The 103,341-nt window shown below is 49.1% G+C and overlaps 1 protein-coding gene across 1 annotated transcript; it reads right to left on the bottom strand.

Moving 5' to 3' along the window:
• Positions 1-29,468: 29,468 nt before the first annotated feature.
• On the bottom strand, positions 29,469-90,384 carry LOC144170402 (protein Wnt-4-like). Its single transcript, XM_077700185.1, has 4 exons — positions 90,098-90,384; positions 48,627-48,883; positions 34,237-34,819; positions 29,469-31,529 (listed from the first exon to the last, which is right to left on the bottom strand). The coding sequence occupies exons 1-4, from the start codon at positions 90,289-90,291 to the stop codon at positions 31,328-31,330; spliced, it is 1,236 nt and encodes a 411-aa protein (XP_077556311.1). The 5' UTR covers positions 90,292-90,384; the 3' UTR covers positions 29,469-31,327.
• Positions 90,385-103,341: the final 12,957 nt, after the last annotated feature.

The following is a 103,341-nucleotide window of genomic DNA, read 5'->3' as shown; positions in this document are numbered from 1 at the left end:
TGTAAACGACACCCACAACGGTTACCCATGCGACGTCACTTGAATTCACACACAGTCAAGGGCGTCCGCAGAACTTTTTGCAAGGGGGGGCATCCATTAGTGGGGGGGGGGGAGGAGGTGTACGGTTGGATAGCACCAAAAAGGCGCTATTTGTGGTTACAAAAAGTACAAACAGCGAATTAGAACCAGACTTGGAAGATATACATTGGATTTTACTACCGAAAAAAGAAAAAAAGTTAATAAAGAAAATGCGAAAAGTTACTGTTACTTTGTAAAGAGTGGCCAGTCTCGCTGCGTGAGGGCTCTCTGCTCACGCCAACTGATCACCAGATGACGTGTGATGATGTCTGTTGGAATAGCTCACGCAATAAAGATACTACTCGCCTCCCTGGCTTTCAATGCAGTACCTGCAGGCGTTTTGAGGGGCTGATTTGTAGGTTTTGTTTCGGGGCTTCAGTGGTGCCGACATTTCGCAATTTCGAAGGAAAGGGTGTACAAGGTGATTGGACGGCAAGGGGGGATGTTACACTCTCCCAACTAGGTGTAGCGGTGAAGATTTTTTGCTAGATATAGCTGCAACCTTGTCTGAAAACTGAAGTTTTTGCGGTAAGACGGCATTAATTTAGACTTTAGAGAAAAAAAAAAAAAAAACGTGAAACCTTTCAGAATTGTTCGCTGTCTTGAATAGCCAGCACAGGCAGTCTGTTTCACTGCGGTCACATGACCGGCAATGTTAGTGTCTAAAGTGCAATGTTGACCGCAGTCCTGAAGTGCGTTCCATACGGATACGCAGGGCCTGAGTGTGCTAATCATTTGAGTAGCGTGGATTGTTGCGCTAGTTGGTTCACGTACATAATTTAAAAAAAACTCCGCTAAAGGACGGGACACAGGAGAGAACGTTGGTGTCGTTCTCTCCTCTCTTCCGTCCTTCACGGCAAAGTTATTTTAATTATGGGCCAACCAAGCTGTGCAGCTTTTTTGTAGTGCATAAAAATATCCAAATTTCCAAGGGGGGGCAGTTGCCCCCCCTTGCCCCCCCTTCCGGACGCCCATGTTTGCTCTACAAATAGGGAAACCAGAGACAAGTGAAATGCACTTAACCACACCCTGTATTACTTCAAGGAGGTATTCTTGTCTAAGATTAAATCATTGCATGATCCATGAATGGTGGTTGGTTAGGTTGTATTGGTGAAGCGCATGAGTACTCATGCGCTTCACCAATACAAATCACTCTTATTTCTAAAATTAAAGGAAGCTCAAACCCGGTGTTAGACTATATCACTTCTTCCCGTCCCTGCTGCTGCCGACGGAGGCGAAGAGATCGGCGGCATAGCCGGAGAAGTGAGATTCCATGCGTTGGTGTGAGCTTCCTTTAATTTTTATAACTCCTAGCACATGCGCAAGGCGCGCACGTGGCCTCTACACGTGCCGCAGGCGGAACGCAGAGCGAAAGGTCCGTGACGGTATCACGTGGCATTCAGCGAGAACGCAGGGGGTAAACCCGCAGATGTGCTCGGTGAGTGCACCGTATGTCTCCCCCGTCTCGGCGTGAGCACGTACTGAACGCCCCCGACCGGCGTGGCGGAATTTTGTGCAAAAGGCACAATGGGCAATTGCCGCCCTTGACGGGGCTGAGGCAGACTCCGAGCTACGCGACGCACTGGATCGGGGAACGCGAGCTCTCGTGGATTTTAAGTCACAACAGCAGAGGGGATTGGACGCAATTTGAGGGCTAGTTCCGGGTAACGCTGGAGTCCACTTCCACCAAGAAATGGCTTTACCCAAGAGCTCTATTTTCTTCCTTTCCCTCTATCCCGTTCACTTCAAACTTTGTGCAATGACACAGTAGCTCTGTAGGCAATCTCTCTTACTTAAATTTCACAAACGATCTGTGGGTCTGCGGGCAACACTCCTCGATTAGCTTACACTTACTTGGCAAAGCATTCTGACCATTTCCTCGCATGGTAGCCGAACGCCTCCTTTTTATGTTTAAATTAAACCATGTTCTGTTGTACTCGGAAACCACTGTAGTCACTGTATACGGCTCTGTATGTATTTGTAAATAAAGTTACTGTTACAAAAAAAAAAGTGGGCACGTAGCTCAATCGGTAAGACAACGGACTCTCGCTCCGTTTCTCTATTCGTTCCATGTTCGATCCCTGGCGGTGCCAGGAAGTTCTTTTATTTGTTCGCGGGATTTTTCTGTTGAAACCAACGGTCGCGACAGAACCCTTGGAAGTAGAGGTAAAAAGCGTCGCTTTGAAAGATGTGTGGATCATTTACGTCTTCGCGCTACCTTAACGCGTGCCTTGTCTCAAATGACTAACTTAGCATATCTGTAGTGCGCGAATTTTCTCTGCGGGAGTTCGCGCAAGGCATACCTGACGTGTGCAGTCTAATAACAAGGATCCCAGTTTTCCCTAACCCAACTGGGCCATGTAGTCACACACCACAGAAGCAAAAATACATTTACTGGCTTAGCGTGTTGTTTGTTGTTCAGTGCACCAGGGCACCTTTTACCGCATCAAAAGTGACTAGTTGGGTGCGTCAGTACTCATTATAATCTCGAACTTCACCTTTCCCTCTACAAGGTATATTTATAACAAAAACAAAACAGCACGCGCCACAAAAACAAAACTGCGCGCACGAAGGGGCGAAGGAGGCTAGCACACACAGTGGTGACCACCAACAAAAGCGTTAATTTGCCGCACGGTAATATAAACAAAAAGACTGCTGCACGATAGGTGCGGAATGCGAAAAGATACACAAAACATAAAGAACACAACAACAAAGCATTTACGTAATCATTATATCACTAAGTTAAAAAAGTCTTTAATGATACTGGTGAGGTTAGCCCGGCCAAGGCGCTTAGCTTGCTACACCAGATGTATGAAAAAAGGCAAGGACGGCCTATGGCTGAAGTGCGGAAGAGGGACAGTTTGATAAGGAGGCGTCCACACGTGTAGGAAGAAACGCACACACACAGCTGGCTGGCGCCGCATCTTTTCAAAGAGCTACGAGTTGTGCCGCGCCTCCGCCAGATGGCGCCACGGGTCCCGCGACCGAGAGAAGACGCAGTGAAACAACCCCCTCGCGAGGGGCACGATCAAATGCAGAGCATTTCCGGGGGCGCACGACGTTAAGTAGTTTGCGTTACGTTAATGTTGTTGCACTTGTGGCAACTGCTGACGAGAGAGTGCTCGTCAGCAGTAATTTGAATGAGTCAACGATATAAGGCCCGTTCGTAGTGTCCCATTCTGTGTCGGCTTTGTGGCGCAGTGGGTAGAGCACCGTGTACATTGCGTTCCGCCCGCAGGGTCGGGGGATCGAAACCGGGTGCCGGATAGTATTTTTTTTTATATATAGTAGGGACAACGACGGTGCGGACTACGGACGTCAACGCGGGTGACATCGTGAGTTACTGAAATGCTCTGCATTTAAAAAATGGACGCCATCCCTTCCTGCGAAAGTGGATGTCGAGCGCAGCCGTTGTAAACCATGCTGATTGGGAAGGTATGAAATGTTCCTCGTTGTCTCGGCGGGCTTGTCTCTTGCACTCGACTTCTCTGGGGGCAAATGCTGGGTCTTGATTGATTGATTGATTGATTGATTGTATAGGGTTTAACGCGCCGACGCAACGCAGGCGATGAGGCGCGCCGTAGCGGACGGCTCGGGATTAATTTTGACCACCTTGGGATCTTTAACGTGCGCCGAAATCTCGAACACACGGGCGTTTTTGCTTTTCGCCTCCATCAGAAACGCGACCGCCGTGGCCGGGAATCGAACCCGCCACCTCGTGATCAGCAGCGCAACGCCTTAGCCACTGAGCCACCGCGGCGGGTAAATGCTGGGTCTTGACGCATGCGTTCGGTGTCTTTGGTGATCCATATAGCCTGACGCATGCGCTAGCCCTACGTCAATTCCCCCCCCCCCCCCCCCCTTCGAGAGCAGCTGCAAACCTAATCTTTGCCAGAGCAAGAACTCATGGGGGAGGGAGGTTCCCATTGTTCACCGGCGCCTTATAATTCATCATGCTGTTTCTGTAGGGACTGCTGGCCACTCTGACACGCGTGAGCGAGAGCGCTAGAGCACCTGACGTGGAGCGCGTGCTCCGTGGCTGTCTGGAATATAGAGTTCCATTCTTGCTGCTGATAGAGTCGGTTGTCTCGCTCGTGGACACCGAACATGGTGTCAGAAGTGTTCAGCCATATCTATCGACCCAGATATTCCCGTCGTCCGTGTCGGCGCCTCCGGACTGCAAGCGGCGGCCCCATTTGTGTTCACAAATCCGGGAGAATGGCCTACGTTGATCACCACATTCGAAGATTATGTCTTCGCGTCTGGCCTCGACTCAGCGGGCGACGAACGAAAGGTTCGAACGCTGCTCTACGTCATGGGACCGAAGACGCGGACCTTGCTTACTTCGCTGGGACTATCGGCACCGCAGTAGCAACCCTTCGCCACAGTCAAGCAGACTGACCCGTCATTTTGTTCATCCCGCCAACGAGCTCCACGAGTAGACGCTTCCACCGCCGAACGCAGCAGCCTGGTGAGTCAGTCGATGACTTTTACGTGGAGCTTCAGAACCTGGTCAAACGGTGCAGCTACAGCAGGCTCAGAGGTGGACAGCCGCTTGGTTCGAGACGGATTTGTTGTTGGCCTGTTAGACGAACAACTCTCAGACCAGCTTTGCAGCAGCACGAAGCTGACAGCAGAAGAGGCGCTATATCAGGCTCGCTTGCACGAGGATTCCCAATAAGAACGTGCGGAGTGTTTCCTTAGCACGTCAAAAAACCTGAATGTCGACGCAGCTAAGGGCAAGCATCGCCGCTCAACACCCTCCTCCTCACTCGCTCAGCACGAGGAACGCCGGCTTTCTGGGAGCTGTGAATACTGCGGTCACCAGCTTTATCCTCGAGAGAAGTGCCCGGCGCGGCGGGCCGCGTGAAACTATACTGCAAGAGGCAGGGTCACTTCGCCGATGTCTGCCAAGCAAAGAAAGGAAAAGCCAAGCTAGGCTCAGTGGTGGAACTCCACGCGGTCGGCTCGCGCTGTGCAAGGTACGCTGACGTGCGCGTGAATGGCATACCCGCAAAATTCAAAATAGACTCTGGCAACGAAGTGACAGTTGTCCCTTCAACTTTTCCTGCTGTTCCCAAAGTTCTTGATCGAGCAGAAGCGGAGCACACCGATCCAAGCAACCACGCCTGCCAGTGCTCAGGACGTTTTCCTCGACCCTCAACTGGGAAGACAAGTCGACCACTCAACGACTTTACGTCAAGCGAGGTCAGAACGCCCCGCTATTTGGGCTTCCCGCCATAGAAGACCTGGGTGTCATGAAGTTTGTCGACGCGACATCTTCTACGATGCCTCCTCCACAGCCAGGAATCTTTCAAGGGTTGGGTGTATTTCCAGAACCATACAAGGTCCGCCTTGTACCGGATGCACAACGCTTCGTTTTGTGCGCCCCACGGAGGGTTCCAAATCCACTATTGCCAGTGGTCAAAACTGAACTCGACGTGATGGTGAGTCAAGGCGTCATACGCAAGGTACGCAAACGAACGTCGCGGTGCGCCGGTCTCATTGTTGTACCAAAGTTGAGAGGTGGCTACAGGATTTGTGTAGACCTCACTAAGCTAAAGCAGTATGTCCAACGGGAACGCTCCGTTCTTCCATCTGTGGACTCTGTGATAGGTCAGCTGAAGGACGAACACGTCTTCTCCAAGTTAGACGCCACATCGGGATTCCGTCAGGCAAAGCTTTGCCCTGAAAGTGAAGAGCTGACTACCTTCATCACACCCTTCGGTCGGTATTGCTATTGTCGCCTTCCTTTCGGTATTGCTTCAGCTCCGGAATTCTTCCAGCGCCTGATGTCTCAAATCCTGGAGGGTCTTGCGGGAGTTGTCAAAATGATCGACGACATTTTGGTATTCGGGAAGGACCGTCAGGAACATTACAAAAGACTTGAAGCCCCCATGAAACGCCTAGACGAGGCCGGGGTCACACTCACCAGGAAGAAATGTGAGTTCGGAGTCAAGTCTCTCCGTATCCTCGGGGTTGTCGTCAACGAGAACGGAGTGACACCAGACCCAAACAAAGTCAAGACGATCCAAAGACTTCCGCCACCAGCGGATACCAGAGGAGTACGCAGGCTACTGGGTATGGTCAATCACGCTAGTCGCTTCCTTCCGCACCTCGCAAGCGTGACTGCGCCCATCCGAGCTTTACTTGAAAAAACAGTCACTGAACCTGGGGTGTGGATCAAGATACAGCGTTTAAGAAGGTAGATGCTCAGCTCAGACTTGCATAGCTCTAAATGACCCGCCGTTTCCAATTGTGGTCTCGGCGGATGTAAGTTCGTATGGTATTGTCACCGTGATTCTCCAAAGTCAACCCTGCGGTGTTCGCCGCGCTGTCGCCTTCGCTTCGAGATTATTGCCTCCAACAGAAGCTCGCTACAGCCAGACAGGGAATGAGACACTGGCGATAACATGGGCTATAACGCGGTTCGACCAGTACCTGCGCGGTCTCTTCTTCACGGTGGAGACTGACCATCAACCCCTTGTAGCTCTTCTCGGACATAAAGACCTCGATCAGCTGCCACCAAGGATTCAGAGCATGCGCATAAAGGTAATGCGTTACCAACTTCAAGTAAAGTGTGTGCCGGGGAAGTTGCTGGCAACTGCAGACACGCTGCCCAGAGTTCTCTGCGATACCGCTCCCTCCAAATTAGTAAATGCTGTTGAACTCTTTATTGGGAAAGTTATAAAGGCTTCTCAGCACCAGTAGCAAGCCGCCTTGAAGAGATCCGACACGACCAGCTCCACGACTATAGAATGCCTCGCAGTCAGTGGTTTCATAGAAAATGGCTGGCCAGACAAGAGCAAGGTTCTAGTTCACCTCATGCCATTTTGGAAGGAAAGGGCAAGATTGAGCTCTTTCAATGGAATTATACTCTTGGACCACCGCCTAGTGATCCCTCGGGCGTTGCGAGCCAATCTGCTGGCTTTCCTTCATGACGGACATCAAGGACTTAGACGGTGCGAGGAACCAGCAAGAAAAGGTAGCCTGGGTGCAACATGTACATCGAACATATGGTTACAAGCTGCTAACAGTGCGCAACCAACAGAGTGGTGAACCCCGAACCACTCATGCCTACAGACACCGGATCATCCGTGGCAACATCTCGCGATCGACCTATTCCACTGCAAAAGCCGGAACACCTTGTCGTCGTAAATTACTACTCGCGGTTTCCCGAAGTAGTGTCCCTCACTTCCATGACTAGCGTAGCAGTAATAAACGCGGTCAAGAGTTGCTTCGCGCGGCACGGGATCCCTGATGTCGTTCGGAAAGACAATGAACCCCAATATCTGCCAAGTTTGCTCAAACGTACCGTTTTCTTCATGAAACCAGCAGCCCGCGGTACCCGCATAGCTATGGGGAAGCGGAAGGCATGGTACGGACGGTAAAGAACCTTCTGGAAAAAAGCGATGACCTGTATCTGACACTCCTGTCCTATCGTGATACAGCGGGACCATCCGGATTTTCCCCAGCCCAGCTTCTGATGGGATGCAATCTTCAGACACGACTTCACAGTCTTCCAGAACGCCTGAGTCCTCATACTCCAAGTCATCGGGGATTCAAGGATAGGGATGCTAAGCCGAACAAGCCAAGGCGTTCAACTCTCGACACCGCGCTAGTCCGCTGGCACCGTTAACAGCAGGTTACCATGTATGGGTGAAGGACCTAAACTGCCCGGCGACACTACTCCCCCGCTCAAAGGCCTCGCTCATTCGTGGTCGAAACACCAAGGGGTGGAGTGCAAAGAAACCGCCGCCACTTGGTACGGTTCTATACCGACGCGACGCATGACTCCGCGTCACACGAGGGAGAAGAGTGGACGGGACACGAGGAAGAAGAGAGTACGGGGAGATCTCCAACTTCTGGGACAGTTTCTGTTCCTGATTCGGCGCGGTCTCCAGGCAGCTATCGCACGAGATCTGGCCGAGTGGCCCGGCCCCCGCAAAAACTGAACTTAGAGCGTTCGAGCGTACACCTTTATAATAGTCTTAGAGGGGAGATGTAGGGGCTGTCCACTGTGACACGTGTGAGCGAGAGCGCGAGAGCACCTGACGTGGAGTGCGTGCTCCAAGGCTGTCTGGAATAAAGAGTTCCATTCTTGCTGCTGAACGAGACGGTCGTCTCGCTCGTAGGCTCCGAACAGTTTTGATGCTTGCTTTGTGTTTTTTCTTTAGACGAATACTAAGCTCTATGCTGCACGCCTGATTACCTGACGCATGCGCTCGGCGTCTTGGGCGGGAACTGCTGGGTCCTGCCTGGGTTTTTTGCTTACGACACGACATTTTCCGACCAACAAGAGGATGAAAGCTTCGCTGTAAAACTTAGTCTTCAATAAACGCAATGTCCTTTGGAGACAAGGTAACAGACGGGGTGCCAAAACAATCACTGCGACTCTTGTGCATCATGTAAGCTACCAGCAGCTCACCATGCGCTTATCTCTGTAGTGCTTCTTCAGATATCAGACACCGCTCAAATTGTAGTACTTCTTCAGATATCAGACACCGCTCGAATTTGGGGCTGCGAGCGAGCCACGAGATTTTGCCCTGACACTGGATGAGTGTTCCATTCTAATATCGCCCAGTTTCGTCTACATACTGCGGGCCACAAGGCAAAGGAATGGAGCAAACCACGGTAATCTTGCACTTGGTAAAGGGTCGCGCCTGGTTTTTGCCGCATTTCCTACGGGAAGGCGACCATGATTCACTCGCGCACACATCTTGCTTAGCTTATTGGGAGCCGAGAACACAAAGCGCACAATAACTTTTATCAAGCCTCCTAAGCATAGTGTAGTGATTACACGAAGGAGACTAAAGCCCTCCATCACGGGCCGGGCCCGTGATGGGGGCGGACGAGAGAAGTATGGAGGGGCTTTAAAGGAGACCACACTTACCATGTCCTCAGTATAGACCGGTACCTGCCGAGGGCGCACGCTTGATAGCGTGAAGGCACGAAGCTATGAGGGATGTCAAAGCTCGACAGCAGCCTCGCTGGCCACCGTTCCTGATTGTGTCAATGGTGATGGTGGTGTTCCTGACTGATGGCACATACCCAAGTGGGGGATTGGACAAGAAACGGGGCAGTTTTGTAGGGCTACAGCACCCACGTCATATTACTGTAGAATCGAATTAGGGGAACGGCCGCGGAATTTAATAATAGAATAGCAGAATAACTATAGATTGAAGTTTAGGAGAATAGGGGATAGACCAATTTTTGTACAGGTTAATAAAACAGACGTCTAGTCTCCGAAATGTACGCGTGAATGGCAGCAACCACACCTCTGCCAGAATCCCAGGAGTGCAGCCCCGAACAAAAGAGAGAAAGAGAGAGAGTTAGCCTTTATTGCAGCAGGAAGACACTAGGTCAAGCTGGGAAAGCGGGAGTAGAAGGTGGGGTGTTTGTGGCTCGGGACATCTTAACGTACAGTTCAAACCGAAACTGGTGGGCTTCTTGAGAAGGCAGGCGAGGCCGCGTGGCGGGACAGGCATCGGCAGAATAAGGTGAAGGCGTTGAATTTGCGCGGCCAGGTAACGTCTCCTAATGAAAGAAAATTACACCCATCTCCCCAAAGGGAACCACGAGTAGGATGCGGAGCGTCATGGGGGTTCCGTTTGCGTTTCCGTTATGTTGGTTAACCAAACTTGGTGGAAATGTAGTGAACCCCGTAATGCTCATATATTCTACTCATGGTTCCCTTCGAGGAGATGGGTGTAATTTTCCTTATGGGTGTAATTTTCCTCCTCTTCACAGCTTTGTCTTCTTCTCCTTCTTCGTCTTCAGCGGTTCCGTAGTGGTACCTAAAGGTCTGTTGCGACCGAGCGCAGTTGTTGCGCAGTCAGTCAGTCAGTCAGTAAACTTTATTGATGGGAAAGGGGAGGAGGGAAGGGTAAGGTGGGGCTGGAAAAGTGAGTGGAGCCCTCTTTCCAGGGCCCCAGTTTCAGCTGCCCCGATCTTCGCTCTCCGGATCAGCTCTCGCTGAGTCCCGAGGGCGGAGTTGGCCAGGGCTGCCTCCCATGTCTCTAGTGTGTTGGGTTCGTGGGCAAGCACAACCGGAGTCAAGCGAAGCATGCGGCCAATCCCTAGGCCAATCCCTAAGGGCATCCTGCCAAAATCATCATCAGAAGCGCTGCGGACGGGGCGACAGCAACGTACACGCCCTCCTCTTAGCAGCTTTGTCTTCTTCTCCTTCTTCGTCTTCAGCGGTTCCCCAGTGGTATCTAAAGGTCTGTTAGTGTTTGCGCTGATGCTCTCACTTAATTGCGTCGGCACACTCACTGACGGGGCTGTTGCTTCCATCCTACTTCATCTGAAGAATCACGGAGTCTAGCGCAAGCACAACCGGAGTCAAGCGAAGCATGCGGCCAATCCCTAGGCCAATCCCTAGGGGCATCTTGCCAAAATCATCATCAGAAGGAGGAGCGCATGCGCAGGTGGTGTGCGGACGCCGGACCACCGCCGACGCCGCGGGACATACCCCCGAGCATAAGACGCTCCGCATCTAAAAAACAGCGGCAATACAAGAAAAAATGATCAACTGTTTCACTTTCACAGCAAACAGCACAACTACCAGAGGGGTGAGACCGTCACGATCCAAATAAAGCTTAATCTGGTTCCTGGTTATTTCCACAGAGTTTCATACTATTGCATAGAACAGGGAAATCTGGCACTGCAATCGTGAGCCGTCGTGGGCGCCGCATTGCAACGTTCCTCGCCTACTTGGCTTGGCTAGCCACAATGCTTCTTTTTTGTCTCGAAGCCAAAATTAACAAAAAAGGGTAACATCTTTTTTTTTGTTCTTGCATTAAGCTTCTAAATAATCCCTCAGAAAGAAATCTTTTTGGAGCTACAATTTAATAATAGCGAAACAAATTTGATTATTCTTCTGCAGTAATATTATAGTTTTTTTCAGCCAGATGTAACCTTGCAGCCTGTTCATGAGACATGCCAAGGACAAGTGAAATGTGCCTACCCGCTACATGCCGGAACGCTGGATGAAAAGCGGCTCGCCTAGACAGTGGCGCCAGATTTCCCTCTAGTACATATTAGTATGAAACTCTATGACTGGTTTCACGAGCCAGATGATAATGATTGTGCTCTGGACGTTTTCGGCTCGTATAAGCAAAACGGGACTGCCCAGGGCGAAATCATTTACTGTGTTCTGATTCCAGCCTTAAGGATTATTCTATTTCCCAGAAAACAGGGTGTCAAATGATGAAAGTCTACCATAATACACGCCCGAATTACCCAACACTTATGGATTCCTTAGCAATTCAAACGACCTGTCGCAGAAAGATACGCTTGAACACAATTACAGATATTCCTTTTTGCGCACTCCAAACTTGCTGCCCCAAAAGATAAGATAAGTGTGACAGAAAGGGTCGGCCTCAAAACGCATAATTGGCTTCTTCAAAAGCACCTCTCTATGTAGCTGCCGAGAAGCGGTGGCAGTGGAGAAAATCATGCATCGCTCCGTCTAACGACGGGCATGGTGGAACGCGAAACTTTCCCAATTCCCTGGTTGTCGCCTGAGTTTGCACATCGACTCGCAGACGGTTCGGCCTTTGACTCGCGCACAGTTCGAACATATCATCGCAGCGGCTTTACTTTGACTCTTCGGCATTTCGTGTGGCACAAAGATATATCTTCACGTTGAACCATCGTCATCGTTAGACGGAGGGTGCGTGACATTTTCGTCCAATTTTTCACGTCCATGCACCCCTCTCCAAATCCAAACTGCTTCGACCTTGTCGGAATAGCGCAATCGGATAGACGTCGGCTTCATAACGCGAGGGTGATGGTCGATTCTGATTCCGAGAAGCGTTATTTCCTTTCGCTTCACCTGCGATCATCATCATCGTCAGAAAAAGTTGGCTTTCCGGCAGTGCGTTTTCGACGCGACATACGCCATCAGTGAGACACAGAAAGCTTCGTTTTAAAAAAAGAAAACACTTCGTTCCGACACCTTGATAATTTCTGCGTTCAAACTCCCCAGGCGAAAGTGCTCTGATATCGGACAGTGCGGGGAGTTTGTCCACGGCGAGTTCTCTAGTGACAAGTGGACTTCTGACGAGCCGGCTCGTTCCCGCATTGGCTAGACTCCCGGTCATGAACCAGCCGTCCCTGGAAACCAAGCAGGCCACGTGGCTGCACAGGAGGCCCTTCTCACAACAGCTTCCGATGGCCCCTGACGCCATCTGTGTCTTAACTTCCCCAAGAACAACTATCGCACCCGCAATCAGTCTCCGTGAATACAAGGAACTGAAACAACTTGGTCTCAAGGCTCTAGCACCTCCACGCCACCTCAGCTCCTTCTCCACTGCTTCCCTACCACAAGAAATCTTTCTGAACAAGTTGTTCAGCAATACCTGTAGTGCGTCAGATGCGATTAGAAAATGGTATTATCCACAGAACGAATTGTCACCAGCCCATCACAGTCGATCTCAACCACCTCATTTGGCACCGCCCCAAATTTTCTCGCTTTCGTACATTCACTTCTCCTTACCCTAAGCGGAGCGGAAAACCGGGCTAGTTGAAAATGGTTCATCACTGAGACTGCGCACAAAAAACTGGACCAGGGATGCCTTCCGTACTCGAGAGAAGGGGTTAAAATTCACCAGCGAGGCTCCGAGTGGGAACAGCTTGCAATACCTGGTCTTGAAACTCGCTTTTGAAAAGGATCATGTCTGTTGGCTGTTTTCGCCCCGTTAAGAGAAGCCACTTAGTTTTTCTTCAGACCACTTTAAAATAGTCAAGCAGGCTATTGCAGGGGCCTGTTTGAAGTCGGCAGTGATGAAATCTTGCTCACACGGTGTGGGACAGTCCTTCAATGAGCAAGTAGCGCGGCTAAGGAAGGCAGGCTTCCCTGACGCGGTGTTACTCGTGGCGAGCAAGAAAGTGAAAAAAAAGCCATCACGTCAGAGGGCAGCGGATCCAATGAAGAAGGACGTGAACCTAATGAGCAAAGCACATTATCGGTAATTCCGTACGTGCACGGGTTATCACATCGATTAAAGAAAGTGGCAGCGAGATTTGGGGTGAAGGTGGTGTTTTCGGAGAAGAATAAGCTCAGTAGTGCGTTCTCTCTGGTTCGAAAGAAGTTCGAACAGCCCCAAGGTACACAACAATGTACAGTACGCCATTCGCGCCGTTTTGTTGAATGCAAGAAAAACGTCGTATACCGCATCCCGATGACGTGCGGTCATGTGTATGTAGGGCAAACTAGACGTTGTGTTAACATCAGATTAAGAGAGCATTCGTCGAGCCTCAAAGGGCGGCCCTTCACTCACTTAGCCCTCCATTGCGCAGAATGTGGTTGCGCACCGTGTTTCGATAACACATATTTTATATCCCCACAATAAGCAGGGGCCAAGAGAGTTGACAAAAGCCTTCCACATTACTTCTCACAAATATGACTGTGTGAGTAACCCATCGCTGGTCTTACTAGATAAAGAGATTAACCTGCTAGCGCCGCACGTGTAACGTGTATTCGGAGTTTTTGTGCGCATGTGTGCCCCCAATAAGTCATTTGACATAGTCTATATATGTTTTTTTTCGGATTATAAATTCAGGTGAAAACTGCGCTGTGTGTGTTCTCTTCCCTGGTCCAGTCTTTTGTGCGCAGTTCCATCATGCTCCTTACCCTGACACAACAACACCGTCACGCGACCCCGTCTGCGACATTATCATTTGTGCCACGAACAGCGGTTTAATACGGGTATTTAGCCGTGGTATGCATGATTTATAAATGACCACTTTTCAAAACGGCCCACCCCCTACCCTTCTTCCCCTACTGTCCACAGGCCTTCCTGTCCATTAACCCTTTGAGGGTCGAATTTTTTCGCCAAATGCGTCCCCACAGGGTCGATTTTTTTATTGCTCATCTAAATTCTGCGGAGGAATCTATATCGAGAAAAAATAATCACAATTTTTTTTTGGTGACCGTAAAGTGACAAAAAATCATTTGTGTTGTTACATACACGTGGTTTATTATGGCGTTACACAAGAAAAATTCTAAATAAAAACGAGAGAGTAACAACCCAGCACCTTTTAAGTGAATCAAAATCAGATAGACATCAGTTTCGCGGGCGCAAAAAGCGGGAAGCGCCCGGAGGACGATACCGAAACCAGCCGCTGCGCGCCCGCCGGCGCACGCCGGCGTGCGCGTGCGCGCGCGGCCGGATGCGGGAGCGATAGACGGGGCACCGCTCATAAACTGCAACAAAAAATGAGAAAAGAGCCTCATCAGTTTCGCAGGCGACCTTGGTCTGTGGCATGCGCAAGAAGCGAGAGGCGGCCGGGTACCCGGTGGGCGATACCAGAGTCCACTCTGACGATACCCAGTGCGCCCCCTCGTTAGCGGATGCGCAAGCGATAGCCGGCACGCCGCTGAAGTAAACCATAAAAAAAGAAACATCCCCCTCGCGAGGGGCACGATCAAATGCAGAGCATTTCCGCGGGGGGCGCGCCTGCAAGTCGTATGGATTACGTATTGGTTGTTCTTGTAATTGTTGTCTTCCGGCGTAGACATTGTCCATTAAGTCGATGGTGAAACGTGCTGTGAACCCCCTGCCGCGGCTATGACGCAACGTGGCGCGGCTATGACGCAACACAATCCAACACAATCCACTTTAATCCAAGCCAATCCAAATCCAAACCAAGCCAAGCCAATCCAATCGAATCCAATCCAATGCCCCTCGCGAGAAAGTGTTATAGCGCCGAAATCGCGCCACCACACGAACGCGTGATGTTGACGTCACAATCACGCCACAGATGTTAGCGACCGGAGCGCGTGCGAACGACATATGTGGCTTAAGCGCGAACCGACCGCGGCGAGAGAGCGCGATGCGAGCGCCCCCACCTGTTCTTGCGCGCGAACCGACTGTTGCTCAGCGCGAACCCAACGCGGTGAGAGAGGGTGTTGCGCACTTCCCCACCTGTTGTGCGCCCGAACCGACCGCGGCGAGAGAGGGTGTTGCGAGCGGAGAGAAGGCGATGAGGACGCGGGGGAGAGGGCGCACCTCAAGTCAAGGATATAAGGCGCGTCAAGGTGCGTCAAGGATAAGGTGCGTCAAGGATATATAATGAGTCAAGGATATAAGGCGCGTTCGTCAACTTCCATTCTGTGTCGGCTTTGTGGCGCAGTGGGTAGAGCACCATGTACCTTGCGTTCCGCCCGCAGAGTCGTGGGATCGAAACCTGGCGCCGGTAAGTATTATTTTTTTATATAGTGTAGGGGGAGCGATGCGGACTATGGACGTAAACGCGGGTGACATCGTGAGTTACTGAAATGCTCTGCATTTAAAATAAAACGAAGAGCCATTGGCGCAAAGAAAAAATTTGACGTATTTCCGAAGTGTGGAAGAAGCACATGCCAAGCAAGAGAAGTTGGCGAAAAAGGCGCGCTTTTTAAGCGATGCCGTGCATGTACGCCTTTGACCATTTTGAAAGTGTTTGCCGATGCCGTACATGTACGGCCGTGACCCTTAAAGGGTTAAAGCTCGCGACAACTCATGCGCCTCTGGATAACAAGAAAAAAAAGTCACGCATCTCCACGAAGTGAATCATGACGAGTGGGCGACCGCAAATCGCCCGTGGCATTGCCCACTCGTGCATGTAAATGAGTGACAACGCGTGTGTGCAGTACATACAATTCCAATCCAATCCGATACAATTCAATTTAATCCAATCCGATCCAATCCATTTCAATCCAATTCAATCCAATGTTCCTCGCGCATGCGCAGCACTGTGCACACCGGACGCCAAGCCCCGGAAAAAGCGAGGTCCTAAGGTGCTTCGCCTCTAAAAGACAAAGAAATCACGGCGGGGAACTTAACGGCGCGCTCGAATTTGGCTTCGTGCAGTGTAAGCTCTGCCCGTTCGACAATCACTATAGAGAGAGAGAGAGAAACATTTAATAAGCTCAAATGTGAGAGTGGAACCCTAGTCCTGGAATCCATGCGTTGCCCTCGCCGTCTTGGCCCCTGTCACAAGGAGAGTCTGGTCCTCCGGTTGACAGCTGGTCAACAGTGTCTCCCACAGTTCAGGAAAGGAACGGGTAGAGAGGGGTGACAGGGCTGGGTTGTGAGCGCATTCCACAATTATATACTGGAGGGTACCTAGCTGTGGACAAAATTTGCATAGAGCGATAGAGTTCCGTGTCCGCGTTCGAAGTTGGGCGTGCGTGTTTACGCGCTCACCCACCCAGTGGCCGCTTGGTCTTGCGGTTCGCCGACGGCCGGACCGTTTTATTGGGCTTTGACTACCCGCGGTCGATGCTGAATTTAGGGTGGCCGTGGAGTGGTTTCGTGTAAGATTGATGACAGCAGAATGCCGATGCTACGCAACGAAGACGGGCAGCCGAAACGGACGGGCAGAGGCAACGATGTTTTGGCGATGCGTTTTAACAGATTCGTTTCTAGTCTTTGTAGAGTGTCCGTATTGTAATTCTGAGCAAAGCGGGTTCACTTACAAGGAGAAACAAGGAGGAAAAATGATGATGTGGCTTTGTGGTCCCGTAAATCCAAGAGATAATTTTTCCAAAGTGATCAATTTTTCAACTTTTGACCAATGCCGCTCTGTGGGCATAGGGCGCGTACAGAACTAGGCAATGCACCAGCTGGATGCATGCGAACACCATACATAATGGATTTAATAGTCTCGAGACTACAGGTCATGCTGAAATTACACACTGCACTGATTTAGACTTGATGATAGTGCTTATACAGATATCCAAAAAACGGTCATTTGTTCATGAGCGTACCTTATTCGCGCGAATTGTGTAATCAGCAGTTTTCAGTGGTATCGAACTTGCTTTCCCGAGTAGTAACACTATGAAGCTGTCTTCAAGGGGGCATCCCCTTCACCATCATGATATTTTTCACCCAATTTTAGGACAACGAAATAGCGTGGTTGCACGCGTCGGAGCGCTCGCGGCTCCAGACTCTCGCGGATTCAACGCAGATGTATTCCCCAGCTAAACTTCGATATGCACAGGTCTGGTATATCGCCTCCTCGGCCCTATGTGCTATTTGCGGTGAACACGATACATTAGAGCACTTACTATTACATTGCTGCAGTTTTTCAATGATCAGAGAATGTCACCTTATCAGGCCGTTACAACGAATTGGACTTCGTATCTTCACGCTCATACTATTTTCCCTTGGGGCCACATCCCTAAGGTATTGTCACATAGGGGCGGCTGCAGCCATTCATGCATACGTGTCTCAGACCAGGCGTCTGCCATCTTAGCTTTGATTATTACGGGTACGTTTTCTCAAATTCTGCCGCGACTTTCTATTTTTAGCCAAGTCTCTCTCGTGATCACGCGGTGTTTCTGAATGTAAATGGTTAATTATCAACTTCTAAGTTGTGAGTGGGCGCATTAGCTCTCTTCATGCCCGATTACTGGCCAATACCCCGCGTGGGTATGCGCCATGAGACGTGGAACAACAACAACAGCAGCAGCAGCAGCAGCAGCAGCAGTAGCAGCATCAACAACATTCTTTTCGAGCCCAACGCCAAGTGCGCCAACGATTCACTGCTAAGTTCAAAGCGTATGCCCGGTAACACAGCACATTACAGGTGTGCGCATAATGAGCTAGGTGGGGACGGAAATCTCCCCAGTACGACGCCCGCATCCACCCGGCAGCACCGCAAGAGGCAGCGGCAACAGGCGAGGTCAAGATTGTGGCGAGGGTGGAACTAAACGACAGCGCCGCAACAGTCCCATTGGCTGGACAACAAGGCGGCGCCTCAAAACCAGCGGACTCTGCCGCCGAGAGCGGGCTGAGCCGTACAGAAATATATGAGCACCGGCGAAGACTCCAGCGCAGAGGGACAGGCTTTCAGCGGCTCCCCATGCATAGCCCCTGCTGGGAAACGTTCATCCGCCGGTCCCGCCATGAAGAGCGGCTATACGAGGACCCATACATAGGTGGGCCGAACGCCCCTTTTGCCATGAGTCCTACACGGAGGGACACCCTCGACGGAAAGCTGTCCCGCGGATGGCCGGTACCTCCGAACGGGTACCTTCATCTTGGGATTAGAGGAGCGGATGAACGAGGCTCATTGGCCGTTCGTCCTACATGGAGGGCCAACATCGACGGGCAGCTGTTTGGCGGGTATCCGGTGGTTCTGATCAGGTACCTTTACTCATCGCTTCTGTCATGAGGACCCGCTTAACAAGGACCCCCGAGGGGGGCCCAACGCCGCTTTTGCCGTGCGTCCTGCATGGAGGGTCAACATCGACGGGCAGCTGTTCTACGGGTGTCCGGTGCTTCTGCTCGGGTGCATTCATCCCCCGCTCTTGCCTGGAGAGCCGGCTGAACAATGACCCCCGAGGGGGGCCCAACGCCCCTTTTGCCGTGCGTCCTACACGGAGGGCCAACATCGATGAACAGCTGTTCTACGGGTGTCCGGTGCGTCTACTCGGGTACATTCATGCCCCGCTCTTGCCTGGAGGGCCTTCTGAACAAGGACCCCCGAGGGGGGCCCAACGCTTCTATTGCCGTGCGTCCTACATGGAGGGTCAACATCGACGGGCAGCTGTTCTACGGGTGTCCGGTGCTTCTGCTCGGTTGCATTCATCCCCCGCTCTTGCCTGGAGGGCCGGCTGAACAAGGACCCCCGAAGGGGCCCAACGCCCCTTTTGCCGTGCGTCCTACGCGGAGGGCCAACATCGATGGACAGCTGTTCTACGGCTGTCCAGTGCATCTGCTCGGGTGCATTCATCCCACGCTCTTGCCTGGAGGGCCGCTGAACAATGACCCCCGAGGGGGGCCCAACGCTTCTTTTGCTCTGCGTCTTATATGGAGGGCCAACATCGACAGGCAGCTGTTCTACGGGTGTCCGGTGCGTCTGCTCGGGTGCATTCATCCCACGCTCTTGCCTGGAGGGCCAGCTGAACAAGGGGGGCCCAACGCCCCTTTTGCCGTGCGTCCTATATAGAGGGCCAACATCGACGGGCAGCTATTTTACGGGTGTCCGGTGCGTCTGCTGGGGGGCATTCATCCCCCGCTCTTGCCTGGAGTTGCGGCTGAACAAGGACCCCCGAGGGGGGTACAACGCCCCTTTTGCCGTTCGTCCTACACGGAGGGCCAACATCGATGAACAGCTGTTCTACGGGTGTCCGGTGCGTCTGCTAAGGTGCATTCATCCCCCGCTCCTGCCTTGAGGAGCGGCTGAACAAGGACCCCCGAGGGGGGCCCTACGCCGCTTTTGCCGTGCGTCCTACACGGAGGGCCAACATCGATGAACAGCTGTTCTACGGGTGTCCGGTGCGTCTACTCGGGTACATTCATCCCCCGCTCTTGCCTGGAGGGCCGGCTGAACAAGGACCCCCGAGGGGGACCCAACGCTTCTTTTGCCGTGCATCCTGCACGAGGGTCAACATCGACGGGCAGCTGTTCTACGGGTGTCCGGTGCTTCTGCTCGGGTGCATTCATCCCCCGCTCTTGCCTGGAGAGCCGGCTGAACAATGACCCCCGAGGGGGGCCCAACGCCCCTTTTGCCGTGCGTCCTACACGGAGGGCCAACATCGATGAACAGCTGTTCTACGGCTGTCCGGTGCATCTGCTCGGGTGCATTCATCCCACGCTCTTGCCTGGAGGGCCTTCTGAACAAGGACCCCCGAGGGGGGCCCAACGCTTCTATTGCCGTGCGTCCTACATGGAGGGTCAACATCGACGGGCAGCTGTTCTACGGGTGTCCGGTGCTTCTGCTCGGGTGCATTCATCCCCCGCTTTTGCCTGGAGGGCCGGCTGAACAAGGACCCCCGAGGGGGCCCAACGCCCCTTTTGCCGTGCGTCCTACGCGGAGGGCCAACATCGATGGACAGCTGTTCTACGGGTGTCCGGTGCGTCTGCTAAGGTGCATTCATCCCCCGCTCCTGCCTTGAGGAGCGGCTGAACAAGGACCCCCGAGGGGGGCCCAACGCCGCTTTTGCCGTGCGTCCTACGCGGAGGGCCAACATCGATGGACAGCTGTTCTACGGCTGTCCGGTGCATCTGCTCGGGTACATTCGTCCCTCGCTCTTGCCTGGAGGGCCTTCTGAATAAGGACCCCCGAGGGGGGCCCAACGCTTCTATTGCCGTGCGTCCTACATGGAGGGTCAACATCGACGGGCAGCTGTTCTACGGGTGTCCGGTGCTTCTGCTCGGGTGCATTCATCCCCCGCTTTTGCCTGGAGGGCCAGCTGAACAAGGACCCCCGAGGGGGCCCAACGCCCCTTTTGCCGTTCGTCCTACACGGAAGGCCAACATCAATGGACAGCTGTTCTACGGGTGTCCGGAGGTTCTGATCAGGCACATTAACTCATCGCTTCTGTCTTGAGGACCCACTGAACAAGGAGCCCGAGGGGGGCCCAAGCTTGAGGACCTGCTGAACAAGGATCCCTAGGTGGGCCCAACGCCCCTTTTGCCGTGCCTCCTACATGAAGGGCCAACATCGATGGACAGCTATTCTACGGGTGTCCGGTGCGTCTGCTCGGGTGCATTCATCCCCTGCTCCTGCCTTGAGGACCCGCTGAACAAGGTTCCCTAGGGGGAACCAACGCCCCTTTTGCCGTGCCTCCTACACAGAGGGTCAACATCGATGGACAGCTGCTCTACGGGTATCCGATTCGTCTCGCGGGTACATTCATCCCCCGCTCTTGCCTGGAGGGCCGGCTGAACAAGGACCCCGAGGGAGGCCCAAGCTTGAGGACCCGCTGAACAAGGATCCCTGGGGGGGCCCAACGCCCCTTTTGCCGTGCCTCCTACATGAAGGGCCAACATCGATGGACAGCTATTCTACGGGTGTCCGGTGCGTCTGCTCGGGTGCATTCATCCCCTGCTCCTGCCTTGAGGACCCGCTGAACAAGGTTCCCTAGGGGGAACCAACGCCCCTTTTGCCGTGCCTCCTACATAGAGAGCGAACATCGATGGACAGCTGCTCTACGGGTATCCGATTCGTCTCGCGGGTACATTCATCACCCGCTCTTGCCTGGAGGGCCGGCTGAACAAGGACCCCGAGGGGGGCCCAACGCCCCTTTTGCCGTGCGTACTACATGGAGGGCCAACATCGAAGGGCAGCTGTTCGGCGGGTCTCCGGTGGTTCTGATCAGGCACCTTCACTCATCGCTTCTGCCTTGAGGAACCGCTAAAGAAGGACCCCGAAGGAGGCCCAACGCCCCCTTTGCTGTGCGTCCTACATGGACGACCAACATCGATGGGCAGCTGTTCGGCGGGTGTCCGGTTGTTCTGATCGGGCATCTTCACCCATCGCTCCTGCCTTGAGGACCTGCTGAACAAGGACTCCGAGGGGGGCCCAACGCCCCTTTTGCCGTGCGTCCTACATGGAGGGCCACCATCGACGGGAAGCTGTTCGGCGGGTGCCCGGTGCGTCTGCTCGGGTGCATTCATCCCCCGCTCTTGCCTTGAGGAGCGGCTGAACAAGGACCCCGAGGGGGGGCACAGCGCCCATTTTGCCGTGCGTCCTACACAGAAGGCCAACATCAATGGAAATCTGTTCTACGGGTGTCCGGTGGTTCTGATCAGGCACATTGACTCATCGCTTCTGTCTTGAGGACCCACTGAACAAGGACCCCGAGGGGGGCCCAAGCTTGAGGACCCGTTGAACAAGGATCCCTAGGGGGGCCCAACACCCCTTTTGCCGTGCCTCCTACATGGAGGGCCAACATCGATGGACAGCTGTTCTACGGGTGTCCGGTGCGTCTGCTCGGGTGCATTCATCCCCCGCTCCTGCCTTGAGGACCCGCTGAACAAGGATCCCTAGGGGGACCCAACGCCCCTTTCGCCGTGCCTCCTACATAGAGGGCCAACATCGATGGACAGCTGCTCTACGGCTATCCATTCATCGCCCGCTCTTGCCTGAAGGGCCTGCTGAACAAAGACCCCGAGGGCGTGCGTCCTACATGGACTGCCAACATCGTTGGGCAGCTGTTCGGCGTGTGTCCGGTTGTTCTGATCAGGCATCTTCACCCATGGCTCCTGCCTTGAGGACCCGCTGAACAAGGACTCCTAGGGGGGCTCAACGCTCCTTTTGCCGTGCGTCCTACATGGAGGGCCACCATCGACGGGAAGCTGTTCGGCGGGTGCCCGGTGCGTCTGCTCGGGTGCATTCATCCCCCGCTCTTGCCTTGAGGAGCGGCTGAACAAGGACCCCGAGGGGAGCCCAGCGCCCATTTTGCCGTGCGTCCTACACGGAAGGCCAACATCAATGGACAGCTGTTCTACGGGTGTCCGGTGGTTCTGATCAGGCACATTAACTCATCGTTTCTGTCTTGAGGACTCACTGAACAAGGACCCCGAGGGGGGCCCAATGCCCCTTTTGCTGTGCGTCCTACATGGAGGGCCAACATCGATGGACAGCTGTTCTACGGGTGTCCGGTGCGTCTGCTCGGGTACATTCATCCACCGCTCTTGCCTGGAGGGCCGGCTGAACAAGGACTATTGCCGTGCGTCTGCCGTAAACTAATACTCTTGCCGTGCCGTTGAACTGGATTTCCAGGTTCTGAGGAGTACCACTTCTCAGGGTGCCCAGTGTAGTGCTTGCGAACCACTGAGAGTGAAGTTGAACGTTTAAATAGACCTTTAGAACTGCGCAACTTGTTTGTAAGAGAAAAAAAAATGTTCAGTAATAAAAGGTTGTGTGTTCACGGTCTTACTTTAGTACACTTCAAGGTCTGGTTCGATGAAAGCGCATGCTTGGATGGTGATCTTGATCTTTTTCTCTTGATTTTACAGTGAATGCTTGCCTGGCTCCACGCTAGTGGATGTTTGTAAACTTGCTTCGCCAGCTTCGACAATGTTAGCTTCTGACCGAACTTCATGCCCGTTTCAAGGTGGTGTTGTTGACGACGATGATGACAAGGTTCATTTCGAGTGAACCCTGACTGCCTGCAGACAAGCCGGAAGTGACGCTATGTAGGTCAGAGGCTGCGCATCTGCAACTACATTTAAATTTAAATAGATTGAAGGCTCACAATTCTGTCCGAGGTCTTTAGGGGTATCATCATCATGACTTAATCAACAAATTTTAACGCCGAAAAGGTGATATGGCTCGCGTGTTACTTTCTTATTCGAGATTTTCGACTCGGGGAGCTGGAATCGAGATGTTTGCTATGCCATAAGCGGTATAAAGAGCATAATAAATTTCTTCTATAATTACTTTCATTTACTCTCGCAACTTTAAGATGAATTCTTGCCAATTGTTCCCTCTCTACATTGAATTTGACTTCGAATTCAAATTCGAGCCGCTTCGAAGTCAAATTCGAGCCGCTTTAAAAGCCGGAAGAATCTGGGCGTGATGCCCACTACCATGACTAACCAGCGATATGGCACTGTAATCGCTCTGGAGACTCTAGGGATGGTACCGGCCACATGGTCCGAAACACCGATGGAAGCCGCAAGCGGCGAGCCAAAGATGCAGGTACTACACCAACGGCAAAACATGGTGCCAGCAGCCACAACGGGTGATCGAGCCAGCGGTTGTTAGTAGCCGTCCTTCACTTCGGAGGCAGGTTTGCGGAAGCCATGCATCGGGTCGGCTGAGCCGCGAAGAAAGCCACCATGGCGCAGAAGCCGCGGTTAACATCTTGTTGCCTTTGCTCACACGAGCTCCTGACATGTCTGAAGAACAGGCTCAACGGGCGCTCCGAGGGTGCCGCGTGTTTGGGGAGGGATTTCACCAGAGTCCTCTGCCGGTGCGTGCGTGCTGGCCATGGCGTGGATGTACGCGTTCTTAGAGTACTCGTACAAGTCACGGCTGCCTGCAGCGTCCCTTAAATCGGGGCTGTTCGCTCTTTCTGGATTTTTGTGAGTGGCGCCCTGCTGCGCATTCTTACTAGTTATACGAGTGGCGCCAAACCACGCTGAACTGCCTGGTCGTCAAGAGCACCGAGCATGCTTGACCTTCCCAGGCCTCGACAAAAGATCACGTCTTTTGCGCCCATGAAGTGGTCCTAGTTGCCTTGATTCCGGTATCACGGGGTGGGAGCCATCGGGAGTTATAATAAAGAAGTAGGTTTTGGTTCCAAAAACACCTAGAGCTCTGTCGTGGAGTAAAGTTTGGTGTTTGCATATGCATCTTTACTGTACAATTTTGTTAAGTTTGTAAAAAAGAAAGCGTTGCGATCGGGTAGCATAGAGCGGTTGCATGTTAGAGTGCTGCCTAACATCGCACGCTCACTCGTGAATTTGTTAGGTGAGTTGGCACCACTGCAGGAATACCGCTCTACATATACCGGTATACACCGCCGGTATACAGGCATACACCACCGGTATACATTTAGATCGTTCGTAGATGCGTTTACTCAGTGCGCGCAACATCATCGCATGTGTTCGTTCTTCCTTCGCGATTTGGGTATTTGAAGGTTTCACGATAGATTGGACGCAGTTTTAGCGAAGGTTGGACACGCTTTTAGTTTTCGCGCTTCTCTAAACTTTTTTGAGGAAGGAATGGTAATTATTTTTGTCTTCAGGCCACCACAGAGCCGCGCTCCCGCCTCTAAACGGCCCAGACCCCCGAGGGAGAACACTTTTATTTGAGGACACACATTGCAAAACAACGTCTTTTCATAGTTCAGATAAAGTTCCAGAACAGGCGGTGCTGAGACCGTACGGGCATAGAGAAAGCCACGGCCATTCGGCAGTGTTGGGTCTTCGCTCCTCATCAGGCCTTCTCGGCACCTTTCGTAACCGCCGCGGATTGGCCGACTTCGACGACGGAGCAGGCGATAATTTGGGGAAAGCCGCGCTCAAACTTTCGCGCTCGCCGCAGTGCTGTTTCAAAGAGTTCTTGGAAGACGGTTCGGGTCGGTAACAATCAAAGCAATTTACAAAGCACTAAACCGATGCGAATATGTGCCGCGGTAGCCTTGGAACACACTCTCAATCGAGTCTTCACGCTGGTGGTGGTAAAACGTTTATTGAGCTTAAAGGGAAGGGTTAGAAGGGTGTGGTTAGCCTCCCAAGTTCAGGGGGCCTCTTGCCCGGGCTGCCTCCAGGGCGCGTCGCACCAGGGAGACATGGCGCACCGGTGAGGAGCTGGCCAGCTAGGACTTCGACTGCGCAGGGGAAGGGAAGGGGTGTGGGTGTTGGCGGCAGGAGAAGACGACGTGGTAGGTGTTGAGAGTGATGAGACCATGTGGGCAGTCGGGCGGAAAAAGGGAAGGGGAAATGAGGGATAGGATGATATGGTTGCAGTAGGTTTCGGTCTAGGATGTAGGCTTGCTGGCCGGTGATTAAATAGTGAGAGGGCGGGTATCGCCGATTTGGTGTAGTGGGAGAGGATGGAGTTGTACGTGCGGTCGAGAGGTGTCAAGACTGCTGGGTTGGGGGAGACGGTGGAAGTGGTGGAACTGCTTGGTCGAGGCGAGGCGAAATCACAGAGCAGCTCCTCGACCACATCAGCCGTGATACCCCAAAACACTCCTCACCCTCGATGCCAAAGGGGCCTTCGACAACACTACGCACCAAGTCATCCTCGATAACCTCAACCACACCGGTTGCGGCCACCGGGCCTGCCAATTCATCTCCGCGTTCCTGCCGAATCGCACTACCATCCTCCTGCTCGGCCGTCTCCAATTCCCTACCTTCTACACCCCTGCCAAACGCACACCGCAAGGCTCCGTAGCCTCCCCCTTACAATTTAACATCGCCCTCCTCCAGCTCCCCAGCCTCCTGAATGCCATCCGCGGTATCCACCACGCGCTTTATGCCGATGACCTCCCTATATGGACAACCAGGGGCTCCAGCGGCGCGCAACCAGATGCCCTCCAACAAGCCATCGACACCACCATCGCCTGCCTCCACCCCAGAGGTCTAACGGCCGAACCAAACAAGTCAGACCTCCCCGTCCTCCGAGCCCGCCCCCGTGGCCGCCACCGGCAACCCGCCCCGGACCCACAAGTGACCATTTACGGCACTCCCATGCCTCAAGTCACCACCATTCGGGTACTCGGCGTTCCTTTTCACTACGGCGGCTCCGGCGCCATTCTTCTCCCACAGCTCCACAAGACAATCACCCAATTTACGCACCTCATTTGGCGCATCCGTGGCTCCACCTACGCGACGCATGAGGATTGCTTGGACGAGTTTTCCGACGCCTGCAAACTCGCCCAAGCCCTCCTCATCAGTCGCCTTACATACAGCTTCCTTTTCGTCAACCTCAAGGTACAGGAAGCTAACAAGCTGGACGCTCTGATCCGCAAAACCTACAAAGCAGCCTTGGGCCTCCCTACCTACGCCTCCAACACACTCCTCATGCAGCTTGGACTCCACAACACCCACACCGAAATCTTGGAAGCCCATTTGCACCGATTCTCCCTCCCACCGGCCGGTCGACGGGTACTTCAGCTCATCGGACACACGGCCCCTGCCACCCCACACGCAGCCCAACGTAGTTCCGTCTCCATTCGTCAATGCATCAACGCCCCTCCCTGCCCCGCATATGCACCCGTTCTACAACCGAGGCCGTCGCAACGCCCGCGTCCGATTCCTCAACAAACGCTACTGCACGGATCCCAACACCCGCCATAACGACATAGCCCAGTTCTCCACCCGCCACAGCACCATCAGCGCAGTCCTCACCAACGAGGGCCGTCTCCCCGCCGCGGCGTCCTACCGCCACATCCCCACGCTCACCCCTGACTTCCTCGCCATTGCCCACGCTGCCCTGACCCACTGCCACCAGCCCTACCTGACCATCATCATCGACTCGCAACAAGCCTCAAGCTTCTACCAAAATGGCCTCGCCCCGCCAGCAGCCATTCACCTCCTTCAACGCCTCCCTGAAGACATTGACCTCTCCATCGTCTGGACCCCAGGCCACTCCGGCCTGGCAGGAAATGAGGCTGCCCACGCCGCAGCCCGCGCACTCATAACCCGGGCACTTCTCTCGCCTTGCCTCCACTTCACGCTTACAAAAAGGGGCTGCAAAACGCCGGCACGCGCAGCTGGCAAAATAAAGTGACATTGTTTATTGTTCCCTTCGATCCTTAACGAATGAGTGCGTGCGCTGCCCTGATGCTACTTGTAGTCGGCGTTTGTCTGAGAGCACGGTAGCACGAAACGGTACGGTACTTTTCGGACCTTGGAAGGCGAGTGGTGCTCACTGTTGAAGAGGTGCGGGCTGGTGCGGGCTCGCAGACGTTGCAGTGCCGTCGATTTTCTAGTCTACTACCGCCCCCCAGCGCTCAGTCTCAGCAGCAGCAAAAATGAGCGTCTGCTAGCGAAGCAGTCACCACGAAATACAGCAAGAAAGGTAGCTAACGCAGGGATGGATGAAAATAACGGTGGGTACGTTGATGTTTCTTCGCCGTAAATGACGTTGTGCAATTAGAATCAGTACATACACGAAGCAGGGGAGACGAAGCGACGTTGTCGAAGTCTCCGGCGGTGCCCAATGTACAGATGAAGGATGGCGGCGGTGTAGACATCCGCACTCTCGCAGCTGCTTTAAAAATGCGGGTAAGCACACTCGGTAAGCTCAAACAAGTAACATTGCTTCACGCGCATGTTCCAGGCTCCTACAAACCCCTTGCTTCGGGCAACCGTCGGTACAGCCACGTCTGGTCTAGAACGCTGGAAAGTTAGGAGTTCCGCTACCAGATGACCTTTCAATCGAAGGCCTACCCGTGGCGCCACCAACTTTGTTTGAGAGGTGTTTGAGCCGATGTGTCCACACTTAAAAGTACATCTTACATCGTCATGAGGACTGCTTCCTGGCCTTTGTCTTGGGTAACTTCGCACTCGCGGGCTGCGACGAGCCCAATCAACCAACCATACGATCCCGTTTGTATTTCGTCTTGCCCATAAAACGATTATAACTACCTTCACTCTAAAGAAATGGAGCTCTATCTATCCACATCAGGAGGTGCAGGAGTTTTATAGCAGCTTCGCTGGTTTCCCACTTGCGAAAGGTCGGGAATGCGCATTAGCTTTTTCTTTGCTCAATGAAGTCTCCCCCATCTCTCTCTCTCTCTCTCTCTCTCTCTCTCTCTCTCTCTCTCTCTCTCTCTCTCTCTCTCTCTCTCTCTCTCTCTCCTCTCTCTCTCTCTCTCTCTCTCTCTCTCTCTCTCTCTCTCTCTCTCTCTCTCTCTCTCTCTCTCTCTCTCTCTCTCTCTCTCTCTCTCTCCTCTCTCTCTCTCTCTCTCTCTCTCTATCGGACTCGCAAGCTAATGACGAGGGTTGGAGTCCCACAAGCACCCCGTTTTTGTTTGCACTTCAACAGGTTTTCTGTATCGGGATTTTAATGCATGAAATATAGGCGCTATTTTTGAGATTTGGGTCCGCTTTTGTCTCTCTAAAGCCGGTTGCCGCGAGGGGGCAATCCGTCGCTGTGTTTAATTGCTTCAAACGTTTTCGGTTAATATAGTGCTTCAAACGTTTTCGGTTAATATAGTGGCGATTAGCAATCGCGCCAGTTTTGTGGCACTGAGAAGAAATCGATCGCGTAGATTCGTGAGAGGCTTCAATAGGCCCTTGCCATGTCTCGTGTAACGTCATGTTTCACTGCTGTGCCCTGTTTAGCCTCAACAGCACCAAGGCCTAATCTTGGCGTCGTAACAATAACCTGGTTCGCCCTTAGTATCATTATAACGGCTTCCTTAGTTAGAAACCTTATAACAGCGAGGTCATCGATGTTACCTTTGTGCTCCCTCTGTGGTGCCGCTTAGCAGGCGGTCACGGCACGTTACTGCACCTTCTCGGCCACAAGTGGTGAGAGCAGAAACTACTTTCTTCCCTCTGGGAATTGCCGCCGTCGAAGCCGCCTGGAGAAGGAGGAGGAGGAGGAGGAGGAGGAGGAGGAGGAGGAGGGGGGGAGGACGAGGAGGAAGAATAAACGTGTCTCTAAAGCAGTCAGCCCTGTGGAAGAGTCCTCATTCCAGGATCTTTGAGTCCGTTCGGCTTCTTGGGCTCTCTGCACCAGACAAAGCTGGTCGTCAAGGTCCGAGCTGGACAGTGCTCTCTCCCCGTGCTCAGGGGAGGGGAAGGGCAGGGGGGTGAACCTGTGCGCTTTACGTTGGCGGTATGTGGCCGATGTCCAACTTGCGGCTGGAGAGGTCAGCCTACTATACGTTCACATACTAATCCCGTGAAACTGTTTCACGCAACACATGGTGCTTCTTTATACGCAAAAGAGACGCTGATAAAACGATCATGCGTACCGTTATTACCAAATGCACTGATTTTGTTTAAGAACAGACGCCTGTTTTCTTACCTTAAATGTTCTGGATCACGCAACAGTGCCCTAAGCGATGCATCACGGTGCATCCAGGAAACCGCTGTTATTCCCTCTTTATTACTGTTCGAGCTAGTACCTTTCGCGCCGTTGAACAAAAATGAACGCCAACCAGCGGTTCTCAAATGAATTATACAAGACGGTCTAGTCACACTGAGGCGGACACAGACGATTGGTGACCAGCAGTTTTATTTGTCTTCTCCCTACGAACACTTGAAAGAAGTGAAACAGGTCGATCGGTAAGGTCGAAAAATGTTGTGCACGCTGTGGAGTGCTGAGACCGTTCTCAGCTTCTTGCTCATGTCACATCGTTTAAATTATCATGATGTCGATGACCACAAATGGGAGTGAACATATATAAAAAAGTGAGTATAGCATTTCCATTATCATTCTGGCACTGAGAGCAGTTCAGTGTCGATCATTCCAAACAAGCAGACGTACAATGTTACCCAGACGTTTTCTTGCAAGACAAGTGCGTCATTGTTGGCGTGTTCCGGTCACTGCACAATTAAGCCCATAGAAATGATAGTGATGAACACAACAATATGTGTTATATTAGATGATCAATCGAAGAGAGTTTCTCATTTAAAAAAAAAACTATTTTAAAGTCTGAAACGGATCTTAGGCTCTATTTTCGTGCCCTAATTGGCTCGTTCCCTCCGTTATAAACATACGTAATCGACCAATCGAGAGTTCGGTACGACACGTTGCTCATGCCTTGGTTTAAAGTGAGAGATAATGGTTCAGGTTGTTTCATTGTGGACCGCTAGGAGTATCGATTGCTATTGTCCGCTGAAGCTCTCAATCGTTCAATAATATCCAAGAACGTTGTCCGTTGTCGGTTGCGTACTGTGATTCTAAACCGGATCCGGCTATTGCATAATTTATGCGGGAGCTCGTGGCACGCTATTGTCACACAAGCAAAACAAATATTGAACGAAATCAAGCAAAGCACGCGGGGATAAAAAAAAAAAAACAGGTGTTTCCGGTCGTTCACACAAGCTTCGGTTGCTCTTGCCACCGGAGTGTCGTATGTGTATAGACCTCTCCAAACAATCGAGAGTGCACAGGAGTATCTGATCGTTCCTGGTGCTGCGCTGAGTCTGGACTTTTCGCGCATGCAACAGCATGGTGCTGCCACTCTCGTGCCATTCAGAGAAGACGTAATTGAGATGATTGTTGGAAATTATGTACACACAGCCCAGTATCTTCGACGGGTTGATCGAACCTACTGAAAGGAATTCTATTATGAAAGACACGAAAGTCGACGCGATGGTTGTGAGTTAGGGCGGAAACGACTTTTCCGCGCAGACGTACATGAAAGTCCTCGGACGCGACAAAAATGCTATCCTGCTCTACTTGTAAGCACGCCGGCATGCCCAAAAGTGCGCATCATGATTCTGATACAATGGTGGGTGTCGAGAATTTCGAGCCTACCAGCCGAACAGAGCTCCGGTATGGCCATTTGGAAAACGAGCGGCCTATCGTTAGCCCTAAGTGACTCAACCATGTTCTTAGTCATTTTTGTTGCGCTGTGGATCGTCTGACCTTCACCGGTCATCTTAAACGACAGTGGACTGCAATTACGGGGCACTATGTTTAGACGCATTGGAACTTGCGACTCCGATTGTGCTAGCCTATGCAGCGCTCTTTTCTTCCTCGATGGTGCAGAGTCGTGTAAACCTTCAAGTATTGGCTTAAAACATCACCACCCAACGGCTCTCGGAGCACCGGTTCGCGCTTTACTGGTAATTCGTATTACTGCCGTGAGAACACCGGGCTTTTCCCATATTGCTGTGCCCGGACGGACAATGATCGACCGCCGACGCATTCCCGCGAGCCCGCAGCCGTTCCCGTACGGCCGCACGTAAAAGCTTGGATGCGTTGGATCTGTTGCACGTGGTGATCCGGCGCTTCGCTGGCTTTGTCTTGCATGCGTGTGTCGTCGCACGCAAGGGACTAGAGCCGTTGCCGCCGCCGCCGCCCCGTGGCGCTGCGGGCGGCGGGTTCACTTGCAGAAGTGTTCCTCTTTGGTGACCCTGCAGGTCTGGCACTGGACCTTGCAGCACCAGACGAACTTGCAGTGGCACTTCTCGTCCACTTCGCGCACCACCGTCTGGTAGCCGCGGCCACAGCACAGCAGCCGGCAGCCGTCCATGCCGTAGCTCGTGTTGTTGCACGACCGCCCCGTCGTGCCCAGCACGGCTAACCTGCGAACACACCAGGCACGGCACGGTGAGTAGTTACGCGTTACTAGTCCCGCACTCTGCAATGCAGTTGGCGTCAGCATTCTTTTGCATCGTGGGTGCGCATACAGCTAGCTCAGTTTATCTGTCAAATGTTGGGAGAGCGTACACGTTGGCTTTGCCCCAAGACACACAAGCACTGCTGTGGTGGTACCGTCTGTAGTATATTAAGGAGGGACAGTTTTAGCGAGACTTCGATTCTTTCTTTACTGGAGCGCACCTCGCTATTATTAATATTATTGTTATTATTACGCCGCAAATTCTTGTACCATTTCCGAGTTTTCCCTGATCAATAAAAAACTGTGGTTGATTCCTCTGTCGTAGGAATCGGTAAAACACGAAAGTGAAATGTGGAGCGAAATCTGCAGCTGAGCATGATTTGCGGGTCGGCGGCTGTCTTGTGGGTGTGCTTGGTGAGCGACGTCCTGCTGCCGGGTCGCTTCGGCAAAGGTGCACTGGCGACATTTCAGGACGGATATGACGTCAGTGAAATTTTGGTGTATCCTGGTATAAAACACTTTCGTGTTAAAATATACAACCCAAAAACGAAAAACCCCAAGTAGAACGTACTCTTAAGTACTAAAGGTTTGTTCCCCGCAAGAATACCCTGTGTGCAGGGGTGCACGCTTTACAGGCCGCTTGCTTCGTTGTGCAGGCTTCACTTCCGTGACGGATATGACGTCAACGAAATCTTTGTGTATCCCGGAATAAAACACTTTCGTGTTAAAAACAAGTTCGCAGTTGAACAAAAAATTCGCCCGTGCACTCCGTGCATATGGTTAACCAGAACAGCTGTAACTTGCGGTGTTTAAACATGTTTCGCTCTATCCGATGCGCCCTCAACACTCACCAGTGTAGGGAGATGCGAGAGTGAGACACGTCATCTATAAGCACAGCCAGTCTACCTCCCATTGCTTCTAACTCCTCATTAACCTGATTTTTTTCGGGCCAGAGGAGTTTTCTGCGTGCACGTGACCACCGATTTCCCTTTCGCTCAGCCAAATAAAGCTTCGCTTAAAAAAACTGCAAAAGAGAAGTTGACCGTAATGTTTGAGTGTGTTCATTATTTCTTGGGTCAAAACTGTTTTCCGCCAAAGCCAGCGTTATATTGCGCATTCCTTCCTCAGATTTTACTTATTTATTTATTGGCTGCTGGATTAATTTATCCCGGCATCCCCTTCGTATCAGGTGATGACGAGTGTCGTCTCACTAAGTATGCGTCCCACCAAGATCGTTTGCAATGTGTGTGGCTTTCCCGCATTCCGCTCCGCTCGACATGTGCCTCCTGTCTCGCAGTGCAGGCAATGTACGCCAGACAAAATTTGTGGAAATGCCCGCACGTTTCCTGCAGCTGTGCGACAAGCTCGCGACGTCTGATCCCCCGCATCGCTCACACAACCTTCATAACTTAGGCCAATCTCAGGCAACTCAAGCGGTGCCGTGCTAAGTGGGTATGATTGGTTTTAGGTTGAGCGAGGCGTTCATTGTTAACGGCCCTTGAGACCTCTTAGCCGTGAGCGGAAACCTTGGAATTTCGTTTGTTCGCAGTTGTGGGCGCTTGACCTTCCCCGGTCGGCCTCAGTTGTCGCAGCACAGGCATGGCGGACCTTTGACACCATCACCGAAACATTTTCGCTTCCCGTCAAAACATATACGCATAACTATAGCCAATGACGCCTTATAGCAGGGTTGTTTATCCTCAACGTCACGACAGTTTTGTAGCCACGAATCAAATATCCAATTAAGGAACTAACTTAGCTCCGTATTGCACATAGGACGCAGATACTTCGGCCGGCTCACTTCTGAGCAGCACCGCGTTACGATGGCACAGTTCTCCTTTCTTACATCGTTGTAGATAGTAAGATATCTCGAAACCACCCTCTGCCCTCAAGATTTCATGTCTCGACAAATGCAGAAGCGCCCGGGTCAGCCGAAGTCTGCAAAACCAACAAACGTCTGAATACGGTTTCGCTAAACGCATTCCATGTATGACAATGTTGCTAAGTCGACGCACCTGAGTCTGTCGGTGCGTGGTACCCATTTGAGAATAAACTGAGATGTGTTCAACCAAAGTACTTACCTCACTTAATTTTTTTTTGTCGTATCAAGACTCATGGGCACACATCTATTGCTGATCAACTGCTGTAATTTTAAAGAAACTCACTCGCAACAGTTTATGAGGCGATAAAAGAGTCCTGCGCTGAGTTAATATAGCTTGTATTCACTGGCGAGGCACGCATGCAGGCAACCATGTGAGTGCGCCGTTACTGGTTACGTCGGGCTCCGCGGGATGGTGGTACATGTCCGTGCTGAGCACATGATCTGTGTTGGACGTTCCAAACTCTACCCCACCGAACGCAAATTAATGTCTCGAGTCCCATGTGAGTGCGATTAAACAACACCTCAGTTGACACTACCGTTGAGTATCGGGTTGCAACGCAGCAGACGACACCCGACCGGTGCTTTTGTTTCGGCGTACGGACGCAGTGGCACAAGCCGCGCCATATCCGTGGCGTATCGGCCATTTTCAAGGCCGTTTCCAGTGTGCCAAGCGAAGAAATTGTCAGCTAAACTTTTCAACGAATACCACCTATAGTGCGGCCTGTGTAGGCTTTCAGAGTAGAGTAGCCCGGGAGGGGCTGCTGCAGGGGAGGGAAGCTGCACTACTCACGTCTCGTTGCGGGTGCAGTAGTCGGGCGACTCCTCGAGGTACACGAGGTCCTTCTTGCCGGGCTTCTTGACGTCCCGGAGCACGGGCCTGAGCCGGGGTCGGCGCTTGCGGCCTCCCAGCGCCCCGGGGGTGCCCGCTGACCTGGCCCCTCCACCGGCGCGCGTCATGTGCACGTGCGTGGCGCCGTCGAACTTGACGGACAGCGCGTCGCCCACGGCGCGGAAGGGCTTGAGGCGGCGCCAGCAGACGCGCACCGAGCACGAGCCGGAGACGCCGTGGCACTTGCACACGGTCTCCATGCTGCGGCGCAGCGTCCGGCGGCCCGCCTCGTTGTTGTGGAGGTTCATGAGCCCCTGCGCCGTGGACGGGTCCTCGCCGGCGTCCACGAACTTGCGGCTGAACTGGGCGCCGAAGCCGATGTCGTCCGAGCAGCCGCCCCACTCCCACGAGCCGCGAGGCTTGCGCTGCCGGATGGCGCTGTCGCAGCCGCACTCGTTCAGCTCGCCCTTGCTGCAGGCGCGCGTGATGCTGTACGCCACGCCGGCCGCTGACACGCCGTACACGTACGCCTTCTCCCGGCTCACTGCGACCGCAGGAAAGGGGGGGCGGTCAGGGGTGCTCACTCCACCACCGGCAAATAATCGGGGCTTTTTACGGCACGGTATCGTCGAATTGCAGCACTGTCTTTGATCTATTCTAATTAGGCAGCATGGACTCGTATCCGACTATTTTTACACTGTTTACTGCGTGTCTAGGACTGCGACCCTAATCGAAATTTGCCACAACGAGAATGACAACTACAGAGGGACAATGAACCAGCGCGCGCCGTTGATTTGACGCTTTTTGTGCGTCGAAACACACACTGCTCCTAGAGCCTATGCATGAGATGACCGAGATTACCACGGCCAACCCACTAAATGAGAGGCATGCGCATCATCGGTTATATATAAGAAAGTAGATACGCTGGACATTGCTTTCGAACGACACCAGGCTGCCACCTTCTCCACTTTTCCCGTTTGCAGGAAAATTGTAAGACAAAAAACAAACAAATAAAAGCTTGAGTATGAGCAAACAGCTTCAGGAAGAGAGCTCGATTAAGGAAAGAGTGAGAAAACATTTATTTAATCAGGAGGACCTCGGAGAAGCGATGTAGAAGGTAGGGGGCGTTTGTAGTCACGCGCTTGAGTCCGTAGGAGTACTGGAGGTGAGCCTAGTGTGACCTTTACGAGAGCAGGATAATTCTCGTACGGCTTAGAGGTGGTCAAGCGAGGGGAAAGAGGGAGAGAACAAACTTTAATGAACCTGAAAGCATCGCCTTGACGGAGTCCTTGTTCCAGGACCCTGTTGGATCTTGCTGCCACATGAAAGCGTACAGTCAGCCGAATCTGGATTTCGAGATCCAAGCTGGTCAGTTCCTCCTCTGACTGCTGAACAGGCGAGTTGAGAAATGAATTTGAGTCTGTTTTGCCTGTACAGGCCCATACCATGTGAAGGAGGCTACATGGTTCCCCGCAGTACCTCCGGGGTGGATCGTCCTGCATGGGTGAGGTTGCGTATAAGGTTTAGTCGGATGGGGGGACGTTTTAGTCTGCACGGGCATGAATACGCCCTCTTGCTCCTTAGCGAAGGGTGAGCGGATAGATGGACTTCTACTCCTTTCCAAATGATAGTTCTGCGTGATGCCGTGGTTATGGGACGGCAGGAAGCGCCATACCCTGCAGCTACTCATTTTGCGGTGCCCAGTCGGTCAAATCTCGCACCTTCGCGTGGGCTACGACCTTGCTACTGAGTGAGTAGCGGACTATTTCGCCTGATGTCTGGCCGTCGCCAATGCAATCGCCGCCTCCTTCGGCTGGAGAGTGGCTGTTGCACGGCTCTATATATTTATTACTCGCTGGATGAAGTGAATGTATGACTCAACGAAAACAACAAGCAGTAGTTTTGCGCTTGAGAAAGTTGTGATTTTGGTGAGCCGCACGCTAGTTTTTATTTATTTATTTCATAGTACCCTTAAACGCTCTCAATGGAGGGTATTACATAGAGGAGGGGGGGATACAGAGATTGTCAACTTGCGCACATGGTTACAAAAGACAATTATAAAAAAAAAAAACAAGACAAAGAGGAATTATCCGCCCCAGCAATATCGGGGTGTAAGGAGAAACAATAAGAAGCGTGCACAGGCGGCGAAAGTCCCCACCAGCTTTCTCTGCATTGGGATTTCGCCACTACGCCACCGCAGAAGTTACGTTGGGCGCGAAAGCAAGTAGGTGTTCGGGTCCGGGAGGGGAGAGGTGGGGGATGGGTGTCTTCGTTATGTGCCGCCGAATGTTTCGTTGGAGCCATACATATATCACACTTTGCAATAAAACAAGGACATTCACCGCAAAAATTCTGTGTCCTTCCACTCTGTGAAGGAGGATGACCAGCGAAGATGTGGCGAGTAACGTTGGAGTCGTCTTAGCGACTAATTGTCATACAATTGGTTTCCGCATAGTTCTAGTACAACAACGGTTACTGCCGTTTTCTGTAACCCTACTGCCTCTGTAGCCGGCCATGCGTTGACAGCGGACAGTAACCCTGTAACGTTTACACCTTAACTGTGAAATAACTAATTACGATAAGTAAATGAAACTCGGCATAATGTTAGAGTCATCTTAGCCGCTAAATTTAAGATAATTTATTTTGGGGTACAGAAGTGTTAGAGCCTCTTTCTCTAATCAAACACCCTCCGTAGGTGGCCATGCTTCACTGCGCAACAGGCAATGTCAGATGGCCAGCTTACAAAGACCAAACTTACACAGATCTCTTTACATTCGGCTTCACCTACAAACGCAAGTGCATCACTGGGAAGCCATTTTTTTCAGTGGCAATATCAGCCGCTTTATATCAAAATGTAAAGGTTCTAGGCCGTTTCATTATTTTTAGAGCGAAGCCCTTTGGCGGCCGTCTCTGGGCTGAGCCGCGTTGTCGGCGTAACCTAGTGAACGATGGCAAGACCGACGAGTGAAAGAAAAAGCGAACGATGAAAGAAAGCAAAGGTGGAGAGTGTCGCGAAATTCGGAGGGGAGTGCGGTTCACCGTGGCGGCGCGAGCCACGCTCTCCGAAAGTGTGCGGTGGGGGAGGGTGCAATATTCTGTGCCCGCACAAGGCGCTCGACGGCGCCACGCTTGGTGACAATGTGAGGGTATGCGCGTGACTGTGATGTGCGCTCAATTAAGACGCAGTTCGCGGTCCCTTCCTGAGGCACACTTCGCGCCGCCGACGCAGAGGCTCATCATCGCTGCCGTCGAGAGAACCCGCAAGCGGCTGCTGCCTCAGCGCACTGCTGCTGCGCCCAAATATGGGATTAGGGAGTATCGTGATCGCCAGACAATTTTTTAAAATAAATTTTTAAATGCGAATGCATTTATTAGCCGGGGGTTGTCTTGCTCCGTTGGCCGGCGTGCGCCTGCATTCCTCCAGCGCGAGCGCACGTGAGCGCGCGCCTCGTAGTTCTGCCTTCGTCGGCGTCGTCGTCGTAAATGCGAATGCATTTCTTAGTCGGGGGTTGTCGTGCTCCGTCGGCGTGCGCCCGCAGGTGTTATCTCTCCGCGCTCCTCCGTTGCCGCGCAGCTGGACGCGGCTATGGAAAGTGTGCGCGTGCGCTCCAAACCCTCTGACCCCATAGTCTTGGTTGGCGACTTCAACGTTGACGTGCGCAAGAAGAGTGGCGAGTGGCTGGTCGAGTACATGCAGACCAGGCACTCTATGCATTGTCTCTCCGCCGGCTTCGACACGTGCCCCACTACCATTCACGGGAGTTGCACTGATCTGGTCTTTACGCGAAACTGTGACGCGCGTATGCTTCTCAAAGACCCTTTGACCGTGCACTTTAGCGATCACAAGGTAGTGATTGTGGCCGTCAGGTACAACGATAACACAAACAGGTGCTGATGAATAAATGATTACGTTCACACTCTCGTCATTAATTACGCCATTACTCGCAACACACTCATCGGTGCACCCAATGCATTCGCATTTCTGCACGATTCCCTTCGGGGAGGTGCGGGGAAATTTTTTTCCATACGCTGAAGGTGTGGCGCACAGTTTTACGATCCCGGGGATTTGACTGGGTGTCGCAAGGTGGCGCTACGCTCGCGTGCGATTTTTGTCTACATCGCTCTTTTGCCGGAGGTAATCTGTCGGATCCTAGACATAGACCGCTTCACTGTGAGAGATAGCCTTCCTTTAAAAAAAGTAGTGTAACACTTGGGGAGATATAACTTCTGATTTTATGAACTGCACGAGCTCCTGGCTACACCAAGGCTATTACGTCCCAAGCCAAACCTATTCGGAATTGACTTTGGGGGCGCAGACGTTGCCTTACCTTAACCGGCTTCCGCAGTGCTGACGTGGCAGCGAGAGCCAAAGCGGGAAAAACTAGGTGGTGGGAGGTAAAAAAGCGTCTGTCGTTTCATGCGTGTACAGCCGGGAAAAATAAAAAAAAAGGCCGAGAAAACAGTATGACGCGATGAAACGGCAATCCTGCGCGAACTCTCACTGGCTGGGGGAGGGGTGGAGGCCATAAAGCTGAAATCCTGTCCAGGCATGCGGAAAGGTCCCCGGACCATAACGAGGGCCGTATAATATAAGGTAATATAGCACCTTTCAACACACATGTCGGCGAAGGGAACCAATTTCTAGCGCCGACGCGCAACAGCCTCGGCCGTATACTGCGCGACTCCAAGTAAGGCCATAGGGAGAGGGATCGAACGAAGCCTGTATGCCGCTGGGACTCATTCCAAGCGGGTTCCCGTTTTACGAGCCTCATCCCCAAACAGGAGGAGTCGGCACTTCCCCGCACCCCGCACGTTATTCGTGTCAGGTCGTATGAAGCCTGCGACGTTCACAAAAGAGAAACAAAAAGAGAACTGGATAGGACGAAAAGCCCAAAAACTCGATGCGATGGGACAAGGTTGTTAAACGAGCCGCGGTCCCGCAGAGACCGCGGATGCTCCCCAGGCAAGGCGGGCGGCGCTATTGGGGATGCATTCGGCTTTTAATCTCGAAAAGAAGTCGAAACCCACATCGTGGTGGCCGCCACCAACAGGCCTGCCGCGACGCCGTGTATCCAGCGGTGCGCGAACGATGAGGGGTGAAATACGCGCGTTCTCGGTAAGGACGTGAAATGCAGCACGCAGTGAGGCTCCCAGCCGGTGCGGCCCAGACGAGACCAGGCTATGGTGGAAACGGAGGGAGAGGGAAAACAGCCTGAAAAATTGCTGGGGAGCGTTTTGCGTGGGTACGGGAGTGGTCTTCCCAGGTTTTCATTTAGACGCATTGATGAGTATGCCCTGTCGTTGACGGTGTGCATGGGGAAGACAACGCACGGTTCTCAGCGTATGGCGAACCCTGTACAGTGACAAATCAATTTGGTGACATTCGAATGCCCACAGGAGGGATAGGGTCACCAAGTTACTAAGAAACAAAGAACCCTTTGGGCGCTGTAGACGTGTAAAGCGCGAAGTTTAGATGAAGGATGGAGGAGGACGAAGCGCTTGTCCCTGTCTGTCTCGTCCTTGGTCTTAATGTTGCGCTTTACGCGTCTCCGATGGAGTACCAACTTGCCCCCCAAAAAGATATATATATATATATATATATATATATATATATATATAGAGAGAGAGAGAGAGAGAGAAAGAAATAACTTTATTGTTTTCTCAGGATAAGGCCAGGGGTAGGCTGGACGTCCCTTCGCTCCCTCTTCAGCCATCGGCCAGGAGCCCCTGCTCCTTGGCGGCGGCCTCAGCCATCCGGACGGCCCAAATCTGAGACTCGGCGTCCAAGCTGAGCAGTATCGTTTCCCACTGCTACAGTGTAGTTATCATTCCTCTTGCTTTTTTTTTTTTTTGTGGGGATGATAGCAGGGCAGGCACAGAGCATGTTTTTCAGTCAGCCCTTCCTGTGCAGTGTTTACATCTGTCCCTGTGCAGTTCCGGATAATAGTGATTGTACAGTACGCGTGGTTGGGGTACATCGCCGTCTCTAGTAGTCTCTACGCAACTGGTTGTTTTTTATCTCGGGTTTTGTGCGCCTCTGCGCATTTTAGTCTCCCCAACCGGTAATGATCTATAATTTCTCTGCAAGTGACCATGCGTTCACTGTTGGTTCTGGGCGAGGGCTGCTCCGTGGTGCTTCTTGAGGTAAGTCGGCCGGTTAGTGTGGAGCTAGGCTGTGAGCATCTTCGTTGCTGGGTAGGGCTGTGTGAGCCGATGCCCATATTATTTGTACTCTTCTGAACCTTTCTCCGTTATATCCATTTATAGTGTTCAGCGCTTCAGCCAATATGCGTCCTCTCGAGAAGTTTCTGACTGCCGTCTTGGAGGCAGTAATTATATAATTTGCTTGGGTTGACGCTAGCGTCATGACAATGGAAGCTTCTTCCCCAGTCTCAAGTGTGCTTGCGCGGACTGAGCCTGAGGTTATTAGTTGGCTGGGCTGGTCAACGGCCGTTATGGCCATGACAGTGTGGTCCCAGTATTCAGCAGCGTCGACGTATATCGCGTCCTTGTTTTTTTTTCTAAGCGCTTGTGGATAGCTTTGGCTCTTTCATGTCTGCGCTCTTGGTTATGCACTGGGCGCATGTTTCTGGGTAAAGGGGGAACGTGAAAATGTGTTCGTGCTTCGGAAGTACGCCTTAATCAGAGTTGGTCTACAGGTAGGTTCTTTATTATGTATGACGCTGTGAATGTTAAAAAAAAAGACTTTTGAATAAAGATACCCCATGGTACGTTCTAAAAGCTGCTACGAACCAATTATCGAACTACTTACACTTGCCAGCATGATTATGATAGCAGAGACGCGCGCTAAAAATGTGAAGGTACGCTCTTGTTTCCGTTCATGATACTTGTGTATTATTTTATTTCTTTTTCTTTCTCAGTCATATTTGGAGTAAGAAAATGACGCGCTTCAAATAATGAAAAAGCAAAAAATTCGGAACGTTGCGATAAATATCGGGACGGCAGTCATTAAACATTTGCAATTGTTTGTACAAGAGGACACGTGCAGGCTCGCTCTTGTGACTCGGGAAGACTCTACCTGTTTGAGGTTACATGCACGCGATCAAAACGCTCACTGTCGTTTTTTTTCTGTTAAAGTACATCCACGAGCGGCCGCAAAAAGGCTCACTTTCCGCGTTTCTTCACAGGTCACAGCGGCAATTTTCATTATTTTAGTCTACAGTCATCTATATATGTCGTTCCTTCAGTTTGAGACCCTTCGCTTCTCTCTCTCTCTCTCTCTCTCTCTCTCTCTCTCTCTCTATATATATATATATATATATATATATATATATATATATATATATATATATATATATATATATATATATATATATTATTTATTTAGAGAATACTGCAGGCCCATTTAAGGGCCCCAGCAGGAGGGGCAAGAGTATAACACTGCACACAACTGTAAATCGGCAAGAACAACAAAAAATTAGAAGCCGTTCCACTCAATGTGAAAGCTGTCGGAAATGCAGAGCAGTGATTCGCCATAGTGGCCTGTACCGCCGTTATCCTCTTACTGCTACCACCAGATGCAATTCAAATTTCCCACCTTCGCAGTGCTCGCGCGCCCCCTGCCTGAAACTGCGCCAGCGGGAGTTCTGTTCTCTTTGTTCTTTTCTCCCCGCACGTGCCGGCGTTGCACTGCCATCGTAATTGGGCCCATCTCCCCGCGAGGGGGACTCGAGTAAATGCGTCGCATAGGGTGTGGGTGTATTGCGTTAACGTTTAGTGTTTGGGGAGTTGGTGGTAGTGAATGCGTTGTATCAGCAGCTTCTTGACGTAGTTTGAATGAGTCAAGGATATAAGGCGCGTTCGTAGCCTCCCAATCTGTGTCGGCTTTGTGGCGCAGTGGGTAGAGCACCATGTACATTGCGTTCCACCCGCAGAGTCGAGGGATCGAGGGATCGAAACCAGGTGCCGGATAGTATTTTTTTTTTATATAGTGTAGGGGGAGGGGTGCGGACTACGACTACGGACGTCAACGCGGGTGACATCGCGAGTTACCGAAATGCTCTGCATTTAAAAGATACAAAAAGATACATCATGGGTCATGATTCAATACGATCAAGTGCTTCTACAGAGCCGGTTAACGACTGAGGTAGGCAGTTCCAGTCGTTTATGGTTCGAGGAAAGTACGAGTATTTGAAAATGTTTGTTCTGGTGAAATACGGTGTTAATGAATGAGTCTTCCGATGCCGGGTTTGTCTCGTCGTAAGCGGTTTTAGATACAAATCACGGTTTACTGACAGCTTGTTGTTATTCAAAAGAAAAAGAAATTTGAGCCTGTGAATTTTACGACGTTTTTCAAGTGTGGGTATACTGTTTTCTTTCATAAGGTTTGTGGGGGAATCAGTTCTTCGGTACTTGGAGTAAATAAAACGGACCGCTTTGCGTTGGATTAGTTCAAGAGCCTCGATAATTCTTTTTGTGTATGAGTCCCAGACGATTGATGCATATTCCAACGAGGGTCGTATAACAGTCAAGTAAGTTAGTTTTTTAACAGTAGGAGGAGCATGCTTCAGTTTGTGTCTCAAAAAACCAAGTTTACGGAAAGAGGACGCGCAAACATTAGAGATGTGCTTATTCCAGCTGAGGTTGTTGGTTAGAGTGACACCAAGGTACTTATACTCAACAACCTCAGCTAGTGCCTGGGTACCAGATTGATATGTAAATGGTAAAATAGTTTTTTTGTTGCTTACTCGCATAAAGACGGTTTTGTCTGTGTTTAACCTCATCTTCCATTGCTCGCACCATGCAAAGATGTTATGGAGGTTAGTGTTTAGCAAGACCTGGTCGTCATGGGAAGTGATTTCACTAAATAACACACAATCATCAGCAAAAAGTCTGATCTGAACCGGCCCGGAAACGGTATGAACAATGTCATTATATAAATTAAAAATAATAAGGGCCCAAGAACACTCCCTTGGGGAACCCCAGAGGTTACAGGGAGCGGGTCAGAGCAATTACCGGCAATGCTTACAAACTGAACGCGGTCAGACAAGTAGGAAGAAATCCAGGAAATTATAAATTCAGGAAGACCAATCGATTCCAGTTTTTGAATAAGCTTATCATAAGGAACAAGATCAAATGCCTTTGTGAAATCCAAAAAGATGACATCAACTTGACCTGCCTTATCTAAAATTTGTGAAAAACTGTGCACAACAGAGATTAATTGCGTTTCTGTGGAAAACCCTTTCCTGAAACCATGCTGAACATCCGAAAGTATGTTATTTTCATTAAGGAACGTTATAATAAATTTAGCTATAATGTGTTCAAGCACTTTGCAAGATGAAGACGTTATAGAAATTGGACGATAGTTTGGCGCCAAATCTTTGCCACCCTTTTTGTGCACTGGCGCAATGCGTCCCACTTTCCAATCACGAGGCAAGCGGCCGGAACGGATGGAAGCGCGGAAAATGAATATAAGAAATTCCGATAACATCTCGGCATATCGTCGTAAAAAAGTGTTGGGAATTTGATCAGGACCGGTCGAAGTTTTAGTTTTCAAATTCAGGAGCAACGAAACAATAGCGGGTAAAGATACAATATCTGGAACGTCGTCATTACTTCGACAAACTCGGTGCAGTGGCTCGTTAGAGGCGGTAAAAACGTTATGGAAGTACAAATTGAAATGATTGGCAATCGTTTTCTTGTCGACAATAGTTGCTCCTTTGTGCGTTATTTGCTCAACACAATTGGTCTTTTTGCTCAAAAAGTTCCAAAATTTTTGTGGGGCAGACGTAATAAAGTTGGGTAGAGTATCCTGAAAGTATCTAAATTTAGCTATCCTCACAGCTTCGTTCAGTGTGTCCTGGGCAGAAAGAATAACGTTGCGTGGGGCACCCTTGCGTTCAAGCCGCTTTAGTTTCCTTTTCATGTGCAAGACATTTCGCGTGATCCAAGGATTTGATTTGCGCGTTTTTTTAACTTTGCTAGGGATAAAATTATCTAGACAATGCTGGCATATTTCTTTAAATTTGTTCCATAATACTTCAGGGTCAGTTCCCTGAAATCTGCTGAGGGAGAGATCGAGGTGGACCAGAACACTCTCGTCATTTGCACGCGAAAAGTCTTTCACAGTGATTGATTTGTCATGGTGCGTAGTGCAAACAGCCTGCCCGGGACAAGAAAAATAAACCATGTCATGATCCGAAAGGCCAGGGTCGACCGTTACAGAAAAAAGTTCAATTGATCTCGTTATAAAAACCAGGTCAAGCAAGGACCTGTATATATATATATATACAGAAATAAGGGTTGGCAGTCAAGAAAACCTCGGAAAGCAAAGGGGAGGATGTGGTAGGTCTTTGAAACAGATGAAGTATTTGGAAAGATAGAAAGAAAGTGGAGAAAAAATGTCCGCCAGCTGGGATCCGAACCCACAACCTCCAGAATACCGGTCTGGTGCGATGACCACTACGCTAACGGCGGGGCTATTTTCCCCTCCACTTTCTGGGGTATTTATGTCAATGTAATTTCTTTCCTGTGCTTGGGGGTGGTAGCCAGCACCACTCGGACTTCTAGGGGTGAAGGGGACCTTCTTTTTAATCCCCGGGCCGTGACTCGAGGGTCTACGACACGTCGAGAGTGGTCGACCAGCGTTGAACCCTCTTAAGCTCCCTATGGCATCAAGACTGCCAGAACAGAGGCCCTCGCTATGCATGTAGCGAATCAGAATAGGAAATGAGGGGCTCGTAGAAATAACACAGAAATAAGGGTTGGCAGTCAAGAAAACCTCGGAAAGCAAAGAGGAGGATGTGGTAGGTCATTGAAACAGATAAAGGATTTGGAAAGATAGAAAGAAAGTGGAGAAAAAAGGCCCGCCAGGTGGGATCCGAACCCACGCCGGTAGCGTAGTGGTCACTACACCAGACCGGTATTCTGGAGGGAGTGGGTTCGGATCCCACCTGGCGGGCATTTTTTCTCCACTTTCTTTCTATCTTTCCAAATCCTTTATCTGCTTTAATGACCTACCACATCCTCCCATTCGCTTTCCGCGGTTTTCTTGACTGCCAACCCTTAGTTCTGTGTTATTTCTACGAGCCCCTCATTTCATATATATATATATATATATATATATATATATATATATATATATATATATATATATATATATATGTATATATATATATATCTTAAAATGCGTCTTATTTGTCCGCTCGACTTCATGATAAACAGAAAAACTCCAGCAGGCCAGCGGAGCGGCCGGAAAGCCGTCACATGTGACAGGCTTCAGGCGCCGACAGTCACGAGCCCCGTCCTGCGTGCTTCCCCGCATTGACACATTCGGCGCGCTGCCTTAGAGAACTCGATCTGAGCAGGGAAAGAGCGCGCTGGTAATAAACCGATCGCAATGACGGATGAATATCTAGCGCAGGCCTTCCTCCGCAAGTGTCAATAAACAACCTCAGGCAGGCCATATCCTCGCGGGGAGGAGATGGCATGCGGATCCCGCCGCCACCCACACGCAAACGATATTTAGGTCGCCGAAATTTGAAAGCCGGAGCTTCTTTTAATGCGAAAGCGGTAGATGAACGGAAATGTCGAGAACCCGGCGTCCCTGAGAGCTGGCACCCGAAACGACCGACGGCGCAGGAAACAAAAGGGTAAAGTAATTGAGCTGAAAAGAGGACTCGCTACATTTGGTGAAAGCGAGAGAACGAGAGGAGAGGGGGGTACAGGACAGGCAGGGGGAAAGGCGGTATGATTAACGCGCGTAACGTCTGGTTGGATACCGTGTGCATACCTCGTATTTTGCACCGTTACCTACCAACGATGTATGAATAAATGAATAAACTAGGCACGAAACCGCACATTTGCGGGGAAACACGGCCGACGGCAGTTGCAAGCCCTTTTCGCGCAGTTTAGCGCGCAACTGGGCGTCCGGTGCCGGTATGGCTAAGGTGTGTGCTTGGTGTAGACTCCAAAGTCAGTTGGCTGGATCAGCCGTTTCCACGGAGCTTGTTTGCGGACGTGATGAACAGGTCCCTTGTTCACTGTCCTTCAAACGGAGCAGATTAACGTGCACCAGAAAGCGGGCCTTGCAATGCGTGCATAGAAGAAGGAGGGTTAGCGAACTTGGAGTGTAGCAGACTAAACAACACGCCTCGAAAATATGACGTCATATAGCCAAGAGGGCATCGCGGCTATCGCGCGCAGATTTACGAGTCTTCCTCAGATAAACAAATGCCGACCAAGGTGGTCAAGTAACTCAGCGGCACAATCATGCGCACAGAATATGTAAAAAAGAAATAATTCGTACACGCTGTGCTTCTTATGAAACGCACCCACCTGGCGAGAATTTATGCACCACACTAATAATATGGTTCAGATTTTCTAGCGCTATATTTTCTATCACGTTATTTTATCCGCACGCAGACTGCTATGAAATGGTGTGCAAATGACGTGGCAGTGCAGGGAAGTTCGAAAATGTTATGTGCTTCCAAAATATGTAAGCACGTACGTGAGCCGCCTTGCTGTAGTCTTCGTACCGTAAAATCCCGAGAGATAGCCCTCCTAAGATCGAGAGCAAATCGGGTGAAAATATGACGTGGGCTAACTTTCGGTGTGCAGTAAAAAAAGTTGAGAAATGTATCGAGTGCCAAAGAACGAACACGCATTTATTAGCACTGTATTCATTCGTCTTCAAAACCGTCGAACGAACAGTCGCTCTCACTGTCAAACAAAAGGTCGACCACCTCCTCACGCATGGAGTTCGACGCGGTTGGCAGGCAGCAGAAGGAGGGATCGCCGAAACGAGCCGCTCATGAAGCTCTGAGTCTTCTTATCCATCGAGGGCTGTGGATATACCGCACCTTTTCAGGTTCCTGTGACCTGTGACCTGTTATCTTACCCTGCCCACGCTAGCTAACCTCGTTTCCCCGGGCGTCATCCCCGGCTGGGATGATGCTATTGTCAGGGGTGGGTTATCTTTCGGTGTTTTTGAAAAAATTGGAAAATTGTGCTAAAAACAGGGGTGGGTTATCTTTCGGGGTGGGGCGTCTCTCGGGATTTTACGGTACTCTATAATGCGTCGGTAACGGAAAAATGTTGCCGACAAAAAATATATGTCACCGTTAGGACAGCGGAAGGATAGAAGACATCGGTGAGTATTTTGGCTGTGAGTGAGCTGGAATGTAACACAGCTGTCATGCAGGAACGCAATGGAAGAGTCTGTCAGGACGACTACTGCAGCTCTAACAGCGCTGACCTGGGATTGCTTTTTTTTGTCGAATAATGTTCTACTGTCTCGCGCGCGCAAAAAGTGAAATCCACCGTGTTTCTAGCCCCCCAACGACGCTTCGAGAGAGATTCGCAAAGGAAACTTTCATTCACTTCATCCCACTGCACTAGTTCATGAGAAAGTGATCATAACGTGCCGACTGATATCTTTCTTCGGGACCATTGAAAACGAGTGCACAAGCCGCTTAAGCAAATTGGTCAACAGGAGCCCATAGCGCCCGTCGGGTGGCGCGATTCCTGCGGGGGCACTCAGCCGCAGCTGTCCGAGCATGCGCTGAAGGGGCGCGTCGCAAGCGCGGGGAACACAAGTCGCTGGTGGTTGCATTCCAGGCGGTCGTAAAGCGCCGTCTCCTACAAGCATCCACGCGCGCCAGAGCTGCCGACGTCGTCGCGGAGTCCGGCGGGCTACTCCTCCACCGCAGCCGGCCCGATAATCGGCGCCGCTGATGCTTGCATCACCGCCATCGTGGCAACGGCGGTGGAGCCGTGGGCGTCGGACAAGCTTCGGCCCCTGGTCGTAAAGATAGCGGACCCTAAAGTGGCCCCGTGTCTCCCACCAAACGTGGCGGGCATGCAAAAGAGGGCCTCGCTCGCTGCGGGCCGACATGCCGGGCTTCGCGGGCTCCGGACAAGAATGATGCCCCAAGACGTCCCATCGGCTTTTAGCCCAAGGGGTACAACACCGACGCATACCGAAAGGTGGAGGGTCGCAGCTATGTGTATACAGGCAGCGAAACCAGGGCTTCTTGAGACAGGGTCGCTTCCTGTGTGGCCTAATTTGGGCGGGAACTTATGCGCCCCTCACAAAAATGTGTTGCGAGCGGAATGTAGCTTGGCCATCACTGCGGGAAAACGTCACGAATACCAGGGTGCCGGCGTTGCGGGTAGCGTCATAAATTATCCCGTAGCCACGAGTTCCTATCTCGTAGGTACAGACATTAGGTGTATGCAAGGCTGTCCCTATCTCCCACGGTGTGCGGTAAAAGGAAGCTTTATCCGCAATCACGAAAAGTGTGTGGCTGTGTCTTGCGTTCAGAGGGAGGGAGGGAGGGGTGCAGTGCAGGAGTTAGAGGCGGCCGATCGTCGTGTGGTGGTGTACTCACTGACGTTGAGCACTCCCCCGAAGACGGAGGGGATGTTGTGGAAGGTGGTGCAGTTCCAGCGGCTGGCCCTGAACTGGAACTGGCACTCGTCGATGCCCAGCTTGGCGCCGCGGCTGACCGTCTGCAGGGCGCGGTGGCTGAGCACGCACAGGTCCCGGTTCTCCTTCACCTGGTAGCGGAGCTTGTGGCAGTTCTCCGAGTGCGCCGACGCCTTCAGCGTCAGCATGTTCTGGTACGTGCTCGGCATGCCCAGGAGCCTGTCGAGAGAGACGACCCCCCCCTGGCGCTTACCACGCTTGTTCTCTGCACACACGCTCGCACGCGTGTTCATGCGACGCCCATCTTGGCAAACATCGGAAAATTGTTTGGCGTCGCTTTTATGACACCTTTTTCGTCTGACCGGGGGCCGTTTACAGTTGGAGATAGCATTCCTGTCATAACAAAGTGCAAGAACACGACGTGTATGAAGTAGGCAAGACCATTACACTACTGCTACTAACTACTGCTACTACTACTACTACTACTACTACTACTACTACTACTACTACTACTACTACTACTACAACTACTACTACCACTACTACTACGACGACTACTACTACTACTACTACCACTACTACTACTACTACTACTACTACTACTACTACCACCACCACTACTACTACTACTACTACTACTACTACTACTACTACTACCACTACTACTACTACTACTACTACTTCTACTATTGCTGCTGCTACTATTGCTGCTGCTGAGGGTAGGTTAAGTGCATAACCTACAATACTAGAGTTCTAATTGGAAGTGCTACTACTACTACTACTACTACTACTACTACTACTACTACTACTAGCACTGGTGGCACAGCTCGTACATGTCAACGTTGTTTAGCGCAAAAGAATCCTTGGGCATACTTGATGCGGAGGTTAAGTGCATAACCTACAATACTAGAGTTCTAATTGGAAGTGCACACTGCATTGATTTTTAAGAAAACAAATTAAAATAAAAACCATGTTTGAATGGTTCAAACCACAGAGGTCCGACCAACTCTGTCCGGTCAACGTTTCATGGAGCAGAGAGACAGAGAGGGAAAATGCCGCGCAGCTGCTGCCCGCATGAGCCGCGTTGATGATGTGGCCTCCGCCACGTGGCCCATATTGCTACCCCCCGTGGGTGTAAGTCCCGCCATTCTGCGATTTGGGTGTAGTCACAGTCGTTGTCCCGTTTGAGTATATTCTCATTCGCATGGCCCCAGGATGCCTCGACGTGAGTTGAAGCTGGTGAAAATAAACAATACTAGGAGTATCGTACAGACTGGTTTTATCAAGCCAGGCTCCCGTCAAGTGTCTTAGCGCGATTGATTAATTATACGCTGCCCGTCCCCTGAGCGACCACCGAAGAGATCGCTGCTTATCTTTGCAGTGCATCTTCTCTGTGCCTATAAGCTGCAATGATAATTTAGGACACGCCCTCCCGTTTTAGGTGCACTGTTTCGTATACCATATCGGATTCCTTATATTCAAAGCTCTTTCGTCTTCATTCAGTTCTGCTCTTCCAAAAACAGTACCTGTGGACCTGCTACTGCTAGAATACTACTGGAATCCCTTCCAACAAAGCAAGCGCGACACATGGTGTTGCCATTCCGTTTTCGACCAGATTTCGGGAAAGGCGAGAGTTTGTTTAGCAGCGAAGCTGTTTGCAAATCGTTATTTTTCGTGTCCGCAGTTAGAAATACCGAGAAAATCCCGAACATACCCGCCTAGGGTGGTTTAGCAAGAATGGCGAGCATAACCACTAAAGGAGATTGGCCAAGATTGGTCAAAACGAGAATGCCCACTTAAAGAGATTTGCGAAGATTGGCAAAAAACAAATTCAGCGTTCGCCGCAACCGTGGCAACATTTACTCGGAACGAGAAAGACACGTCATAGCGTACGCCTCTCAAAGGAGCCCGCCGCGGTGGCTCAGTGGCTAAGGCGTTGCGCTACTGAGCACGACGTCGCGCGTTCGATTCCCGGCCGCGGCGGCCGCTTTTCTGATGGAGGCGAAAAGCAAAAACGCCCGTGTGTACGAGATTTCGGCGCATGATAAAGATCCCCAGGTGGTCAAAATTAATCCGGAGCCCTCCACTACGGCGTGCCTCATCGCCTGCGTTGCGTCGGCGCGTTAAACCCCCACAATCAATCAATCAATCAACCTCTCAAAGGTGACGCCCAATGATGATCACTTCCACAGAAATGTAGGACGCTCGCACTTGTAGCTACAATGATGTAGTAAATGTCGTTGCGGCAGCGAAAAAGAGGCTAATCGGCTGAAATCATGGATATAAACCGTCGTGATGGTCGGGAGGCTTGCGTACAGTGCCCCTCCAAGGTGATGCCCAATGATCATCACTTCAAAAAAAAAAAAAAAATTCCCCCGCACCTCCCCGAAGGGAATCGTGCAGAAATGCGAATGCATTGGGTGCACCGATGAGTGCGTTGCGAGTAATGGAGTAATTAATGACGAGAGTGGGAACGTAATCATTTATTCATCAGCACCTGTTTGTGTTATCGTTGTACCTGACGGCCACAATCACTGTGTTGTGATCGCTGAAGTGCACGGTCAAAGGGTTTTTGAGAAGCATACGCGCGTCACAGTTTCGCGTAAAGACCAGATCAATGCAACTCCCGTGAATGGTAGTGGGGCACGTGTCGAAGCCGGCAGAGAGACAATGCATAGAGTGCCTGGTCTGCATGTACTCGACCAGCCACTCGCCACTTTTCTTGCGCACGTCAACGTTGAAGTCGCCAACCAAGACCAGCATCTGTTTGTGTTATCGTTGTACCTGACGGCCACAATCACTACCTTGTGATCGCTAAAGTGCACGGTCAAAGGGTCTTTGAGAAGCATACGCGCGTCACAGTTTCGCGTAAAGACCAGATCAATGCAACTCCCGTGAATGGTAGTGGGGCACGTGTCGAAGCCGGCAGAGAGACAATGCATAGAGTGCCTGGCCTGCATGTACTCCACCAGCCACTCGCCACTCTTCTTGCGCACGTCAACGTTGAAGTCGCCAACCAAGACTATGGGGTCAGAGGGTTTGGAGCGCACGCGCGCACTTTCCGTAGCCGCGTCCAGCTGGGCGGCAACGGCGTCTCGAGCGAGGTTGGGCGCGAGGTACACGGTCACCACAAAGACTCCGTCTCCGGTGTAGGCAAGGGTGTACAAGTCCTTGTACGGAGACGTGTCTCGAACGGGAGACGTGGCAACGGCGTGCGATATCAAGTTCCCATACACGTTAGACACGAGACTAACACCGCAGTACTCGCCGTCCTTGCCGCTTCGAGCAAACTAGTACAGCTCGCTTCAAGCGCATGCGTTCGGCATTGAGCGCGGGGAGATAACACGTGCGGGCGCACGCCGACGGAGCACGACAACCCCCGACTAAGAAATGCATTCGCATTTACGACGACGACGACGACGAAGGCAGAACTACGAGGCGCGCGCTCACGTGCGCTCGCGCTGGAGGAATGCAGGCGCACGCCGCTCGATGGACGCAAGACAACCCCCGACTAATAAATGCATTCGCATTTAAAAAATGAAGTACGGTCACACTTTTAGCAACAATGACGGCGTAAAGGTCGTTCCGGCAGCGAAGAAGAAGCAAATCGACTGCAATCATGAACTTAAACAGCCGGGATGGTTGTGAAGGTTGCGTACAGTTTCGCTACCTTCAAGTCTTACGCGTTAGTGTGAGCATCCTTCATTTTTTTCTATTTTCGAATCATACGTATACTTGGTTGCACAACAGCCGCAAATAACCTTATCGGTGTAAGTTGGGTTTTTGGAAGCAAGCTTTCCCACACGCATTTTCCCGCGCGGACGCCATAAAATCCTGCATCCCAGCCACAGACAGCTCCGCTTTATAAAGAACGAAACTATTCAGCACAGCACAGGCAATTGAGGAGCGCGGGGAGTCGGCACAATCAAAGATATATTCGTGCTGAAAAAAAATCGCATCGGTCTTCGAGAAGCCCGAACGGCAAGTCTCAAAGCATGCTGCAGGCGAAGCAGTGACGCAGTCGTTCTAATTTAACCCCATTTGTCGTCTACAGAGCCCTGTCGTCATACCACTTTCTCCTGACCTCGGTTGTGCGTCTTACGACCCGCGATAAACGTGTCATCTCGACGCTCCACGCGGTCCCCATGGGAAAATAAATACTCGGGCATTATCGCCCGACAGGCGTTCCCTCCTTGCCCCGACTTCTTTCGCCCCTTGCGTGCCTAAAATGGAAGTGCAAGAGGAGGAGGTCGAACATAAAGTGCACGAACAACGGGACCGAATTCACAAATTGGCGCACATAAATCTCACCATTTTCTGCCCGCCTGGGGAAATGTGGAGCGGCCTCTTCCTGCCTGCTCGCGATGGTAAGCTGCTCCCTCCTCCGGCGCTTACGTGCTTTGTCTCAAACCACCGCGCAGAACTTGGCTATCTATACCCACTTTTACCTCCTCTTTTTTTTCTGGGTGGCTAAAACTAGCTGCATCTATTTACTGCTGAGCTTGTTCAAGCGGGAAGATTTAACACGCAACTGGGTCGGGGGTCCCACTGTATTCTGACCAAAAGATTGAAGCGCGAAATTCTAGCGCGGGGTGCTGTTCTGCATGTTAGGTAATGTAAGACAGGGCCTGTTTACAAAGACGCTCAACAAACATTAAAGCAAATTGTGGTGATGATACTTAGCAAGTAAAAGAAGGGGGGGGGGAATTTATTAATGACAACGCAGACAGATGAGACACGTGCTTTCATGCCTTTCATTCTCGTATTTCTTTAAATTTCTCTCTATTTACATGTCTTTGCTCATAAGACCGAATACGGAGATGGACAGCAGATCTGCGCCTAGCAGCAAAGTTTGAGTGCTGACAGACTCCGGAAAGCTATCAAACCTTCTGCAATGTCTTTAAAACGACGACACTTAGCGAGTTCACACGCATGCAATAAACTTGTTCATTCAAACGGCATGTCGAAGCCATTAGCCATCACCTCGATACGATGAAATCACCGCACGTCCAATCTATGGGGGCGAATGTCTCCCGCAGAATGCCCTTTGTCCTCAAGCGCCCCGCTGCCGTGAGGGGAAAAAAAAGTCCTTTTGACTCCGTTCCTCATTTTTTTCTTCCTCTTATTCGTCGCTGGGTGCCCGTCCACGCCGAGATGGCCTCCATCCTTTCTCCCATGCGTTAATCCAATTGGCCGTGATCGCATTTCGCGCTCGAAGTAGTAACGCGGTTAGAACGGGGGCCGCGCGACGCAGTGACCCAGGCGTCCCATTCATGGAGAAGACGAAACACGGCACAAACACAACAATAGGTAGCAGGCAGCCGGCGGGAAAGTGGGGACGAGAACGACCTCTCCGTCCCTCGCTTCCGCTTCTGTCTTCCCCCCTGCACCCGCCAACGCGAGAGAGATCGCTGGAACGCCAAAAGCCAGCGGCCCGGGACGCGTGGTGCTCATGTTGGACCCGCTGTTCCCCGTCCTGGCGATTTGCTTGACTCGCGGAAGTTGCCTTCTCCGCACGACAGAAAAGCACCGTGGCTGAGTGGGCTTTACAAAATCCGGTCAGCAGTGCTGTTCGCTCCGTTGTCGACACGCTGTTTGCCGTCTTTATGCTTTCATCTTTTCCTCTTTATTTCAAGCCACGTGGTTTCGTTGAAGGGCTCTCTCCTCGTGCAATTTGCTTCGTTGCTTTTTTTTTTTTTTTTTCTGGCGTTGCTTGTACTCCTCGCGGATTGGGACATGAGCTAGTGACGCGTGTTTTCCGCCAAATATGTCCCTCATATTTCTGGTTGATTGCGAAAACGTCGGTAATAAAGAAGGAGGAGGCAGAGAATAAATATAAGGTAATGTCCGGCGCGCTTTTCTTTAACTTGGTGGCTGCGACGAAAATACCGATGTCGTTCGGAACGATTGGTTTTGTTGCCACTCTTGTAGTACGAGGTACTATTCATAGTGAAGCTTTGTTTTTCGGTCTTTTTATATTTACAAATGTGTTGTTTTCATGTTTACGAATACAGAGGCTAAAATACGACAGGAATCACGGTTCTATTTTGGTAGCAACCTAGCAAACTCAAAGTTTATAGCAACAACGCTGCAATATTGATTCACAGAGGCAACGTCCTCCGCATCCTACAAAAACATCCCACATACACGACGTCATACACATAATAAATTCCTCAAGGATGCATGCGCACTTAATCGTAATTAAGTAGTGCGTTGCACGCAAGAAATGCGCAGTGCTAGATGAAACGCCTACTATTTTTCGGTTTCGCTAACGATGTTGCCAAGAGCAACCAAAATCGGTCGAAGTTTTGTGTTGCCCGAGCATGGCCCGGCACTATAGCCATCTCTGAATGCATTTATCGGTAACATTACGCCTAACATTGGTTGTTTACCACAGTAGAAAACAACTTTTGCGACAACAATTTCTAATACGACCATTATCACAGAAGAGTTCAAAGTTCAAGCAGGGCTTTTCGTATTTTATCATTTATTTATTTAGTGGGTACTACAGTCCGAAGGACAAGTAGATGGGCAAAAAAATATAAAAAAGAGTGAGTACATCCAAAACAAAGCGCTGAGAAAGGATGTGAAGCAGGGAATTTTTAGAAAACGGCAATCAAATCTGACAAAATGTGGGAAAAAAATAGAGAGAGGAGACAAAAAAAGAACTTACGAGAAGAGAAAAGCAAACACAAGAGACAACAGCAACGGTGCAAATGCTAACACACTGCAATAACAAGGCATTTTTCACAATCGGAGACATCACCCACCGAAAACACGTCTCCAGGCAACTTATTCTACCCCTTCTTGTTTTCTTCTGCAGTATTCTCTTCTACAGCGTAACGGGGTGGCCAGTTGTGCTTACTAGAGCATGTTCATGTTCTGTTTTTTTTACTAGAAATAACTCAAGTATTTCTGCAACTTTTGTCATATTGCTTTTGAAATGAGTATTTCTATGACAGGGCAATAATATAGCGATCATAAAAACTGAAAGATTGATTGAAAACTTCAAAGCGCACAAATAACGGGGACAGACAGGAGCGACACACACACAAGCGCTTATTTGCAACTGCCGGTTCTATGAAAAAAAGAACACAAAATTTATGCATGAACACAAATCATAAATTAGGGAAACATGGTGGCGATTAGCCCGTGCTCCTACCCGCGTAGAGTGATAGACGATTTGCTTACACACTTGTGAGGCCTTCTTTATCAAGGAACATAATAACAATTAAGTGTGTAAGCAAATCGTCTATCACTCTACGCGGGTAGGAGCACGGGCTAATCGCCACCATGTTTCCCTAATTTATGATTTGTGTTCATGCATAAATTTTGTGTTTTTTCAATAAACCGGCAGTTGCAAGTAAGCGCTTGTGTGTGTCGCTCCAGTCTGTCCCCGTTATTGGTGCGCTTTGACGTTTTCAACCATGCACCAACTAGCCCAATTTGCGGTATTGCTGAAAGATTCAACCACAGTTCTTTTTAACTTAGCGTTGTGGAAGTTACTCGAACGATGATATTCACGCTGGAGATATTGAAGGTACTTGGGGAATGGAGGAGGAGCAATAAAGTTTATTGTGGTGGGCGAATTATTCTGGTCTAATCAGTTATGAGTAAGGAAAGGCCATAATACTTTTTAATTACGGGAGAATAACACAAAAGTAGGCGGAAAAGCAAGCAGGCGAAGGTGCAGTGAGAAGCTTGGCATAGGTAGTTGTAATGGACTAGGTGATACACTCGTTTGATTTCAGAATAGAAATACCCTGAAGGTAATGGACATATCATTCAAAACACGAAATGAAAATAAAAAGGGCCCAGACGGTGTAATTGACTATGAAATCGACTGTATTACGCGTGCCTGTGCATGCATTTTGCTGGCTGTCGAGATGCTAGGCAAAGTCAAGAGCCGTGATCGCAGGAGGTTCTGAATAACACCACATCCTAAAAGAGAACGGACAAAATTGGCAAAGAGTAGGAAACCAATGGGAAGGTAAGAGATGTGACGCAGGCGTTTAAAATAACGCTTCAGAACCAATTAGAGGTTGCAACAACCATGAGTGAAGACAGCCTAGAGATACTAAAACGTAGCCTAACAAGGATAATACAAGGCGAGGAGGAGGAAAGTGGACGAAAATTTAAGCCCGGAAGTTACCCAGTTGTAGAGCCCGGTTCTACACGGCACCGGGGTAGTGTAGTTCAGGGGAGAACAGAGAGGGCAGGCGAAAAGGAAGAGATCGGAGCGGGAACGCATGCGCACTCTAATCTCGTTTTAGGCACTACACTAGACACAACAATGACCGCAGGAGGAGGAACATCTAGGAAAGAAAGCGGTAAAGTATCTCTGAAAAAGAATGGCCTTGTTCTCAAAATTTGAAATGTCAATGCTTCGAGAACGGGGGAGTGAATAGAATTGGCGGAGCTGTTGAAACCAACAACAGCGAGGCAATTGAGATACGTGTCGACATGAAAAATATTGCAGAAACGTTAAGAAATAACGTAAAACGGCGTTGCTGTAACACAGCATGCACGAGTAGTTACGCACTCTGTGAACGTGCAGTTCCTTTTTGCTTTCCTGTCGCTCCTGTGCAGTAGCGATTTTTCTGTCACGTTTCCGCGTAATGCGAGTTAGGTAGCCATTCACTGCCTATATGCACGTACATTTTTACCGCTCAACTGTACCCAATTTCTGAAGCACTCCTATCACGTTGATGTAAGCTCACGCAAAATAATGGGCACGCATAAAAGAAAAAGATCCACTGCAGCACAGCAGACAAGCAAGGGGCTGCTGAATCCAAATTCTGTTCAAGGAGTAACGCCTGCGTGGCAAGTGTAAAACAGGGCGGAATATGAAACAGCGCACCGAACGGCCAGCATTTCTGGACATGGTGTTGTCTCACAGACTAAGTACTCTGAATTTTGTCAGTGCTCTGATACTCTGAAAGGCTTTCTTGCACACTTAGCAGAGAAGCGACAGCTAGAAGGTGCTTGTTCAAGGCTTTGGACATATGAAAGACGTCGCGCATAAATCCTGAAGGCAGCAACTTTCCTCAAGTAATGGCACTGTACCGGTGAAAGTCAACGAGCGCAACTCTTGAGGGCAGCACCTTTCTTCAAGTAATTGCCCTTTACCGGTGAAAGTCAACGAGCGCAACTCTTGAGGGCAGCACCTTTCTTCGAGTAACTGCCCTTTACCGGTGAAAGTCAACGAGCGCCACTCTTGAAGGCAGCAACTTCCAACCAGTAATTGCACTGTGTAGGTGAGAGTAGTAGAGCGCTACTCTTCAGGGCATCAACTTCGCACCAATAGTTACTCTGTACAGACTCTCGAGGGCAGCATTTTTGACCAGTGATTACACTCTACAAATGGGAGTATGCAGGGGTTACCCTTTAAGGCCATAAAATTACATCAGTAGTTACAGTATACAGATCGAAGTCGTCGGCAGTAATTCGAGGGCAGAATATTTTGGCTATTATTTCTGCTGGACAGGTGAAAGTTACCGAGCGTAACACTTTAGGGCACCTTTGGACCATTAGATACAATGTACAGATGAAAACATCGAGCGTAACTCTTGAGGGCAGCAACTTTGACCAGTAAAGTTACACTTAAGTCCTCGAGACTTGTACAAAGTTCCCCAAGTTCGCTGCCAGGCTAACGTCTCTTTATCATTAAAGACATCGCCCCTCCTCCTGCAAAGTTCCCTCCAAGTTAGTAATTCAGGTAAAATATTGCTACATGCAAAGTATCCTTTCCACAAATTGGTTCTGACAGATTCTCAAAAGGAACACCCAATGCCGGAAATCGCAATCTAAGCAATTTTGTCTTGGAAGTGTGGACACTTAAACTGCGCGCACCGACGCCGAGGGAAAGATACTTGCCACAAATCGCGTCTTTCCTGCCCTGTTTGCGTGAGCGCGCCCGTTCAGCGTACTTCGTAACCCACAGAGTGAACAAAACGTGAGACATGCCGAATGCAATCAAAGCGACAAAAAAAAAAAAAAAGATCAAACTCGGAAACAACCGGAGCAAATGGACAAGGGGGATGGCATGGTAAACCCGCTTAAAACGACGACAAGAATATACAAGTACTGGGAGAGGGAAAGAGAAAGAAACGCGAGGATGGAGGGGTCAGGCGGTGGGCGGATTTGGGGCCACCAGTTGGGGCGTAATCCTTTTTTGTTACGATGACGAGAGCGCGGATGTTGCGGAGTCAGCGCGTATATACGCGTTCTCCTTTGCGGCAGCAGCGGCGGCGGCGGCGGCGCAGCCGGAGCCCTTAATGACCCGGCAGTGATGCGATCGGAAAGATCTGGGACCGGGATCTCTGCGGCTAAGCCAATCTGGCCCCGCTTCCCACGCGCCGACTGCACAAGGAGCCGCCCTTGTGCGCACACTTCACCGGTCCCCGCTGCCGCACTTGCTAGTCCGGTGGCCCTCTGCTGCTGCGGCTGCTACTGGCGCTGCGAAGCGCGGAGGGGCAACCGCGGTCTCCCCACCCCGCACAGAGAGAGCCCTCGGGAGAGAGGCCGCCGCGCTCGGAGTAGCTGGTGTACGACGATGCCCGGTGCTGTGCGACCGAGAACGCACTCGAGTACACGGGCTATAGAGAGAGGAGAAAAGGCGTACTTGATGTATGCACGAAGTGTAGCAGTAACATGATAGCACAACACTTGAGTTGGTCATGTACAACTGCGGCAAACGGGGCGCACGTGCTAAGAGGAGACTTATCAAGCAGCTGGATGAAACTGAGGACGCCAGTAAGAGGGCAACACTGAGGCGTACACCATGTACTACGGCCACATCTTTCCCGAGCTCTCCATTGTATGTATGTATGTATGTATGTATGTATGTATGTATGTATGTATGTATGTATGTATGTATGTGCGTACGTACGTATGTATGTATGTATGTATGTATGTATGTATGTATGTACGTATGTACGTATGTACGTATGTACGTATGTATGTATGTATGTATGTATGTATGTATGTATGTATGTATGTATGTATGTACGTACGTATGTATGTATGTATGTATGTATGTATGTATGTATGGTTGTATGTATGTATGTATGTATGGTTGTATGTATGTATGTATGTATGTATGTATGTATGTATGTATGTATGTATGTATGTATGTATGTATGTATGTATGTATGTATGTATGTGGACGCGCTATATTCCAGCGCTATATTCCGAAACCAGAAATTATTTCTCGACTTTCATTTATTTATTCCCGTGTCAAAAAAAGGTGTCCTCACCGCATTCGGGGCTATAAAGCACATTCAGGCAACCGAAACAGCTATGGCATCAAGATGTAGGGCTGCAACCTATATATATATATTGTAACGGCGTAATTTGGTCACATATCTGCCGCATGCTTATCACAGGGAAAAAGTCGAGGCGTTGGAGAGGTTTTAAAAAGTCGAGGCGTTGAAGAGGTTTTAAAGTTAACTGATTTATTTTCTGGTAACATTGATGACATTTAGCACATACAAACTTGAAACAATTACACTTATTACATAGATGAAAAAGACAGTCAAAAGATTAGGAGTACTTAGCGGGACATGGCTGACTGGATCTCGGTCTCTCGGCGGGAGCGCACGACGACGGGCGGCAGAGTTTCAGAAGTGAGTACTGGTGCAGGTCGCCCGCCGCACCCAATAGCCAGCGGAGCCGCGTTATATTCGCTTCAAGCGGTCCAGTGGGGTATGTATTGGGGGAAAAAGTGCATCCTGGAGCGTGCGGACCTAATGAAACAAGGCTTTCTGCAGCCATTCCGCGAGACGCTTCTTAGCTCCAATCAGCCATGTTTCCGCCAAAGTGAAAAGGAAAAATCAAACACAGACACAAGGCCGAACCCGAAAACGCGCGCTTGGAGAATTATGGGTGTAAAGAAAGTAGTTTAGACAAAACGCACTAAAGTAAACAGGAAAAAAAAACAGGAAGGTCGTCTGTAGAACACTGAAGACACGGAGCCCGAAGGCGAACAGCGCACACGCGCACGGGGGGAATGGAACGCCGCGGCCGCGGTAACAGAAGCCGAGACGATGGCTCGCTGCCCTCAACAGCCGTCTCCCGGTCGGTCAGCGCGCAGAGACACACTCCGCATGCGCTTCTTAGAAAAAACGGGGCTAGGCGACCGGAGAGGGATGTTACAAAAGAGAAAAAGCAAACGAACCGGGGGCTTCGCGACAATATATATATATATATATATATATATATATATATATATATATATATATATATATATATATATATATATATATATATATATATATATATATATATATATATATATACTCCTTTCTTCCCAGGTTTCTCGAACACGTGGGCACTTTACGACTTTGGCGCCGACACTGACTGGGAGGAGGAGGTGGAGGGAACTGAATGGGGGATCATCTTCGGGAGCCGACGAAACCCCGCGCCCCTCGCTCGGGAGTCTTCAGGGCACGCATACGTAGGACACCCCTCGCATATTGTTCACGGGCGCTGACCGCGGGCGCTTACAACTCGTCACCCCTGTCAACCACGCAATTATGTGCCCCCTATCGCTCACGTTGACTTACTATTCTCGCTGTCTCTGCAGGCAACGTGATTCATGTCTCCTCAATCACTCTCATTCGGACTTTCGATTGCTCATCTTCACGCCGGCGCGACTGGGGCGGCCCGTTTCTTCCCGGTTTTCTCCGACACGGCGACACATTACGGCTTCCGCGAACTGAGCAGGAGGGGTGGGGGGAAGTAGATGGCGGTGCGTCTTTGAGGGCCGACGAAAAACACGCGCTTCTGGCACGGGAGTCTTGGAAGCGGCGCGCGTACAACAACCCTTGCATATTGTTCGCCTGCGATGGCCGCGGCCAGGTACAACTCGCCGCCCCTGTGGGTCATCCCTGTCGACCACGCAATTACGTGTCTCCCATCGCTACTAAGCTTCTGTTTGTCGTGTCCTCTCGGTTCTTTTTAGTTTGCCCGTCCCCACCTCTGCCTTTCCATCCCCCTCTCTCACATATTTATGCTTTTCAAGTTTGTGCTTCTTTATTGCTGGCTCTTTCTCTCATGTTTCAATGTGCTTTTCTCTCTTCCTCCTCGCTTCCAATCTTAAACGTATGTCACCGCCCCGGAACCTCAAGTGCTTGAACTGTATATAAACCGCTTCCATTCTGTAAAATATTACGCTTGATAAAGGACGGTCCCCGTCCGAAACGTCGATGTAAAGTTATGTTTTCGAAGTAAACTTGTTATGTTTTTTATTGCGCCCCTTTTTACTATTTAACCTTCACTAGCCTAATCGTTTACCTTATATATATATATATATATATATATATATATATATATATATATATATAGAGAGAGAGAGAGAGAGAGAGAGAGAACTGCCCGAATGGCTGACTGATACGTCAACATTCAGTCGACACTGAAATTTCGAAGTTCATACCTGTAAGGGCACGTAGGGGTTCACTATGGTTGCATTTTGAGACATTAAATTTCACCCGTAAGGAAATAAAGTCGGGTATGCTGTGTTCGCAAATACCTGATTGCCTTGTAGGCCACTTAAGATATCATGGTAGTTCTGCAGATATGTGTAGCCCACTCAAAAGTCGAAAGAAAGTTTCCATGCTTCGTCCTAACCAACACCAATGGGGTGATCTGGATTTGGGGGTAAGTTGAATGTTTTCACGGATTCCTCAATTGATGTTCCGCCCACGTTGATATATCGCATCAGGGAGAACTTAATAGTGCATATCTGAGGCAGGATATAAGTACATGAAGAAACCTTACAGCGTTCTGTGAAATAAAAATTCCCATTGCATGAATTCCTACAAAAACAATTAATGCAAGATATATCGGTGACCCGTTAAAAATGCGCGAGCATTTCATCCTTCTGTCTCAGTCCGAAATTGGCTCGCTTTAGCAGCGGCATTGGCTGCTTGTCGTTCCTTTCGTTGTGCATCAATATCAACACTTCGTCGCCGTCATTCCCATTCCATCCCCTTTTGCGGCTATCTGGCGCTGCACTCGTTTCACACTCCACTTTACGCAGGTACACCGGGTGAGGGAAGCGTCGAAGGCGGCAAGCGGCGAGGAGCAATCAGAGCCACCCTCCCCGAGCAACAGGCCGGGGCTATAGCTACGCTACGTAGCTCTGCAAAGACGTCACCTTTCTTCGCACGCGCTCTTCGTTCTCTGTTCCTCTGGAGGGAGGGAGGGACTTTTATTGTTGCTTGGTAAGGGCTTAGTAGTAGGAGCTTTGCGATTTATTTCCCCTCCATTCCCACTCAGCCCCCAGCTAGGAGTCCTTTGTCCCTGGCGGCTGCTTCGGCCATCCTGTATACCTGGATTTCAGCTTCCGAGCTGAGCAAAGCTGTCGCCCAGTGCTTATAATGAGTATTGTGTGATCGGAATTATCAATCTTGGAGCAGGACCAGATAATGTGTCCTAAATACGCTTTCTGTTTGCAGATACTGCGCTTGAGCGAACGTCGGCCCTGGGTTTGCTGGTGACGTGGACCACGGCAAATGAGCCAGAAACAACGCCACACTATTCTTATTTCATAGGTGACGACGTTAGTCTTCATACGCGATGCTTCACCAGAGTACTGGTTTCTGTTCGTCTCAATGGGAAATGACATCTAACCCAACTCCATGTATTTCGCAGGTCTAAGGCGAACTTTAGCTGTGGCGTCAGCGTTGCTATGGGGCCAGTCGATTTGCTGGTGACGGTGCAGAAGGGGGAGGGGTTGGAATATACGCGCCAGGCTGGCGTTTCAAGTTTCGAAGTTTATTGTTAGCTCAGTTAGTACAGTATTGTACACTTGGATCCCTTGATTGTGACGTTATGTGAGGCTGTGAGGTCTAACAGCATCACACGGTACCTGCAGCTTGCCGTAAAATAAGATTGACGTTAATCCTAAACATAGGCCTAACGTTAAGCCTAAACGTTAAGCATAAGTGTAGGACTGACAAGGGCGATGGGCCAAAGCTCTTATGGTAATGCAGGGAGGAAGGAAAATACAAGAGGGGATTAAGGATGATTATGACGCTTCCACGCCAGCCACACAAGCATAGATGTCATCTGCAACTAGAAGCAAGCTCCCCGACCTGCGCGCGTGGTGTATCGAACAGCGCTGCAAAAGCAGGAATGTGCGCTTCTTTTGCAAAATACTCCGCAGTTATCGCGGCCAAATTATGTGTTGTTTGTTTCTCCACTGGCCTTACTTGCCCATTCCTAGGCCTGCGGTTTATGTTGCGTTGATTTGAAATTGCACAGCGCGGCGCGGAGTGGTGACCGCATCGAGTAAAGCCTCGCTCGGCGCGCAGTCAAGGACACGTGCACCAATCCTAATCCCAAGTTGGAAATCCACAACGGTCACATCGTACGTGCCTGACCGTGCACCCGACGTATGGTATCTCTATCTCAATCTTTAGCCCCCCGTATAGCGGCTCACGACTGCAGTTAATTCGGCTAACGCATATCGGTGACTGGTTACGCTACATCTAGTTCAGCCCATGGGCGGCAGGACACGATATACTTGGCGGCAGTTCCACGTATCCGGCTTAAGTGACCTCCAGTGCGAGTCAACCGACATGCATGGAAGAAACAGACGAAGACTCCATGCGCGTTAAGCAAGTTTAAACTATTTCCTGCCGACATCCGCTACCGCCGTGTGACGGAGCTCACGCGCAGAAAAAATCTGCGGCCGACTGCACTCACGGAAGCAGAAGTGAACGCAGTAGGGCACATTTTTTGGTAGGTGCCACGCTCTCCGCGACTGCAAATTGTGAGGATTCGTTCGTTTTTTCATGTTTTTTTGACGCTGCTGGGTGCATATCTCCGCACCTGACGATTCCGTGCTTGTCTTAGTTTGTTCAGTTGAAAAGCGGAAGGCTGTTGCGCAGACCGACGCACGAATTCGCCAAAGGCATGATGTGTATATTTGTTTTTGCATTGATGTCACGACGCCACTAGTTCAGCACCGGAAACAGAAATATTCAGCGCACCCGCCGTGATGATTGCGCTGTTTGCTGCGCAAGAGGCAGCGCCGTTTTATATATCCTGCTGGTGCGAGGCATCATTTATACCGCGAAAGATGCCACTTTCATCAAGGCCTCTTTTGGTAGCATTCAATTTACGTAAGTGTCGGTGCCCTGTCCTAGATACCAACAGCCGAGGTTATCACGAGTGGAGCCCGGGCGCCCACACAAAGAAGGCTTCTAGGGTATAGTCATGATAACAAAGGCTGAGACGAACGAATAGTTCAAGTGGCGCAGATGAAATGACGTCAGTCGTTGATATTGAATCCGACCAGTAAGATTGGGGATAAAAAAAAGGAAGGGAGAAACCGATGCTTTTATTACGGCCGTCTTTACACAGTGTCTAGAACGCTGGTACAGCACGCTGCAGGAAGTGGGTGATAACTGGTGGAAAAAGCGCCACTCCTATATCGATGCCCTAGCGTTCGCTACAGGTAGATTTATCAGGAAAAGTGCTGCGCTCACACCCTGTCTGCAGGTGCGGGGTGCTTACAGGGCGTTGTGCTGCTGAGCCCAAGGTGACGGGTTAGATCCCGGCCGCGGTCGCTGCTTTTCTGATGGAAGCGAAGCGCGAAGACGCCTGTGTGTCGATATTCTGGCGCACGTTGAAGATCCGCAGGTGTTCACAATTAATACGGACCCCTCCACTACGGCGCGCCTCATAGCCCAGGTGTAACTCGATCGGGTTAAATCCCACCATCATTATCAGAAATATTCAGCGCGGGAAAGGGTGTTCCATCTTTAGCGGTATAGTTATCGCGGCATAATTTCCGTGCACAACTCGAACGTAATGGAGCCATTCCGCAATACTGAGAACTTAATGCACGGCGATTATTGCGCCTCCGAAAATACGCAGCTATGCCTTGGCGAGCATCAATCAAGCAATTTGTCTCTTGCACACACACACACGACAAGTGTGCATATCTGTGGCCAAGTAAGGGCTACTAGCTTTGTACAGGAAAGTTATGCGCGAAATTTAATGCCTGATGAAACGGATTGCTGCGTTGCTCAAAATAACCTGTTTACTGACTATTTTTGGCAAAGAGCCTAGCTTGGAAATGTACAAGAAGAGCTGTGCAGATCGGGACAGCTGCAGACGGTCAGAAATGAAACCTCGCGGCAGCTGTCCATTTCTCTCTTTTAGGAATAGAGTACCAGCGCTATTTTAGTTGAGAATAAATGTTGAGTTAGTTCTGACGATAGGAAATGTAAAAACATCGCATTGAAACCATGCCGAAGCGAGGCGAGACAAAGGCAAGCACCAAATGAAACTATGCCAGCTCGAGCTGTTTCAAGCACAACAGAAACAAAATGTCCCAACAGATGACCTGCGAGCAGTGCGGGCGGGGTGAAATTGAACTGAATTAGCTTGTACAAAATTGTACTGCAGTGGACGTTTCGGTGTGCCTCTTTTACATAATTAACAGAAAATACAGCGCAGCAGAGACGGGGACCGAAGTAAGACTATACAGTCAAATCCGATTATAACGAACCCGGTTAGAGCGAATTAGGCCATATATCGAACAAAAGCAAATCTGTTACGAAAATGCATGCGGAGCATATTCCTTATAACGAAGTTCACATCGGATATATCGACCTCGGCGCGCCTACAGTTGCCACCGAAATGCACGGTCTCAGAGCGGCGATTGAGATGCTGATTGGCCATGATTGAGATTTTCAGCCTCGCATGAAGCGAAGTGACGCCCGACACCTTCCGTAACTGTTTCCGACGCACGGGATTCACGACGGAGCCCATCCAGTCAGCGAGTCTGGACCAAGACGGCAGCATCGGCGAACTGCACAAAGAGCTCGCCAACGTTCCAGAAGCTGTACCGAAAGAAGTGTCCTTTGAAGACTTCCTGAGTGTCAACGACGACTTTGCCGTCACTGTGAGCCCACCCCCCCCTCCCCCCCAGGCACAGAAAGCGTCGCTAATGTCATTGCAGCTGGTGCTGCTGAAAGCACCGAAGAGACTGAGGATGCCACAACGTAAAGCCAACCGATGCTTTATGAAGAGCTTTCGCCAGCCTATGTTCTCCGCCAATATTGCTTAGATATTATAGGGCACGGACTTGAACTGGTGCTAAAGATGTCTCGTGTGGAGAATGCGGCGCTAGTGGGTGCCGCCAAAATGAAAGCGAAAACAAAAATCACCGCTTTTTTTGCAAAGTGGGCAGTTAAGGCGGAAAGTAGCTTTATTGCATGCAATAAATTGATTGTTTTGTGTAAGGTAATGGGGTACTTTATGTGTTCTTTTCTCTATGTTGCAATGGCAGCGGGGGACCCGCGTATTGTGAACTCATAACAAAAAATTCGTTGTAGACTGGTTCGCTTATATCGAACTATTGGATATATAGAACTAATAGCGGTGCATATTACAGTTCACTATAACCGGGTGTGACTGCAGAACTCATCACTCCTGTGCGCCTACGCTTGCCTCGTCTCTGCTGTGCTGTATTTCCTGTTAATCATGAGCAAACAACCAATCAAACTGTTATTTATTTCCCATTTCCCGTAATGTACATACAAATCTTTATCGAGGGAAATAGGGAAAAAGTTGCTCAATTGCAACTTGACGGGTCCAAAAACCCTTTCAGCAGCAGGGCAGCGGGCTAAAACAATCGCCTTAAATATAGAAGAGGAGAGAAAAAGAGAGAGGAAAAAAAAAGGGGAGAACACATTGCAAAATCGAAAGGCATACACACAGCGATAGGTATCAAGCACAAGAGAGAGAGAGAGAGAGAGAGAGAAATAATTATTTATTGGAGAGTTTAGCTCCAACCCAAACAGGAGCTGGCTACTCCAGGAATTGGAGTATACAAAAGGTACAATACTTGCCTTAAGGAACCACAAGGTGTTAGATTAAGTACATTGATACAGCAGCGGATGAAAGATGCGCACTCAGTAACTACTTGCTCTGTGTAGTGCACAAGCACACCCATATATATATATATATATATATATATATATATATATATATATATATATATATATATATATATATATATATATATATATATATATATACATGATTCCTTACAGCAGTGGTATATAGTTAAAAAAAAACAAGAGAACTATACACATCTATATACAGACGACATCCACGACGCGACACAGATAGTTTCGCCAATATACATAACACCCTTGTGTGTTTCCACACCCATTTCAGAGCATTTCAGAGGAAAGTGCACTTATTTAATAGTGTTCACACATCTTCGTCATTTGAAAAAATTCCCTTAAGGCAAGGAAGGCTTTCGTTTGGTTGCGTACATTGTCCCACGGACCCAACAGTTTCGGCAAGGATAGGGGTGTCCGAGATAGCAGGTTAAGCTTATCACTTAGTTTTTTCCGATCGGTCGCATATAGAGGGCACTCAAGCAGGACATGATGCACATCTTCAGTTTGGTGTCCACAAGCACAGCAGGTGTCATCAGCGAATCGAATACGGTAAAGAAATTGCTTGGTGTAGACCACGTCAAGGCGAAGGCGATGTATTAACGTGTCGACGGAACGACCCAGATGAGACGCACACGGGTATGTAAGGTACGGGTCCACTTGGTATAACAGCGATGAACGATATTTATCGGTCAACCTGGTTTCCAAAGTAATGTGTGTCCTTAGTTTTTTCAAATAATTTTTAACATCACTTCTGGTAAAAGGCACGGCGCTACACGTGGAATTTGAATGAGCGGTTGCTGCTAATCGGTCAGCTCGTGAATTTCCTCTTATTCCAATGTGCCCGGGAATCCACTGAAATGTTATTTTCTGAGTTTTTCCTATTTCAGTTGCCATCACATCACAGATGTGTCTTGCCAAGATATTGTGATGACTGTAAGCCGCAATTGGATTTAGGGCTTGAAGAGCCGCTTTTGAATCTGTGAGAACTGCCCATTTAGTCGGTGAAGTCATTGTAGCGATAAATTTGACTGCAAGATATATTGCGTAAAGCTCTGCAGCCGTCGACGATGTAGGGTGCGAGAGCTTGACCGCCTGATCGATGTGAAGACTCGGTATTGCGAAAGCTGACGACGACGAGGTGGTTGTCGACGATCCATCGGTATATATATGCACATAATCAGCATAACGGTCATGCATGTAATTGAGCGTCATCTGCCGTGCTGCCACTGTAGATATAGATTGTTTTTTGGGCATCCCGGGGATATCAGCATTGGTGTCAATGCAGGGAACAGTCCATGGAGGCGACCCAGTGCTGTGTTGCCATTGAAAAAAACAAAACAAAAAAGACCTCAAAACTGCAAGTCATCAAAAAAAAAAAAACTCGACAGATACATAACGACAAAACAGTCACCGACATCGCTGTAGTGAAAGCGAGTAAAAATAATCAAAACAACGTACTGGCAACTATAATTTGAAATGGATGTGCTACAGGCAGGGGAGCAAAAAGGCGAAAACGAGACGACAAAACAAAAGTACAGGGCAAGGTTGAAAGCGTTCAAACCGTTCTAGGAAATGAAGCAATATTTTAAGCTAGATAAAGAGTTGATATCAACCTGCTTGGCAGCAAGGTTGTTCAGAAGAGTAGGCAATGTATGGTGAAGCATTTGTGTACCGTAGTTCGTTCGTGATCGAGGTACTAGCCAGTATTCTGGTGACCTAGTGCTATAGGACTCAACGCGTAGATTTAGGAGGGCTATATTACTTAAGCGGGAGGGGCGGGAGGGTAGAGGAAGAGCGCGGGGAGAGAGAAAGAGAATACAGTTCATTTAGCGACTCAAGGCGCAACCACGGCGGCTGGAAGGTGGAGAACAGTGAGGGTGTAGTTGCGGGGTAGGGGCGGCAGAAGATTTGCATTTTAGCGGAGCACGCAGTTACGCGGCCAGATTTTCAACCTGAAGCTACAAATCGGAGTCTAGATGTGGTGGAAAGACCGGCGATGTTCCCATTTAGAATGTAATCTTCAAGGAGAAAACTTATCCCGAGCTATCCGCTATGATGATTGTGATGGCGCAGACGAGTATGAACGTGAGTGCGCGTGCACAGATTTCTTCTCGGAGCCAGGTGTGCTAATGAAATTCGGGGCCGCATTGTCGCGTTCAAGTTGCCGTTGGGTGTCATAGCGTGATGAGCGCTCCTCTCAATTATGTGCCGAGTCTCATGACGTCACGGGACGTCACGGCCCCTTGTAGACACATTGGAATCTACGCGTCAGCCTGTTATGGCCCGGGTAGCCAGAGTACACAAAGCCACTCCTTGGCGGCGAGCACAAACGCCGCGCGCACAGAGAGCGCGGGCCCGGGCCGACAAAAGCAATCGTGCCCATGCACGCGTGCGCGCCGCGGTCGCCCCTTTGCGGCGCGCAGTCTCGGTTTCCGGTGTTTCTTCCTGATTTAGGAGAAAAACGAGACGCTGACCCACGTCGGCCCAACGTGTCGGCATGCCCGGCCTGCAAGAGCACAGCTGGCCGGCCCCTCTCGAACTGCCTCTTCGGCCACACCGCACAGGAGCGCCACAGACGCTCGCATCCGAGAAGCAGCGAAAAGAAAACACCACGGGGCTCCTTTTCCTCTCCCGCCGAAAAAGACCCGGCCAGGATCGTTCCGAATCGGCGGCGGCCGTGGCGACGTTCACCCGTCGTACCCCCCACGCTTTTTGAGGCCAAGATACGATTGCCGCTGTCTCCGTGGTTTCGACGGATACTTTTTCGCGTGATATTTTATACTTCTGTCTGTCTGTCTGTCTGTCTGTCTGTCTGTCTGTCTGTCTGTCTGTCTGTCTGTCTGTCTGTCTGTCTGTCTGTCTGTCTGTCTGTCTGTCTGTCTGTCTGTCTGTCTGTCTGTCTGTCTGTCTGTCTGTCTGTAGCACAATGTATGGGATACCAAAGCACAAAGTATGTGCTTTGGCCTATTCTGATCACTGCCTATTCTGATCACTTATTGCATCTCCCACCGCAGCTCTTTCCCTTCTGTCCGTATACCCGTTCCTGCTACCGAGTCACCACTCATTTTTCTTAACAATGGAACCCAGCCTTCCTTCCCCATTCCTCTCCTTGTTCGCAACAAGGTAGTTCTGGCTGTCTCCCACGCCGACAGTAAGTATCCAGGCTGCCAGGGGAGCCCTGAGTTAACATCTCCACCAGGTCCGCAAATGTCTTCGACTTGTTATTTGGACTGCCCAAGAACTTCCTGACAACATTCCAAGGGCTGCCCTGGCAATGCAAAATCTACGGCAAAAACAACCAAACAAACACAACAACAACAACAACAACAACAAAACAATGCGGAGCTGCGCTCGGGTGGTTTCTGTGCAGTCCAAAATGAAAGATCGCGAAAAGCAATATACTTGAACGCTGCACAGACCCGCTGGACTGAAGAACATCACTATACCAGAGTTAGTGCATGAGCCTGGTTGGCGGGGACTGCCGTGTTATCATGGGCCAAGTGAACCAATCATACCACCCCAACTTGAGACCAAGGTTATCACAAACCATTTCGGGAAGCCCGAACTTCTCTTAAAATACTACTCTTTTTTTGGAAGTACTGCATCTGAATGGGCGCGTCTAATGGTAAAACTGATGAAAGAGTCGTGAATTGGATTGGTTAGCATGACATAAATAAACAATATCACGAATTCTAAACACGTGAGCAACAGGTGGACACAATGCGTTTTAGATATCGTTCATTTGAAGCCTTGTTTTCTCCACATTTGCTCTCCTCTGCTGTAAAAAGGATGTTTTCTGATCTCTGAATGCAGGAATTATTTGCTTAAAATGTAAATCAATCATAAATAAGTGATCAACAAGATCTCACTTATTGTATGGGGACCATAGGACCAGTCTCTTTTTGTCGCGTTGTAGTATCCGTTGCTTGGTTTAACAATAACCAAAACACCTCAAAAGTGTTTTCCTATGCCTTTCATAGAAAATTCTGCACTCAAGAAGTCAGGCCGGCGTTCTATCTTTGTTCTAGCGTGATATTAACCTTAAATTAAAGTTTGAAATATTACTTGACACTGAACATCATATTCAAGTATTCGCGCATGGATCCTTTATATACGAAAAATATCTTAAGAGTACACCCTTCGGTTTCTTAGTGACGATTTGGTTATGGCCTTTTTTTTATTTGACGTCCCGTTTTGGCGTCGCTCCGTTCCAGCCGATTTTAGGTTATGAGGCCGGTCCAGTTGCAAAAATCACTTCTATATTCGTTTAATTTATATAGTTTAATTATAATTCAAAGACACACTTCAGATCGTGTGGAAATGCGGAAACTTAACATTTTTTTTCAGGATATGCGATCGTAATTGATGTTAATGCGGGGCATGTAGTCATGATGTCATCTTCTGTTGTGGTCTTAATGCCTTCGTCATAGGAGGGGTATACATCTCGCGTGCAGTCTTCGCGTCGTATACGGTTGCGGTGGTATATGGGCTGTATTGGTTTAGATCCTGGGAGCGCGTGCCTCTTTGATCTCCGCGCGGCACTTTTGTGTTCCCTTGAATTTTCTTCCGAGGCATACTTCTGTTCCGAATCATGATGCGATATTTCTGTAACGAATGATGAATTTACTGGATGATCGATTACCGAAGAAGAAATGTTATGATTAGTTTTTTTCTCTTGTTATGCAGCCAACAAAAATTCCCAGGTGCACTTCACCCTGCTTATGTGCTTTGAAGGCGAAAAAGTTACCTTATCACTTATCACTATCACACTTCTTTTAATGCTACAACGTGCTCGCGTCTCTTTCTTCTTCCGGTGCAATCTACTTCTACAGGCAGGATGGCGACACTTCACAACTTCCCCAGGATCACAGTTCTCCGTTGCTGGCATGCACCTGTTCTAGTCCCGTACCGTCACGTTCGCCTGTCACGCGAGATGCCTTCATCACTGCAATTAACTTCTGTTCCGCCGCCGGTAGCGTGCTGACGTAGCGCCGTGATAACGCATTCAGCTCTTATCGTGGGAACCCGGCTTTAATTTGCAGACGAACAGAAATGTGCTCAATTTCGCACTTACGGCTTCCGCCTTAAAAGCCGCATGCATTTACAATTGCTGCATGCCCGCACATATATCCACGGCTTACCCGGCTAACAGAGGTAATGGAGGTGAGTGACATAAAACTTAATCTTTCCTCTTGTTTCCCGTAGCTGTACATGGGCTCAGTTCACGTCCAGAGGTATACACAGACCGGTATATGCGTTTTTGGTGCGTATCCAACAGCAAATGATACCCCAAAGTTCACACGAACCACCATAAATTGCGGTGGACATCGCTCGTAGATCTCTGGGGAGGAGGGGTGTATTACGGCGTTTCGTGGTTTCACGCGAAAGTGCATTCTCGTGACGACTTTGTAGTCTTGACCGCGGACTTAAAATACAAATGTAGGCTGCAAAATGCAGCCCCAGCACAATGACAATCGCTGAGGCGGCCGGTGCTTCGAGATATGAGCGTGTTACTCAAGCTCGTAAAACAAAAACAAGCGTATTCTTCAAATACAAAGCACAGTAGGGTCAGGTATTTTATGGTGCGAAGAAAAGGGAAGTCGATCCACTTCAGAGTCTTGGCAGTGGAATCCTCCGACACATACAAAATAGAGGAAAGACGTGTTTCTCATAAGAATGATACTTTTTTCTCTGCTCCTTATTGGCGGAAGTGATGTTACGTCACAACGAAGAGGCTTATTTGACCAATGCCTTATTGCAAAATACGGCGGTGGTAATGGAGCAGGGAGTCTTATTTAGGTGGTGCAGGGCCCCACGCGGCGTGGTCCCTCGACGCGTGACGGAGCGATCAGGACTTCCTGCTCGCCAGCCAAAGCACGCCGAACCTGTAATTACGAGCCGGGAAAATTCACACCTCGCGCTCGCCCAGGGTCGGCGGCCCTTTGTTCGCGCGCAGGCTTTTCCAAAGAACCAACTACAGCCGGACGCCTGCCCCGCAGGTGGTCTCGCCGCCTGCGAGTGTGTGTGGCTAGCGCGCCGCTTACAAAACGCGGGAGTGGCCGGCGCTCGATTTAGAGGGCGCCTTGCCGTACTACTACGGTTCACTTTCCAGGTATCTAGGCCGGGAAGACTCCACGTACGCCTTGTGGGCGCGACACTACAGCGGTCGTTTCTTTGGAGTGAGTGTATGGCGTCGACTACCTCGTGCTTCCGCAGGAAGTCTTTCGGACAGTGTCGTGAATGAAGGGGATGGCGTTTCCGGCGGAATCGCTGTCATTGGAAGCAGGCAGTGAATTTACCACTGGGGAACTCATTCAAGACAGGTTATGTCAAAACTATGAAACTTCTCGTGGCTGCACTGGCGTCCTTTCTCTATAAAACAGTGTTGCCGGTGCGGCATACGAAAGGAGAAAACGTGCTTCGCTTGAAACCAAGGATAAGATAGCCGGGTGTGGCCGCGAGTTGGTAACAAAACATAAGTAAACAAATCAGAAGGCATGTTTCTGCAAAATATGCGCACGATTCGTTCTTAGAATAAAAACATAAATTGGCCTCCAAAATAATAACACAGTACTTTGTCTTTGGTGTACAAAATTTTGTTCTAATGATATTATTGCAGTCAAGCGATTTTCGAACAAGAGAATTTTCGTAATATGAGCTGCTAACCGGACAGCTCATTTAGCTGTGTGCGCGCATCCAAGAAGAAGTCGGGGATTTTCTCCACGCTCAACCATAAGCGACAGTTACAGGGAGACGGCAATCAAAAGACCTCGTCAGTTTCCTCGGCAATCAAAAGACCTCGTGAGGAAACGCTCACTCCTGAATGCCTCCTCCTTCTCGGAAAGCTGACCGCAAATCCGCAACCCCTGAGCCAGTTGATGGTTGTACTGAAAGTGCAAGCGTACGCTCAGATCACACTACTTGTCTCTCCTCATTAAGCCGTTTGCATGGGGATACCCGCGTACTTTTAGTGCTTAGCGGGAAAAGTGAAAGAACTCTTTCACAGATCCTCATGGTACGTATACATAAGAGATTTTTCCGAATTGGGTGTTTTTAATGTGTATTTCTTTTGTTTGCATTTCTAAAATTCACAGTCACACACACACACAGGAGAGAGAGGGACAGAGAGGGGGTGGAGGGAGAGGGAGAGAGAGAGATTGCCTTTAAAAGCACATCAGATTTGTAATGGCAACCGTACTGTGGCGGCCAGATAAATCCTCCTTCTGAGGAGTTAGGAAGACATTTCCTATGCGTGTACATAGCCAATTTGTTCGCGATATAGACTGCTCTGCGTTTCTATCCTTTATCTTTTCAATTGTATGTGCCACTTTATCATGCAAAGCCAAGCTCACCCGGCAGTAGTCGAAGGCGACATCATTAACCGTAGTTTATAGGTGGCGTTCCTGTAAGGCGAGCGGCCGAATGTCAGTAAGCGTAAGTTAACGGAACCGCAAATCAACACAGTCCAGATGAGAAGGCCCTATGACACGTTGCTTTCCCAGCCTCCCAGCTGTTTGCAAGTTCCGCGGGACCCACCGCCGCATTCCGACGTTTTCTACACGTCGCCTTACACATCAACCGCCGTGACTGCTGAATTCCGCCAGGGGCTTCGCTCTTTCTTATACAGACAGTGGCATGGCAACGTGTAAGTTTACGGGGACGCCAATGTGGAGGCAGCGATGACGTTCGCAGAGTGGTCTACGGCGTTCGTGGGAACACAGAGGGGGGCGGCTAAAAGCGGAATCCGATGGGCACAAGTGCTGCGACGGCACACGGCCTCGATATGGCCGGCGTGATATAGAGCAATTTACGAGACGGCGTAAGCGAGGGCGCAGCTTAGCGTACAGTGCTACAACGCGCGCACCGCGGAGAGCAGCGCTATCTCAGTGCGCGACCCTTCTCGTACCGCGGCCCAGTGGACGTGGCTGGACGTAATTTATGGCAAATTGGGAAGCTGATAAGAAGCGGTGTTTCCAGCAGCCAACGTATGCAAGAGAACAACGCCACCCTTAAGCGCGCCCCCAGCGCTTTCGCTGTTACGTTGCCAGCGAGCCACGGTTGAGTTCCCCGCACACAGTAGTGGAAGGTAGCACACGTGAAGGGGCTGTCGCTCGAGTAGGACTGCTTGGAAGTAAGTTCGGGAGCGGTGGTCAGCCGAACCGAAAGCAAATGACGTTATTTTGCAAACAATTTGTGAGGCAGCTGAAGTAAATTCGGAGGGGAAAAACTCACAGAAGACGAGAATGATATTATAGGACACGCGAGAAAGGTGCGCATATGAAGCTGCGCTGAAGGATGCAGAAATGAAGCCTGAAAGGGTTGCAGCAAAATTGAGGACTAATATTGACGGCCAGAAGAATCACTTTGCCAGAGTAGTCTTCTTCGGAGCCGTCACATACATCTACACTGAATGTAGCTACAAAAAGCGCGAAGGTAGATGAGACAGACAGCCGGACTGACATGTACAGTATTAATTAATTAATAAGATTTATTGACGGATCGATTTATTTATTTATTTATTTATTTATTTATTTATTTATTTATTTATTTACGGGCGAATGTACGAATGGGTTAAAAATGGATCGATGAATAGATGGGTGGACGGACCCGTCTATTGGGTGACTGAGTTTGCCGTCAGATTCGCGCCCTTTTTTCGGTGGAACCGGCTTGCGCAACGTTTTTGTCCAGCACAATGCTGTTCAGTGATTACTTTTATTATTCTTCAGAGTTTTATTTTTTCCGAATATAATTGATTTTTTAGAGAATTTTACGTGCCGTTTTTGATCATTAAACTCCAGGCGTTCATTTCGACAATTGTTTACGAAAATGATACTGGCCCATCCGTTGTCGGTTTTTCTTCGTCAAAATTTGTGTTCGTTTGTTTCGGTGTTGTACAGGAAGCTCTTGAGGTTGTTTTTATTTCGCATGCAGGTGGGATTTTTCGTACATGTTGAGGAAAGAAAGCAGTGAAAGAAAAATAAGAAGAAAAAGGTGCGAGATGGATTCCTGTGGAGCCTATGCGCTACCGGGCTTTGTGATTTCGCTCCCGAGCGGGAAGCGAAGGGCTATAAATACGCCGCCCTCCGCTGTGCCAAATCTGCTCAAAACCCAGACGGTCCCGGTTCGAGCAGATGATCTCCTTGTCCGATAACCGCATCGGACACGCGTAAAACGCGCTCCTCCGTCCTCGTTATACAAGACTTGGGTTCGACGACGCGCGCTATATCAGACGTGACCACTCCAGGGAGGAGAGATGCGTTGGGCTGACTGCTTCTTAACTCATCTAACTCATCTGGCTTAACTCATCTTAACTCATCTTAACTAGCTGGCTTTTTTGTCGCGACTCAGTAGCACCTTCTTTTTGGGAAGTGATTCATCTGCTGCTATAATTAGTATTTTAAGCGTGCACGCCCACCGAGGTCTTCGCTGAGCATGTGCTGATGGTCTCACCAAAGGATAAACATCAACGCTATTCTGAGTAGCTAAAGGACAAGCAAGAAATAACAGTGACCATCGCATGTATACAGAGCGAGAGATTATATTAACACCTCAAAGGAAGCCATGAGGCAGCAGGCGTCAAATTAGGGTTTGCGTATTTACTCCACTGACATCTCGAGCGCAGGGCGATGTGCATGTCTCTTTACGCACAGAACAAAAATAGAGGTGTTCTTCGTCATTACTCGAACTATAAACCGAGGTGAAGAAGCGGCAGAAAATTGGCCATCAATACGACCCGTCCCTGCAGAAATCTTTAAAACCAGATTTGCCCAAATCAGCCTGTTTTGATGTGAAATACTTATCTAGCGAGCTCTTATTTGCAAAGTAAAATTTTATTTCACTCTAATACTCCGGGTGCATCATGTGGAGGGCAAGGATCGAAGGTGCGGTTTGTACCAAATGTAAGTAAGGTCAGCTAAGAACGGTAGGGTCGGCTTTCCCTCAGCACTAGAAGGTATCAGGCAATGCATACTACCAAAAAACTGGCCGCGTATTTGCTCGCTTTGCTGCAAATGTCAAAAGACGATAGTCTTCTGCGACCCCCCTCCCCCTAACTGCCTCTCCCCGCTTCTGCCTCGGTCCTCCCATAATAAACACAATGGAGGCTTGCTGAATCAAATTCGATTTTCCCGCGTTCGCACTGCTGGCGGGCCATCTATCGGACCTTGATTTCGTTATCGTGCTGTTTCACTTCCCGCGCGAGCCACGAGCTCCAGGCTTGACCGGGAGCTCTTTTTGTATATTGTGGTTAAAATGTTGTTTTAACGCGTTTTTTATGTCTGCTATGGCAAAAATTACGACGCCCACGCATATCTTCTATTAAACGAGCACTGCTAGTATCAGTTATGTAGTTATGTTTTGTCCTCAAATATGCCGAATGTTTTCTTCTTGACGAAAAATGTTGACAAGTGCGAAGTATCCTACCAGGCTTGCAAGTCTGGAATCGTATTGCCTACATAAACTTCTCCTTCAAGGTTTTCCTTCAACTTTTGGCCGGGTGACTGAATCGACGGACGGACGGACGGACAGACAGACGGACCAAGTGCAGCGTTTCTGCCCAACTAACCGACTTAGAAAGGAGCGCACACCGCGCTGTCGCAGCAGCGAACTAATTTGCAAGGAATGAAAACCAAGAATCCGAGCAGTCCTTTGGATACAGGATCCAAAATAAAGTTTCTCTCTCTCTCTCTCTCTCTCTCTCTCTCTCTCTCTCTCTCTCTCTCTATCTCTCTCTCTCTCTCTCTCTCTCTATATATATATATATATATATATATATATATATATATATATATATATATATATATATATATATATAGAGAGAGAGAGAGAGAGAGAGGCAATACGAGAGAGAGGCCTAGAGAGAGAGGCAATGTAGGCAATACGATTCTGATTCGCTACATGCATAGCGAGGGCCTCTGTTCTGGCAGTCTTGTTGCCAAAGGGAGCTTAAGAGGGTTCAAAGCTGGTCGACCACTCTGGACATGTCGTAGACACTCGAGTCACGACCCGGGGGTTAAAAAGAAGGTCCCCTTCACCCCGATTAGTCCGAATGGCGCTGGCTACCACCCCCAAGCACAGGAAACAAACATACCTAACATAAATACCCCAGAAAGAGAATGGGAAAATCGCCCCGCCGGTAGCGTAGTGGTTATCGCACCAGACCGGTATTCTGGAGGTCGTGGGTTCGGATCCCACCTGGCGGGCATTTTTTCTTCACTTTCTTTCTTTCTTTCCAAATTCTTAATCTGCTTCAATGATCTACCAGATCCTCCCCTTTGCTTTCCGAGGTTTTCTCGACTGCCAACCCTTATTTCTATATATATATATATATATATATATATATATATATAGTAAGGAAATGAGGGGCTCGTTGAGGAAATACAGAAAGATAGGTCAGCAGTCTACAATGCCAAAGGAGGCATAGGGGTGTGGTTAGGCTCTTTTCTTTTTTACTATGGTTAATGAAGTAAACATTCTTTTTTTTAAATATACAGAAGAAAGAAAGAAAGAAAAACACGCGCCCAGAGTGGGGACCGAACCCACGCCTTTCGATTACATGTCGAATGCCTTACCAATTCGGCTATCTGGCGACTGTGTTCCCCTTCACTTTCTGGGCTATTTATATTTACTAGAAGTGTATCTGACACTTGAGGGTGGTAGCCAGCGCCATTCTGACTACACGGGAAGAAGGGGACCTTCTTTTCAACCCCCGGGGCGTGACTCCAACGTCTACAGCCTGTCATGAGCGGGTAACTGGCGGGAAGCCCTCTTATGCTACCTAGGCATCAAGGCTGCCAGAACCGAGACCCTCGCTAGGCTTTCGCTGAATAATATAGTAAGGAAATGAGGGGCTCGTTGAGGAAACGCTACCTAGGCAGCCTTGATGCCTAGGTAGCATAAGAGGGCTTCCCGCCAGTTACCCGCTCATGACAGGCTGTAGACGTTGGAGTCACGCCCCGGGGGTTGAAAAGAAGGTCCCCTTCTCCCCGTGTGGTCAGAGTGGCGCTGGCTACCACCCTCAAGTGTCAGATACACTTCTAGTAAATATAAATAGCCCAGAAAGTGAAGGGGAACACAGTCGCCCAGATAGCCGAATTGGTAAGGCATTCGACATGTAATCGAAAGGCGTGGGTTCGGTCCCCACTCTGGGCGCGTGTTTTTCTTTCTTTTTTTCTTCTGTATATTTAAAAAAAGAATGTTTACTTCATTAACCGTAGTAAAAAAGAAAAGAGCCTAACCACACCCCTATGCCTCCTTTGGCATTGTAGACTGCTGACCTATCTTTCTATATATATATATATATATGTGTGTGTGTGTGTGTGTGTGTGTGTGTGGGTGTGTGTATCCGAATAATCAGAGCGTCGTCAAGGGGATTCATTTAACGCGCTGCTTGCCACCGATTTAAGCGACGTAAGATGGTATTTCGGGAAGTAGAAAAAACAAAACAAAACAATCAAATCCGTTTCTTAAAAAAAGCATAGTTGAATGCGAAGCTTTGTCCCATGCGAACTGAATCAAACTGAAAGTCCAAAGCCAACGACTATGCAACGAAGAACCCAAGTAATGCTGAGCGACCCGATGCGACGTTTTGGTTCTATTAGGTGATTTGGTTCGGGTCACCCGCCTTTCTCGGGTTCGTTGCGTCATCGTTGGCTTTGGACTTTGAATTTGATTCAGTTCGCATGGGAGAAAGCTTCGCAGGAGTGCTGTAAGCTGGGCTAGTTGGTACTATTCCATGGCGGGTAACAGCGCGAAAACTGGACGCAAACACGAAGCGCTTGTTTGTGTCTCTCGCTTTTCGTGTTTTCGTCCAGTTTTCGCGCTGTTACCCTCCATGGAAAGCTTCGCGTTCAACTATGTTCCTTCAAAAAAGGGGCTTTGATTTTTTTTTTCTTGAGGCCCCAAAGGAAAGCTGAGTGGTCACGAATCATTTTCTCCAAATGTTTTGAATTTTCATCATCATCAAAGTGTTGGCTTTTCTGTAGTGCCTTTTTGGGCACTCACGGGCGAATCAGTGTGACATCGAAATCTTCGCTTTGATAAACCTCAGCAGAGGGAGAAGGCACAGTCACTAGTAGAGACACGATTGCCGCCTCATGCGGCGGCGTAGACAAGAGCGAGCCATTAAGACATGGCGTCCAGTGGCGTACGTAGGATATCATTTCAGTGGGTGGGGGCGGGCACAGCAAAGGGGGAAATGGAAATGGCGAAAGAATGAAGAATTAAAAAACCAACAACACAAGAAAAATAAAAAGCCGCAGCAAGGAGTTCATACTGATTAAATATATAAAAACTTGGAGATGACACAGAACTCCCCGATTGTTTCGCTGACTTTTCCTCCACTGAAATTGCAAACTGGCTGATCTGCGTGGTGGGAACGTCGATGCGGCATACGTCGATGCGGTATGTGTGGTTGGTGTGTAGATTGCCCACACAAAAAACGAAAGAAGCTCACACCAACGCATAAGACATGAAGGTAGCGAAGCAGTACGCAACCTTCACGACCATCACGAAGGTTTAAGTCCTCTATTGCACCTGATTTGCTTGTTCGTCGCTGCTGCAACGACCTTTATTGGACCTTTATTCCATGGTCCTTTATTCCTTTATTCCAGAGGAATTCCTTTATTCCTTTACTCCTCATTCCTTTACGATGGACCTTTATTCCATCAGTGTTGGTCTAAGTGTGAGGGTTTTTTTTTTTTTTCGAAGCGATGATCATTTGACATCAACTTGGAGGGGCATGCGAAGGACGTGTTATTCTCGTTCCGCGCAAGGGTTCCATGATTACGGCGAACGCTGGGTTTGTTCTTTCGGCCAATCTTCCTTGGTGGGTATGCTCTCCATTCTTGGCCAATCTCCCTAAATTGGTATTCTCGGCATTTTTTTTGGTATTTTTAGCTGCGGACGCGGAAAATAACGATTTGCTAGACAGCTTCGCCACCTGAAAAACAATTGCCTGTAGCCATTATTTGTTGACAGCCTGAGTTATTTTCTTCTTTCGCCGTCCTTTTGGTACGACAGTTGGTTACGGGCACACTACAGCGGCCCCTGAAGCATTGGAAGGGGGGAAGTAGTAGAACTAAGCTGATACTGGACCATCGTCGGCACCGCCAGAAGCGCGACACGCGCTCGGTGTGCCCGTAACAAAACCAACCGCGGGCCCAGGGCCAAACTAGGTCGGTACCCGCGGCGTCAAGTCCTGGCCAAGGAGCTCGCGTTGGCTACGAAGGAAGGAATCAAGATAAACCTAGCACTCACAACCATCGTCATAATTACCACCTTTGTGTCGACCGCAGGGCGCGCCTCTCCCGTGCATAGGGTTTCCTACATATACTAATGCAAACTATGGCAAATATAGAAAGAGTATAGCTTTCTGCTTTGCTTCGTAATTGATCTTGGCTTGTAGCGTTTTCGCGATTGTGAAAATACGCAAAGTGCAGTCAAACTGACTATAGCAATGTTTATTTACATGTATAAGAAATAAAAGCAAGCCGTTACAGTAAAATAAGGTGCATTTTCTTCCGTTTTCTGTTTGTTGTTGTAGCGGAAGGTTTAGGTGAACATTATCGTTCATGATCATTTCCGAGACTGACGGGCCAAGCCAGCTACCACAAAATACCTTTAACTTTTGCAATACTCCACGAAGGCACATTTTCATCGTTTCATTATTCATTTACAAAAATAAGTTACCAGAAGAGTCCGTAAATGTTACCAGAAACTCAGTATACCTCGTCGCCTATCCCGCGAGGTGGCCGGACCACCAAAAGGAGCTGGTTGTCGGCACAGGGGCCAGCCGAGAATGCGAGCTGAAGTAATGAGGAAAGCACAGGCGAACACAACTTTGTAGCGCCGAGAACAACCTGCAGCGATTTGGCAGCATGTTCGCCACAAGCGCGGCGCTGTTCTTTTATACCTCAGCGGCAAAAAAAGACAAAGAATATTTTTCGTACCATTTCGAGCAGATTTGTTTCAATCTATGAGTATCTGTTTCTCCAAAACGACTAAGCTCTAACACCCTCTTTTTTCCGCCAGATTATGCCCACTTATTTTTTATGTTAGAAACAAAAAGCAGAAATCAAGAAAACAAGAAATCAAATCAGAAAGCGACGGTTTCAAGCGATATTGTTTGCGGTGATGAAAAAGACTGCCAATATTTTGGTCGTTTAGTTTTCATATACTATGGCTTATTGTCGCACTTCAAGGAGATCTAAAAGACACAAGCCGAATGTCTGGGACTATAGCTATAGGGTACTTGTAAAGAGCTGTATAAACTGCAACCTTAGCGTGGCTTTCTCGTGACGGTTAGGAGTGTCTGCGGTGAGGACATAGGCTTTATAATATTTGAAGAAATCTGCATACAGTAATTTAATCGAACCCAAACAAATTATCATTTGGTCCCACTTAACGCCTACATCGCTGACGCTGTCTTGATAGCCATATGTCATCTTTCCCTGGCAGTTATCGTGTCCCACCTGTTGACAGGTGCGCTCGGCGTCAAGAATCCTTCGTAGACACTGAAAAGGCGTCTTCTTTACATAGCCCATTTACGAGGACATTTCTTGGGCTCTCGTAATGTGAGAAGGACCACGTGTTGGCTATCCCTCAATAAGAGACTGAAGCCAAGCTGCTTTAAGGTCATATTGCACAGGCCATTTTACGATAATGTGCCTTGGATAAAAGTGAGTAGCATATATTGTTTATGCGGATCGCTGATCTGTTAAATGTTTATCTTTTTATTGCTTTGATCGTAAATATCAAGTGAACTGCAATATAATGAGATCTCCAGAAATTATACATGAAATGAAAACACAGTAATGTTCTTAAATGCTGGACGTATAGTGGCAACTTGCCAATTTGTTGAACAATGTTACCGTCTTGTTGGCCACGCAAATGTATTCCCACACATGCCCGCACGCACAAATGAAGAGAGGGCGCGTAAAATTAATCTTAATGATCGTTCGTTTTCAGATCGCAAACGGCGTGTAAATAAAGACCACAGTGCGTCCCTGCGCGCGGCCACTTTATTACGCTTTGTGTGATATTTAAGCCCCTGCACAGGATAGTGGACAACAAAACCTGAAAGAGGCAACGCTACGAAAACTGGTGCAACGAACAGAAAACAAGACACACTCGTAAACGATCTGCTCGGTCGCAGGTTATAATCCGGGTAATCGATTGACAGATAAGAATGTCAACGGGGGCCTTGCTCTCCTCACGCGGATTACGTTTATATCGAGAAAGAAAATCTCGGAGGAGTAACCAAGAGAAAAAGAGCTCGAGGTAAAGCAACTTCGCAATAACAATTTCAAGGCCCCACACGTAGTCCTGAAGGCTGACGCACGCGGCGAGGGGCGCTGTACAAACAAAGCACAAGCGCAACGCGTTGCACGTGCAACCCGACACACATTGCGTGTTTTGGGAAAACGGGAATGAGAAGCATCGACCAGTGTGAGCTGTCCGGGTCACGGTCCTGCCTCTAATCCTCAGCAGAGAACTGGCAGCAGTTGATGGTATCCACTGTTTGCATTCCGGGCGACTTGCAGCGGCGAGAAACTGGAGCATACGAGCGGCTGGATACGCACAGCAAGGAAGATGTCTGCCCTCGATAAAGTGCATGTTTTACGCGTTTGTATGCACGCCATAACACGACCAGCAGACAGCATGGCTCCGCGAAACAAAGGCAATTGTTCGTCTACATTCTGTGATACTACACCGGCAGTTTCAGATTTACACAATTGCCGACAATTCTTCGACGCAACGGACGCTGTTCATAAGGGGCCTTACGTACGCATATATTCACCGTTGACTTGGGTGGGTTGTTAGAATGCCACGGGTTATTTTAAATTTAAAGCGAAGTGTATTAACTGCGGAAAACGACTTGGTGCAGAGTGCGCGTGTCGAGGGTTAGCAGTAATGTATGGATATGGCGCTACCTTTCGAAATGCGAGTGCCAGCTACGACTCCGAAATGTCCAGCCTGCAAGTTACTATGATTGCGCTATCGCGGAGACGACCAGCGCTGTCGTGACGGTAACGACGATAAAGACAAGCTGCTACGACACAGGGGAGCGCCGTTGCTATGGTAACCAGGAATGACTCATCTGTTCAATCACCACTGGTGTGTCCGCGGCGAGGGAAGTGCCATGCTAGCGCTTGAGTGCCGTATACATAGAATCAGTTGCAATGACTCCTTCAGTAGAATTACGGACAAGGTTATACAGGAGCGAGATGTGATCGCGTCAGAAAAATAGAGAGATAAGAAGGGATCTCACAGTAATCGCCAGAGATAAGAAGACCTGCAAACTTCGTCTACAGAACCCCGAAGTACTGCGTTAGAAAGAGGTGTTCAATAAGTGGGGCCGGTGCAGGAATTCAGCAGCTGTAAATAGAGTATTTCAGAAGCAGTTCCTTGATACTTTGTTCTCGTTTATGTTCAATTATTGATCGCCTTCGGCTCCGGGGTGATTTGAAGCCTTTGCCAGCATTGTGCGAGCCGATTTTGGAAACTTTATGCTGCTCCTGTGTCGGTTCTATACTGTTGGATGATAATACACCTGCAGTCAATTTTCTGATTGGATCGAATAATCCCCTGCCATTTTTTTTTGTGCCGAGATATTTTGTGATTACTTCAGCAACAAATGCTTATTGGTGTTTTTTTTTTCTTTTGAGAGTCAAAAATCGTCAGCACTACTCGCAGCTGGGAATCTTCCCCTAATATATTTGTGACTTCACACCTGCCATTTTTCTCCATGAGTTGCCTAACTTGCACGGATACGCGACATCTGGTAATTAAACCTTATGTAATAAAAATTGAAAGTAAAAAATTGCACGTAAAATGCGAGATTATATATTAGACAAATGCAGTATAAATTTGTTTACGTGACTCTCCCCTAAACAAAGCACACGTGGATAACAAAAGTCTCAAACTGAAAACGTGGGCCATAGGCAGCACCAGGTAGAAAACGGTTAGACATTACGTAGACCCTAATTGCCTTTATCTCGTTCGCCCGAGGCGGAGAGAAAATTGAGAATTCGCGTGTCGACAGACGGGCCTTTGTTTCATTTCATTTCGTTTATTCATACTGCGGGCCAAAATGCTGACCCATGCAGGGAGGGCAATACAGAGCGAGAATACAAACAACGCATGAACAGGATGCTACCTATAACATATTACAAAAACTTCCAAATACTTGCCTTAGCACAAGAACCGCGACATAAGAACAACACGACTAAAATCTCAGTGGGGCAAAACGCCTTGCTCGAACAACAACACAGCACTAATACAACAACACAGCAGGTAATTTTCTTATAAAGAACAAGTGGCCACAAGCCCAGGTTTATAGATTATTCTAGTTCATGAGGCAAGTAGTTATCCAATTCTTGTGAGAATTTTCTTGACTGTAAAACCTCAAGGGGGAGGGGATTCCATTTGTTAATTGTACGCACAAAAAAAAAAACTATTCACGAGAGAATTTTGTATTAGAAAATATTGGCGTAATAGAGAGGTTATGTCTATGTCTTGTTTTTCGGGCTTGAAGAAAAGTTACGTAACGAGGTAGTTCATCGCGGGCAACAGTCGCGAATGACATAAATGACTTTCCAACTTCATAACATGTTCCTAAACAAAAACTTCTCGGCGGGACGGCTTTTTGTTCTTAAAAACAGTAATTGGCTACAAAAAAGACACGCCGACAAGTCCAAACAAAAACATACTGACGTTTCCGCTTCCAGAACGGAAGCCTTGTTCACAATGAATGCATCACCAGAAGTGGGTCGTTTAAATGGGTTGAGTAATCGCTGCAAAGAGCGTGCGTAGATCGGGTTCCAAAAAAAAAAACAGTTATAAAAGGAGGGAAACGATTAACAAGCACAAGAAGCAACTGTTACCTCCGAGCAGCCTTTTTGGCAGCCAGTTATGCGCACACGGCGCGCCGAACAGACGTCGCCGACAGGGACGGGCCTCTCGACACGTGTATGCCTATTGTTGGGTGATTCAGCGCTGTCGTTACCGGGCCATACCCCCAGGTGAGCAATACAGTCACGCCGCTGCCTTAGGCGCGCGGGCTGCCACCCGCGGCCTCCACCGCTAATCAATCCGCGACGCGTGTTCCGCGCGCAGGGTGAAACGAACCCCCGAGGCATGTAACACTGCTTCGCTTCCGTCTCGGTGGATTGTATAACTTTCGTTTCTCCCGTGGGTGTCTCCTTTGCGCGTGGAAGCCCGCGTAGGCATCGCCTTTCCTGCCGAGAAATCCTTCATTTTCTGTCATCACAGGGGCTTCATCTTCAATCATATTTTGCGGTGAACAGCGACCCGATATCATTTCTTTATTCCGACTGCACCGTTGTAACCATTGACTCTCATTGAGTTCCGTGAAAGTGTCCAGGCCGGGTCAGCGAAGTGTTTCACCGGTGCAGTGTCTATTCTTTGCTTCTTTTTGTTTTTATATTATGTGAAATATATTCAAGCTGCGCTGTTTTAACGTTTGGCGTATGGTATACGCTTGTGTTTTATTGCTTTTCTGAAGACCTTAATTTATACGAACATTTGCATGAAACATTTATCCTCCCTATATACAGTGAAATCTCGTTAAACGAAATCACGGCCTTAACAGAACAGCAGCATCCCAAATTCTTAAAAAAACAACAAAAAAAAAAAAAAAAACAGACCGCATAGGCGAAATTCGGTCTCGTTAAACGGAACTCGTCTTAAATAGAACGTTTAGCGGGTCCTCCTATGTCCCGCTTCCTTAACAAGGTTGCAGTTCAAACGGAGTAGGAGAGAACTTTATTAAAACGCAACATTAAGGGGGACTCGCCTGATCACATTCCTATGAGACTTAGTAATTTATTACCCAAGGGTTACAAAAAGCACCGTGTGCTAATAAGAAAAGTCTTACAAATCCACATAAATGTTCCTAACGGCCTAGTTTAAAAATATAGCACATCTTTACTGAAATACAAAAAATAAACAACAAATGCACTTTAGTTTATCTAATTTTCATTAGATGCCGCTAGCGGTCTACCATGCGAGAGTCTTAATTTTTTTATTTCAGTTAAGAAGTGACATATGTCTAAAATAAACAAACTACGCCGTTGGGCACACTTGTATGTATTTCTAAAAGTTCTCGTATCGGGGCCCAGTGGTATTTAAAGCGGAGGGTCATGAAGTAGCAAGTGCCAGAGGAATGGTAACAGGTGAGTCCCCTTTAAGCGTCTAGGATGTCCGGGTCCCGGTTCATCAAAGCTAACTGGTCCGGTTTGCTAACCTCCGACTAACTGATGGCTGATGGAACAGTTGAATTTAAGTGTATATGGCTTGAAGTTCTTCAAGCAAACTGTGGTTGGTCACATTATCGACGATGTACAATTTTCAGCGTGTAACTCAGACGCCTTTACGGCCATATATATATATATATATATATATATATATATATATATATATATATATATATATATATATATATATATATATATATATATATATATATATATATATATATATATATATATATATATATATAGTATGTATATATATATATATATATATATATATATATATATATATGTATATATATATATATATATATATATATATATATATATATATATATATATATATACATATATATATATATATATATATATATATATATATATATATATATATATATATATATATATATATATATATATATATATATATATATTTATTATAATTTAACTGCGACCAGCGAGTCAGCGAAACCACAATGGCAAGTGCTGTGCCACGAAAACAATGTAGTCAAATTACGTGTTAACCCAAATAGCCGCTACTAATGACTGACTGACTACACATCGAGTCTACACGTTGACATAGTCTCAAACCTGTACTTTGTATACTCTTCGTGTGCCGTAGTTATTTAACCGACCTTTCTTGTATGGGAATGAAAGGTACACAAATCTAGAAAAAAATACAATGCAGTCCCTGTCCCTCCAGGCACCCCCGTTGGCCCCCAGAAGAGTTGCCGTCTAAGGCAATTGATCGAAATGATCATTCCTCTCTAAGCGATGTCTTCAAAGCATATCCAGTCTTTGGATAATTTTGTGTCAGTTGTACCTCAACCGCAATGCCGTCTTACTGAGTACACCACTTGTCAGTTCAACTGAAATGATTTTCCTCACGTAGCTGCTTTAAATCGATATCAGGAGGAAACCGGGCGTAAGACAAGGACGGTGTGATGGTAAATAAAAATTTTTTTGCATAACTAAAATGTTGGATCGAAAAAAGGAAATAAAAGCGAGCTTTAATGGATTCACGTAAATCAAACCAAAACTTCTGGCGCTTAAAAAGAGAGATTCCACGAGAAACTTTGCAATGGAGAAACAGAAAGCGGAAACACGAGTCGAGCATTATTAGTGTTTCCGATGAGGTTAGGAAACGACCCCTGATTGAAACAGACAACACTTGGCTTCAGTGGCCTTCGAGAACATTCGGGAGCTGCGTGGGTGTGCCGCAAGAGAAGGGACGAGATTTTCGGGCAAAGGGGCATTGAATGAAGTATTAGGGCACCAATGATTAAGAAACAAAATGTGAAAAAAAAAAAGCACCCGCTTCTTTTGCACCACACCCTCTACTTTTCCTCCGTTGCGTACTCGTATTTATCACGGTGGGAATGGGCAAAGGCCACTGCGAGCTACTGCCTACGAACGATGAAAGTGGGAACCCATTCAATGCATGCACTCACATTACGTTGGACGAATAATAAACGCGAGAACCTTGAAATTCATCTTTTACTACGGCACACGTTATTCTAAGCTATAAGAAAAATGCCAATATTGGTAATTAAACTCCGGCTTTCCAGTTTTAATCTAAGATGGTAAAGAGCATAAACCGTATGTGATCACCGACTATATCTCATCACAATTCTATTTGGTCGACATGTGTTGCAGTGAGCGATCAATTGTGAACTCTCCAAAAATCATTGCGTTCGGAAAGCTATAATCTTTATGGGCACTAAAATGATTACGGAGGTATTACATACATTCTCTATCACAGTCCAACTTGCACCACATGATTATAGTCTATATAAAAGAAACTAAAACGAAATAGGAATTGTATGTGATAGGCTGGCAATGAAACAGTTCTGAAATCGTTTCTGTAAAGCGCTACAGTTGTTTGGGCGATATAGTAACCAACTATGTCGTGTGCCTGCTACTGCGCGTGAATTTTATTCTGATCTGCCAAGTATTTCTCAGGTTATTTCCGAGAATCGGCGTATTCAGCATAGTATTTCCAATGGCTGATCCGCTTCCAGCGTGAATTGGTATAAATGGTATAGTTTATAGTTACTGGTTTTTCACCATCGTTGAAAACTTGGTCAACGGACTGTAAATCAGCGAGGGCGAACCTCAAAGCAGCCGCACCGTTGATATCCGTTCACTAGAGAACAGAGTGAAATGACCAAATGGTTGCGATTAAGCACTGCTGGGATTGGTATCAGGCAAAAACGAAGAGAGTCGCTCACCACCAACTGCAGTGCGCGGGCCGGTACGAGAAGCAGACGACCCCAAGCCAAAGCGCGAGCAGAGGCCCCGGTCTCGCGCCCATGCCGTTGAGTCCGTCTTGGCTCACACACCTCACCGTCGTCGTCCGCTCGTTTGCGTCAAGTTTCCACCGCCGATGGATTCGCGAGGCAGGGCCCGAATTCGCCGGAAACATCCATAGCCGCCTTCGAACGGTGCTCGGACCGCACGTCGGTGGCGCACCCGAAAAGCGCGTCGTCTGCCACCGCCGAAGCAGACGCTCGTCTGCTCCAGCCCGCCCACCAATGGAGGCTGGGGAAAGAGGGCGCTGCCGTACGCCCTTTCGCCAATCGCGTCACGGGGCGGCCGATTTGTTCCCCCCTCTGCGATAGTTTTGTTTGTGCACGGCTTAGCGTTTATGGGCGAGGGTGCTGGTCGTCCCAGAGGGCCGGCTCCTGCGTACCCGCTGCCCACGGTCCTAAAACATTGCCCCAACGAAAGCAAAAGTGCACCCGTGCCAGACGGGGAACCGACGAGTGCCGTATGGCACTCTCGAAAGTTTCTGGCCTTACATAACAGGAAAAGCCGCGGTTACACAACACGACTAAGTGGCCGCCAACCTCCTCGCGAGCCGGGTCAATTAGTCTTCCGACGGCTCTGTTGCAAAGCACGCGGGACTTTTAACACCACCACATCCCTCTCGTTAGTCGTTGCGCGTAAGTTGTGAACACACCGCGTGGAAGGGTTTATTTTATTTGCTTAGTAGCTGCATGGCTCTGAACCAGCCGTAGTTAGGGCCGTTACTAGCGACACGAGCACACAGGCGCCTTGGGTGGCTTAAATATACTACAGGTGAAACATCCAGATTATATAATCAACACACGCGCCCGCGCACATGCATACACGCCCATCTACGTACGTAGCATTATGACTATTTTTCAAGCATGACACGCTTCTGACTCCATAATTTGCTATTCACCGCGCACACATTGCTACATTATGTAAGAAGATCCCTCTTTTTTGGTTAATTATATAAGTGCTGTTGGGGGAGGGACAGCGACTCTACAAGTGGCAGTCCTACAGGAAGCAGGTTGTTCATATGCTTTAAAAATGCAGAGCAGAACTTTAATAAAAACATACTTATTTAAAGCGCAGTATATGCATTAACGCAGCTAGTGTTCACCACAGAACTGGTAACAGCACGAGCCCGAGGTGTTACAACTCGGCTCACCTCAACCGGCACCTTCGGCAAGCCGTAGCCTACGCACTGTTGCGAGCGATATCATTCATAATAACATCGCTGGGACATCAGTTGTGGGTAGACGTGAAGGTGTCTACTAAATTACTGTGAGGCCCGCAGTTGTATTTTGGCAGTTGTCTTCTAGAATTGACAGGCCAAACTAACTTGCAAGCACGTTTTCGCATGCTATCGGTGCAAACAAGAAAAAAAAAAAAAGGTCAAACGAGTCTTTACAAGACACTTTTGTTTAGATTTAGGGTTTAGCCACACCCATACTTTATAATGCAGATGCAGTACGTCTTACTAAGCCCGATTTATTAAATAAGCATCAGCACAGTTTTGCATCGGGCTCGGATACGCAAGCACTTTTTGAAAACCAATCTGATTTAGTGCATGGTAAGTTCTAAAAAAAATGAAGCAGCCTTTGGTCTGTCCCTTGAAGTACAAAGTTCTTTTGCCTTGAATCATGCAATTTTGTGTAATAGGATATAATTGAGGTTTTCGGGAACCATTCATTTTTATTTATCCTACTCGACTACGTGTCAACACGTTCCCAAATTGTAGCACTTGGGCGGGAGCAGAGTGCAGAGCTTTATTTGCGATACCGGGTGCCCCAAGGCTCCATTTTATCTTCACTTTTATTTAACATTTTTCTTAATGACATGGACAGCGTGATAGAGTATTCAAAGATTTGAGTACGCAGATGATGACACTTTGCTTGTATCTAGTCACAGCAGTTACTACACTTCACTTTGAGACCTTCGGAAAGTTGCTATTAAGCTCAGTGACTGAATTGGAGAAGATTTAGAGTTACCCGGAAAAAAGTAAACCGACGTGTTTTGGAAAACCCCCATAATGTAGTCCAAAATATCGATTCTGCTTATTTGCATACGTCCAAATGCACAACTTGCACTTGCCGCCCCTGTAACATGGGTGTCCTCGGTAAAATCTTTCGGTGTGTTCATTGACGGTGACCTGTCTTGGAATGCACACATAGCTATGCTTGTAAGAAATTGCGAAGCGTTGCGTGCTCTACAGTATGAAGGAAGGTATCAAATAAGAGGTCATTGGCACAAGGTTACAGAATCCTCCGTTATGCCATGTGCTGTTTGTTCAACTGTTCTTGAACACGAGAAAAACAAACAAACAAACAAACAAAGTATATCGAATTCCGGAAAAGATTGTTAGAGTGCTCTTTACAGTGTTACTCGAGATTGATCAATCCGTGTACAAAAATCGGCAGGATCGCTTAGTTTTGACGATGTGTCATTTCAACAGAGCCATTTTGAAATATATGTGGAAAAGTGATCACAAGGTGTATAACACGAATAATTTGACTCTAAGAAATATATATGGCTACGTGATACCGAGATTTCAGACACACTATGGGGTAGTTATATGATTTTGGTACGATCTAGCTTTTTTTTTTAATGAACTACCGAATGATCTGCGTTTTATAACCTCGCGATGTAAGCTGAGAGCGCCCAACTTTCTTTTGAGGACGGCTGTGCGCTAGTGCTCAGCCATGTTTAATTTTGTTGCGCTTTGGTTTTATCTGCATTTTTTGCTCCTCCTGTATTTTGTATTTGTATTAGCTCTAAATTTTCCTGAGGCATTATTGTTTAGCATTCGCTCGGACGTTTTATAATTCTGACATTATCTGTGAAACTGCGATATTCCGTGATACCGTTGCTGCTACAGGACGTCGCCACACAATGCTAATGAAGTCTCAGGCTTGCCCGTGGCAATCTTATACATTTAGGATTTAATAAATGTTATCTTATTATCTTTCTTCGCACACAAAGCTGCCCGTATACTGCAATAGTACGTGCACTCAATTTGTCCCAGCTGGACTGGAACAATGCGCACTTTACCACTGCTACCACTGGACGCGAGCAACTATTGGAACATGCCTCCACCTCCGCCTTTCCCCTTTCCCCTACCGGCGGACGAGGACACGCCTTTGCAACACGTTCGCACGGACTCTTTCTCATGAGAGAGTCAGATTAAAATCACTAACGAATGGTCAATACAAGCTGATAACCCAGACCAACTTTATGAACGCTCTCGTGTACCTTTTCCCCTACGGAACCTATAAAGTACTAAGGCATCATGACCCCTCTAAGTGACCTGCAAACCTTGCACGGACCGTATACATCCTTGGACTGCGAACAACTCTTTCGTAAATCGCTCGCTCGCTCGCTCCCTCTTCCTCTTCTACCCCCCCCCCCCCCCCCCGGCCCTACGGCATTCAAGCCCCATGTAGAAAATAAAGCAATTCTTTTTGTCCTTATCTGTACACAAGCAATTGTGCTTCAGGCTGTGCAGTAAGTACCATGTTGTGACCCTACATGTTTGACTGAAAGCCGTCCATTTTTTGTGTAGTCTTCAAGAGGCCATGATATGAAAGAGGTCCTTCGATGGCAAATTTTTGAGGAATCTGCTTCAACCAGATTTGTATGATCGTCGGTAAAGGCAGAGGCTACGAAAGTGTTTTGAATGTGAAGGAAGATAGTGGTGGTGATGATGGTTATTATTTTTTTCAACCTTAGGAAACCCCCCTTTTTTTAAGAACGTTTATTTTGCCACAGGGCATATATATGGTATTATGAGGTGATGGTGATTAGATGAAACTGAAAATGTTCGCTTCGCGGATGAAGTCAAGGAGTGAACGATGATGGCGCCCATGTATCCATGCGGCGTATGCGGAGGCGTCGTCTGCGCGGAGGCCCGTCGCCGCAAGGCGCTGCAGTCTGCTCGATTTCTATTTTTCAACTACTCATTTTCTGCGTGCCAACTTTGGCCCTTTTCTTTTTTGCATTTTGCGGTTGTCAAAACGAGAGAACATTTTCTTTCGGCAATTGAATAGTTACTTTTTTTTTCCACAGAGGTCGGCTGGAGCTTTCTCAACCGAACCTTTATTCAACCAACCTTTTTCTCAAGAAGCAGTTTTCCATCAACTTCAAACCACCTACATAATGTAATAATGAACTCCTATATGCCTCTTTAAGAAAGAAGTCGTACCATCTGCGTGGCTCTCAAAATGTACTTCACGTGCTTTCCCGCATTAAAAAATCGACATCAAAATAAAATTACGCGATTGAAATCATTCACTGCCACCGATAGAAACAGAAACACTCTAATTATAGAAATGTGTCGGTAACAAGTTACAAGAAGAAAATAAACAAGGTTAATTGGGGATCAAAAAACGATTAGCCATGGCAGGCTGGACGTGTATTCTGACAAATGACTCAGTCGTATTTATCTTTGTGCTTCGGATCACTGTATACAGCCGTTTTATTTTTGGTTTTGGTGCCATCACTTGTCTAATCGTGCCAATGCCAGCTCAGCCCTCGTCCATTATTTGCAACATAAAAGGACTCGATCCTCCCCTGTCCGCCCTTCCCCTTTGTTTTTGAGCCCCTGGTGAAGGTTAAATAGTGGTTATGTAGTCGCATTTGACCGGATTGAGAAGGGCTTTGTAAAATCATAGAGCACGCAGCTCCAGATATTCCAAATTAGGCAACTGACGAAAGCTATTGCGTCTCATGCAGCCAGTTATGCCGCGTACAAACTGCACATTGCTCAGGGGGTGTTGTTGGACAACAAGTGATACATTTTAACTAAAATGTACTAGTTTGTATAGAAGTGCGCGGATAGTAAATCTATACAAGGGCATTTGAAACATCGAACAGTGAACAACCTTCTGTGTCGGGTCACAGTAAAAATTAAAATAGGCAGAATCTCAGATAGGTAAAGAAGTCAAGAAAGTTTATTGAAGTGCATTAGACAAATACAAAAGTAGAAACACTACAGACAGGTGTTCCGAAGTCGATTACTGTACTAGAACTCGATAAGTTAACGAAAGAGATACTAAGCGCAATAAACTTAGGAGCAATAAACAAGAATATAACAAGCTCGTTAGAAAATATAAAGCACTACAGTAGAAATAGCATGAATTCATTTCATACAAACAACAAAAACAGGAGAAAGTTCATTGGTGTAAAAAACACGGTCATCATATTCGTTTTATATTCGGAGAAATAAGCAAAAGTGACAAAAACCGATTAACTGAACAAGGGATGGTTTTTAAAGGATGACTTAAATGGCGACACGCAGTTAATTAATTTTACAGCAGGTGGGAAACTATTCCAAATTGATATTACAGATAAAGTTGACAGTACAGAAAGTTGATATTGCAAATTGATATTGCAGAGAGGTAATTTTACCGTAATTAGTTTGAACACGTAATTTTCTATTTGATGCAAACCTTGTGATGCTGTGCTTTACTGAGAAAATGGGGTTGGTAAAATTAAACGGCAATTGGAAACACAAGGACTTAAAAAAATTCAAGGGTTGAATAAATTGCGCACAAAACACAAGACAATAAGAAAGGGTCAGGACGGGCGCAGACTCACAACTAGCTTTAATGAAACAAACGAACATGACTAGTATATACCATCTATTGCACGTGCACACAAAGCAGCCAGTTTTTGCTCTTTTCTTATCAATGAACCATCCTGGTAAAAAAGTTCAAACTCACTTCCGTACAACGTAACAGATGCCTCGCTCACACAATTTCCATGGTTTATACGAATAAAAAAGGCTTCTAACAACTCGCGGGCGACTCGTTCCCGGCTTCTGCTCAGCACTTTTGTTTCATTCAACAGCGGCTGACATGGCCTGTCCTCGCAGGAGAAACAATAGTGTGGAAGATGCGACCTTGTTTTGTTTTTCATTGATAGCCGGTGTTCCCTCAAACGGTCATTGATACAACGGCCCGTCTGGCCCACGTATACCTTCCCGCGCGTGCGCGGTATAGAGTATACAGCCTTGTAGCACAATGAACAAACTGTGTATGCATGCTGTGGCCTTGTTTGATCCTGGAACGACATGTACTACTCCATCCGGCACAACATCCTGCTACCTGTTTTGATAAATGCGTTAGAAAGAGACTTCTTTTGAAAATTAGGGCGTAATTTCTGGTGACATTTTTTTAACTTGTCAATGCATACCTTGGAGTCACCATAGTGTCATTCCGGCACAGCCACAGCACATAACGCAGCGGAATCTTATCGAATCACGAGTCGCGTCCCTGCACCTACTTTCTGTGGTTTATCTCAATTTTCGTTCAAAGGATACCCTTCGAAAGAACCGAAGCTTCTGCTCCGTAAGCGAGTTCTCGAAACCCGCATTGATGTACATACGTATAAATTTCCGCTTTATTGGTCTTAAAATACCACTCAGAACCCGTTTACGGCGGGTAGCAAATATAAGGGTGGTGGACGCTATGTCATGTTCCCCACCTACTACCCAAGTTGAGTTGATTTGGCAATGAGGTGGCACACACGACAGCCAGAGCACTCACCTCCCGGGCGTGCCTCATCTCTTTAGCCTCTCCCGGAGCCACTTCAGCCCGAGATAGCGCCACATTGAAAGTACAACCCATTACCGCATCTCTCTCCTCAAATACCCACCGACCCACCCCTCACTGCCTTACAGGGAAGAACGACTACGGAGGCTCACGCGGACGGAAGCCCTTCCCAATAGGGCCCTACTCATCGGCTTCAGGAGCAAGCTAGGCACCCACGACGCTATGATCCAGCTCAAGAGTGAAATTTCGGACGACAACAGCAGGACGAGGGACAGCCGTGTCGTGCTCGGCCTGGACCTGCAGAGCGCCTTCGACAAGGTGACGCGCTCTGAAATCCTGGGGGCGGGGAGCACAACACCCTCGAGGAGATTGCAGAAGCGCAGAGAACCGCCCAGATGGAACGGCTCTCGGCCACCAGAACCGGCCGGCAGGTGCTCCGTAAGCTAGGGCTGGAGCCGAGGAGATCGGACGAGGAGAGTGCGGAAGGAGCGGTGGTACCAGAGTGTGTGCGGAGACACGTGCAAGTGTGCCCGATACCCAAGAACGTGAATCCTCAGTACAACAGGGAGCGGAGGGCGGCAAGGGCCACGGCCTTGATAGACCTCCACGCCAGAGACAGTGGTGCCGTATATGTGGACGTGGCGGAGCATCAGGACAGAAGGGGAACTTTCGCCAGCCGCGGTGGTGGGCAGTGCGGTCACCGGCGAGGCGAAGGCGGCGAGGCGAAGGCGGCGGCGAGCGTGTGTACACGGACGGCGCATCGGGCCGAGAAGTTAGCCATCACCCTGGCCCTCGCCGACCCCGGATGCACGACCGTGCTAAGTGATTCCAGGACCGTGGTACGGAACTACGCCAGAGGCAGACTGTGTGTCAGCAGTGCGGGTGCTGCGCGCGGTGAACCTAACGGACAGAGCGGTAACAATCAAGTGGTTCCCGGCCCACACGGGAAGGGACGTGTCGGCCGGAGGCAACGCAAACCACAACGAGACGGCCAACGAGGCGGCGCGAGGTTTCACATACAGCGCCGCCCAACCGGCCGACTCGACGAAGGAGTGGTGGTGAGAGGCCAAAGACAGAATGACAGAGTACACTGAAGTTTTGAAATGGTATAGACTAGGGCGCAGACTATGCTCCCGCCTCACCTGGGCCGGACCCGAAGCGAGGCGGTGACGTTCCGGCAACTGCAGACTGGGTCGCTACCCACGCCGGTGCTCATGAAACACGTGCGTTCTAGCGTACATGTAAGTGACTTGCATCGCGTGTGTGGATCGGAAAGGGCTACTGCGGCCCACATTTTGTGGGATTGTGAACAGAACCCGAGGGAGGCAAGGACAGTGACGACAATCCCGCGGTGGCTTGCGGCCGCCGCGGGAAGCGACCAACGAGAAGAGCAGACACGAGCCGTCCAGTGTATTTCGGCTGCCCTCGAAAAGAAGCGCCCGAGCGAAAGCGCCAGGTGCTCGCTACCACCCCAATACAGGGGAAGGCGCGGGTGCCAGAAGAAGGCGTGAGTAGCGAGGGCTGCTCGCCGAGTAGAGGACGCCACGCCGAGATGATGTGTGGCCGCCTCGCGATGACCTTCCCCTCGTGGGGCTAGGATAGTCGTCACCCAGATGATCAAATAAAGCCTTTTCACTCACTCACTCACTCACTCACTCACTCACTCACTCACTCACTCACTCACTCACTCACTCACTCACTCACTCACTCACTCACTCACTCACTCACTCACTCACTCACTCACTCACTCACTCACTCACATACATCCCTCCGTTTATCCCTCTCCCTACTTTTTGCCCACTATGCGGAAGCAAGGACACGGCGCAACATCACATGAGGGCCTGCCCATATGAACCCATCCAAAAAACCAATTCCTCGGGGCACTGGGAGGTAGCGTTAAGCTACTCTGAAACGGAAAGACAGAAAACGATCATAGCCCGGGCTACGAAGGTCAACGCGCAGCTGCAGTAGCCGGCCACCGCCCTCGCTTAGCGGTCTTCTGTAATAAAGAGTTTTTCTCTCTCTCCAGTAACGGGGCTTTTGCGGCTCAGGTCATGGGCGTTTGCAGAAATTCTAACAGCAGAGCTGTTTTATGCTTTCCGTTCCGCCGTATAGCGTTACTAGAAAGAAAGAAATACCAAGAAAAAAATTCCCCCGCATTTCCCCGAGGGGGAGAATGTGAAAGTGCGAATGCACGGTTGTCGGCCCGCTTGCGGCGCTTGCGCTCGGCCCCCGCAGCCCACCGCCTCGCCGCCTTCTCTTCCATCTCTTCCATCGGGTTTGTAGTATCACGTGTACACCACGCAGTTATCAAGCCGCTATAACGCCGCTGAGTCGCCAACGCACGCCGCTGACGACGTAGTTTGAATGCGTTAAAGATATAAGGCGCGTTACTAACACTGATATCAGCGTCGCGTCCGTGGCTTAGTCGGTAGAGCGTCGCGCTGCGGGTCAAGTCCTCGGATCGAAACCTGGCGCCGGATGCTGTTTTTTTTATATAGAGAGGAGGACTGCGGACGCCGCCGCCGCCGCCGGCGGTGGAAGGTTTGGGGTCGCTTATAAAGTGCATTCGCACTTAAAAAATTGGCTCCAATCCACGATGGGAAGGTGGTTGGGAAGCAAAGCTGTGAACGACACCCACAACAATTACCCATGCGACGTCACTTGAATTCCCACACGTGGCTCTACAAAGAGTGAAACCAGAGATTCTGCTTGCCATTTACCTAGAATTAACAGGGGTGGCATACCGAACGCAGACGCGTCGGCCACGGCCGGGCTAGAGCGGCGGACGCCGCCGCTGCAGCCCGGACATGCGTCGGAAGAAAGAAAACGGCGAGGAGCGTCATTCGAAGGGTGAGACAGCGGAACCTAGTCATCGTGATGAGCTACCTCGGGGCTACATCACCGCGCGACACAAGCACGGACACCGAAACAATTCGGCATGTGAGCTTAGTGATCCCCATTTATACCAATTTAAACTATTTAGTTTAGTAAGTTTGAGAATTGAGAGGAAGCTGAGAGAACTCTTATAAACGCTCTTTATCAGAACCAATTGCTCCTTTCGCCTTTTGTAATACCTGTTAAAACACAACCGAATCGGTATCCAATAATTTAGAAAACGGAGTCCCATTCGCGGCAAGCAGTGCGCAAAAAGTAGTGTTTGTTTAGCGGCCAGATGTCTGTATGTGGTCTCTACATTTTGTGTTTGTGCCCTCTAAACCAATATTTTAACGTATATTTGCCGTACGACCACTTCTTTCCATCGTGTCCGGGTTACCCAGGAGGTGCTGTCGAACAATTTAAGCAAGCCGTTCGAAGGAGGCGCGCAATGGACGCGAAGCTGCGCCTAAACAGGCCCAAAACAACTGTCGCTAAAGCAGACCACAAAGCCGGGTCACGCCGACGCGCCCGCCGGCGTGAGCGCGCGGGGAACGCTGGATAAATTCACCGCGCCACCAACACTGTGCTCCGCGAGTGAGAACCGCCCTTCCCTCCGCATCCGCGCTGGGAGTTTCTGGTCCCGCACGCCACGAAAGAACCGTTGGCTGGTAGAGGTAGAAAGCTTTGCTTTCTACCTCTAGAAAGCACTCTGGAAAGCACTAGAAAGCACTAGAAAGCACTCTAGAAAGCACTCTAGAAAGCACTCTAGAAAGCACTCTACCTCTGGTCTTTTTAAGACCGAGTGCACGTGAGCGGGCGCCGCGTTAGGAGCGCCCGGCGTCGGCCAGCTCGACCTTCGGAAACACTCAGCCCAGCGTTCGTGGTGTGATCTCTCGCGTGCTTTTCTCCTCACCAGTTCACATGCGTTGGCGCCTTAAGTCAGGAGAACAGACCCCGAGTTCGCGCTACAGACAGCGAGTTCGCGAAACCTGTTGCCGCTGGTTCTGGCGCGTGCTAACGCGGTCCAGATGTGAAAGCCTGTAGACAAAACGATCGGGGCCTGCCAGTCATGGAGAACTTTCAGCAGCAAGTTCGGAAATCCGTGTGAGGTGCAACCACCGAGTCTACGACGAAGGGAGAGAGGCCACCGGCTCGGCTGTCTCTCCAGCCTTCCACCACTATTGCAAGCTCGCCAATTTTTGTTTTTAAAGGGGAAGGGGGAGCAAACTGCCCCTATATAGGAGTGCAGATTTAGTAAAAAGGAATGACGAAAAACTAAAGCGAAAAGAAAGTCGACATAATTTTAAGTACGCTGTACCAAAACGTTTGCTCCCAATTTCTCAGATATCCAAGGAATAGCGGTGTTGGAAGCCCCATAGCCACCAGTCAAGTTCCTCCTGGTATGTACACCTGTTCCTTGGAGCTGCCGGGATTGGGTGGTGAGCAGTGACGTCCGAAAGTGGTAGCCTGTGTCAATTTCTCGAGCGGGAGCCGTGCAAAACAGGCAGGCGTGGGTGAACAGGTTACAGTTGCGTTGTGGCCCCACACAGGTCTCCGCCGAGAGGATACAGCAAAACTTCCTTCCGGCGAGCAAGCATACCTGGGCAGTCTCTCCCGCATGGTGGTGGTAGGGCTCGCGTGGGACGATGGATGTCTTCTTTTTGCTGCAGGTTGAGTGATTGAACCAATCTTTATTGAAACGAGCACAGAACTGTTGCTACCGGCCCCGCCAGGGCGAAGGAGTTCTTATTCCAAGATAGCTAGGTTTCTACTGACAGTACTCGCCCCGTAGAAAAGTTTCATATGTCGTATTGTAAGTAATTGCAGTGGCCGTGCACAATTCGTGTCATAGTAGCTATCAGCGCATTGCAAACAGCGATGTGCCGCGACGAATCCATAATAGCCTGTCAGGACAGGGATCAGACAAAAGTATGGTGCCAATGTCTTTTGAGACGACAGCTTTATATTGGACACAGCGTAAATATCTAGTATCACTGAAGCATCTGCACAAAGTTCAAGTGAAACTTCAGGGGCTTGATGGAAAGGTCATGTGTACTCCTGAAGACCCTCCCAGATGCATGGCTATGAGGTCTGCCAGGATGGATCGCCGTGCGAAGAATCGTATAGCTGTGCTACACGGAAACTTTATATTGACAGAACAGTCAATGGTTTCTGAAACTTTCGATGGAGTTATAGCCCTTGGCTGCACGGACAAGTGACTTAGCAACCTTTCTATGCCCCATGTAGATATTTCAATTGGCAGTTCACCCGATAGACCACCGTCTGTCCCACTTATTATACATACGAATGATTGTATACGAGCATGGATTTCGCTGTAGCCAGACACACATCACACTCATCTATAAAAGAAAAAGATATCTTCCTCTGTCATAGTTGCGGCACAATATACTTTACCAGAAAACCTATGTAACAGGAAAAAAATATAAACAGCATTATAGCATTTTTGGTTTTATACCTACTACGCCATCCGGGAGCGTACACCCGCCCAGTTTTTTATCAATATCACGGGAGCGTCGACCGTTGTGTTGATCCGCATCGTATGACGGAGCGGCACGGTAAACTCGGCGAGAGTAGCCGCATGCGCACTAAGCACTGGCTGCGGCAGCCGTCATCTGCTAGTTTGTTACAAGAGCAGAACGCTGTCGCCGATTTTTTCCTTCGCTTATCACACTGCCTGCCGAGCAGCCGCTAACGGTGCAAAGTGAAAGCGACTGATAGCAGCAGCCTGAGCATTCCAGGAGCAAATCTCGAAATTTTTGTTATTGGTAATTTACGAAGTATTGGCACAACGCGCCTCCTTGAGAACAAAGACGGCCATTATGCAAAGCACTGTGATAAGCGAACGAAACAATTCGGGGCTGCACTCAGCTCCTGGAAGAGCCTACCATACGAGGGCTGCCGCAACCAGTGGTTAGAGCGAATGCGGCAACTGTTGTCGTGTTTGCCGTGTCACTCCATCATATGGCGCTGATCAACCGAACGGTCGACGTTCCCGTGATATTGACAAAAAAATTGGCGGGTGTACATCACAGAGAAGATTGTCGAATAGTTGAAGGGAAGGAACTTTGTTGCTTGAGTACAAACTCACAAATTTTCGCTGTACTAAAACATTCATCAAAGTTTTTGATAAAAAAGTTTTAACTTGCGTCGTACACGCGGCGTTGTGGCGCTTTTGAGAACACTGTCCCAGGCTCTGGCCCCCGGAACGGCTGGCAATACCTGAGTCTGGATATAAGCCGTCACTATAATACCAGTTTGGTGCAGCGGTGGCGTAGGGGTAGAGCATCCGCCTCGCGCGCAGAAGGACCGTGGCTCGAATCCCGGTGCCGGACAATTCCCACCGGATTAAAAAAAAAACTCGGAATTGCAGACCGGGGCTAGGGGTGCGGCCTGACCCTGGCGACCATTGCCGGCAACGCACTCCCTCACCAGTGCAGGATTGGTCACCCTGGTGCAGTAACAGCCACAACCTCCCATGAATACGCCAATTAACACACGGCACTCAGTCTCCAGTGGCTGCGAAGCAAATGACCACGGCTGCGGTCAGACCTGTGACGCAGCAGAGGGCGCTAAGAATCCCTGGACCCGGACAGGCCCTCATGGTAATCTGAACCTGGTAACGTTTAACACGAGAACCTTATCTAGTGAAGCGAGTCTAGAAGTCTTGTTCGAGGAGTTAAAGGATATTAAATGGGATGTCATAGTGCTTAGTGAGGTTAGGAGGACAGGTG

Source organism: Haemaphysalis longicornis, unplaced genomic scaffold (assembly GCF_048455015.1).
Source record: "Haemaphysalis longicornis isolate Haplotype H1 unplaced genomic scaffold, Haemaphysalis longicornis Haplotype H1 scaffold_2, whole genome shotgun sequence".
In the NCBI taxonomy this organism is placed as follows: Eukaryota; Metazoa; Arthropoda; class Arachnida; order Ixodida; family Ixodidae; genus Haemaphysalis; species Haemaphysalis longicornis.
Note: the sequence above shows the minus strand (reverse complement) of the source record. Positions and strands in the feature narration are given on the sequence as shown.

Coding starts and splice junctions, on each gene's coding strand:
- LOC144170402 (XM_077700185.1), bottom strand. CDS start 90,291: ATGTTTCCGGCGAATTCGGGCCCTGCCTCGCGAATCCATCGGCGGTGG. Junction 34,820..48,626: donor CGGGGGAGTGCTCAACGTCA/GTGAGTACACCA, acceptor CTGCGGTCGCAG/TGAGCCGGGAGAAGGCGTAC. Junction 31,530..34,236: donor TACTGCACCCGCAACGAGAC/GTGAGTAGTGCA, acceptor GTGTGTTCGCAG/GTTAGCCGTGCTGGGCACGA.